The 144,179-nt window shown below is 39.1% G+C and overlaps 1 protein-coding gene across 6 annotated transcripts; it reads right to left on the reverse strand.

The window, feature by feature from the left end:
- Positions 1–289: 289 nt before the first annotated feature.
- slit2 (slit homolog 2 (Drosophila)) lies at positions 290–113,559 on the reverse strand. Of its 6 annotated transcripts, XM_028443616.1 has the most exons (39): positions 112,871–113,559; positions 112,059–112,130; positions 110,080–110,151; positions 95,349–95,420; positions 43,260–43,331; positions 41,821–41,892; positions 40,683–40,754; positions 40,314–40,477; positions 40,160–40,171; positions 39,089–39,227; positions 37,622–37,693; positions 37,451–37,522; positions 34,840–34,911; positions 34,589–34,732; positions 32,868–33,031; positions 32,512–32,535; positions 28,306–28,456; positions 28,076–28,150; positions 27,708–27,851; positions 26,853–26,996; positions 26,594–26,760; positions 26,389–26,521; positions 22,647–22,715; positions 22,358–22,429; positions 20,110–20,181; positions 19,910–19,981; positions 18,588–18,751; positions 15,452–15,576; positions 15,021–15,118; positions 9,991–10,130; positions 6,914–7,007; positions 6,567–6,704; positions 5,847–6,087; positions 4,713–4,843; positions 4,465–4,619; positions 3,307–3,661; positions 3,001–3,215; positions 2,769–2,809; positions 1,850–2,076 (listed from the first exon to the last, which is right to left on the reverse strand). In XM_028443616.1, the coding sequence occupies exons 1-39, from the start codon at positions 113,080–113,082 to the stop codon at positions 1,984–1,986; spliced, it is 4,596 nt and encodes a 1,531-aa protein (XP_028299417.1). In that variant the 5' UTR covers positions 113,083–113,559; the 3' UTR covers positions 1,850–1,983. The 6 variants fall into 6 exon arrangements, with proteins under 6 accessions (XP_028299374.1, XP_028299381.1, XP_028299391.1 ...); XM_028443573.1 differs by lacking the exon at positions 2,769–2,809 and having other exon boundaries at positions 290–2,076; XM_028443580.1 differs by lacking the exons at positions 2,769–2,809; positions 40,160–40,171 and having other exon boundaries at positions 290–2,076.
- Between the last annotated feature and the right edge of the window lie 30,620 nt (positions 113,560–144,179).

A 144,179-nucleotide genomic window follows, 5' to 3' on the forward strand; every position in this document is an offset into this window, starting at 1 on the left:
GCCATTTTGCCCATTTGACTGACATGATCTTTGCTGCACTAGGTTAGCTGAGCAACAACAACATGTTTTTGCACATGCTGTCTAGATTTTATGGCCGTGAACCTTTGGTAAATTAGGACCTATGTGTTGCCGCTCTGAATTTTAAGAAGAGCCAATCTGTCCAAAATGTGCCTTGACCTTTGTGTTCTGTGATCAGAGTAGGTGGGTATAAAAAATGAAAAGATGGATAGATGCTGAACCTAAAAATACTGCTTTTTGAATTTTCAACAAAAAGGCAAAGATGAGAGGCTCGAGGTAAATATTGTGTTTAATAACGAACATCAGTCAAGGGGTGGACATTAGTCTGGGGATGGATGGAGGGGATTTTAAAGCACAATGAACATGTGTAGAGTTGGGAGCAGAGGGGACATATTTATCTGTTACACAAGGTACCCTCCTGTAAAGTAGGAGCGGGATGTTCTATATAACATACAGATCAGGATCCAAGTCTACGGTACAAAAACTTAGCAGCAACATGTTAACATTGGAGACCAAGGGGCTAAGAAAGTAGTTTCATTTAGAAAAAAGTCACAGTATTCTTTTAAGCATAAATTTGTTAAAAAGGTAAAAACAGTTCTAGGCATCGTCTTGGGTCAATGCTACTCACAAGGTCTGCGTGTGAAATACATAGGTAGGGAAATTATCTATACATTTATACTCTAATATAAAGACCTTCTGGTAATGGCACAGTACAAACTCTCGAGAAACGCGACAAAAATATACAATGTCTTCACCTCACATTTGCAGATTAAAATGTAACTAAGGTCTCTGGCAAGCACAATAGATTCAGTGATCAAAAACAACTTCTCTTCAACCAAAATAAATGACACCTTTTTTGTTAGTTCCGCTATCTTGACAGATTATGTCTTTTTAATACAAAAATAAGGACAAATATAAATTAATATATATTAAAAGAATCGATTGATATATGGGGGTCTACTGAGTAAACACAGGTATTTATGATACAATAAATACTTGTCATTGACTGGGGGGAGTAAATAACAGTGAGTACTGTATTTATTCTGGCAGGTAACAAGTTGAAGTCCACCGGTGAGCGTATTTGTGTGTTGATCAGTAGCTGTATAAAATAGCACGACTGTGACTGTGTGCGTGTGTGTGTGTCTGTGTGTGTGTGTGTAGCATCATGCTCACAGTCTCAATGCTGAGGACTGCAGGGTCTACAGTGGATCATTGGTGTGTTTACAAGGGTTAGCTCTGCTCGCCCTCTCCCATGCACTCAATGCAGCTCCTCTTAGTGGTGAGTCTGTGGTACTACCAGTTAGGGTTACTCCTACAATGTACACGACTCACAGACAGGGTGCAGGAAGTCTATGGGAGGCCACCAGCCGTCACTGAACCGTCAGTCCTCCAAGGACGAGATAGTGTGGCACACCACTGGAGTCACGAGGACCAACAAAAAGAAGCAGATAAAAGGAAGATTCAGCTCTTGTTTTTGTCTTTTTCTCCACTTCATAATAAAAAATAAGTCTGTTTTTTTTTTTGTTGTACTTTACAATACAATTCAACGTCCCCACCGAGGAAGCATCGATCATCAGTCCAGCACTGACAAGAAAAGAAACTTTCCAAAGTCGTTTCTCTGCTTTTTTTTTTTTTTCTTTTTAAAAAACTTTTTCTAGGTGTTTAAAAAAACAGGGAGAAGGGAGTACAGTGGGGTGTTTCCTCTGAGGGCACAGTAGACGAGGGTCAAGTAAGGCGGGCGGAAGGAACACCAAACATATCTGGAGAGGAGGAAGTCTGTCTTTTTGTTCTTCTTTTTGTTTTATGAGGAACACTTTGTACAGCCGCACTTGACTACTTTCTCCACCTCCTGGACAAAGGAGGAGCCATCTGTGCACTGGAAGGTGTATTTCCTGCGTTTGCTGCGGAGGGGGGTGCAGCAGGTCACCTGTCCTTCTGGGCCCCCCTGGCAGCTGCCCCGGCACTCTAAACGGGAGACCTTCTCCTGGGTTTGGCACGCCGCGTAGCCTTGCTGTCTCTGGTAGACATCTCGGACCCGTTCCCCTCGGCAGGCCACCTCTGTAGCACACAAAGTGATCGGATTTCATTTAGTTTATATAATACCTTTGTTACACTTTTTTTTAAGTGCTACATTTATTTTAACCCTTTAACCCTTTCAACCCTGCAGTGTTAAGAAAAAATGAGAACTCACAAATAACTATGATTAACCAACACATTTGGTCTAAACGTGGTCTAAAAGCTTCACATTTCTAATTTGAATTTCTAATTCAAAGCATCTTTTCTCGAAGCAAATCAAGAATCCAAATAATGTTGTATCTAACAATTAAATTCACTTCTTTCTCAATAACTAGCATTGGCTAAACATATACTTTTATAATAATGATCAAGAAATAACAAATGTTCTAACATTCACTGGGTGGTTTTTAGTCAATATTCTGATCGCGCTAGCAGGAAAATGTCTTGTGGGTTTTTCATGTCTATTTATTTTTCTTTTTTTCTAAACATGCTAGTAGTTTCTTCAAATGTGACTCTTCTTAGCTGTGATTGTATTATATATCTGCACTACATTGCTTTTAGTTCTGTGTAGGCTGAGTTGGTATTTTGTCACAAGGCTGGATAAAACATGGCATACAGTATAGAAATGGAGAGATGGGTAGAAATGATGGTGCCAATAAAAAAAAGAAGAGGTTAGATTAAGGTTAAGTCATGTTGGAGAAATGTGAAAAAGATGTACAACAAACAAATCTCACCTGAGTTACCCGTGTAGGATTGGGTAGAAGGTCAGGAGCAGCTTGAGTTAGAAAAGCAACGGGTTAGAAATGTTAGTGAAGGGACGTAAAACGCTGTTAGACAGACACGAGAGATTTATTAGTTCAACAGGAAGTAGAAACCGAGAAGACGATTGTTAGCAAAGCAACATGCATCAGATTTAGAAGCTTGCAAAAACTAACAAACAACAAACAAAACCAATGCTTCTCTCACCTCTGTCACAGGCTTCTCCCGTGTATCCACTATTGCACTCACAGTATGCCTTTCCCAGACCCGACACTCTACACTTGCCATGCTTGCACTGAGCCACGGTACAGGGATTAGCAGCATCCTGGTCGTGCTCATCACAGAGAACACCGACAAAGCCAGGATGACAGCGGCAGGAGTACGAGTAGGAGTTGATGGGGAGGCAGGTACCATGGATACACCTACAAGGACACATCAATAAAAAAATGCCCAAAATGATGTTTAATGTCTCTTTGGACTCAAGATTTTCCAAGTCTGATTCCAAAGCCTCACTTGTTGCCATCACAGGGACTGCTAACTTGTTGGTCGCACAGTGTTCCCGTCCATCCTGGATGGCAGGTGCAGCTGAAGCCTCGATGACCCGTTGGGTAACAGTCACCTTGGGCACAGGCGCCTCTCTGACACGGCTGGCACCCGGCCTCCACCCCTTTGCCCAGCCTCTGTGTAGCAGTGCTTTGTGAATTCTTGGATGTCAGAGCATCAGAGTCCAGGCCAGCTCCCAGGTCCTGGAGCTTCCCATTGATGTAGAGATTACGCAGGCATCCGTGGAAGCTGCTGCCATTACGGCCACCAGAGCTGTGCTGCAGGGCCGACAGACCCCCAGAGGCCGACGCTCGCTCTGGCATCCCTTCACAAAGACACCAAAGTTTCATAAGGGTTGAGTTTCTTTTTACGACATACGCTCCTTCTTAAGATAAAATGACTCCAGGACGTCCCTATATCTAAATTGGCTTAATTTTGAATAAATAAAAGGCTGCAAAGCTTTTTTGATTGCCCCCCCTTTGATGAATGAAACATTTTGGTAACACTTTATTTGAAGTTTTATTATATATTCTGTCATTATTAGTAAGTAAGTAAGTAATGTTTATTTCTATAGCACCTTTCATAGACAGAGGTCACAAAGTGCTTTACATATTCGCTCATTCACATTCACACACCAATGGGACAGAGCTGCCATGCAAGGCAACTGGGAGCAACTTGGCTCCCAGTGGCCACACATAGACTGGGATCGACCCCGAACCCAAGCCCCAACCCTACCTAACCCCACTAGATCCCTCCACCTAAACCAAAAAACGCAAACATAGCTCCAAAGTTGTCATAATTTAGTGAATGACACTTAATGACAGCCTTCATGACACCTTATTCATGCTAATGACAGATAATGACAGCGTAATGTCAGCCTTATGTATAAATCTTTAAGTAAAGTCTTACCTACATTTTCAGGCCCCCCTCTCCATCCCAACAAAAGTTCAACATAGTGGGTCAAAAATAAAACCTTTATCGATAAAGGTAAACATTTTTAACTATTGTTCAAAATTCATAAAAAGAAACATAAAATGTTAAAATTACATATTTTAAAACAGTAATGATAATGATCTAAAATAGGAATTATTCAATAGCAAAAGCTGATGAATTCTTTTTTGTCTTTACCTCCAAGGTACAGTGGAGAGTCTATGTTGAGAGTGGACTGTTTGTTGATGGAGTTGATAGATTTTGGAGTCCCGCCGTCAATGGACAGAGACAAAGTCTGGTCTGAAGCTACTAACTCCACAGCATGGAATGTGCCATCATTTACTGTCTCCACACTGTCAGAGAGGATGGAGAAACTCAATCATTCATCATTTGAGGGATGGTATCGGTACTTGTACAGCTGGATGGGAGTGTGTGTGTGTGTGTACCTGTAGATAGCAGAGGGAGGATACGATCCGGTGTCGTAGCTGACCCTGAGACGTCCTCGGTACAGCTCCATGGCGATGTGATCATAGTCGCCCTTATACAACAGCACACCACTGTCTTCATCCGTGGCAATCTAAAAGCACAGCAGCAGCATGTCTGCTTAATGACCTCATTTCCTGTGAAGCGTGACTTTTCAAACTCCTTTGTACATTTCTCAAACAAAGTAAACATTTTGTTGTTGAAGCTCAGGCTTCTCCCTGCTTTTCTTTGGTTGTGTGTCTTATCACGTTTTTATCTTCGTGTTCATGCAGCTCTGGCTCTACCAAGGTGTTCACAATATTCTTTATCTGTGACATTATCTAATGCCTTTCTATGTGTTTATAGTGAATTGGTGTCATTTCCTGTATTTTTTAGTTTTCCCACCACCTGAATTGTTTGATTTTATCTTTATTTATCAAATCAAACTTTATTTATAGAGAGCTTTTCATACATAAAATATAATTCAAAGTGCTTTATATCATTAAAACCTAACAATAAAAAAATACCCCACGCAAACAATCCACAAAAAACCCCAACAACATCACACAAACACATGGAATTACGATAATTCTAACTCTAAAATGAATTTAAAAAAACAACATAAATAGAACCCATCAGGGTCGACACAGTTCATATGCATGTTAAACATCTTATATATATATATATATCTTAGATCAGTATTTCATTAATAAACAACCAAATGCACATACACACATATGTCAACACGTATCTACATTAGTCTGAGAAGGAACAGAAGGAAGCAAAGCACCTGAATTGTTTCTTCATTATTTTCTTGTAGACAACCTATATAAACTTTGTTAATGTAGGTTTTTACCCTTTATTTTGTCTTCTATTTCTAAAAGGCAAGAAGGTGAATCATCATTTTAACCCATTATCTGAACATGATGACTAATCACTGAAATAGAACTAAATACCTTTGGTTAACTGAGAAATAATATCTTTATTTTTAATCTATTTATTTCTTACAGTTTTTTTAAACTCAATTAAGGAGGTTCTTTTAAAATCAAAACATTGTGTTAATTTCCCAAAAGGTGCATGAACCATATTCAAAATGAGACCCACAGCAGATGACTGACCTGCAGGCTGATGTTGGTCTGTGGGGAGAGGAGGCTGGAGGGCAGCTGCAGGTAAGATTCACGGTCGATAAAGTTGACACTGACGAGAGTCTGGCAGTGCTCGCCCTCGTACCCCTGCAGACACTGGCAGCGGGGGTCAGTTCCCATGACAACGCACTGTGCTCCGTTAAAGCAGTCATGGTTGTCACACGGGCTGGTGCGAGGAAGGACCATCGGTGGCGAGAACTCACAGAATAACCCACTGTGACAAATAAACACAATGTTTATGTTGGGGACAGTTAAAACCTGAATACTACACAATGCAGCTTAAAGCTACAGTATTTTAATTGTCTTTCAGTAGGAACATGTTTTCCTTTTTCAGCTTTTTTTTTGACCAAAGTTTAAATATATATAATATTAGAATGTTGTAGAAACACTTTTCTCTAAAGGCAACATAAAATTCAAAATGAATGAGTGAAATAAAACTAGAATGTGTCGCTATTCCTGGTGAATTACTGTGACCATTACAGCTAAAAACAATGACCACAAGGTGGAGCTCCTATAGTATCAGACTGTATTTTAGGAATGCGCATGAATGCATTCAGGCTTCAGTTGTGTGGACATGATTTTTTATTGCTGCACAGAAAACATTTGCATACAATCTGATTCAGAAACTATCTGCAATCAACCAGGACAATTGTAATAAATGTGTAATAATAACCCTGATGACCTGCAGCTCACCTGTATCCCTCAGGACAGACGCAGGTATATCCATTCAGGGCATCAATGCACTGACCTCCGTTCTGACACTTGTTGTCATCACAGTCATCAAAGTCCAACTCACAGTGCTCACCGACGTAGCCCGGAGTGCACTCGCACCTTAGAGGACAAAGACAAACACGTAGAAACATAACGTGACTGAAAGGTTGTCATGATTTTTAAACTAACACAGGTCTGGGTCAGTTTGTTTAGTCATAGGTTGTATGTTCTCAAAGGCTAAAGATCAGGATGTAGGCAGCTGAAGGCACAGGTACATGCTGAGTGGTAAGTGCGTGTGTGTGTGTGTGTGCTAGTGTGTATTTACTCACTTATATCCCTGAGGGGTCAAAATGCATTTTGAATCGTGCTGACATGGGTTAAGCTCTGCGGCACAGAAGTCCAGTTTCTCCTCGCACAGCTCACCTAAAAAAAAAACACACACATACGCGCACACACACACGTTACTATGTTAACATAATTTGCTTACATAGTGTATTGTCTCTTTATCTGAACCTTGCACTTGTATTTTGCTGCATTCACTAAAAACAAGTGTGGCTGTGCGCGTGCGTGGGTAAGTGCACGTTTGTGTGTGTGTGGCTGTGTGTGTGTCGGTGCATGCCTTTGTGCTAACATGCATGTGTGTATCTGCGTGACTATGTGCTGCATGGTTGTGTGCTCGGATGATGAATGACTCCCTTGTGGTCGGGACCAACAATGTGGTCTGACAAATGAACTCATCTCTGGGAATGTCATGTTCCTGATGATACTCCCAAGTGAATCCTCATGCTCCCAAAACGCTGAAACTCTAAGGAATACCTTATCATTACCTTGTAATGCACTCTGGGAATAATGAACGTAAATAAATCCTCCATGTGAGGTCAAGTATGGGGTGTGTATTTGTTCACAGGATTGTGTCAGTGTGAAATGGTCATTCTGGGAAATGTTCATATTTTTATAAACTACTATGTTGACTTAATCATATAAAGTATTCTGCAGAAATACTTGTATTACGGAATAATCTGGTTTCATGTATCATTTTTATTAAATCTTTACTTTTGCATAATAATGAAAGGCAAACAGAATTTGAATGTGATTATAGTGTTAAGTCATATTCAAAGCCTGTTCTAGAGTCTTTAGTTATTTTCAGTTTAATTTTAAATACTGTACTTGATATAGATGGCTCACTCAACGTCTTAGAAGTAAAAACTTTTCAAACCAAACTTGTTTTGAAAGAAAATCTTTGCCCATCACCACATTAGTAAAGAGTGAAAACATCATGTGTTAACAATTATAAGAGCATCAAAGGTTAGTTTTTAAAGCAGTAAAATGAAAGTGGAGGTCCTGCTTTATCTAACAAATAGGGCTGGGCGAGTTTCGTTTAATGCACTTAAAAATGACTGCAGACATCAGATATATTGTCAAAAGTGCAACTTTATTGCTGTGATTGTCCTCAAGAGTTAAAATGTATAAAACAATCCCAAAATAAAAAGTAAATGAGGCTCTGTCATTTAACAATTTCAATCTTTAATCCAGGTTTAAGCTAAAGTGCAACAGTAACTTCAAAGTAGCTTCAATTTTCTGATTAATAAATCAGATAACTACATATTCTATAACATATAACATTACAATTAAAAAAATAATAAACTCTTGCCTGTGGCACACATATAGCCTACTCAAAGGGTAAACAAATGTAAACAAAGAGGGGGCTGGCTCACATCGGAACGCGAAAAAGTCCAAAAAAACTGTGGTGGGAAAATAATAATAATAATTAAAAAAATAACACACACATATTATATATATATATAATTATTTTTTTTTAACTCGAATTTGCAAAATAAAAATGGTTTTTATCTACAAATTCGATTAATCGATTAAATCGATTTTTTGCCCAGCTCTACTAAGACGTGGATGGCTTGCAGATAATTTGTCTGACAATGTAGAGCCTCTTTGGACGTACTTAAGCCCTTTAATATAAAGTAAATTACCAATTATTATTTATCAATTACTGTCTTCATTTTGTGTCTTCTTCTTCTTGTTGTTCTTGTTATGCTAGCATAGGTTTTTAATGTCAAACCTTTCTTCCAAACTATACATATCTATTGCTAATGGCTAACAAAGCAGTGTTTTTTGTGTTGTATTTGTGTGTACAGTAGATTATAGTAGCCAACAAAACATCATATCGGTCAATAAAACTTGAAACAATGGGACCCTCTTCCCAAAATTCAGATCAAACTTGATTTCACTGTTCCTCATGCCTTCAATATCAACCTACTGATTTTACATCAAAATAAGTTTATTATACAGAAAACAGATCTGGCATTTACTGGAATAACGGACATACATTTGATAAATATCAGCATTGAATGTCCAACTTTGGTTAAGTTGGAATAAAATCTCGAGGTCTTCTATTGTGAGGAAATTCCTGTCCCGCCCGCATGTATGCATGATGCAGCAAGTAGCATAAGCACATTTAGTGTACATTGAAGCCATGCACTGCAGACAAGGAGCAGGATGGAACAGAAAAAGGTCAGGTGGGAGTATAGGAAATGAGACATTGGGGACAGAGGGAAGGAGAGAGAGACAGAAAGGAGAGCCAAGAAGAGACTAACCTCTCTCCACCTCATTGGTAGCAGCTGCAACCACAAAAGAAATGACAGATGAAAGAAAGCAGAGCGAGAAAGGGAGAAAAGACCCAGGACAGCGAAACACGGAAATTGAGAAAGAGAACACCACCACCGGCGTTAGCAGTCAGAGATGATTAGCACAGGGCAAAAGCAGACAAACAAGTAGCAACAGGCCAAGGTTAGTCAGATCAAGTACTGCAGAAAAGAATATCTGAAGCAACAAAACAGAGCAGGCCGTGAGGAGTCCAAGGTCAGTCAACGCGCCATCGCACAATGATCCCCTCTGCCACCGATGAAAACCAGTTGAAATCATTCCTGGCATCTGACAAAGTAACTTCTATAATAACTTAAAATAATCATGTGCAGCTCTGGATCCTCCTTTACATGAGAGCAATGGAATGAATTTCCAGATCTTTTTTTTCTGGACGCTCTGATTTTTTTTTTTTTTTAGCCCATGGGTGAATAAATATAACAAAAAAAAGTGCTACAGAATGCAGTTACACTCAACGTAAAGACAAACACATGGGATGGCGTGTTTTTTAGGAACAAATATTCCAGTATTCAGACCAAATGCCATTTAATGCTCTTCAGCCCTCTTGTTATAAAAATATGAGTAAACCCAAAGAGTGGAAAAAAACCCTAATAAATATTACAAATAAATAAATATATGCATAGATTTTAGAGATTTTAAATAATTAATTATCAAAAGATAATAAAAAAAAGAAGACCAATAAGGGGTTTAAATTCCACCTATACCTAAGAAAGCATGTAGCTAGTGTTACCTGTGTATTCAGGAGAGCACATGCATGTGTAGTTGTTGATCCCGTCAACGCAGGTGGAGTTGTTTTCACAGTCGTTGTCCTCACAGTCATCGATGTTGATCTCACATGCATCCCCCTCAAAACCCTCTGGACACACACACCTGAGATCAAGCAAATACATACAGATCATATTACATTAACACATGAGACTAAAACCCCAAAATATTACAATCATTATGGTAAAGATGCTTTATTGTCAATTAACAGCAAGTTGAACAGCAAAAATACAGATCTGCGTTAATTTGACCTCAGCTGCTACGGAGCGTTTCGCCTAACATGGTCAACCATGACCAAATGATTGTACCATGGGACTACAGATGGAAATGAGCATTTAGCTAAATCTGGTGTATTAACAACTTTGGCTGTACAATAATACACACTGTCCCACTCAAATAAACGTCACTTAGAGAAATGGTCCCCAAATTTGGCCCTCAGTCTAATTTTTTGCGGCCTCAAAGCAAATCCCCAAAAATTGGAATTCAAGAAGTTGGAAGGAATATGAAGCCCAACATGAAACACAAAATAACTCCAAAAACACAAAAATGCACAAAGTACACACAAAAATTCCCAAAAAACACAAAATGACTTAAATGAAAACAAAGACAGACACAACAACCACTAAAACAAGCAAAAATTATGACAAAAACACACAAAACAACACATTACAGAATAGCTCCAAAAACACACAAGCAGTGAAAAACAAATGACACAAAATGACAGGAAAATACAGAAAACAACAAAAATAGAAAGGGACCCCAAAAACTCACAAATCGTCAACAAAAATGCAGAAAAAACACTAATTACAAAATGAACACAAAAAAGTAACAAAAACACACAAAATGACTAAAGAATGACATCAAAACCACAAAGGCAAAAAAGACAAAAACCCTTTGTTGCCCTGTATTAATGTTCTGATTTGTCATTATTCCAAATGCTGACATGAATGTTGATCATGTGACCCTCGAAACAGATACAATCACATTTTTGTGGTCCCTGCTGTGATAGAGTTGCCCATCACTGCTTTACAGCAATCCTATTTCAGACATATGGTTACACACAAGCAGACACGCAATTCAAGTCTGTGAAAACCAGGTGGAAGGTGTAAAACTGTTCATATTTCAAGTGCAATCGTTTCCTAAACAACAGTTAGTTCCAACCAAGTAATTTCATTGGACAACAGACATTCCAAGAGTGCTGATATAGAGTAACAACAGCACCGGGACTTCTTACGGATCATATCACTACACTGTACAGCTGATCTAATTCTACATATTGTTAATTATGGTTACATCTAACTACGCAGCAGTACACTGTGCTCTCTCCACTTGTGGAACTATTTTGTTGGTGGAGCCACATTATTAAATAAACAAACAAATCATAATCTCCTGTCACTTATTACTGTTAACTAATCAAACGCGCTTGTAGAACTATTGTATAAAAGCAATACCACACTCGAGGTCGTGCTGTTGTGCTGAAATATCAGCACTGGTGTGATTATCTACGGCACACCAGTGCTGATATTTCAGCACAACAGCACGACCTCGAGTGTAATATTGCTCATATGTACTGTAGCTACTGGGGTCTTTAGTTTTATAATGGCATCATACTGTATGTAGTCATTTGCCTGATATGTGATGGATTCTCTGTAAAGCTTTTTCAGACTGAATATTAATTCAAAATGAATAAAACTTAAATGCTATTGAATATGTCATTATAAAATATTTTATGTTATGTAGTATTGTGTTTATAAAAAAAAAAGATCATGACAGGATTGATAGACAACGAAAAGGTCTCGAGCATTGTTTCCCAAAAGTTTCACAATCCCGTACCCCTTCAGACATTTAACCTGAAGCCATGTACCCCCTGCTTTTGCACACAAACATAATAATGTTATGTCATATACAATGTAGCCCTACAGCGAGATTTACCTATCATGTTAAGGAATAATATATAATCAGAATAACTAGAATAATTGCATTTCCTGAAGAAAACGCAAGCGAGGATGCAGGTGCTGGCCCACGTCGCATTGCATTAGCTTATCATTGGCATTAGCATTATCTAGCATTAGCCTAGCAATAGCATTAACCTAGGATCAACATTAACATTAGCACAGCAATAGCATTAGCCTAGCAATAACAATAGTCTAGCATTAATATTGACCTAGTATTAGCTTTAACATAGCATTATCATTAGCCTAGCAATAGCATTAAACTAGCAATAACATTAACCTAGCATTAACAAAGCAATAGAATTAAGCTAGCATTAGCCTAGAATTAACACTGACCTAGCATTAGCTTTAACCTACCATTAGCATTAACCTAGCAATAACATTAACCTAGCATTAACAAAGCAATAGAATTAACCTAGCATTAACAAAGCAATAGAATTAACCTAGCATTAGCCTAGAATTAACACTGACCTAGCATTAGCTTTAACCTAGCATTAGCATTAACCTAGCAATAACAATAACCTAGCATTAGCATTAAATGCCCTTTTTATATTCTAGTCCAATGTTGTCATTGTTTTTAATTTTCATTCACGTACCCCCTATGACAATTTGCGTTCCCCTCGGGGTACCCGTACCCCACTTTGGTTCTAAGGCATCCTCTGGTCAGGGGCATAAATAAGGTTCAGTATTAAACCAGTTAATTACATGTAGATAAGATGAGCATAATTATAAAGGCCGACCAAATACACAGCAGCACATTAGAGGAAAACCAGATTGTGGCAATGCTTAAATGTTATCTTAATTTGAGTCTCTAAATTGATAGTACCCGACAGTACCTGTGGTTGTTTGTTCATGTGTGATAACATGACCGACTGTTAATTAGTGTAGAATCCACAAAAAACATCTTTTACCTGACAACAGTCTGAGAAAAGGAGTTTCGGCAAGAATGGTCAGACCAGGTTGAACCTAGTTTCCAACCCAAAATAAGTACGCATAAAAAACAAATAGGCCAAATGAAGAGAATAATGACCCCAACAATGGCCACCCCCCTATTAAAGGTGATGGTCAAATCCGGGCCACACAAACTGCTCTTGCGTGCAGCTCATAAAATTCAAGGCTAAGCGTCATTATTCTAATACGAGTGAGCGCAATTCAATATGCACCATAAAGGTTTATTCGTGGTCACACACAGATGCAACCACATACACACAGAGTGCTGAATTAGGGCCTAATAAAGAGCACTTAAGCAGCACACGCTCGGTTGGATTAATATCTCATTATATTGCTGGAGACAAGTAATTGAAAGAATTGAAAGATAATAATAATTTAAAAAAAAAATGACAAAGAGGATGAAGACAGAAACACAGAGCTGCAATAGTTTGTGCGGGCTTTAAAAATGGGAACAATTTTAAAGTTTTAGGTGTTTAAGTGTTACATGGACAGGTCGATACTAAACTAATAAAGAAAAACAGTCTGAGCTTTAAGGAAATAAAAAAAAAAAAAAAGAAATGGATGCAGCTAAAAAGGAAATCAAAGGCTATAAAAGTCACTTTGTCTATATATGTTGCACAGCTGCAATAAAAACTATAGGAGCTCTCACAGAATGATTTTTTTTTTTCAAAATAAAAGCCAGCGAAGAAAAATGCACAAAAAGGAAAATAGTTCATTATAGATTAATGGGAAAAGAATAACATTACAAAAAGGCAATATAACATGAGATAAGCTAAGATCTTAACATTGACAAAAATATTATTTCTATTTAATAAAGATAGATTTTATTATTATTGGAAGAATGAAACATTAATATTATTAGATCCTGCTAGCAGCAGTGCTCGCCCTGCAAGATAAATCCTATACTTTTTACAGTGAGGGGGTCATGATCAACATTTAGGTTTTGCTTTCGTAACAAAACCTAAACGTTATTCAGTTTCATCATGTGTCGCATTGAGGAAATCTTCCACCAGAGCAATAAAAGACATTTTACAGGGTGAGTTCTGCCTCTATACATAGATCCCAAAGCCCACGTGGCCTCCCCGGAGACGCCATCTGTGAGGGCAAGCTTAGAGGCACGCCTGTATTGTTTACCTGCTTAGCTACATTCTACTCCATAAAAGACGGTTAAAATGTCAGACAAAACCAACACAAATGGCTGTTAAACCACCCAATAACGGTACAGAGATGGTTTGGTTAAACAAACGAGACGAAACGAAATGCATCAGTATTAATCCGTACTAAGTTTGTCAAATCAAAATGACCGCTGACCACAAAGACCTTCCTGCTATAACGTACACAGACATTCTAAACTATCTGGTTTGTTCCTAAAGTGCTTATCCTATGGAAGAGTAAAAGGCTTTCAAATAACTCAAGGAGTAAAACCAGTTTGTGAATGGTTGTGTGAAAGTTGTACAGCATGACGGCAAATTCGAAAGTGCTTATGACACGCAGGGTATGTAAAACTATAAACAGGGCAATTTGTACCATGGATTTCAATAGGAGGGGAGGAGGGGGGACCCCGGCGGGCACCGCAGCTGGGGAGATCCACGAGAAGGGCCCGGTGCGCCCAGAGTCGCTGCCGCCGAGACCTGGCTCCCTCTGTCCGGCACCCGACACCACCCCGCACACGCTGGGTTGCCCGTCCGCTACAACCCCTGGTGAAGGGAGCCGACAACGGCGACAAGGCCAGGGAGTAGGGGGGAAGCAGCCCATAGACTGTAGTGGCGGCGCAAGCCCAGCCCCGCTTCGCACCCAAGCCCTGAGAGCCAATTCTTATCCCAAAGTTAGGGATCTGACTTGCCGACTTCCGTTACTAAAGAATTCACGTTTAACTGAACTATCGCGGCGATTAGTGCACCATTAACCCAACACAAAATTACCATATTGTTCTCTTTTAGCTGTAAACAGAGGCTAAACTCATTTCAGCTGCCCACAGCAATGGCGCCGGGTCAGGAAATGCCCATATGTTGTGACGTCATGTGGGAACTATGTATACACACACTTAAAGTAGTTTCCCTAATATTGACTGAATACACTAAAAGCCTCTCACCAAAAGTTCCCCCCTTCTCCTTCCTTAAGATGACAGGTTCCTCCATTGTGGCATGGGTTGCTGATGCAGGCGTGAATGGGCTCCTCACAGTTTTGGCCCTGCACATGAACACAAACACATTTCCATAGGCTTTAAATAGGCAGCAGCTTGCTATAATTGCTTTGTGTTGCATCAGTTGTCTGAGAAATAGTTTTCACTTATCTGTACGCTCCGCTCGTCCAGAAACTTCACAAATGCATTCAAATGACTATTGTGGAAATGAGATCGACCTTGGCATGCATGGTGAATGTGTAAGTTTGTACTGTATCCATTTGCTCAAGTTATATCCTGCTGATGTTAGCGCGACAAGTGAAAAGCTACTTCTTCTGCTTTGAGTTTAGGAAGAACATTGAGTGGAAGAGAATGCAGTTTTTTGTCTGTGCCGTGTGTACCTTGTATCCATAAGGGCAGCTGCAGCGGTAGTAGTGCACAGGGTCGTTGGTACACGTGCCGTCGTTCTTGCAGGGGTTGGACAGGCATGGGTCACATTTGGCCTGGATACTTAAATCCACTGGGCCTGTGAGATGCACCCACACCCACACACACACACGTATAAGATGTATCCATATGTTACCATGCATTTAACTGGCTACAATACACAAAGTTGCAGACACTTACAGACAGCTGTGCAACAAAAGGAACCTGCATTAACCTTGTTCAAATGCCTGCTTTTCTGCAGATCAATTGTTGGTGTTTCCGTCTGTTTTGTAGTGTTCTTTGATTTGAATTAATTAACAAAATGTAAGTTACAAAATAAATTAGAGAGTAACTAAACCCCTGCTTTCTCCTGACCTGCCAATAGGAGGGAAATTCCAAAAAATGCCTTGATTAGGGGCGGGGCTCCTGGAGCAGTTAAGACACGCCCAGTCTATACTATAAAATCTCCAATGAACAATCTATGCTATGTTAACTAGCTACTCATTACTCAATATACCTCTCTATTCACTATTCTCTCAATCCAACCTACTCACCACAGATTGTAGAGCCCACAGGTGTTAGTTTTTATAAAAGGGGCGGGGCTAACAGTTCTTGTTTGTGACGCAAGATAGTCCCAAAACATCACATGATCTAGTTTTCAGCCAATAGCAAAAATCTATTGTAATAGTCTGGTTTCAACCCATAGAGGGTATGCCAATATGATAAGCCAATTTGACACACTTTGATGAAAATCTATATACATTGTATATTAACAGTATAAAAATACATTTGTATTCAGCGAAAAAAGGAGTGGTTTTGGGGTTGAGTTACTCATTAACTTTTAGATTTTAAAAACAAGATTTGCAGATATTACATCAGAGTACGTAAGAGACATGACATTTTCTTTACAGAAAACACACATATCCCCAACATCAACATTCACTGGAGTAAAAGCACAAAGCTGGAATAAACACAAGGGCCAAGAGGAAGTCACAGAGACTTTGAGCGATCAGGGTTCAAATGAGAAGTGGGAAAACTGGGCAGGGGGTAGACTCTAACTAAGGGATTAGGAGCCATTGAAGGGTTACTGGGATATGATGGGATACTTTACCTGGCACTAGAAAACCACAAGGCCCGGGGACATCTACAGTGCGTCAGTTAGGTTAGGTCAAAAATAGGTTTCAGTCATGTTATTGAGTGAATTAAGCAAAAAAAATGATTTAACAGCCAGCAGTAGGGATGCTAGAGTCACAATCTGCAGGTTTATAAATTCAAATAAATCAAATAAACAATAAATGTCATTGGAAAAAATTGGTCTCTCAATCATAAAAAATAGAAATAGTTTTTTTCTTTGCAATTTATTAAGAAAGAGCTTTACTACTGTTCTAAAATATGTGATTGCAATTTTTACGTTATTTCTATGAGATTTGAAGAATAGTCCAATTACCACTGGTCCGAGCAGAAAAGCTCAAAGTAAAGACTTGATTTAAACAGTCAAGACTGGTCTTTCTGGTTTCATTGATGACTTTTTGTGGAAATAAACTCGCACACAAATGACGAGAAAATCTCTGGACTAGCATCTGGGCTAGATATTTGTGTTGTGAACACCAAGTGAATACTACCTTTACATTTGTTTTTATGTTGAGATTTTGTTGTTTAATTATGTTTTCCCACTTCAAATTGCAGCATTACAGAAGCTTCAATCAACTGCCACAGCACGATGAGCTCTTAATATTAGATATGGTTCATGTTAGCTGTGATCTCGTTCAGTACAGCTATTTCCCACATGGTAAAAAGGACAAAGACTATTTGTCTGTTAACGGTTGGACACTGAGTGCAATGGCAGAGAATTCTGCCTACTTTTGTTCAGTAAGGCTTGAGTCTCCAGTTCCTTTTGTTTCTTTGAGTAGTTTAGCGTTACTATTTTTCTTGATCTGACTTAATAAACTGTTTGAAGCTTAGTTCCAGCGAGATTCATTTTGTATTTTTTTTTAGAATAGTATGTTAAATTGAGGTTTTGTTTAATCAGACAAGGTTTCCAGAAATATCTTGCCTGAATAAACAAAACCTTAAAGGTGCAGTCCGTAACTCTTATAAAAGTGACTTTTTGTCATATTTGCTAAAGCTGTCGCTATGTAAGGACAGCTTTACATCAAACTAGTAGTTTGTGTGAAAAAAACAGATTCATTGAGTCCCCCCTGCTTCTCCTGCAGCCTTTGGCAGATCGCCAGAATGCACCGCGACCAAGCTAAAAGAACCAATCAGAGCCAGGATTGTGTTTGATGGGCTGTCTGACAGCTGTTGCTCACAGTCCCCAACCCTTTCCAGTGGCTGGAGCGCAGTTTTTACAGTGTATGGTCTGGAGGAGCAGAAGATGGAACTGGTGACTTTTCTGGTTGAAAGGTAATTACTGCTGCGTGATTTACAATATGTTTGATTCGTAATTGTTACACTAGAACTCTGTGGTGCATGTGTTGTTTGTGTGCGCGTAGCAGCCTCCGTTTGGCTGCTGTAAGTGACACTGTGGTGTTGCTGCTGCTGCTGCTGAGGTGTGTGCACATTGAGAGAGAGAGAAGCGCTGCAGTAATATGCTTTTAACACAGCATGTTATATTACTGTGATGTTGGTGTCGGACTAACGTTAGCTTGTTAGCTCCTCTGAGGGAGGGACTTTGGAACGTTTGGAGGCAGGGCAGGAGAGCAGCGTGGATGGAGGGGGAGGGAGGGATCTGAAAGTCACGGACTGCACCTTTAACTTGACATACTAGTTTGAAGATTAATTTGTTGTTCATCCACTTAGCTGTTTTATTGACAATGATAATGTTATGATTGACTGGGTGTGCACGTGATAAGCATTAAAAAAAATTATTAGATTTTTGATTGTGGAATTAAACAATCATATCCTTGCATTATTTTTAAATTTTATTTTTAGACTATCTCAATACGTAGTGAGAATAATTAAGCTACAAATATAAAAAACAAGATTTGTTCATATTTGTGAGAGCAGAAATGAATATTTTGTGAGTTCTACATCCTGTTGCTGTCTCTTCAGTTGTGTGTAATTTGCTTTAATATAACATAACTGCGTTCCTTTGCTGCTGTGTTAGTTTACCTGTGCAGGTGAACTTCTTGGAGGGTGTGGTGAGGAGCAGTTTGTCAGTCATGTCACCAGGCCCGGTGCAGCGGGCGATGCCTGGCTCTTTGTATCCACTCTTGACCCAGTCGGACAGCCACTGCATGTGGCAGTCGCAGTGAAGAGGGTTTGCACCCAGAGCTCTGTAGGACGATAGTGGAGAGCAAACAAAAAGGTAAAGTTTGTGTCCAAATTATCATTCATTTAACTCCACACAATGAAACACTTAAAGCTGCAATATGTAACTTTTTTTGGCATCATTTGGTCAAAAATCTATAACCATCTTTGAGCGTATTGTAATCAAAGTGTTCTGAGTGGACAGTGAATCTCATCTCCTTCGCCTGGCTCTGTAAAATGACATTTATAAATTCAGAAGCGTGACGTGTGCTCCATGAGCTGTGTTTGGCGTTACTATTGCCTGCTCATCTGAAGTCAGACATGTTCAGGTACCCTCGGTAGTAAAAGTGTAATGACGGACGTCCGATCAGAAGTCTCCATAACAGCGTTAGACACAACAGTTACACGGCAAATCCAGTGGAAAAAGGCAGACCGAGGTGGAGAAACAAAACACTGAGGAGGAACGGACTGCTTTCGCTTTGTGTCCTTGCGGACCTCAGTGACTACGCAGGGTCTGCACCACACACACACACTGGTGTCAGAGAGAGTGATAACAGACAGGATGAATCGCGTGTAAACCAAGAGAAGCTTATTTAAGGTGATGGTTATCAGTGATGGTTATCAGTTCGCTCAGAGCGGCAGGCAGCTGGGATCACATCCCCCTATGTGTGATCTCTGGAGGGGACGAGCCGACGGCAGCAGCTGCTGCTGAGGGCACTAACTACAGAGTGATACGTGTATTCACGTTAGAGTCTCTGAATCTCCAAAAACACAAGATAAAGTCCATACAATTGTCACTGGTCTATATTGAGAAAAAAGTTGCTAAGAGCGCTCACAAACGGTAAGGGAGGTTGAATTTCAATTTTTGTTTCAAAACAGAGTGGAGAGAGGATTCTGCAAACTGCAGCTTTAATACTCACTCATTTACAAGCGAAAATAATTAAATCACAGTTACTAGGATCACTTAGAACCTCCATAAAAAAATAAAAAAAAACTATTACTGCACTGAAAAAATGCCAACAATTATTTTTAGTGCTGCGATTCTAAATATCTAAATACAAACGTATGGCTATTTAGGTTGGCAATATCATAAGTTATGACAGTGTTATTATAAATATAACAGTAACCAAGCATGGAAATGATATAACCTGAACTAAATTGAAGCGATTGCGTGTGTTACTTACAGATGGGAAAGAGATGAGAGGTCTTTGAAGGCTCCATCCGGAATGAGTGATATGTCGTTACCATGAAGAGACCTGACAGCAGGTAAGGAAGAGAGCAAAGGAATGTTCACTTTTAAGAAGGTTTTGTTTTCTCATATATAAGTGTGTCTCTAACATATCAGGTGGTAATGGCAGTGACCCTTTTTTTGTGAAATACTCACAGCAAACGAAGAGACTTGAGTCCATCAAACGCTCTAACTGGTATGCAGCGCAGTCGGTTGTAGCTCAGAATTCTTCACACACAAAGTGTCGACAAAGGGAGAGATTTTAGTTTCAGATGTTTTTTAAATACAGAAACACTGTGGGACAGTATGTTAACAACCTCATTAGACTGTGAGAAGACGCAAAGCCGCAAAAAACACACACGCACGCACAAGATGCACCTACACAAACACTAAGAAACCCTTTCCTAAAGTTAAAATTTACAAGATTTTCATCTGCATTTTAAACCGACCGCTGAGAAACAACAAACCCTGTTAAAAAAAACAAGTCTTCAAATTAGAGAAACAATTCATTGATGTATTCCACACAGCTTTTGTTTGATTCTAAGCAGAAGGATGTTACTAAATGAATGTAAAAAAACAATTAGTGCCTAAATTAGATCTCATGGATCATTTTAAAGCTCATTATCAGTACTTCAGTTTGTATGTATTCAAATAAATATCCAGCATTATCTGTGCATAATGATGACTCATGATGAGTCATCAGAACATCCTTTTGCCTCCAGGATAAAACCTTTTTTTGGATTGATGCTGCGGCTCTAAATATAAAGTCACAGCTCTATATACAGTATGTACTTATGGGCTGCATTTCAAGTTCTCCAAGTTATTCCACATAAGGGCTGATTCTACACAGTCTGGGATCTCTGTTCGCAATATGTTGGACCCACATTTTCATTAACTCTTTTTAAAGGATTTGTTAGTTGTGAATATTTTGTTCCTGTCTCATCACTAAATGCAAATGTAATAGCTTTCTGTGCATTAATACTACTAACAAAGGGAATACTGTAGCTTTGGGACCTGTATAAAGCACTATTATGCTTTTTGTGAGCTTTTGTGTTGTTTGTTCATAGAATGAAAATATAATTTATTAAAAAACAAAAGAAAAAAACATCTCTACATCTTCTGTATTAGATTAGCTATAACCAAGACCATGATTCGTCCTACGCCAGAGCTCACAAAAACTCTGAAAACTCTATATTATGCTTTCCTTCTAAATCTGGGGTATGACATTACCTGATGATGTCATGGTTTTACAGGAAAGGTAAACACTTATTATTAATTTTTGCTTCATTGAGAACAAATCTTTACGTTACAGTTTTTGTTTTTGTTTTATTATCTGAACACGCTTCTGGTTAAGGTAAGTAAAGATGATTACAATTCTTTAGCATCATGTCAATAAAGTACCATCATTTTCAAACTACAAGCCGCTACTTTTTTCCCATGCTTCGGCTTAAACAGTGACGTGGCTAATTTTTAGACCAGGTGGACTAAGGAAACTGTTAACATGAATCGTTTGCGCTCAAACCGAATCATTCTGATCAGTCATTTTGTCGATGCACACACCCTCATTATGGCAAAGACACTAAGAAATTTTGTCAGAGAGAGAAAGAGTGAGACCAGTCACGGAGCGGATTTGATTTTGTTTTGATCTCCGCTCCATCTACAGTGAAAGTCAGCCAGCATGAAATAAAGAAACAATAAACAGCATAAAATTGCCAAATATCCATGTTGCATCTGTTTAGAAGCGATCGCGTCCATATTCTGACTCATAGTCCGGACTCGATGTGAGAGCAGAGGGAGTGGTGTATGAGTCTGGATCTAGTAATAAGTGACCATAAAAAGCTGTAAATTGACTAATATGCAGACATGGGGAAGTGAGGAGGAAACATCATGTAGAGAAGGAAACTTATCAGTTGAAACTTGGGAAATCTCTGTGAAACGTAACTTGAGTACAGCAGCCCGCCTACATGCCCGTTCTGATTGGCAGACTCGTCTGAAGGGCTTCTTCATCAGCCAATAGAGTGCGGCCTATGTGACGGGGTGGCCTTTGTGGGGATTTTTCTTGGAAAATGGCTAAATTATTGGAATGCGGTCAATACAGCGGTGCGCTTTATAGCCCGGAAATTACGGTAGTCTACTTGGCATTTTGTGTGAATATTTCAATCTCTCAGTCAATTTGTGATCACTCTGAGGCAAATAAAGTAAGTAAACTTACTTAAGTCTAAGAATTAACTGATGCCCCTAAAATGATATAAATACATACACAATACAATAAGAATGTGATAAATAACCTCATGGACATGAGCTCTACACATGTAGGATATTTTCACACAAACATGTGAATTGTACGAACACACACACATATCCACACTTCTTGCAAAGGCGTTGCTGTAAAAGCCAGACTCACAGGGTAAGCAGCTCGGACATGTTACTGAGGCTGTGGTTGGACAACGTGCTGATCTGGTTGTTACTCAAATCACTGGAAAGAAAACAACAAGTACAAAACACACACACAGGCAGCACGGTGAAGACTAGCATAAACACATGCACAGTTCACATAAACACTTTAACACAGAGCGCCTGTTAGTTTGGGTCTTCAGAGGCAGTAAACACAAGCCAAGTTTTTAAAACAAACATACAAAAGTATGTGTGTTTGATCTGCGTGCGATATCAGAGGCTGTGTGGCGGACACTCACATGAGAGTTAAGTGTTTGTAATCGGAAAGCTCCACTGGAACCTGAGTGAAGTGATTACCGTCCAAATACCTGAGAGATGAAAAGAAAGGGAGAGAGATAAGAGTTGACTTTATTAAGATTATACAATAAAACAAACAAACAGTTGATTTTGAGCTGCTGTGACTAAGCGTGCTGCCATATTTAGGCCCAACATGAACCCTAACCCTAGCAGGCAGGATTTACAGTAATGGTAGCACCTACAGTAGAAAACCCATGCCTGCACCGGAATAAGTTCCAGATCGTGGCCCTCATATATCAACCGTTTGTACGTTCAGATCTGAGCGTACAATGTGCGTTCAACCATATTCACGCAAACTTCGGTATTAATCAATTTTGCCGTGAGCGTGCGCTACGATCAGATCTCACGTCAGGTCTGACCTCGTGTACGCAAATCTGAGTGTGTGGATTTGTGGTTAAGCACAGCAAAATCTGACTGAGACTGAAAATAAGTATTAAACAAACCTCTGCTGTCATTTGAGCATAAGCAGACACACATTCAGAACAGATCAAAATGGATCATTAAAATAAATTAAACAAAATAAATTGAATTTCCTAAAAGCCCCGCGTGCACACACTCACACACATGGGAGTGCAGCATTGTATTAGACCGGGGGAACGCTGCTGTGCATCATTCATGCTTTTAAAATGTAAAGCTTAAACTTCTACAAATGCGCTCCAGTCTTTAATCAGTAATATGATGGTGTATAGGTGAAATTGGCTAAAGGCAAAATAAACAGTCAAAGGACGATGTCATTTTTAAGGCTTTTTTAAAGGGTTTTGTTCATTTCTTCTAATGTGTTATTTATTGCCAAAAGCATGCGGACAACTGATGCTGACATAAACGGTATATTTCCGTGTGTCTCGCCAGGGTCTCTGCTGTTAAATTACACAGCGCGCACAGGGGGGCAGACGTCACCAATGAGCGTCCCCAACAGGGACAAACACGGAGCAGTAAAATGCTGTAAACATGGGAATGCTGCAAAACTATACCTTTAAGTCCAGTTTTCACACTGTCAAAAAGCACATCTTTGTTTTGCTCTACCTCAGATGTGAGAATTTTCTTTTTCTTGCCAGTGTTGGTTTGACCTCAGTGGACTTGGCCTCCGAACCAGGACGATATAAGGGCGTAACATGTTCATGACGATCGAATTCAACTCCCGCATTTATCAACACCCGATCATTTGTACCCCGGGATTGGTCAAATAAGAATTTTTCATGAATCACACATTGGTCCTGTCGTACGACCAAATGGGCACTCAGATTTACAACCATTTTCATGCAAGGTTGATAAATGAGGGTCTTCTGTGGGAAACGTGATGTGTCCAATAGTATTGTGAAACAAAAGTGCCAACCCAAGCCCTTCTAACTGTTTAAGAACTCTGACAATAAAAATAAGTAGAAAAAACGTGAGCTATGTAGAAGATAAAATCCAACCATGAGGGAAATTCCAAATGTCCAACTGTGTGCGCAGTCATTAACGCCACAGCAATAATAAACACTGGAGTTTATTACTCCCATAGGTTCATTTCTTCTGTTTCTTACATTCACACAGACACATTATACACATGGTTCACTTTCACTTTGTAGCATGGTGCTATTAATGCAGCACATTAATTAAGCCTCTCGTTAGTACTGGGCAAACTGTGGTTCCCACGGTGACACAGTGAAAGGATATTCACCACCACCAAGACTCCTGCTGAGTGCTTAATATAGAGCTATAACTCATCTGTTTTTAAAACATCTGTGTGAGAATTGTTGCGTGAGGACAATCCTCTGAAATAAATCCTTCTGAACACATCCTAAAGTGTGCGTCAGTATGAAACATTTCATACAAGATTGAAGTTTTTTACCTGCACCTGTCATAACAATTACCCAACTATACAAATGATTCTATGATCTGTAGCTAATTAAGTGAACCAGCAGTCGACTGGCTTCCTGTCCAGGAGGTGACCCGCTTTACACCCGATGTCAGCTGGAATGACTTTGTTTCATTATTCAGAGGCTGACACTGATGATGGATTAATACCATCTGCACGCAAATGGGTTCTTGTGTGCAGAGAGTAGAGATGGATTAAAAAAGACAAAATACTTTTCAATAATTAATGAATGAATGAATATGTTGTATTTTCCTCTCCACTAATACAGAACGTGAGCCGGGATTACATTAGACCATCGTGAGTCGGGTGAGTTTTACCCAACTGCTTCCGACAAAATTAAGGTATTTTAATAGAAAACAGTTTCACAAGCCTTTTTCATGGCAGTTTAATCCTCCTTTATATTTCTAACACTTTAAATTTCAAATGTAATGCTCAGATTTATACAAGATTTTTATATTTAGAATGAATGAGTGAACTTTTTTTCGAACGCGTATCGTATATAAAAATATACAGTATATATAAAAAAATACAAGAAAATCAAAACAAACATTAACAAATTATGCACAAGTTTGACAAAGAGTAGGACTAAGTATACGCTTCTTTTTTTAAATCCATACCCCTTTTTAACTCCACATTTTTTTTCCATTTACATGCTCCCTTTAGGTGATGTCATTCGAAAATACAACATCCATTTTCACTGTTATGCAGACGACACACAGTTATTCGTCCCAATTAAGCCCGGTGATCAGTCTAATATAGCAGCCCTCCACAACTGTATCACAGAAATAAAATACTGGATGTCAGACAATTTTCTCCAACTCAATCAGTCAAAATCTGATGTCATGTCCATCTACAAAAAAAAAAAAATATTTTGGAAAGCCTTGGTGATTTAACACCTCAGCCAAAACCGTTGGAGTCATTTTTGACCATGATCTGAGCTTTGATCTGTATGTAAAAAAAGTGGTCCAGACATGTTTTTATCATTTGAGAAACAAGTCTTTCATCTCAAACACAGATTTGGAAAAACTCATCCATGCTTTTATTTCTTCACGCCTCGACTATTGTAATAGCTTATACACCTGTCTCAGCCAGAAATCACTTCAGTCCAAAATGCTGCAGCTCGGCTTTTAACTAAGTGTAAAAATGTGACCACATCAGCCCTGTTTTAGCATCCCTGCACTGGCTGCTCATTCATTTTAAAATGATTTTATTTATTTTTAAGCCCAAACTTGGGCTAGCCCCAGCCTATATTTCAAACATTTTATCTTCACACAAACCAGCTGGCAGTCTGAGATCCGCTGGTAAGGTCATGTTAGCTGTTTCAAGGTCAAGGCTGACAACAAAAGGCGACAGGGCCTTTGCAATCAGGGCCCCTAGACTCTGGAACAATCTGCCAGAGGAAATCAGGCTTTCAGAGTCTGTTCCTCGTTTTACCTCGCTCCTCAAGACACACTTTTACAATGTAATGTTTAAGTTAATGGAATGTTTTAATTTGTACGTATTTTCCCTGTGTGCTGATATTTTATGCTGTAAAGCACTTTGTTATTCATATTGAAAAGTGCTACACAAATGAAGTTATTATTATTTTCCCAGCTTGTATTAAACTTTTATTCTATTTAGATTTAAAATATAGTTGAAAAAGGATCAGGAGGTTTGATTTGTATTGCACAATCACGTCTGGTCGTCTGACTGACTGAGAGGCAGCAATGCTAACCAATGTGCCACAGAGTGACCCAGGATTACATAATATCTGATGGATTTATATATTTTATTGTCTAGGACCAAAACCATCCAGGCTGAATAAAACATGCTGCACTTGAACTCACAGCTCTGTGGTTTCCTTGGGGAGGCCTTTGGGCAGCGTGGTGAGACCCTTGTTGCTGCAGCGCACCACGGTGTCCAGACAGGAGCATTCAGCAGGACACCTCAGCACCGGAGAGCAGCTGTTCTCATTATTCCCTGTGGGGCACAGATCATAAAAATCCACAATGAAGAATTCCATATATCAGCTTTATTTCACTCCTGTTTTACCTTCTTCACAGGCAAAGTCCTGGACGGCCACATCCTGGATGGGGATCTCCTTCAGAAAGTACGGGTTCTGGCATCGAGGGTTACCCGTAACGATGCGCTTTCTTCTCAGCCAATCGCCGAGCCAAGCCAGGTGACAGTTACAGTTAAAGGGATTGGCCAGCAGGTTCCTGCAGAGCAAAGGAGAAAATGAGAAACAAGTTCCTGTTTAATTTTAGTCAATATACAGTATATTTACACATATCACGTTATTTATACGCACAGAGTGGAAAGGGAATGAAGAGTGTCGAAGGCGCCGGGGTTCATAGAGGTGATCTGATTGTCGTAAAGTGACAGGAGACGCACTGAGCTCAGCCCCACGAAACTGCTGTTGCTCACACAGCTGATACGGTTACTCCTCAGCATACTGGACACACACACACACACACACACACACACACACCACATTATGGAACGCATTACAAGTACTCACGTTACTGTAATAGAGTAGCTTTCATGGGTGCTTGTACTTTCAGTATATTTAAAAATCAGAAATTGTACTTGTAGGAAGTAAAGTAATTAATCATCGGTTCTGAGTAAATTTTTTGTTTTAAAATAATCAATGGACATTGTGAAACTAAAAGAAATGAAATAACCAGATAACAATCAAATGCATCACATCATAGTCGACCAATCAGATTAAACGTAATGCATAGCACAAAACACCATTGAATGCTGGTTATTTTCTCTGTTTTGGAGTTCATAAATGTAGATATACTTGGAACCCGATAATTTATTTCTTATTTTTTTATTGAATTCATAGTTGTTTTTTTTTTTGTTTTTTTAATAATTACACGTTATTTTATACAGATGCCTTTGTAGAAAACAGATGAAATTCTAACTGTGCAAGATTTTCCTTTTTAAATTTATACATGAGATGTTTACTGTATGCAAGGGAACCATGGTAACATTTATTCCCAAAAATAAATGTGAGAGGGTGAAAGTAACTTTTACTTTAAGTATTATTTAATTGAGCTACTATTTACTTGTACTTGAGTATTTTATGTGTGACGTATTTGTACTTCCACTTAAGTAGGATATATCAGTATGGGATGTGTGTGTATGTGTGTGTACCCACAGTGTGCGTAGGCCACCCAGTCCCTTCAACATGCGGTGGTGTATGTTCTCCAGTTTGTTGGAGGTCAGGATCAGCTCATTGACCCCTGAGGCTCCTTCAAACGTCCCCTCCTCGATGTCAGTGATGCGGTTGTTGCTCAGGTTACTGAAAAAGGAGGAAGCAGTGAGGACAAGATTGGGTAGGCGGTGTAAGGATATGCATGGAAACAAAAAAACAGAGATTCAAAGTTGTGGGATGAGGGTGGAATCATTGACAGAAGGCAAAATGCACATAGTTATGTTGACATGTGGTTACTTTGTGAGACCTGAGAATGACTGCTTTTTTTGTGTGTTTTGATTGTTCTTGTTACATTTATGCATCTGACTCACATCTTCCTGAGTTGAGGCAACTTTTTGAAGATTCCAGTCGCCTCGAGCACAGTGAACTCATTGTTGTTCAAACGCCTAAGAATAAAGGAGAGAGGGAGAAGAAGAGAACACAGACAAAGACAAAAAGAAAACAAGCAGATTAGACGCACAGGGATCAAGACTGATGTAAGTTTTTTATTTTTCTTCCACTAAACACAAAGATACACACTGTAGAATTCATTCTGACTCACAGTTCAGCGGTGTATTGAGGAATGTGATCTGGGATTTTGGTGAGTTTTTGGTTGGAGCAGTCCACTGTCGTGCCCTCACAGCGACACTTCTCAGGACAGGCTAGGTCAGCAAAGCAGTCGCCTCCCAGTTTACTGCGGTAATCCTCGGTACCTGGTCACAAATATACCCCACACACATCAGTGAATGCCCTCACAGGATGAGAGTCGACCCCCAGCATTTACTGGTATCAATCCGTGTATCATTCTTTCATTTGTTTTTCATTATGTTACAAAAACATGAAAAATGAAAAAAAAAACACTCATTATTTGATATGTGTTTCCAAAACCAAAATAAAAAAAACGTCTTGTTTTTCAAATTCAAGCTCTTTTTCTTTGGTACAGAAAATTAAAAAACGGAAAACAAACACCTTTATCCGTTTTCTCCATTACCGATTGACCAATTGGCCGAAGTATGTGACCCGGAAGTGAAGCGCTACACATTCCGAGATATCTTTAGCTTTGCAACACTTAGGGGTCTCTAAATCCTCCGAAATGTCCGTGAGGAGGTTCTCTGCCCAACACCAGCTAAAGCGAAAAGGACACGGTTCAGATGCACAGTTGGAAGCAGCGATCTTGTCATGCCGAACTGCCGTTAGCGTCAGATGAGAGTACACTTCCGGGTCACGTACTTTGGCCAATCGGTAGTGTTCATTTTTTGTTTACTGTACGGCAGCAAAAGAGCTTGAATTTGAAAAACAAGGCGTTTTCCGTTTTTTTCATTTTGGTTTTGGAAACAAATATCAAATAATGAGTTTTTTTTTTTTTTTTCATTTTTCATGTTTTTGTTACATAATGAAAAAGGAATGAACGAATGTTACATGGATTGGTATCGTCTCCTGAATTACCAAATCGCAAATGTGAAATTAAAGACCTAATACGATGGAAGAATTTCAAATTGATGCTAATAAACAGCGTTGCTTTTGATACTTTGATCCTTAATGAGAACACAACCAACGCTCTTCATAGCATCATTTTAAAACACTGCCTTTAAATGACAAAGACACACAAACTTACGCACACGCACACACACACAGACTGAGAAGATCAAAACATGCAGCCACATGACAACAAACCGACTGGAGCTTCTTTGTCCTGGCAGACTCTAAAGAAAATGTTAATGTTAGAAACCCTGGCACAGATCAGGCACCATCAAAAGTAAGAACACAGCAGGGGAATGTAACTTACACACACACACACACACACAGAGACAATTACAAACAAACGTTTGCTGTCTTTTGCGTGTCTGCCATGCTGTAGGGGTTTGCAGGGCCGTTCCATGGTGCTTGACAGAACCATGTTCCACTATAGGAACCTGGCAGCCACATGGTTAGATCAAGCACAAAGGAACAACCTGCTGACTGACTGACTGCTCCTCCACTGGAACACAGGGGTGGGAAGAGCAGACGGAGAGGCGGAGGAGGAGAAACCAGAGTGGGATCGGGAAGAAGGAAAAAAAATGACAACAAAGAGGATAAAAAGGAGGCAGCAAGTGATTTTAAGATGTTGGTTTAGGTTTTCCAGTTCAGAGGAAGAGAAAAAGTGAGAATAAGAGGGAAAGGTTTAAGGTTGGATGCAGTTAGGACTAATGAGTGGGACAATGTGTTAGGAAAAACAAAAGGTAGATGAATAAAGGAGAAGAAATGTGTAAGGGTTAGGGTGAATGAGGAGAGCCAAAACCATGACAGGGCAATAATCAGTCTGTAATTCTAATGCATGGTATTAGCTAAGACTAGGTGAAGCCAAACTTAGTGGGATATTTTCTTTAATGGTCACATATTATGGTATTATTGTTCATTTGCTTGTTATTGTTTTTTTTGAGCTTGTTTCTTTTCTTTTTTTTGAATGTCACTGTAAACCATTATACTGTCATTGAAAAAAACAATGAAAAAATTATTATTACCTACACCAAGGAGGTTATGTTTTGCCGCCTTCATTGCATCTAAAAGTTAATTTTTTTGTTTGACTGTACAGTTTAACTAAAAAACTAATTTGATAAGATTGACAGATTTTGATAAAATTTTCAGGAAATATCCCAAATGGGTAAAGGATTATATTGTTTGGATGATCCGGATCAATATACTGATTCTGGATTAGTTTAAAAAATTCAGAAAAATCATATCTTGGTTAATAATTGACTGATTGACTGTAAGAAATTTAACTAAGCTATGTCGGGTTGAGTCCTCCAACCGAGTTTCATCCAGATCGGATCCAGATGGCATATCACCGGTAAATCGGGTGTTTTCTGAAACACACTACATTTGGAATTATCGCATTGTTATTAATGAGGATAAAAATTTCTTACAAGCCTTTTATTTTTTCTTACAAGCCTGTAAAGTGAAACTGATAATGGTATCACTAATCCAGATAACTACCAATATCTAGCAAAGAGAATATACGGCGCTTGGCGGAGGTTTGTCATCTCTGAGTTATTATTATTATCATTCATTTAAGGCTGTAAAAAGACAAAGGAAGGAAGGGTTCTTGCAAAGAAAGAAGATAAATGGACAAGAAGACGAACAACAGGAGGTCCAGTAATGTTTACAAGGAAAAAGTGGGAAAAAAGGAACAATGATTTTAATTTTTAAAACCCCAAACAACAGAGCAGGACCAAAGCAGCTGGAGCAGACGGGATGGAGGAGAGTTACAGCAGTACTATACGTAAGAGAAGCCCTGACCTCTGGGCACCACCAACAAACACATGTACACACACACGCACACACACACACACACAGAGCGACAAAAACAGGAGAAAACCTCGTCAATCATCATTGATCATTGTATGCTAGTGTATGTTTCATCGATGGTTGTCGTAGGTAATAAAGACACGAGGAGTCACGAGTACAGGGGTCAAAGGTCAGAGGTCAGCTCAGGGACAACAGGTGAGGGATCTGAAGTTGACGTGGAAGCGTGTGTGTTCATGTGTGCATGTGTTACTTACAGCCGACATGGTGTACTCCTGAGTGTGTTAGAAAGGCAGTGGGAGAAAGAAGACGGATTTCACAGGTTTATTTGAATAGGAGGAGAGAGGGCTGATGAAAGCACCAGAAAAACAGCTGCACTTTGTGCTGAAATACACACTGTGTCCCCAGGCAGTGATTTACTTTAAGGACTAAGGACTCGTGAGGAGTGAAAATCATGCTGGCATAACATGACACAGGATAGGCCGACTCATCCAACACACACCTCAGGCTTACTTTTGCATTTAGCAGATTGTGAAAATAGATGCACGCACCGCACACCTTAAATAACAATAGCCTGCTCTAAACACTTTGTTTTGGGCCTCTTTGAACATTATTCACATGAATTAAAACTCACGAGACCCAAACCAAAAGTGTTTGAATGGGAAATGAAAAGAAGGTTCAATTTACGTTCTTTTTTTCGGCTAAAGAATATGAGAAAGACTCATAAATAAGACAACACTTATTGTGACGTCACTAAAAGAACTTGGTTAAAATGACTGATGTCGTGCTACACAATAAAAATACGTTTGTTCAACTTTTCAACCACAATCATTACTAAATTATTCTGCCTCGCCTCATATCTCAGGTTTCGAGGCTTTGAAATCTTGTCCCCATGGTGAACATCAGAGTTAATGATTTCAGTGTGCACACACACACACACACACACACACACACACACACACACACACACACACACCAGGCCTCCTCTGTGTGCAGCCAGGGTAATGACCGCCTTTAGCCCTGCGACTGATCTCATATGCATTTCTGATCTGAATATATTACCCAGCTTCCCTCTGAGCACAGTCGCTGTATGACCTTTTGATGTTCAGCGGTGAAAGAAACGGACGCACATGGTCAGGGACACAAGCGCCGACATTAGCTATCATTAGATGTGCTGAGAAGCGAGGAGGAAGCTGTATTGAACCTCGTCTCTGTGATGGATGTGCCATTAAAACCGCCATTTAAATAAAGCCCCACACACAGTTTCCATGGTATGGCAGTTCCTACGTCTGTGAAAGTGAAGAGTACAAATACTGTTGAAAACACACTGCAGAGGAACAAAATCCGATCACTTTTTAAATGTGATGCATTGTGACACACGTTAAAAAGTGCTGGTTCATGCATATCAATCAAGTGTATAAAAGGTCGAGTGAACTATGCTTTAAAACACACACACTCATACACACACTAATGGTTCGTACATTACCTGGGAGGATATATTCTTCTCTCGCTAATGGAGAGGCAGAAAGAGTGAAAGTGAAAAACAACAAAAGACCCAAAGGCAAGACTCAAAATGAGTGTGTGTGTGTGTGTGTAGAAAAAAATTGCAAGAGATCCCAAAGAACTCGCAAATGGGGGCAGAGGTTAATGGAAAGAGACTGAGGGGAAAATCCCAGCAGGAATACACAGAATGAGAGCAGCGGGGAAGATGGTGCGACTTCAATATCATCAATGAGGATCTGTGTGTCTGTAGAATGTGCGTATGTGGACTTCCCGCAGTAGTAACTACTTTTTTATTATTATTGTGTGTGTGTGTGTGTGTGTGTGTGCGTTTTCGTGTACCTGAGCAGCGGAACTTCTTGCTCTTGATCTGACCGATGCGTTTGTTGGCCAGCCTCCGGGGGCTGGTGCAGCGGGCGCCACTGGTCTCGATGGGATTATCTTGCAGGTAGTCAGCCAGCCACTTCAGATGGCAGTCACAGATAAACGGGTTTTGGGCTAAATGACTGATTCAGCACACGCACACGCACACACACACACACACACACACACACACACACACACACACACACACACACACACACACACACACAATGAATGCTGGTTATTTTCTGAGTTTTAGAGTTATTAAATATAGCTATACTTAGAGCCTGAGAATGTTTTTATTTTGAATTTAATTAATTGGCGTTATTTTCTTTAAAAAATATAATTGTAAACAAATGCCTTTGGGGAAAATAAAATAATGAATAAATAATAATAAATTCAATCCAATTGTGCAAGATTTCATCTCTTTCATTTTAAGTACATGAGATGTTTACTGTATGCAAGGGAACCGTGGGAAGATTTATTACAAAACATAAATGTGAAAGTAACTAGTAACTTTACTTTGAGTAATATTTATTTGAGCTCCTTTTTACTTTTACTTGAGTATTTCATGTACGACTCCTGTACGACGCCTCCTGTGCGGCGCGTTTTGAAGCTTTTCGCGCGGCGGATGCTTTTGACGTGCCTCCGGAGCATCCAACGCGGCCGACGCTGGAGTTGGGATTGCTGAACTTTTGGGGCCTATCGCGGCGCGTTGACCAATCAGGAGCTTTCCCCAACCGTGACGTATTCAGAATAATGAGAAGAAGAAAAAAAACTAACCAGTGGCGGAAACAGATAAACAGGCGCTCTTCTACTGGAATAAAGCACCTGTAATTGGTGTCCTGGTAGGAGATGCGAGCACCAATGCCGATCTGCAGGTCGTCAAACTGGGCACGGGAGAGACGGAAATAGCGCTGAAAGCAACTCTCGTCCGAGAGCAGCTCTGGTGAATCCAGTAATGGCGCCGAGGCGCAAATAAAGCCAAGTCATTCTCTCAATAATCTAGAGCCGATGAACGGGAGTCGGAGGCGGCGTGTTCAGCAAGGAACTCCAAACTTTATTCTCCATCAACCCACACTTCTCTAAAGCCCTCTGACATCACAGTGCACACACTGATTCACACCAAAATACATCCGACCGGAAACACAGCCTTCTCACCACAATGGTCCCCACCACTTCACAGTCACTGGGTGAATTATGAACGTAACTGATTGCCACAATATCATCCATTCTATGTACACCAACAGAGAAGCACCTCCCCTCGACGTGCTGGGCGCGTGTCCCGAGCATCTTCAACACTGGTGACAAGCGTCTGTATTCAATGAGCACAAGCGTCCAACTACGTGTGTGAGGCACGATTTTAATGTCCGAAACGCGTTTGGTGAGAACGTACCATAAAATCACCCATGTTTATTTATTCAGCTCTCATATACTGTAGATATCAATGGGTTTAAAAACACAACAACATTATATCAGTTAACCGACATTGGAATAACTTTACCTTTTTATTTGAAGCCTTTAGTGTAGAGCAGGATAAAAGAAAATGCTCAGTCACATTGTAGCTAAAAAGTTTTAAAATCTTTGGAACCCTCCAGGGCTTTTATTTATGTCTGTAGTGATTTGTCTCAAATGTGTACCATCAATCTTTTTTTATCAAAGCCCCAAAGCTGAGCTGAGCGCTTTAAGTGTATACGTACAGCGTTTGGATGGCTCTCAGAGAGGAGAACGTCCCCTTGGCGATGGTTTGGAGCTTGTTGTCGTAAAGCGACAGCAGGTTGAGGTTATGAAGGTCCTGAAAGGCATCTACTCGCAGACATGCTATCTTATTGGCGTTCAGAAGTCTGAAACAAATACATACAGCAGCAGGGATTTGAGTGAGTGTGTGTGTGTGTGTGTGTGTGTGTGTGTGTGTGTGTGTGTGTAAGTAAGTGTGTGTTGGTTTACTCACAGCAGCTGCAGGGAAAACAGTCCCTCAAAAAGACCTTTTGAAATCTCAGTGATTTTGTTCCCATATAGTACCCTGCAGAGTGCAAACACTACATTAATAAATAATGAGTTGGGCCACACACAACATGGCATCGTCAAACACTGGATTTACAATCCAAACAATACACAATATCAGACCTACTCCCACTTCCATCCGTCCCCCGGCAGCTGTTTGTCATCAAAACCTCAAACTATAACATACCTTGGCTTTGATTTCCAAACTCTAATAATAAAGTTGTATTATTTATGGTGTACTTGATAAAGAAAAATTGGATGTGACATTTTTACAAAAACATGTTTCTGCTGTAAATCAAGTGTGGCAAACCTTTTATTTATCAAGTTATTCAGCTTTACCTCATCTTTGCTTTCTGGGTTTGAAAATCTTGTCCCTACAGTGAACATTAGAGTTAATGATTGCGGCGTGCACACACATGCATGCACTCACACACAATCCTTCATCTGTATGCTCCACACTGGCTTGCATTACAATGTGCTTTAGTGCTGAGTCGCCGTCCCAGAGAGACCTGGGGAATAACTGTTGGGGAATGGATGCCTCATTTGTGCCTCAGACATTAGCAGCACAGACCTTTCAATAGCTTTGCAGACACACGGCCCGTGTACCGTAACATGCAGTAACAATAGCTTATCTGCATCTTCTTTTAACAGTGACACATATCAGGGATGCAGTTCAGCTTTAATGTGATAGCTGCGTGTGATGTGTCAGCATGAATCTGTTTGTCCCCTTCGCTCCATAGTGCATGTGTAATGAGGTGGCAGAAGTCTCCATTCAGCAATTCAGCTTTTAGAAATTATTGACTTTAGAAAGTCTTTTAGCGACCTTGATATAACGCCTTCATTAAACAACTCTGGCCCCCTCCTTGGCTCCGTCGTTGTTGATAAAGATTCACCCTGAGGCTCAGGAGGCAGAAACCATGGCTGCAGAGTCATATGCATGTAGTAAAGGCTTTCAGAGAAATGTAATGTTGCAGTAAAAACCTGTCACCCAATATGAGTCATGAACCATATTTGACTACAGAGTCTCAGCGAGTGCTCATAAGGCCTGGTGTGAACTTTTGGCTTTAGTTTTAATCTCTTTAAATCTAGTCTTGCTGTCTACTGCATAAAGATGTGAGCCTAATACAAATCCAAACACATCTGAGGCATTTAAAGGTGTGGAGACAGTTCCAAACAGTTTGAAACAAAGATTCTTAACTCCTGGTCAGTGTTGCATTGAAGTGTGTCCAAATTGATTTCTGCTATTTCAGCTGCAGATAAACAAAGTTGGATGCATGGTTCACACTAATGGGGCCTATTACTCCTATTAGTCCAAATCAAGCTTCATTAAATGACTTTAAAGGTGCCTTAAAGAACTTTTTTCTTCTACTGGGTGAAATGATCCTTCCATCCTGAAAGTAGTCAATATATGATGTAATCAGGGAATGAAAAGAATTAAACCTACGTAGAATCCTGTAAAAACTCTGACCAATCCCTGCCATTTGGTCTGAAAGAAAATAACCAATCACATGCCTTCATGCCTTGTCCTGCCCATGCCCCCTTCTGTCCCGCCCTTCTAATGGGTGCACACTCATCACGTGACACCATGGAGCAGGAATGAGGCAATAGACGGGTCTGAAAAGTGATGCAGATGTTGATTCTTTCTGTGGGACAGCGCATTATTTGTTTCACTTCAGGGGGATTTGTTATTTTTCTATCAAAAGATGCATGTTCAAGCTTATGGGGGCGTGGCTTTGGATGGGAGTATGTCGGAGGGGTGGAGCTTAGGGGTGGTCTTGCTAGTTGAGGTCATGCTAGCTTTTCTTTTTTTTTTTAATATTTGAAATATTATTATTATTTTTTTTTTACTTTGAAACATACATGCAAGACCAAGGAGAATAACTGGAAGGGGTGGGAGAAGAAGAAATTTTAAAAATAAATTAAAAAAATGACTAAATTTGAAAAAAAAGATAATTGGCGACACAAAGAAAAGAGCAGATAATGATAAATAAATTAACCGTGAATGGTCGACACACAAATGTAATGAAAATTGAAACCCTCCAGCTTTCCGACCTTGCGGACTGCACCTTTAAAGGGTTTTACTTACAGGCCTTATCAGGTAAGGTTTGTTCCCAGTTTGCACTGGTCAGCGTTGAATAAAAACATTTATAAGAAGGACAAGTGGTGAACAGGCAATAAGACCATTAGCAGCAAACGTTAATGATGCTGGATGATAACACGTGTGGACCAAGTATCTGTCATTCAAAATACTGATAAAGTTAAAACTCATTCAGATTACTAATTTTAATATAATCCCATGTTGTCACATTGGGAGTGAGAGCCTAATTATTAAACTAAGCCCATGCACATGTTGACCACTAAGCTAAAAGGTTTGCATAAGATGTTCAGAACATCATGAGTAGCTGAAGAAAACAAGGTTTAGAGCTAAACATCTTCAAAAAAAACTCATTCCAGTTACCTACTGGTTTGACATGATGATTAACTGGATGGAGCTACCTGGCAAATTGAAAGGAGGGTGACTGAACAATCATAATTGAAAAGTATCCCTCAGTACTCACAGAGAGTTAAGGGAGCGCAGCCCCTGGAAGGCGTCTGATGCCAGCTCAGATATGTGGTTGTTACTCAAATCTCTGCAGAAAGTTCAAAACAGAGAAAAATACAAATTAAAAACACCAAGTTAAGGAGGGGACAAACACAAACACAAAAAAGCAGGACAGATGTCGACTCACATCCTACGCAGCTTCTTATAAGGAGAAAAGGCTCCAGCTGGGATCACCTTGATAGCGTTCTGCTCCAGTCGTCTGCAACCAAACACACAGAACAGATCAGTTAAGAAGGACGTTAGCATCTCCCTCACCACACCACAGTCTCAGATACACTGTTTATTGCTGCTTAGTGCTGGGGGGGGGGTCATATACTGATAAGATGCTTTGTTTAGTCACATTTCTCTTATGTGTGGTCTCTAGCATGCCATAAAACAAAAAAAGCACTTTAGGAATTCAGAAATGAACCAGAGGAAAGAAATGTGGGGATTTTTCAAGAAATGTTACAGAATTTTTAAATAATTTAGCAGTTTTTTAAAAAAAATTGTGGATACTTAACCTAACACAAAGTCGCAACAATAACATAATCCCCCCCAATTATAATTGTAATCGCGTAATTGATATTCAGGAATAATGGCATAATTATAATTTTAAAAATCTGTTGCTGTCGTAATTGTAATTAAATTGTAATTGCGTTCAGATAATTTACTATGTAATTGTAATTGCCATGAAAATTCAAAAAGAAAATGTAATTGTAATGTAATGCAAAACTGGGGAACCATGTTCTATGTACAGTTCTACACATATGTAGTTAAAAATTATTAAAATATGTTTCATATCAAGCTTTCACACATTTTATCATTTAAAAAATATTGAAATCGATGGGTATACTGATACAAGAAAGGCTCAGACCCTCACACCAAAAATATTAAAACCTATATTTTCATTGATTAGGAAGGAAATTAGAAGATAGATATGTGATTTAGGACTCGTTATCATAAGAGATGCTAACAGAAAGCTAACACAAGAGGAAAGTTAACTTTTATTTGGTTATTTATTTCAGGCTCAGTAATAGTAATTAATTGTAATTGAACTTTAGTAATTGAGAACGTCATAGTAATTGACTTTCTGAGGATTTGTAATCTAATTGTGATTGGAAAAAATGCTGGTCACTGTAATCGTAATTGAATTGTAATTGAAAATGTAATTGTAACTGAAAAATGTAATTGACCCCAACCCTGCCCCCATATTGTTGAATAATAATCAACAAATCTGACTTTTTTTCTTTTTGCAAAGCTGAACAAAATGTGAACTGGACCTTCAGGTGGACTGGATTTGGTCTGCGTTCCATAATGTTTCACATCCCGGCTATAGCCTCTCCAAATAATCTTTTTATTCTTATTCCTCACTTCATTGATTCCCTCATTATTTTCTTAAGCTTGGAAGAACTGCATGATCAGGCTTTCTCATTTCACAGATGTGTGGTTTTATTTCACAACACAGATATAGTGATGGGCGGAGAGGGGGTGGGGGTGGGGGGGTGGTAGTGCATCAAAAAGGAGGAAGGAGTCACAAAAGAAAATTTAGACGTACAGCAAACGAGCAAAAGAAACATCACTGCACAAGGGCTTTGTGTGTGTGTGTGTGTCTTACATCTCAGTAATGGTTTCAGGCAGGTTGGTGGGTATTTCTGTCAAACCCTTTCCTCTGCAGTCCACGATGTTGTTACTGCAGGTGCAGAACTCTGGACATTGTAACACACTGCAGGAGGAGTACGATGACGTCTGGTGACCTACAGGGAGACAAAGGTCCAGTGGTATCAGTGGGTAACAGACTTAGACTGGTAAACTCTATAACTCGCAGGAAAAGGAAAAATGCGGCTCGCCTGAGAATATATGAAGAACAGGATCTACATGACTTAGGGCTGGTCGATTACAGGAAAAATAGTGATCTCAATTATTTTAGTCATAATTGAAATAACAATTATTTGTCAACCAAGAATTATTTATTTTTTGTACAAAACAATTTAAAATATATTCTTTACACATGAATAAAATCAATCAAGTATATTCATTTTTTAACAAAACAAAAAATACAAAGAAATATATTATTTGAGTGCAAATAAATAAAGAGGTGCAAAGTATTAATTAAAATACTATTCAAGTATTTTCCCCTTTTTGTAAACAATTGCAGTGCATTGCCATTGAACAGGGAACTATAAATTATGAATTCAAGTATGTTCACTGGAGTATGAACCACTGTAAAATATATATTCTTTGAAGAATAACAAAAATGTAACTTGAAAACTTTTGTAAACAAATGCAATACTGCACTAGAAGTGTATTAGTTGGGAACAGAAGGCGTAGGACGTTTAAACTCCAATCCTTTATAGATATTTGGCCTAAAACAGCAGCATGTTTTATTCTTTGTAGAAATCCTAAATGGTGGAAGTTTGCCAACTATGTTGTTTTTGCATTTATAAATAGCAAATAAAACACATATATAATTGGAAAAAATAAATGAAAACATTATTTTTTAATTGTTTTTTTTTCTTTTTTACCGACTATGTTATTTCTCTAATCGTTAAATGTAATAATTAAAATCATAATCGAATTTCGATTAACATGACTGTATTTAACCTTCTCCTGAAAATCTCTGATCCGTGTTTTGTTTAGAGAACACGTACAATAGAGTTGAAATCAAACATGCCAAATGAATACATACCTTCGTCCTCATCTTGAACAGCATGAGGAAAACACAACAACAGAACAGGATGAAACAGGACAAAGCAGAGAATGGGTTTTCATCCACCATGCAACAAGAAGCTGGTGAAACTCACTACAGGAATCCCAACACAGCAGCTTCCAACATGTCCTACCTGAGCACACAAACTCTTTCTTCTGCACCTCAGCCACATTGTGGCCCCTCAAGTGCGGAGGAGCCATACACTGGGTGTAGAGGCCCAGACGGGGGCGCTGCCGGAGCCACTCGGAGAGCCACGCTACGTGGCAGTCACACTGCAGGTTGTTGGAGTGCAGGCGACTGGGTGGGAGAGGAGGGAGAGTGATGGGAGAGGGTGGGGCAGTGGTGTGAACAGGAGGTGGGGTGGAGAAGGTGAAATGGGGTTAGGGTGCGTGCAGGAAGGAGAAAACAGATTCATTAATCAGGGCGACAAATTGATGAGAGGGAAAGAGGTTTCCTCTACAGGGGTCAGGATGTGGGCAGGGTCTGCAGAAACATCACTTACAAGGTCCTGAGCTTTGGCATGTGGTTGAAACTGGCCACGGACAGTCGGGTGATGTTATTGTTGTTGAGAGTGCTGAAGAAAAAAAGAATACACCCAGGATTAAGAACAATCTGTAAAATAAAGTCAAATAAAGGACGATTTTGTGTTTTTTTTTTGTTTTTTTATTGAAACCTTTTTTTTTAAATGATTAAAAACATAAAACACCAAGAAACCTCCCATGTGGATATAACAACGTGCATATGCTTTACCACCTGGGAGTCATGGAGTCTGTGTGGCTCGGGAAAATACATACAAAAATAAAATAAAAACTATGCCAAGCGCCAAATATCCTTTTGCCAGATATTAATACACATTTCTAGAATTTCACCAATGATGAGACGTGGGGATTTTTTTCAATTTTTGAAACTGAGCAAGAATCAATATATTGATCTGGATACCCTAGAACAGGGATGTCAAACTCATTTTAGTTCAGGGGCCAAAAACTAAGTTCTATCTCTAGTGGGCCACAAATTTTATGCAGGAAACTGAGTAATTTCAACATTATTGTGCCCAGTTAGCACTTCTACGTATACATAAAATACAAAATATGTAAGAAACTGACAATATTCTAGCACTAAGTGACATTGCTAGAAATTTCCTAGATCTTGTTACCAATTACTATTTAATTAAGGGAAATAGTATGGAGTAATTGGAGGGAAAATGAAAGATTTGGTAAGAATTTTGAGTTTTTTCCAACACTAAAGATGAATGCAATCATGTGACATAGGCACCAGGAGTGTTGAGTTTCATTTACACAGTGAGTCATGTTTTCTCTATAATTATTACTTTCTCCTTCGGGCTGCATTGGGCCCGTGAGCCATGAGTTTGACACATATGCCCTAGAAAATTAAATGTAATCTTCCATTGCGTGAGGTCTACTATTGGCAAAAATTTGGTCAAAATCAATTAAGTACTTTTGACGTAATCCTGCTAACAGACAAACAAATACATAAACGGCAGTGAAAACATTAGCTCCTTGGTAGAGGGAATAAATGGCCAGTGGATGAAATAGGGGTCAAATAAACACAATCTGCCCAGAGACGTTACACATCCTGGTGTTTATTGTTTACCTCAGGTCAATGAACAAACAGATACTCACAGTACTTCCAGGTCACGTAATGCTCGGAAAGCTCCATCCTCGATACAGCTGATGTGGTTGTAGTCCAACTGGCTGCAAAAACACACACACATACACACGCACACACACACACACACAAAGAAAAGAAGTAAGAAGAAAAGGAAGATGTAAATGTGCACGTCTTCAGCTGAAATTCAAGACAGCCAACAAAAGAGAAAAAGAACCCTGCGTTAAATGCCTAACTTATCAAGGAGCTCACTCCTTCACTGACTTTCCTTTCTGTACTTCTGTCCTCTGTTCTCTTTGTTCTTTGTAGATTCATTTCCCAATACATTCATCTGCATCCCACACTCCTGTTTCCCGCTGTCTTCTATCTGACGTCTAATTTGTATGCGCTCCTCTTTACCTCCTCACTCCCTCATCTCCCTCTCCAATCTCCAATCTCTTTCCCTGATTCGTTTGGCTGAAACAATTTAATTAGGACATTAGGACAGTAAATCATGTGCTGTCACTTGCTCTTTAATGCACTCACATACAGACGTTAAGAGACACACCGCACACCGAGATCACATGAAATGCTTTGGCCTTTAATAATAATTGTGGAACATTTAGAAAAGAAAATCGGGAAGAATTCGAACAAGCAGGAATCGGTGAGGCAGTTTGAAAATCTATATTCATAGGATTCCTGCCAGGAAATGACTTAACCTGCGAAACGACTGGCAATTATTATAACTATGAGTGTAGCAAAACGAAAAGGGCATAACATAAAGACGTCCGTGACGTGATCCTAGACACACAGTAAACACATGCAGAGGCTAAAGCGCAGTGATTACAGCAAGCAGGAGGCACATGACATTTAACACAATGAAATATTGATGCAAAGGCCCATGGGTGTTTAACACCGTCACCTGTTCCAGTGAAGGGCCACAGATTTCAGCAGTCACTTTTAAATCTGTGTAGCAATAGTAAATGTGTCATAAATCTTGACATAAAAGATAGAATACAATTGTATTTAATTATGAATTTAAAATCAATAATATTTCTACTTTGTGCCATCTCCAAAACAAAATTGTATCCAACATTTCTATATCTAAAGATTTTGTTTATCTTGTTAAAATTGCAAATGTAGCCGCTTGATATTATCGGCTCATCATATTAGCCATAAAATGTGATGTTGGTTGACATTGTTACTGGTTTTTCCACCGGTATTGAAAAGATCAACATATTAAAAAAAAAAATGGCACCATTATTAAAGTTGAATAATGTGGGGCATCACATTAAATAGCTAATATGGAACATCCCTATTTTTCTTCTGTATCTGCTCAAATGTAATACAGACTCTGATGGTTATAGTTCATAAAGGTTTATTTTTTTTAATCTAGCAAAGTCAGAATTGACCATAAATGCAGAACACCAGAAACCAACACACACTGAGGACGTATGACTGGAGAGCCACTCACAGGTTCTTGATTTCCACGGCTCCCCTGAAGGCTTTCCTTGGAACCCCCTGAATCTGGTTCTCACTGAGGTCTCTAGACACAGAGAAAAACATATGCGACACATGTTTATTGTTGTATTCCTACACAATATCTGTTGTTCCCCCATCAAAGTCCCCCCATCCAACTGCCATACACAAATCATTTCACTATAGCACAAATAAATGAAATACTGACACCTGTAGGGGGCAGTAGTAACCTCTCCTTACTTCCTAAACTTTCTCTTCCTTCAATCAAACAGGTTATCCATTAATCATGTAAAGAAGGAATGTAAACACAAAATGCATGTAATCCACTTGTCTCATCTCCATCCAAACACTATGAGAGTCATGCTCAGACCCTCTGTGTTACTAAATCCAGACAGACGCCCTGACCTTTCCCTATTGACCCTCCAGCTCTTGACCTCAGCTGTGACCTCTACCATGCTAATCGGCTAAAAGTTAATGCCTCATCACATTCCTCACATTCCTGCAGTTTCAATCGTATATAATCAGCACTGCAGGTATCATCCATCTCCGGGGTCTCCACCTGCTGCCTCTAAACCTGTTTCTGAAAAAGTCATTTGTAGCCGAGAACATAAAAAGAAAACCTGCAGGTGTTGAATAAAAAAGCTGAGGGACGTGTGATGGCTTCATACGTGCAGAAGGTTCTTCAAGATTATTGGTAATTGCATTGATGCTCGGCTAAAAAGAAAGAAAGGCTATGTTTTTTTATGTGTGTGTGTGTGTGTGTGTGTGTGTGTGTGTGTGTGTGTGTGTGTGTGTGTGTGTGTTGGCAGTTGGATGTTTTTAATTGACAGCAAAGACTGCAGGAGCCCTGAGGAAAACAGTTTCAAACAGACCGTCATTATCAGTTGACATTGGTGGTGAACTGTTTTTAAGACCTTTAAAGGCAACAACAACAACAACAAAAACTGTTTGCTTTCTATATTGTTTTTTTCTTTTTGAATTTCATTTTGTTTAATAATTTGTGAGGTGTGAAAATAAAAAATGCTTTTTTCCTTTACTTTATCATTTGTTTGGTCATAAATTCAGGAAAGTTAGTGTCGACTGTTATGATAGTGTGACTTCTCCCTATTTTCTTCTGCCCAGCGTAATATTCTTTTTTTTTTTTTTATCTCAGCTATAAATTCCTCCATTTTTTCATTTATTAGTAATAAAGTTTAACTATTTCCTCAGTTTGGATCACGGCTCGTTATTTGAAGATGATGTTGGGTTCATAAAACTTGCAGAAAGTTTGATTCTACTCAGTATTCTGTGGGGGGTTTGTATCATTTCCCTGTGTGTGCTTTAGATTTTAATGTTGTGCTTTTTTTCAAACTGTCTAAATTGATAGTTTGACTGTAAAAGTGTCATTTTTATGTTATTTTTAAAAAAATAGACAGAATGGAGAGCTAGTTAAGGCGCGTCCCCTTTGCGATAAAAAAAGTGTCTCTCTCGTAAGCTCATCATAATTACACAGAATATGAATGAACACACATACAAAACCAAAAACTATAATTTACTGTTCTGTAGAAAAACTGTAGAACAGTTTTCATCTGGATTTTTGCAGAATATTCAGAAAACATTTTAGCGTTAAATAAAACGCATCATGCATCAAATGTGGTCGAATTACACACACATGTGCACTTGAGCACGCACACACGTACACACGCACACACACAGTCGCTGGTCTGAATCACGATACTGTTTTTACAGCACCGGGGGGGGTTGGAAAACAGCCACGCTCCTTTAACCACTGGAATACTAAGACCATATAAACACTCTTAAAACCTACTTAACCATCCACACACACACACACACACACACACACACACACACACACACACACACACACACACACACACACACACACACACACACACACACACACACACACACACACACACACACACACACACACACACACACACACACTCGCGCAGAGCAAATGCCTTACACAGGGTATACCTATTGCATCTGGCTATCAAGTACAAAATATCTGAAAGAAAACTTGTCAGCATCTTATAATGAGCAGATGTGACTGTTTGACACAATGCTTTGTGTAAACAACTTTGTTACTAACACATTTTACAGGTTCAATACAGCACACTGCACTCAGTGTAAACATCACCACAGAAGAAAAACAATATGTTTTTTTTTAAGACAGTGAAGATGTCATAGAAGTGTTCACATTCCAATGTACACTCCTATGCACAAACGCAGTACAGGCATGTCAATGTGATTGGCAGGTGGGGTTACTGTGGGGCTCTAGAGGAAGTGCAGAAGGCCACTCTAAACCCTATTCATCACCGAGACCACCACAGAGAATGAGAGTGAATAGCACGTTTTACCTCAGCTAGGAAATTGACTTCTTACAGACTTTGAGTGGATTTTCATCCAGTTTGGCACCGAAGCACCTGATTTGTTTTCATCTGAACCTTAATCATTTTGTGCTATTCTCAGCATCATTTTTTACTCTTCTTAGTTTCCTCTGCTGCCGCATCGTCTTTTTCTTTTTGGTTCTCCACTTCCCCAAAGATTTAACCCATCACCCCTGGCCCTGTGCCTAAACTGGGAGGTTACCTTCATTAAAAGAGGCTCCAGCTGAGCCCAGTGTGTGTGTGTTTTTCTTTTTTGAAGAGGCAGGAGGTATTAGACCCACACAGGAACTATATCATGCTGCTAAGATATAGGAACCGTCTGAAAGCTGAGACACACAAGATGCACCAAGAGACGCACTGAGAAATATAACAACTGGTATGGGCTACTGGCCCAGTCCAGACAGGCAGAGGCTCTGCCACACACTGTTGATGTACCAGTATTATGTATCTTTTCCTTATATTACATTTGTTTTATTGATGACATTTATTCTAAGCAAGAGAAACCTATTTAGGCCCCTACTCTCCAAACCAGGCTTTTATAGTTCACACCCGAAAAACATAGTCTTCCTGATGCCTTGGCATCAAGTTCTCCAACAAAGAGCAAAATTGTACATTTTTGAAAAACAAAGAAATACACTGTGGCCATGATTTGAACCAGTAAGCAGATGCGTAGCCAACTTTCTGCGTCTTTTAACGCTTTCTGCGGTCTGCCTTGACCTCAGAAGAAACCACTTTGCTTTCTTTATCATGATTTAGTTGACATCTCTGTGCTTTTTGAGGAGTGTTTTCACTTTCTTGTCCAATGACAGCAGTAGGATCACATGTAGCGCACATAGGGTCAGATCGTTGTTTCAATCTGAAGAGGCGGGAGGAAAGCCAAAACAAGAGAAGAACTTTTTTTAAAATGCTAAATCAACTTCATCTTCATTAGCTATTAGGAAATTATCTTTTCTAAAATGTTTTCTGTACAAACGCTACTACTTAAAAAAAATAAAAATAAAAACATCCACCAAAGTATAATAAAGTTTTTACTCTAAGCATTTATGTTGCACAGTAAAACGAACGTGCTCGCATTTGTGGTAAGAAAATTAATTTTGGTGATTTAGTTTTATGCTGAAGACTTTTCAACAGTTAAAAGAGCAGACATCACAAGTTATAGTGATTACCGTTTACCATTACCGTAAGGAGCTTTATACAATGTCCATGTCTGTGTTTTTCACCTCTGGTGCTTCCTATGTGTGTGTACGTGTGTGTATGTGTGTGACAGGGGTCCGGTCTTTGCTGTTAAGAGCTTAGTGCTGCTTTCATAAAGGGCCTTTTCAGTGTGAGTGGGGCTTTTGACACCGTCTGCATCGAAGAAGACCAGGACATTAGTGGAGCTGTGGAGTGGAATAGTGGAATGGAGCTGCACTCCATTCTCACCCATGAACCCCTCATCCTTTCCTCGGCTTTCTATTTTTACACGCACACACACACACACACACACATACCCTCTGGTTTGCTGAATGTATGTGTGTGTGTGTGTGTGTGTGTGTGTGTGAAAATGTAGGAAATGAGTTGGCAGTGTCGTAAACTAATCATCTTGTTCAAATCCCTTTTGGAGACTTTAATCCTATTAAGTATAAGAATGTGTGAATAGGCAAAGGTGAAAAAAGAAGAACAAAACTGGGGGGAAAAAGTGAGGAAAGAGAAGAGTGAATGTGAAAGATGAGATGAGGAGCTGTGAGGGACCAGGGCAGGGATGGGCAACTCTATTACAGCGGGGGCCACAGACTTATGATTGTATCTGATCCGAGGGCCATATTATCAACATTCAGGTGAGCATTAGAATAACGACTGATGTCAGCATTAACATGGGGAAAAAACGGTTTTATCATCTTTTTTTTTCTTGTCTTTGTCTGGTTCTGTTGTTTTGTCAGTTTTTAGTCATTATATGTACTTTTCTTTTCTTTTCCGCATTTTTGTTGTCAATTTCTGTATTTTCCTGTCATTCTGTGCATTTTTGTTGACAGTTTGTGTGTCTTTAGAGCTATTCTGTAACGTGTTGTTTTCTGTAGGCATTTGTGTGTTTAAGTAGTTGTTGTGTCTGTCTTTGGTGTCATTTTGTGTATTTTTGGAAATGTTTGTGTACTTTTTGCATTTTGCTGTCGATTTGTGTGTTTTGGGAGTTATTTTGTGTCATGCTATATATTCTTTCCAACTTTTTGAAAGACAATTTTTGGGGATTGGTTTTGGGAGCCGCACAAAATTAGACCGAGGGACACGTATGGCCCCCGGGGCCGCCAGTTGCCTATGTCTGGATCAGGGTAAGTCTCAGATTTGACAGAAGGCTTGAGCTTGCGATGGCGTGGCTGGGGGAATGACTTGGAGACACTGGGATTTGGTCTGTGTGTGTGTGTGCGTGTGTGTGTGGATCATTAATTCATTCCATTAGCAGACCCTCAAAGATCACACTACTCTGGGAAATTAGGAGGAGGAAGATTCCTGATGAAAGGATAGGAGATGAGGGGAGTGTTTTCTTGCAGACACAGATAGGGATTAGCAAAAAAAAACACTGAGATGGGACGATCACCTGGGAATGAGGAAGAACAATTGTGTGCAAATGAGAATTTTAAAGAGGATTAAATGAATGAATGTGTAAAGCCTGATACAAGAAAGTTGTGATATTTGTGCAGTAAGGAAGCAGATTTATGTATAAACTCTCTCTTTTTCTCTTGCACACACACACACACACACACACACACACACACACGCACGCACGCACACTTTCATTCTTCTACTTCATTCGCTCTCGTCTAAACTAATATTGACTTTGCTCCTGAATAGCAGATCTTCAGACATCCCTCCACTCCCTTTTTCTTCATCTCATTGTCTGTGTCTCTTATTCACCATCACACCTCACAGACATACTTTAAATGCCAGACAAAAGGGTTGCTATAGTTACAAGACCTTGATGGAAACCTAAAGGATATTTTGACTATAATGAGACAATTTTCCCTTAAAGAAAGATGAGAGGGTCTCTGAGGCAACCACGCTGGCACTCTGTCAATCATTCGTTCACACACATCCTTTCCTGGATGTCTGTGTAAAGTTTACAAACTGCTCCATTTAGAAAAGTTAATGATACTAATAGCTGGGCTACTTAAATCGATTAGCTACAGTTTCACAGTGACCTTATATAAGCACGACTGGACTTGTTTTGGAAATTTCCTGGTGATGAAATTTGTCATCTTTTGCTAAATTTGTAATACTGGTGACCTGTTGCTAAGGAAACAAAGTGCAGAAATATACTGTTTTGATGGAGATTAACTTGTAACATAAACAAGCTGGAGTGGTTTTTAAAGAACGATGGATTCAAGCGCGTGCGCGTTTGTGTGTAAAACCAGACTCATTACACTGTTTTCCAGTCCAGGAACAGATTTGTCAGAGGACTGAGACACCATGACATCATCAGGAATGTTTACACGCGTAATTATAGTCAAGTGAGAAATACATCTTTTAAACACACACACATACACATGCACACACACAGTAGAAATGGTAAGTGGTTTTGACGTAATACAATAATTATATACAAACACAGCTGAGGGGCACTAAGTAATGGGAACCATGACATGATATTTATTTTGAGCTGAATCAACAGGAAGACTTATTAAACCGAGCACCTGTATTATACCCACTCACACTGGGTTGAAAAAAAAAAAAAAAAAAAAAAGTGTCTGCAGCTATTCCTGAGATGTGTCATTCTACAGATACTGCAGTCCTTTATCATAATACTTACAAACAGGAAACGTGAGGTAAAGAAACAAAGCTGGATACACATCACGACATTCTACCCAGGTAGAATAGGGTTTATACAGTGTTAGCTTTGGTTGTAGCATTGGAGAAGCCCAACAGACATACATATATCTGTAAATTTATGACCACACCACTGTTCTTATAAAGCCACAGGTTGTGTTGGAAATCGCATACTACGGTACTACTCATTCAGCCGGTAAGTCTGACGTCAAAATCAGTATCTAGTGCTTTCACATTAAATAGTATCAAAAAATTGAGTACGCAAGAAATACCTGGATGCATCCTATCAGTAAGTATGCGCGGTGCGCAAACTATTGAAACTCAACTGTCCCATGATGCAATGCGAGCGGATTGTAAAATCGTCCTGGGACCTGTGTCACGTACTGAGTTTACCTCCGTACCGAAATTATAACCCTAACTCTAACATAAACCAATACACAAATAAAACATGTTCGTTCACTTTGAAAACAAAAATAAACAAAAATGAATTATCTTTTTTAGCAAAAAAATATTTTCCGGTAGTGCCGTATATATGCGCATGTACAATCTCATTACGATCCGCACTCATTTCATGACACCAGCTTCAACCAAAAAATCAAGCATCCCCTTTTCAAAACAAAAGCATCTCTTCTTTTCTTCCTTTAGCTTTTTTTTTTTTAACACTTTTGTAAATAGGGCTCTTGTTTTGAAGTTTTGTCAGAAGCACATTGGCGGGTCTCCGAAAATCTCCGAAATGTGTTTTCCATGAGTTTTATGGATCAATTGACCACATGTTTTCAGAACTTTCAAAAGGTGGTGAATCAATGGAGATATTTAGCCTCAGTGTGCTTCAGATTTTTGTCGTAGATTCAAAATGCATCTTGGGAAACTTTGAAGTACACTTAGGTCATAATCTTAATCATCCTAACCATACTTAGTACATAGTAAACAGTATATACTCATTGAGTTTGTAGTGTGTAGTACGGAGTGTGACATCTCTGAACACAACCACAGCTTTAGCTGATGACACGCACCAACACACCTGAATCTAATCAATGTGTAACGATCCAGTTCTGCAGAACCTCTGACAACTTGCTACTCATCACATTTGGATGTGTTGAAGCAGAGCGACACTGAAGACAAGTAAAAAACAACCAAAACAAACAAAAACTGTGGCTCTCAGAGAGTGTGAGACCCATGGGGTAAACTGTGTATGTCGACAGTAATCAACAGGCACAAAGTGAAAGTAATGTGCCATACATTAGTGTTCAGTCTGGTCTTTTTTCAATATGTTTGTTCCAGGCATTGTTTTGTTAGATCTTTGCGATATGAGGTCACCATCAATACCGTACAGTGACAGAAAAACAAGCAAAGCGTATCCATTCTTTTCAGCCTTTTTAGTATCATTTTTGACATAGCTCAGATACATTTATGTAAATATCATTCTAGTTATTTGGCTATACAATTGAATGTTTGTCTGTAACGATCTGTCTTCAGTTGTTATCCGTTAGCCATGCAATATGTGTATTCCAACATTCTTTCCAGTTTAAGCTGAGATATGGCTTCTGCAATGATCCAGCATTATCAAATAATATTCAAATAATTTGATGTTTTATCACAATTACATACATGTATTATATACAGCGTTGTTTTTTCCTGAAATGCTGACTCTCTCTACCCTTCGTCATTGTTATTGTTCTTCTTCAAATGCTATTTTTTTTAAAGATGTCAAGGTGATGATAACTACACATTAACAGTGTGGTTCTAGTTTCAGACTGGCATGAATTATCAGTCTGGCAGTGGCACTTTAAGTTTTTTGGATTCACTTCGAAACTTACAAAGCTCATGCAGGGTTAAAACTCAAACCAAACAAATTAATTTATTAATTAAAAGTAAATAGATAAATGAAAATGTTTTAATTTTTGTGTATTTTTCCTTAGCAGAACACCATATCGTATCGATCAGTGAAAACAATAATCGTGTATCGTATTATGAATTTAGTGTATCGCACCACCCGCTTTAAATATGAATATATATTAGAAAATGCTCTTGTTTAGTTTAGTTTTTTCGTATTAAGAGTTTATCTTGTTTATAATAATCCTGATTATGTTAGTCATAAGTGAAAAAAAGATTATTTGTCAATCAAAAAGTTATTTTTTGTACAAAAAACATAAAATATATTCTTTAAACATAAATAAAATCCTTCAAACACTAAAATCAAGTATGTTCACTTTTTCACAAAACAAAACACTTCTTCTACGTGATGTGTCTTTGCTCTAGATCTTCATCATCAAACCCAAAGTGTTCCCATATCAGAGAATTTGACTTGTTTACCAAGCGTTTTTGCTGCGTTTCTCCTGCCATGTTTCATGACCACTAGCAACAACTTTACTCATGGTAGCCTGCAGGCTAGCTTTGGCTTTGATAGGGGCGGGGCAGAGGGGAGGAGCTTGCATGTGCGTGGTATAAAACCACTCAAAGTTAGTATTAATAACATGTGTGTGCCAAGCTTTATTATTTGTAGATGTCCGAAATAGTGTTTGTTTTATTTAGCGAATAAAATATATGTAATAATCTCTTTCTTAAATTATGTTATATTTGTAATTGTTCGGTGTAATAATCAAAATTTGAGACAGTTAACATTCGTAACGCCTTCTATTATTATTTTTTTTTAGCAACTTTATCTGTCCCCGAGGGGCAATTCAATCTCTGCATTTAACCCATCCCTGAGGAGCATTGGACAGCCACGGAGTGGCCCTTGGGGAGCAGTTAGGGTTAAGGGACTTGCTCAATATCCCGCAGTGACGACCCAGGTGAGATTTGAACCAACAACCCTCCGATTACAACCACCAGGCCACTGCCCCAATTTGGGAGCTATTTGTAATAATTTTGCTTTTTACATAAGATTGTCTGCATGGAGTGCAGCTTGTTTTCTTCACCATAATTGAAGACAACTGAAACTCTCTCACACTCTTTAACAATGATTTTATTGCGGATCCCTCTTACGCCTCTCTATTTTCTGTCCAGATCAAAGTGTTTTTTATAGTTTCCTGACATTTCTGTTTCCATCGCCTCTTTTCTCAGTGGTCTTCCTATCCTTACTTTCTTTTGCTTACATCCTCCCCACCCTACACTGCTTTCCTTTGCCCATTCCCCTGTATAATGAGACTAATCCATCAGCCAGACAGTATTAATCGCATTTCGATAGCAGTATGTTCACTCACTGCTCGCTGCTGTCTCCGTCTTTACAAGTCAATAATCCTCGCTCACACCAACACACTGTCCATGACAGATAGGCTGTGTGTGCATGCATATATATGTGTGTCATTTTGTGTGACTAAATGACCAGCTCAGCACTATAACCAAATTTACTGAAGTCTTTGCCTGAAAGAATGTCCAAATCTCACGCACGCACGCACGCACGCACGCACGCACGCACGCACGCACGCACGCACGCACGCACGCACGCACGCACGCACGCACGCACGCACGCACGCACGCACGCACGCACACACACACGCACGCACCCACACACACACACACACACACACACACACTCACACACACACACACACACACACACACACACACACACACACACACACACACACACACACACACACACACACCACAGCTATAATGACCACCACTGAACGTGCTGCCAGACCAAGTGGTTACCACAAACTCTTGGTGAGTGACATCACATCCTTTTCCTGTTTGCCTCATATATTGCTATGAAATAATAAATACACCAGATAAATGCTAAGCGACAGCATATGTCTGTCTCTCTGTGTTTGTATTAGCCTTTCCTTTGCCAGTTTAGAGGGTTTCTATCTCTGCCCTGATCTGCCTCAAACTCCATAACCCTACGAGCTGAAATAGCAACTCGTCTCCTTTCTGTTCAATGTTAAAAAGAAAGGGAAAAAAAAAATGGCTGACAAGAATGAGGAAGATATTGGTTTTCGATAACAATTTACTATCTATGTTCCTCCCTGTAATCAGCATTATCCATCACTCACTGTGTTATACTTATCAATCACCACATCACTTCTTGTATACTTCAATCACTCATTTATTCCATTCATGCTTCATTTTGCAAAAATAGTTTACCTGAAAACTCATAAGTTCTTTGACGGTGAGAAAGTTCCAGAAAGTTCATGGGTTATTGGAAAGCAAAGTAGACAGAGTGGTTTACTCTGCTCTACTAACATTCATTGTGTGTGTGTGTCTGCGTGTGTGTGTGTGCGATGACTTACTCACCCTGGTGTCATTATTCACAGTTTACGAAGCATGACAACACACACACACACACACACACACACACACACACACACACACACACACACACACACACACACACACACACACACACACACACACACACACACACACACACACACACACACACACACACACACACACACACACACAGCTTTAGCAATGTGTTCACTGACACGCCTCCAGTAACAGAATGCGTGGTTGATGAATGTGAAGAAATTCCTTAATTCCTTCGTCTGCCGCCCTGCTGTTTGATTTCATGATCATCTACCCTGTTGTTGGAGGACTGTGTGTGGAACAATGTGTACATTGTGTGTATAAGTCAGTGTTATATGGCTGTATTGGCTTTCAGAGGTGTATACGTGGTGTACCAAAGACCCCGACTGAACCCAAATGATACGCCTGTGGCCAATTGAGATGTGTTACTATAATTTGTCAGCAGACGAACCAGAAGCGTTTCACTTGCCAAATACAACCCGGCATTGATTGAAAGAGGCTGTAATTGTTGATACACCAGCAGATTGTTGTTTTAACTGAACATTGTGTCAATGAAATCTAGAGGAAAGGTTAAAATGTGCCCAATGTGAGCGCAACATTTCTAAACTCAAGCTGAAATACTGGCATTCCTTCTTGTTTCGAGGTGACTAACTTTTCAAAAACAAACCCTTGTAAAAAAAACTTTCAAGGTATCAAGAAACACAACCCAATGATTTTTATGCCAAGTGCTTTATCCTATTTTTCCCTGATGGATCCTTCCATGCACCAAATGAAGAATCTAGACACTTTTTCTTTTGTTCAACTGTTCATGTCAAAACTTGCAGATATGGACAAGTTGTATTTTTGGGGAGAGTGAGAAGCAGGAAGGTGGTCACCAGCAGTTCAGTGAGAATGAAAGCAGATCAGGTTTCTCCTCGTAGGCATCAGCGGAGTGTGTGTTGCTCTCTTTGTGTGTTGTGTGTATGTTAGAGACAGAAAGTGTTTCCTCCCCAGAGGCCTTTCACTTAAACTGTGTGAAAATGAACCTCATGTCAATCGTCTACTCGGGCCTGTTTAGGGAAATGAGGGAATCATCAGTCAGCCCCTCGGCTGTTTGGGAGCATTAAGCCTGTGGAAGTTCACAGTATCCGGTTCAAGACTTGCACAACACATTAAGACTGAGGAGAAAGACAAAAACTTCAGTGGATATCAGAAAGAAATCTGTGCACTATTCAGTGAACGAAAAAAGGGGAAAATGGCAGAAAGCTGTAGTTTTTGCATCTCCTTTATCACTTCTCCACCTCCTCTTGTCTGTCTTGGTCCAAATATATTCAAGATGTCGCCACGTCCACCCCAAAAACACCACCCTCTGTTTGCCAGCTCCTGGCAAACGCAGGCTCGCCGAAATATTCCTCTTCAAATACTTTCCCTCCGTCAATGTTGTCTCTCTTTCTTTCACCACCGCTGAGGCTTGGGTCACACACACTTGTCACTCTGGACCAGCTGTCCTGCACCATCTGTCCACTGTCCGCTCGGCACGGATGCACGACCACACAAACGCACGCACGCAAAAACCCACACACGGTGCTGATATGTGAAAAAGACAACATGCTTGAGGACAATGTACATGTATCGGGCTGCATGTGTCAAAGAAATACAATAAGAACGATGGAAGAAAGACAAAGCGTGAGAAGGAAAGAAGAAGCAGCGAGGGAAGAAAAAGCCAGAGCAAACACTCCGAAACAAAAGCCGGGATCCATTTTCACATGCGCAAGAGACTATATAAGAAGTCATGCATAATCTGCACCACTTGTACACCTTTGTGATTGGTTGTTGGACCTTTTCTGTGTGTGTGTGTGTGTGTGTAACATTTTTAGCCAAACAGCACATGTGTGGAAATGGGCAATATTACACTGTGTGTGTGTGTGTGTGTGTGTTGGGCATTCCTTTGGGCAGTCAGATGGAAAAACTAGTCCATGAAAGCAAACAAAGTTGGCCATTAAGTCTCCTGGACAGCAGCCAGACATAACACACAAACATGCAAATACACACATGTGCACATGGAAATGTCACCTTCAAAAACAACATTTGGGCCAAGGAAGATCTTTTTTTTAAAAAAAAACAAAAAACAAAAAAAAAACCAGGCCGCATGCCATTCACAAATGTGACTTAGAAAGCAAAACTAAAACCAGTTACTATTTTGTTTGTTTCTTTAAAAACTACACATGATGGTAGTATCCATCAGTGAACAATTATACATTTCAACCAGTTACTAAATAATGTATTTTATTTACATTTTTAACTTTAAACAACATTTTTAACTATTGTATTTACTTTTCAACAGACCTGATGGAATTATCTACAAAACTTGATTTCAGCCTGTAGTCCATTAATTATACAAATCTATAATTAGGTATTTGGAATGTTGTTGAATATTTAAAAAAACAAAAAACAACCTAAAATATTTTAAAGGTTTTTGCTATAGAATTTTTGTCAGATCATTGTAAAACCGATAATAATAATAATCCCAACTGACTACACAATTTTTGCCTTAATAGACTTTCCTAAACAGATTAATAAATTAAGTTGATAGTCTTATCTGGAATTCTTTGTGAATATTACACTGGTTTTAATTTGCATAGTAATAAAACTGGAGTTTTACTCTTTTCTGCATTTAACACGTTGCCTTTTAGTTAAAATTGCAGAGTGAAACTCAATTAATAATTAATTATTAAGGGTCCTACTGACTGAACCTCTCAGTGGGCACATTTCCATATCTAATTGGTGTACTCCACATTTATAACTTTGGCTTGTTCAAATCCTAATAAATCAGCCAGTTTTCTTATGTTGAACTGGCAGTCCTTACCAACATCCTGCCTTAAAAACTCTTTATGTGCCTTATTTGTCATGAATTTTCAGCTTTGACTTAAAATATGGCTCCATGCAATTAAGCAATAAAATATTTTAGAATGTGAGATTGCAAAGAAGTTTTTTTGTTTGAACAATTTAAAAATAAATTAAAGTTGCAAATTTTTAAAGCATCTTAAGATCACAAATAAAATGTCTTCAGTTGTTAAAAAGGGACTTACACCAATATTTTAAGAAGGTGGTGATATCCTGATCACAGAACATCTGACTTTTCCATGTTGGGGGTGTTGCACTCCTCTAACACCAGATATGCCCGTCCTCATGGTGCTTGATCACAAACATCCCAACCAGCCAAGGCTAATTTAGAGCTGCACATCGCATTTCCACTGAACAACCTCAGACACTTCAGCTGGCAGGTCGCAGCTGAATCGAGACCTGAGTGATGCCACAGTTCCACTTACTAACCACAACACAACACAAGCTGTTCAGTCCGAAACACGATCCACTGCTCTGCAATGTCCACCAGGAGGTTTGTGTCCCCAATATAGAGAAAAAAGTTAAAGTTCGATCTTAATGAGTGACACTGAATAGGCTTCATTCCAATGGGGGGCACTGCATCACACCGCCTGGGTTTTTAAAGACTGCTAAATTAGATTAACAGAGTTTGGACGTGTGTGTGTGTGTGTGTGTGTGTGTGTGTGTGTGTGTGTGTGTGTGTGTGTGTGTGTGTGTGTGTGTGTGTGTGTGTGCCAGGAGTGTCATATTAGTTGGTAATACATTGAACAGCTGTGGCACACATGTCCACCCACACATCAAGACTCCCACCCACATTCACACCCCCACATGCGCACACAATTAAGTACAAACATAAACTGATTTGCAATTGAGGTTTACCAAACTTCAGCTGTGATGTATTATAGAGTGAATGACAAGGCGGCTGTTTCTCAAATACAAAAGTATGCGTGTGCATGTGCACGCACAACCGTCAGTGTGCGAGCGTGTGATTGTAATGGAAGAAGTGGACTGATGTAATGAGGCTGTAATAAGGGTGAAGCTTAATCCTGGTGAAGACAGACATGGACCTCTCACCCCTTTGCACGCACGCACGCGCGCACACACACGCCTCAAGCTTCTTTCCTTTCCTTCTTTCCCCTCATACAGTAGATACATACAGAACAGGATCCGTTATCCTTATATTTATCTTTCCTCTTTCTCTGGAATCTTCCTTTTCAGTCGTCCTCATCATGTCCTCTCTATTAGGCTACTCCTATTCTGTTCTTCCACTCTTTCCCTTTTTGTCCATCATTCTGTCATTCAGGGTACACCAAAGAGGGCGTGCATGCTACCTTTAGGTTATCCACATTAGCACAAGCATTCAGACAATCATGGTAATTTTGAATCAGTCCCTCCAGGATTTCGCGGGCATTTTTTGTGGTTGTTGCGGGCTGAAATGCCTGATTTTGCGGGCCATTTTTCCAAAAGTTGCGGTAAAAAAATAATTTTCAGCCCAAAAACATACTTTACTCACAATTAAGTTAATTATTTCTACCAATTATAAATACATATTGACTAGACATGTTCTAGAAAAAATATGCTTTATTGTTGGAAAAACAACCCCTTTTTTACAAAATGTGCAAAACACTTTTTTTTAGCTTATACACTGAGCATACCCTGAATGCAAAAGGTGGAACAGTTTTTAATCAAGATGATCATCAGAAGTGCAAGTCAGTAAACAATACTGAACTTAAGGAATCTTAAAGTGCATAACATGAACCTGTCAAGAAGATATATTTCTTTAGGCATAACAAAAACAAAAAAATACAAAGCATTAATGAACATACTGTATGTAATTATATTGTGTGCTTCCTGTTTGTTGTGCACTGGCTTGCATTCTCTTGACATGCTTAGCAGAAGCAAAATGCTTGTCCATATACGACTTCTGCTTTAACTTGATGATAACATTGAATTTTGAACAAAAAAGTTTACCTCCACTCTTATGAAGCAACGTTGGGTACTGTTTTACACGGTCCTTAGCTGATATTTTTGTAAGTAAATGCAAGGTATTTCTATCGCACATGACTCAATTCAATGCCTTCCCCCGGCGCTGGTTGAAAACAGGATGTGACGTAGGCATTTTCTTCTTCGTAGGTTCCTTGTAAGCAGCGCCAAGCATAGACATAATATACATAGACGTACCGCTCTAGTGGTGCGTCTATGCGGAGACGCGGCGTCTACTTATACATTTCTGAGGCGCAAAGCACATAGTACATCCTCCGCTACTTCCGTAGCAACTACAAGCGCTAAAATGACAAAAATAACGATAAGCGGCCTCATATTTGTTTGTTTTCAGTGAAGTTGCGGGAAAGTTGCGGGCTTTTGGAAAAATTGCATTGCAGCCCTGATTTCTCGAAATTTGCTTGATTTTGCGTTAATAGTTGCAATCGCAACATCGCAAAATCCTGGAGGGACTGTTAAATGGATGAGCAACAGCAATGGTTGCTACATTTCTGAACTTGTACTGTCCATGTACAGTATACTGACATACTGTAGATATACACAGCATACACATTCTATTCTCACTTGTTAACCCACCTATGCACACAAATCATTTAAATGTTCTGTCTCTCAATGTTATTTACTTCTTTTAAGCTTTTACGGATTATTTTGTTTGTTTTTTTTTAAAGATATTTTACAGTTTAAAGATATATTCTTTATTTCACTAGGCATGAACCAATTGACATAAAAACCTATTTTTCAAAAGTGGCCTTGCCTCTCACACTGAGCTGTAGATATTTTAAGCACTCCGTTGTCCGTTTCAAAACCCCAAATTCCCTTTCAGAGTTTACCCTTTTCTGCCTCATTTCCGCATGACTTTGCCCATGTCTGTTTCCATTTCATCATCTTACTCTATTTAAATGACTTTACTGGCTATCAAACATCCTAAAATCATACCAAACATGTTAAATAGGGTTAATCGAGTGTTGTAGATGCTGAGCTACCAAAAGGCCAAGCAATCTTACAGTTACTATTGTTAAGAAAACATGCTCCTATGTCCTGTACGGACAGAAACTCATCAACTGTATTCTTAAATATTTCATCTTGTGCAAAACAATATAAAGTTTTTCTCTGTAATGAAGAAAAGTACCTGAACCTTTTTGTAGTTCGTGGTAACAACAATGATGACAGGAAACGTCCGTCTGTCCAGCTTAGCTCATGGGTTACTTAAATATCTTGTGGATATGTTTGGACAGTCTCACTTTCGTCCCACAAGCTTTGTGTCTCAAAACTGTTTTCCACCAAGTTCATGACATTTGTTTTCCTTTGGATGATGTTGAAATGGAACAAAAATCACCAAATTCACTCTTACTTTCCCCAAAAAAACCATTGTGGTCATCAATATTGTTAGAAGTCGCGTAGCAACCGATAACCACTCAAACACCAATTGTACTCAACTTCCTGTGTGGATAAAATGACCTCAAGAGTTTCACTTGAACGTCTGCAACATTTTTCCCATGAAAACCTCTGTAAGCCGTGTGTTTTATGTTTCCAGCAGTGGCTTTGAATAAACAGGGAAATCTGCATGAAACATAGACACAAGACTGACCTGCAGAGTTGTGGGGCAGTTGTGACGTTCGTGACTTAACAACTATTTTGTCAAGCATTTTTAGGAATAAATTCACATCTACTATGACCAAGACAGCAAAAACACAGATTAAAATTAAGGACAGCTTTGCATAGGCAAATACAGAGCTTGATTGACAGGTGATCTGCAGAAAGTGCAACGGTCGAGAGACAAAAAGCACATTATGAGCTCTTATGTTAAGTTATCAGAGAATAGCACTTGAATGCAGCACAAACCACTTTCAAAGAAAGAGATTCAACGTTAACCACACTGCTTACATTCATGTGGGGCGGGTGGTGGTGGTGGTGGTGGAGGTTGGCGTCAAGAAATTGTTTCTTTTTAGTGTGGAGGTTTGAGAAGGCCCTGCGGAGGCCAAAGGGAAGGCGACAGAGCAGACTGCCCGACGAGAAAGAGAGCACTCTGAATACTGACAGGCAGCACTTGAGACAGGCTTGGAAGTGCAGGGGTCCTACTGAGCTATTGTCCCCCACCACGCAAGTTAACAAGACTCAACACCAGCCTTTAACCTCTGTCTTTCACTTCTCACACACTTTGTCCTCTTTGCCTAGCCTCCTCTCTCACACACACTCCAAATACAACCTTTACATATCGAAAAAGATTTTTTCCTCACTCTTCCATCATCCAATTTTTCTAAGAGACAGGCAAAGAGATGAAAAAGAAATCAATTCACGGGCTTAAAAAAAAACAATTTAAAAAAAAAAGAACCATTTCCCATCCACGATAATGACTTTATTCAATCTAAACGCTTCTTCTCTTCTGAATTACGTTGTTCCTTTTCATTCTGCTAATCACCCATTTAAATCTTCCTGTCCATACTTGGTCTCTCCCTCTGTGCTGCATCTCTCTCACTCACACATTCTCTCTGTCTCTGGTGTATCCAGCCATTCATAACTCCAGGTTATCATTTCAAAAGGCTTTCAATTCCAGCCTGTATAAAATAGCAGCCCTGGGGCGGACTGGCGCACATAGATGCACACACACACACACACACACACAAACATTCATAAAAGTGCACACTCACAGGCAGAGAAACAAATAAACACACACATGCACATTATGGAGACATTTTACCCTTTAAGATTAAAAACACAGACACCCTATCGTTCATTCAGGTCAATTTTCAAAACGTTAAGTGGTAGCCATGAAACCTGAGTAATTACATACACAGACATACACAGAAGGTAAGGAGGGAAATCCCTGACTGTTGAGTTTATCATTCTGTGTTCATTCCAGAGGAATATTCTTCATTTAAAACACACTTTTTCCCTCTCTCAATTCTGTCTCCTGCTCTCACTTTTCTTGTCCCTGTCTGTCACGCCTGGCTGACACTCTGTCATCAGTCTCTGCTGCTCTTCAATAAAAGCTCTTAGCTGCCCTCGGGACTAACTTATAATATTACAGTACACCTCAAACTCCTTACACGCACGTATACACACACACACACACACACACACACACACACACACACACACACACACACACACACACACACACGCACACACACGCACACACACACACACACACTAATGGAGGATAGACGTAGTACAATAGCAGCACTAAGTGAGCTCTCGGACATGGTGAGAAGGAGCATCCTAAAGTGCCTTTTGTGTCTCTTTCAAAAATGCACACACTCACACACGCACACACACACAGCTGAGCATGAATTGACATCATAGTGCTCGTCAGCTCAATGATGTCAATGATGCATGTACATTACAATGACCTTCAATTAGGCATTTTTAGAGTGATTTAGTAACCATGGTTACTCAAAAATGATTGCCTTTTAACCGAAAGCTGAATTTGCCAGTTATGTATTTCTTCATGTAATATTACTGTAGTAACTGTACGGAAGTGTATTGCATTCACTTGAAAAAAAAAAAATGAATTATCTATTTTTTTTTTTTTGTTTTATTTTTCTGACTAATTGTTTTTCGCACTAATTTATTTCTGGACTTTTTTCATTTTATTTTTTTCAAGTGAATGCAGTGCGGCTTCCATATAACTGCTATTCAAGCTGAAAGAAGTTTAAAATAAAAACAAAAAATGCAAAAAAAAAAATGCTCAAATCACTGCACATCTAAAGTATACTCAATTCTACAGTGTGAAAACATGCAGCGCGCTGTATGTGCGTGAGTACGTATGACTCAGAAATGCATGATAGTTAACGATATCCTACCTTAATTATGGGAATTACCCTTTACATATCTGAGCTTCTGAGCCTGTGTGTTTACGTGTGTGTGTGTGTGTGTGTGTGTGTGTGTACTGTATGTCCATGCATAAGCGTGGCGGGGCGTCAAGCACTGCTCTATTGATGAGTGTATGAAGTCATTTTTCAATGTGGGGTTAAGCGCTGCATTACTGCTGCCTCATTTGGTTCCTGTGGGCCACCATAGCCCTCCTGTCTGGTTTCCATGGCACTAACAGGGAACAGAGGCGAGAATGTCCCAGTTTACCAGACTGCAAGTTCATCCATCAGCTCACACACTTACACGCGCACATATAAACACACACACACACACACACACACACAGAAAAGAGACGGGTTTATCCACTCATGGTCAACTTTCCCACAAAGTTGCAACAAATCAAGAGCAGCAGCACTAAGTCTGCCAATTTCACATTAGACACTTTTTTGTGATTGTGTATACAAAGCTGTGCAGAGCCCAATCATAGAGTTTTAAGGATTCACATAATCAAAAGATTTCTGTAATGTCTGTAACCAGTTAGTAATGCTTAAAGGAAACAGATAAACATGTAAGTGACAGGTGTTTACTGCTGGATCTACGACCTTCAATTATGCGTGTGTGTTCCTGTGTGAAGTGAACACAAGCATGCACTTCACAAACACTGTCGGGATTGTTTGCTGTAATGGGATGGGACGAGCAGTCCTAATGTGCACATGCACCTCTGTGTGTGTGTGTGTGTGTGTGTTGGCTGTTTTCAAAAAGGGCTGAACGTGAGCCAACCACGTCAGAGCACATAATAGTGACATTCCTCTGCAGATATCATCCAGGCTAGACCCAGAACTGATTCTTTAAAAGACAGAGTGACGGATTAAATGTCCTCTTCCTTCAACAAAAACATCTCCTTCCTTCTCTTCTCTGTTTCTGAGCTCTTTCTCTGCTGGTTTACTGTAAACATCTCCATGTATCACTGTCATATCAGCACATCCATCTTCTATAGAGGTCTTGTATGCCTGCAGTGCACCATTCATGCTCATTCACACTCATGCTGTGCACAGACAGCATAAACACACACATACATGTGCACACCCCACACTGGTAAACACACACACACACACACGATCTACAACTCAATGAGCGTCAGTCGGGGCTGTTTTTGATTGAATTCCATTTATCATGTGGACATGAGTTTATGTCCACAAAGAAAACTCTTTATGATCGTTCAGAAGCACGCTGATGAAGAGAGGCACAGTCTACAGTCTATGTATATCACAGTCAAGTAGATTAGGAGAGATTTACCATGGGGAGCATGTTTAACATTGAAAAATGTCTCAGGAAGGACATTTCTGTAATTAAATCAGGGTAATTATCAGAAAACCAAGCGGCTGTGGAGGATCTGGATCCATCTGTGTCCTGGCACAAACAAGTGGATGTAAAGAGATTGGACTAGAGCCTGACCGATTAATCATCTGCTGATCGATCAGTCAGGCTCTAAAATGTAACTGATGTATTCATTATGTTTGCTGTGTGTGGATTCTGTGTCTCTGTGCTGCATTTTCTGCATTATGTTTACTACTTGTGATTTGACTTTTCTTATTTATTAGTGGTTTTACATTCCTTATGTTGACAGTGTCACCAAATAAAGTTCCTTATTTTATTTGAGTAGTGTTTTTCTTCTTTGCCTTGAATCATATTTTGTGTATTATAATAATGAGTGTTCATGTACAGTAGATATTCTGTTTAAATCAATGTTCTTACAGTATTTCATATATCAGCTGATATAATCAGGCCAATATATTAGTTATCGATACATCGAATATTGGCTTTTTAAAATCCTCAATATCGACATAGCCATCAGCCCTAAAAATCCCATATGGTTCAGGCTCTAGATTATACATTTCAGCCATTCCCAATGGATGGAGGTTGTTTACAGTGTTAAACACAACAAGGTTAGCACAACAACTGTGGTTGAATTTATGTGCATGAAGAACAAGGCAGATTGGACTCTTGCAAAATTCTTCTGATCCATACCTGGCCCAGTGGGCCCACACCTGGCGTGTTCAACCGTCCCACATACTGCATTGAATGATCGCATTTGAGCGCTCTGGTCATGTTTGCCAAAACTTGGCTTCAACCAAGCCAGATGTCAGCCAAGAACAGACCAAATAAATATGGTTAGTCATTGCTAACTTGTCATAAATCACCTAAAACTGACACAATAGGTTTCAAGATAACTAGCCCACATGTGTAACATCATATGTGGGCCAATTTTGGCTCAGATCTCTTTTATACAGGCCAGAAGAATGCCAAATGGATTGTTGCAAGATGGGCCCCACGTATGTATGCTATCTGATGCCACCATAATTTTTGGATGAATTACCCTAAATCAAAAACTAGTAATCGGCACGTTACATGCACATCAGCATATAAACTCAGTGTGGAGGAGGGGCAGCTTGAAGCAGAGGTGATTCCTTTGGACGCATCTCTGCTTCCCTGGGGTCTATAAAAAGCCTGGTGTCACATACTGAGATCTCCTGTCTTCTTTACCAGACTTGCTGACGAGGTGTCAAACTTTCTCAGCTCCACCTGACACAGAAGCCACATACCAAACATCCTCAGTCCTGTTTGTGTGTCCATGGGAGTACATGTAGCTTCTGTTATCACATTCCTCTTTGCAGTGTCGTGATCCATCCGTGCATTAAGATTAAGTCAATAATAGATACAGTATAGCTTTCTGTTCACCCCAAACCAGAGCAAATTGGATACTGACTCAGTCTACTGAAGACAGAATCATCACACAGAGACACATTTGGTTTAAGGCTTTTGCTCTGACAATCAAAATGCCCCCCGTAACGCCATCAGCACGCAATACCCCTAGCAACTGTATCACAGCCATTCAAAGAATGCATTAGTTTATTAACTCACACACAGTGAGAGATGGCTGTGCAGACTGCCTGCCACTCTGATAACATAACTTTATTAGCTCTTCTACTGACACACAAAGCCACTCTCCAACAGTTCATTAAGTCTTTCATGGCCAGCTTTCAAATCAACACAACTTTATTACTCGCAGTAATGCCAGTCATGAACATGGCTGCAGTACTTTAGTTTCAGCTGCCAAAAACAAAAGCACTTTAATACACTGACAGGGATTTTAATGTCTTTACTTGTTCCTTATGATAAAAGTGACTAAAACAAACAATAAATGAAAGAGGAGTTCAAATAGAAGATGTGACTTAGGTTTTCTCAAAGGCACCAAATATAATTTCAACATTAGGGTGCTACATCATTGGCGTGAAGCTACGAATGGTATGAACTTTAACTTTATTTTTTACTACATAAGGTACAACATCGGGTAACAACCTGAGTTAGTAACTGAAGTAAAACAACATACAGTACTTCCCCTCATCCTACCTCAATGATTATTCTTATTAATAATAAAGGCACAGGAGACCAAAGTGTAGTAGTAGGAGTAATAATAACAATAGAATTTATTTCAGTGTTAATAATGATAATGGTTTGCTCTTCTCTGTGCTGTAAAGTCAATATGATATTGTGTGCTTAGTGTTCGAGGCTGCACACACAGCTGGATTCCTTGACTCTGTGCCATGTGGCCTTTTGTTATTGAACACTTTCCTCTGGAATATATTCATAATTTATGATCAAATCATATCCTGCCCCCTCCCCCCGTCCTCCTCCACACTTCTCAGCAGGCCTTAAAATTTCCAATTCCAGAAACAGACCATTTTTATGACATTACTAGACAGCTAAAATGGTGTTTCCCTATCAAAACAAATTATTTTTTGAAGCTAGAAGGAATTGGTTTGGTCTACTTCTTAAATTATCATATTTCTTTCTCCAGGGATCTCCAGCTAAAGTGATGTCACTAATTGACCAATCACATTGCACTAACGAGCTGTCAGACTTTGTTAGAATCATCCACCAATCACAGCCGGCTGAGTTATTTCCCTGGGCAACTATTAGCCAATGACCTGTAAGAATCCAACCAGGAGCGATTGCAATCAACCACCAGAAGCTGAGATACAACGGCAATCTGCGTATGAGTGCTGAATTGAAGAAACAGTCTATTAAGTGTTAAATAAGTGTGTTGCTCTCAACAAAAAAATACAATAGGGGCCAAAAAGTACACAAACTCTTCCATAAAACCACATTATTTATCTTGCGTCCCTTTCTTCTTAATTTCGCCTCTTATCGTCTGACTAGCCTTCCATTTTCCACCCTTTTCTGAATCCTCTCTTCGTCTCCTGAACTGCAAGCTTCTTTTCTCTCCTCTTTCCATCTATGTTATCCTCTCCTGCCCTGAGGGAGAAGCTTTTGTAAAGATGCCACTGCTTTTAAGTGACAGCATGGTTGCCTCTTCAAGCCACGGTCATTGAAGCCAGTGCCTCAGAGAGCCGCACATAGTGGACACAGGCCCACATTCAGCTCATGTCTTACGACCACAGCACCGATCAAAGGCTGACACACTCACACACACATGCACAGGCAGCGTGTTACCATGTTAAAGTTTTACCGTACATATGAATGATCATCTGAGCTTAAACAGACAAACACACACACGTGGACATCTGCTCCACCAAGCTGAATGTGCAAAGCTGGTCTTTTTAGAAGAAACATTTATGCATTTGTTGAATAGACATCAGTTGTACACAAACCCACAATGTTTCAGATGATCATGGCTATGTATGTCTTGTTTGGATTAGTTATTTGAATGTACAACAATGATGGCTGCGGTACAAGGAGATGATTGAGTGATTATTTTAACATTCCTTGTTTTTTTGTGTTATTTGGTTTGGCCAAACCATCTTATTCTGTCTTTTTTTTTTATCGTTGCCCTTTAAACTCAATGGTCAGGAATTTAAAAGCCTCAGATTACAAAACACAGTGAATGTTATAATGATAATTTGCATCAATTTGAACCTCAAACCTTCAACCGGAACAAAATATGAGCTATCGATGTCCCTAACATTTCCCAAAAATGTTCATTTTTACCAGCTGTAATAGCGAAGTCCAGTACTTGGCTACCTTGACGGGTTATTAAAGCGTTGAGTCCAAACCAATGTGTCCATCAGTGACGTGCCGTGACCACTAGGGTTAGGTAGGCAGGTTGCAAATCGAGACCACCAATGACAATTTCATATGTTTCTGCTGGCAAGTGTTAATTCAATTCAAATACATTTTATTTGTATAAAGCAATTTACAACAAAGTCATCTCAATGCGCTTATCAAAATATAAAATTCATAATAAGAAAGAAAAATCCCAACAAGATCCACATGAACAAGCATTTAGCCATCTAACAAAATCAACATTAAAGAAACATAATCAATTATTTAATATAGCCTCCATACTCTCCCAACAAGATATATCTCATGACACGGCAGCACATCCGTTGTTTGTGTTGGAAACACAAAAACACAGAGAAAATGACAACAACAACTCATTTTCTGACCTTACCTTTGCTGAAGGTCTGGTAGCTCAGGTGTTGGTCTCCCATCTTTTAAAAGCTGTCGTTTTTTCCTCAGAAAAAAAGTTTCTCTATCATCTCTAGCGCTGTCATCCACACTGCAGTGTTATCCCGCCCACTAGCTAGAGAACGTAGCAGCAGCGGTCACATGGCATCAATTCACTAATGCACTGTGAACTTAAGTATAGCATAGCGCGGTTACGTCCAAAGGCAGCTCTCTAATAATTTATAATTATATTATAATTAAAACAAATAATCAAAATATCAATTCACCCTTGGGTAGGCAATGCCTACCTTGCCTACCCTGACGGCACGTCACTGGTGTCCATTAATGCAAACAGTTCGCCTATAAATCTCCGCACTAAACACAATATACAGCAATCAGTGTTGTGGTGTTGCGGTCAAAAACCATTTGAGCTCCATCCTACCAAGCAACAACCCAATGTCCCGCAAGTGGCTCACATATATATACAGTCTGTGACGTTCAATTAAGACCCACAAACACATACACCAATAAAATAGCCATTACACCAGCTGTATTTAGATTTTATTTCACCAATACTTTATGGGGAAGTGATTTAAAACCACTTAATATATTTCAATTAGCTCAATTTGAGACTAAAATAATCAAACAAGACCGTATTGATTGGACTTTTTAATAATGCCGCATGAAAGTTCATAAACTATGTTTCAAAACATTTTAGGACTATTAAATGTTAATGTCTAGGTTTATTAAATTACATTCAACACAAGTAATGTCATTTATAGGTTAGAGGTGGCTAACTCTAGAGATAATCTATACTGCAATCATTGTTTCCTGCAGCATTTGTGAATGTCACTTGACTACAGTGCTGAGAGGTCTGCACAGAGACTGTTGGTTATGAACTGTTACTGCTTCCAAACTAAACATGTCAAGTTTCAAAAGTGCAGTTTTCCTATAAATGGAAATTTTCACTTAATAAAAGCAAAAAAAGAAAACTGATTTAAAGCATTATTGAACCATTCTGGACACCCTTACCTGGCACATCAGATCTCTTGCAGTAAAAATCAAACATTGAAAAGGAATAATGATAATTCATAAGGGCGTCACTAAAACCTTCTTCTCTATAAATCTAAAACCACTCCCCTTGTCATGGTGCGTGATCCTTCACAGTCAACCAAACTGTGGACATAACTTTTATTTGCACACCATTCCCTTAACTCAACCTCAACCCAACATTTAAGTGAGTCATTTAACATTTCATTTAAAATTTATTGACACATATTACAAGCTCAAGCTTATTACCTCCAAAAAAAGCAATTATTTAAGTAGATTTATGTCCCCCCCCAAAATCTGAGGGCACACACACACGAACACACAATGTCGGAAAACCATAGCTCTGGGATCAGCGGAAAAAACTGAGAGCATAACGATAGCTGACATTCCAGGGAATGCGGTAATAACTCATTGCCTGCCTGCATGCGCAGCACACACACACACACACACACACACTTGGAAGCGAAGATGCTTGAGTAATGGAGACAGATAGAAGGGCAATCCAATTGAATCTCTCCAGAAGGATAATGGATTACAGAAGGATTAGGACAGTATCATGACAAGATTATGACAGACATAAAGCTCTGTTGCACTCAATCTATTATTTTTTGTTATCTTTTGCTCAAGCGCGCGTGTGTATGTGTTTTTTTTCCTAAGGGGAAAGTGCAAATGCAGGGAAGTGCGTCTGTCAGTGTGTATGTGATGGGGGTGTGCCTTGTGTTGTAGGGGTTCAGATGTATTTCTGATGCTTGATGCCACATATGGGTCACTGCTGCTGTCCCCCAGGGTGTAGCACGCAGGGCTAGAAAATGGGGGTTTCAGAGTGAGGGGGATGCCAACAACGGCAGTAGTCTTAAAATCACTACTTTGAACAAGGTTCACTGAGCTTTGATGAGATCCTTGCTTGCATGAGCGAGACTTTGTAGGTGAACAATTCGGTCAGTTGTGAGTAAAATGCAATTGTAAAGAGCAAACGAAAGAGTACGATGACCAGATTAGCAATAGGAAACAGACTTTCAGCTCAGTATTTTGGACTTGGATCGCGCTGTGTGGCTGTTGACAGTAACAGTGTGGAGAGCTGTTAAGTTTATGGGCTATGTGAGACGGTAGCAACGAGAGGTCTGAAAGTGTGTTGTTATTTTTGGGTCCAGAGCTTTTAGGTAACTAAAGACAGACATAAAGGCAGAAAGCCAGGGTGATGGTCATCAAAAGATAGGGCAAGAGAAAATCCCTGCAATGAAAATATTGTTGACATGTTACTACTAGAAAGAACATGCTCAATATTAAAAAGACCAATGTGTAATATTTCATCTGTGTTGTTTCCTTATAGATCAAGTTTTTAATGTCGAATTTTCCTAGCTGATAAAAGGGTTTCAGAGGTCTACTCCACATTAACAAAGAGCAATTAAATCATATGGAAGATTAGTGCCTTGCATGGCAGCCCTGTCCCATTGGTGGGTGAATGCATGTTTGAATGGGTTGAGCTGTTATAGCTATTTTAAAGCACTTTTGGGCTTCCTTTGGTGGTTATTAAAGCTCTACGTAAATCAAGTCCATTTACCGTTTACCACTTACCATTTTCTGAGGTTGATTCAAGTCCAGCTACAATAAGAGTTTTCACACTCTAGAACTACACGACCTGGGGGGGGTCATAGGTCAGGAGAGATATAAACATAAACAAAGTCGTTCGCTCTGTTGATATTTCCAACCTAACAGTGTTTGTAATTTTAGTCCAGATATCTTTAATGTTTTAACAGTGTTTATATTATTCATATTACACATATTCAGACTCTAGGGGTGGACCAGGGTTTTCCGCTGATGTCACTTTCGGCCGATCCGAGCACTTTTAAAAACCGATGGGAGAGGGCAGTCCCCTCGCTTCCACACAGGTAACCCCTGGTAAACGAAAACACCGACTACCTGGGTCTCCAGCGGGCGGAATTCTGACTCTACCCGAAAATGATGCACATATCCGAGCACTTTTGTAAAACCGATGGGAGAAGCAGTATCAAAGCGACAAATCTCCTCTACTTCTACACTCCTCTTCGCAAGCTTTTAATTAATGATTGTTATATATTTTCTGTATTTACGTTTATTGTTGTTTGTATTTCCTATAATTTGTAAAATTCTGGATTGCTAGATATCTAACAGTATATAGGGGAATAGCCGCATCCTAATTGAGAATTGTGTGCAAGTGCAAGATATCTATCCATGGTGTATCTGGCTTTGTGTCCTCTACCCGTTTCAGTTGGGCCTTGCCTTTACACTGTTTGCTCAGAAAAGCTGGAGCCTGTTATTCCATTATTTCTCTGTACGACCGGAGTCAAAGCTTGGCCTGCATTGCCCGCAGTAAGTCAATCTTGTTTCCAGTGAGGGTTGGACTCCACCAGGGCTGCCCTTTGACACCGATTCTGTTCATAACTTTTATGAACAGAATTTCTGGGTGCTTTTTGCAGATGATGTGGCTCCATAAAGCCGCGACCTTCAACTCTCACAGGAACGGTTTGCAGCCGAGTGTCAATCAGTACCTCCAAATCCAAGTCCATGGTTCTCAACCGGAAAAAGGTGGAGTGCCTTCTCCGGGTTGGGGATGAGGTCCTGCCCCAAGTGGAGGAGTTTAAGTACCTCGACTCGTCTTGTTCACAAGTGAGGTAAGGATGGAGCGAGAGATTGACAGGCGGAAAGGTGTGGCATCTGCAGTGATGCGAAGTCTGCACTGATCCGTCGTGGTGAAGAGAGAACTGAGCCCAAAGGCAAAGCTCTCGATTTACCGGTCAATCTACGTTCCTACCCTCACCTATGGTCATGAGCTTTGGGTCATGACCGAAAGAACAAGATTGCGGGTACAAGCGGCTGAAATGAGTTTCCTCCGTAGGGTGGCTGGGCTCTCCCTTAGAGATAGGGTGAGAAGCTCAGTCATCCGGAAGTGGCTCAGAGTAGAGCCGCTGCTCCTCAACATTGAGAAGAGCCAGATTAGGTGGCTTGGGCACCTAATTAGGATGCCCCCCAGATGCCTTCCTAGTGAGGCGTTCAGGACACATCCCTCCAGAAGGAGACCTCAAGGAAGCCTGGGCCTCCCTGCTAGAGATGCTGCCCCCACGACCCAGCAACGGATAAGCGAAAGAGGATGGATGGATGTTATTCCATTACATACTGTTTGTATGCTAGCAACTCAAATGTTAAATGGCCCAGATGGAACAACACATTTTGTAAGGAACATATCTCATCTACAAAGAGACAAATAGACATCTAGAAACCAGCTTGATTAGTTGGTGATAAAGAGTAACTAAATCCAGAGGTTTTGGCTGACGAAAGTCTAGGTTTGATTATGGGCGAGGCTCCTGGAACAGTTAAGTTACGCCCAGTCTATACTCGCCCATGCTATGCTAAATAATTACTCAATACTTGCAATACCTCGATAATCATGGACCTACCTAAAAGTGAATTATTGTGACATAATGTCCATCTTTTATTGGCTCATTCCAAATAAAGACAAACAAACATTTAATCTGTAGACTCTCGTCACTTCTAGAGATGGCAACTTTGTGGTAATTTCCCAGTATGAATGAGTGTTAGGGTTTTTTTTAAATTTCTATTTTAATTTTAATATTTTGTCTTTCTTTGAAGTCATGGTGGAATTCCATTTTTTTCTGGTTAATCCAGACCATATCGGGACAGAAAAAAAGTTTTTTCAATGAATACAACAGTAAGAAAAGTCAACGCAAATGATCATGGCAACTGAGTAGCCGAGAAACTGCAAAATAGCATAAATACTGGTAGGTTTAATAACAAGTAGGCCACATATTATGACATCATATGTCATTGACCAATTAAGAGTAGTGTTGTAGGAGAGTGGCTCCAGCTGGCTTTAAAGCCTGACCTCAGAAAGAGAGAATGAAAACAATCACTCTTTTTCTTTTTCGTTCCTTCTTGTATGATCATTCACAAACAGCCTCTTCAGTGATGCATGTCCTGGTGCTGATTGGATCCAAACCTGTCCATTTGGATTATCAAGTTAAAAACCCCAAGCCAGGGCTGCTTAAACACTGTGCCAGCACAGCACTGCACAGTGTTTGCTGATTGCTTCTTGGTTTACACATGACCAGATTAGCAAATATAACTGAGGTTCAGTCAAAGGTTCTTGCTGCAGAATGATTTTACTCTTACATTACAATGCTCAACATGAGAGTAACAAAAGTAAAACACCAAAAGAGTGTTGAGCTACCTGCAGAGGCAGCCAAGTCACTCGATCTGCTCAATGCCTCAAGTGATATTCAACCCAGATTAGAAACACAACTCAACTGAAAAATACTATAATATGTCAACTTTACTAGTAGGTGATTTAGAAGCTAGTGATAACTTAAAGAAGAGCTCCAATCATGTAACTCAAACTGGTTTTATGAGGTTAAAGGCATCCCATTCTTCTAATCTGAGTGGAGACTTACCTGTTTAAGGCTGTCTTTCTTGTTTAGATGCAAAGCATGCAAGGCTCTGTAGCAAACTGGCCATCAGTGGCAACCAAAGGCTGCGTTGAACAGCATTTTTTCAAAGTCAGATTTCACATTTCCTGGTAAGAGCAACCTTAGAATTGGCCCACGGTAATGTTCCTGGTTTTCTTAGGGATAGCGTCATAACTTCCAAGAAACTGGATAGCACGTAACTAATCCACTGAAATGCCCTTTCACCATGGACTTTCTATAGTTTCGGAAATACAAAGAGTAGTCCTGATGTGACGCAAACATAATATGCGAACGCTGATTGGCTGAAATCTCCAAACATTGATGCTCTCATATAAAAGGATAATATGTGTGTGTTTGAAGGCTAAAAGTTGATATAAATGACTACAAAGACATTTCTCACACAAATTAGTAACAAAGTTGTATTATTCAGGTTTAAACCTGTCATCAAACGTGCATTCCCGTGATGGGTTGCATATAACTTTAAGAGAAAGTTACTTTGTGTTGTCTGTTTCTGTTCTGTTTAAGAACAGCAAAGCTTTAGAGGCCTCCAAACCCCCTGAGACCAGACATTTGGGCTGAAGGGGTTAAATAAACTTACCACCTGCTACTGGTTGTCTACACACACACGCACGCACACACACACACACACACACACACACGCACGCACGCACGCACGCACGCACACACACACACGCACACACACACACGCACGCACACACACACACACACACGCACACACACTTCTCTAACATCTGCCACTGTGGTCCTTTGTATTCAGCCAACACCGGAAACATTCAGACTAATAGTCACAGCTCAAGGCACTGCTTACAGTTTCCCAGATTTTAATGGCTGTTCGCCTTACATCATTATTACAAATCAATCACCCCACGCACGCACACACACACACACACGCACACAGATCTTTCTGAAGGGAGTAGTACGCTGCTGCTCTTTAGACAGAGGGAAGTGAGTGTCAACTCAGGGGCAGAGAGCAAACTAAAACTCAAAGAGAGAGAAAGAAGGTCAAGGACCAGGTGGAAAAAAAAAACAAAACACATACGTAAATGACTAAGAAAGAGTAGCAATAAGAGACGCTGTTTGTTTCTCTTTCAAACCAACACAAAATTACTGCAAAAGCAATCTGCTGTTTTTAAAAAAAAGTTGCAGAAACAAACTTTTCAAACCTAAATGCTGCTTCTTAGAAAATGTTGAATTCATTAGAACACAGCATGTTGTTGTTGCATAGTAATAAAACATATTTCAGGTGAAATTAATGTTGAGCATTAAATATGTACTGATATTCACACACTTTCAAACCCAGAATCATTTTAAAAGGACAAACTATTCTTTAAATTTTTAAATGATTGTCTCACATTCATATTTAACTTACAAACAATCTAATTTAATCTAAAAAAAACAAACAAACCCTGGTCACAATCAACTCAAATTTAACAGCCCCTGAAATACTCACCAGATCAAGTCCATAATGCACCAAAGTAACCATCTCAGCCTCGAGAAGATTTACAACACTGATCTCAGAGTTGCTAATAATTCAATAACAGCATTTTGCTCTCTTTTCTCTTTAAGGACATTTTCACACCAGTGTTTAAACCGCTCCAGGATTCATTATCTTTGATAATCAGCTTTGTTTGTCCCTGAGTGAAAAAATTGAGCAGATCAGAGAAACAAATTCTACCTCAGTTAAAAACAGCAATCCCTGCGCATGTTTCATAGTATTCACAGCTCTGAGGGAGAGCTGATTGACATGAAGAGGTGACTAGTGTGTGGGTGTTTAAAGAAACCCATTGGATTAATGAGGTTTTAGCATCTTCAGCGGAATGGAGACGTCATGGCTTTAACAACAGCGAGGAGAACACACTGGTGAGACGCGAGAAAGGGAGTCGCTGACTTGTTTTACCTTTGGTTGTTCATACTGCTTTTTGCTGACAACTGTATCACCACTCTCCGGTTTGAGTAAATAAAGTAAAGTAAATGAAGCAGCTCTCGTAACTGAAAGGGTTTTTTTGTCAGTTAGTAAAAAAGTGCTTTATAAACACAAACAGAGCTAAATCAAGGGGTTAAAATGATCAGTTTTTCTCATATGTGGCATGAGTATGGGGCTTTTCCAATGTGAAAATGGCCCTAATATTAGTGACATGTATAAAGGTGCATTAAGGATGACCATTAATCCAGATTTAATTGAGATGAACTTCTCTTTTGTTGCATGATGAACAAAAAAGTTTACTTGGACCAAACGTTGATATTGAATAACTAAGGCTAACCCCAGTCTAACCCAACATCAAGTTTAGTGTAACACAAAGAGACGTTTTACAGACAACTGTGGTCTATTGCACATTGAAACAATGCACAACTGTGTAAAATGAACTACTTCTTCTTGTTGAACATGCAAACAAGCAGGCACAGAGACACACTGATTATTGTACGGACCCAACTGCAATCAAGCGTTCAGACCCACTTTCCTGACTCCCTTTTATCTTTGCATGCTAGTTAACCTTGACCTGAAACCTCCCTGTGCTTAATTGCTGCCATGGAAACGAGTCCCATATGCAGAGCGGTTCTTCACACACACACACTCACCCACACGGACACTTGCATGCACGCACGCACACACACACACACACGTGCACATACACACACACGCCGCTCAATTAGAGCAATCCATTATGCTAAACTAACAACAATCATTGGAATAAAGGGTCCCTTATCACCTGTGTCTTGTTCTGTTTATTAGTGAAGAAAAATATTATGTAAAAATAATAACTAAAAAATGATTAAAGTGTGGGTCGACTGCATAGTTTGAGTGGCATACAGCACAAATTTTCAACAACAGAAGAATATTTAAGTATGCATTTAATAAGCGTTCGTACCTTTGACTTACAAATTTATTAGCACAATAATCACATTCCCCATCATGTCAATAGGTAGCAGTAGACATCAAAACAAGACAATAAGGCTGTGATTGTCCATTATATAGTTTGTCGCGAGAGTATTTTCAGTGTAGAAGGTGTGCCCTAGTTGATATTTGGTTCAAAATCCCTGCTTTACAGTAATTATCTAATAATTAGTGTACAAACGTTACGTAATCATCTTAATGTAGCTATGTCAAAGTACACTGACTGAATATATTTGTTTTCCCAAACTATTCCTAAGACATACACTGACATGAGTGCGCTGTTGTAGAAACGCTCTTTGCTTGATCGGGAAGTCACACCCTCTAGAGCCTGAATGAAGCTGACTAAGAACAGAAAACACCCTGACATCACTGTTTGGTGGTAGGAACAAAAAAAAGGCTTGAAAAACAATAGTTTGAGCATGAAACACACCCTAAAGAAAACAAGGAAAGGGAACAGAGTACGTATCAAAATATGAACAAAGCCAACACAAGCACAATCTTCTCAGAAAGATGGTGAGCATCATCATCGACCATCGTTTTCAGAATAAAACATCTGAAAAATAAGTACGTCTCCCTTTGTCTTTGACCGCAAGATGACACAGCAAGACAGAAAAGACTGAAAAATACCTGCATGTAAGTGATATTTTAAATGAGGCATGTCCAACTTAAATAAACCTGAAGGGGACCCACATTCTATGACCTACACACTCATGGATGGGTATTGTTACTTAGAGGTGTCTGAACTTGTGTGTTGCCAGGCTGTAAACGTGTTGTGGTTAGAAAACCAACAACCACCTCCAACCTAACAATCCTTCCTCACATTTTCCATTTACCGGGTGATAAAGGCTAAAAAAATGCACTTTACTGGTGCTGTGGTGCAACATGTACACAAAATACTGTATCTACACCCCATGCAGGCTCCAGTAGAAGAAGATGTGAAGTTCGGAAAACACATAGTTTTTCTTCTAATTTAAAAATTGCCGGTTTGCTGCCAACTTTTGCGTTCCTAAGACACATTTTTTAAGCTTTCATTTGAATTCTGTAAAAGGAAATCCTTTAATAACCCAGGTTTATTCAGCATATTTACACACCGTCTTTTAAGTGGAAGCTTGTTTCTAAGTCGCAATGATGGAGCCCCAAATCCAAACCAGTGGAGAGCCACTTACTGTGATGTAAGAACCAGTAGACATAAAAGTTTTCAAGTTAAATAAGTTTTATTACCTCCGGCAAGGGGGTTAAGTTTTTGTCAATGTTATATTATTTATGTATCCGTGAGCAGTATAACTTAGATTGCATTTTTAAGAAAAATCCAAAATGGGATAAAGAAGAAGTGATCAATAAATCCCTACGTTTTGCTCTTTCCGCTGCTTCTACAACACCTCCTTCTGGTGACTTTGCAAATTACATGCTCTAGTCATAATTTCTTTTCACTTTCTGTTGTGATCACAACAGCACAGACACATGCTAGAAATGTATTACAATCCTTTAAAATGCAAATGATCAGGATCATTGATCTAAATAATGCAATGAGAATATCTGTGCGATTGGCGTAGGCTTGCGCTTTGAGTGCTCTTGAAAAAATATACATAAAAAAAAAACACTCCAACAATATGGATGGATTACTAAATATAATTTGGTGTTCACATAAATAATATCTAGGGGTGTTTTAACTTTATGTCACAACATTAGTTTGCTTCCATCTGGCTTAAAGGATGCACTGTAACTGCACAAGTTCCAACAACCAGCTGGCATCAAAGAAATGATTATTTTCAAAAAGGAAAGTGTGAGCCAGATGAAAACTGCAAAACATAAGTGAGAACAGTTTGGTGTCACCTAAGTTCAGACTGAAAGTTTTCTCCAACGCAGTTAAAAGCCACAACCACATGCTTTGACATGAAGTTCATCCTTTACAGGAGGAACTCTGTATTGTCTCATATAATCTATTCACCATAGAGAGAATATGGTTGGAAGTAGATTAGTCTCCTTGAAAAAAATGAAAATAGCATCACAATATGATGTACATCATTGGTCACCAACCTCTCTGAAACGGCGAGCGACTTCAAACGTACTGAATAATCCGAAGGGCTACCAGTTTGATATACAAACTTTATTCTTTCTTTTGTCTTTAACATTTTTATTCTTTTATTTGTGATTTTTTTTTGCTGTGGCTGTAACAAAAGCAATTTCCCTCTGAGATCAATAAAGGAATTCTGATTCTGATTCTTAAATTCTGAATTTTCACAGTTTCACTTCAATTAAAAGGTAAGATAATAAGGAAAACTAGCAGTAACCTAAAAAGATAGGAAACTTTTCAACAAGCAGCACTTTTGTTCTTAATTCATGCAATTGTTTCATTTTAATGACATTTAATAGGAATTCTTTGTTCTATTTTACGAGCCACTGACTAACAACTTTTCAACTAATTGGAAAACCTGTAACATTCGCACAACTTGTACCACTTTGCATTTTTTTAAAAACACAAACAAAATCCTATCTGCAGCACAAATTTGTTCCAATGCTTCATTGAAAATAAACATTAAAAGATGGTTAATTTAATACAAACACTTCCGTAGCAGTATGTGATTCTACTAAGGCTCTGACTACATCTGTCACCTGTATTTATCTTTGTAAACCAGTTACAATAGGCCTGTGGGCCCCTCTTTTGATCCATGCCCGTGGGCACCATGTTGGTGACCAATGATGTACATCTTTTACACATCTTGGTTGCAAATCAACTGCCTTCATCTGCAAAAATAATAATTTTAAATTTCAAAAGTACTTATCTTAATTTTATTTCAATAAATAAAGCTTTTCTTTAACATAGGAAAAGTTTTTCTGCTAAATCTAAAACTCCTCAATCGGATTTTAATGAGATTCAATGTTTCCCCTTTGTTTGCCTACTTAATATTAGCCTTGTCACTTTGCCCATCAATTGTTTAACACATTTCTTAACTTTTTTGCCATTTTTTTTGTATCTTAGAAGTCCTAATCCCCATTACTTTTGGCTAAAATGAGAATCCGAATCATACACAAAGGAATGACAGATTTAAATACAAGGGCATTTGGAAAGCCCCGCCCCCATCGTTTCACATCCCACATGGTTTCCTTTCTTTGTTGCCCAACCAGGATTTAGCCTACAGTACATTCTCCACTGAGATGTCTGGGAAACTCTAACTATTACCTAGAGGATCACTAAGGCGATTCCAGCAGGAATCCTATGAGCACCAAAAACACGCAGACATACACAGAGTGTAAAGCACCAACCCAGAGCGCCGCTTGGAATTATGAGAGCTATAAAACAGGCTGACATCATAGCCTTGGGTTCTTCATTCTCTTGCTGCCATTTTCCCTGCAGAGAATAAGTGTGGCTGCCCTCAACTCACTTTTCAGGTGTTTAGTTAAATTTATGAGTTTATTATTTCGTGGACAATCCCCTTTTACAATAAAAGAGCAGCTTTAGCCTTTGCGGCTAATTTTCAGCTGTAGTCCTGATGGCTTAGTGACTTCCTTTCTATCAGCAACAACCTGCAGAACTAAACGTTTGCACAATGTGCTGAAACACATTCGCACTGAGATGACTTTGTTGTAATTTGCGCTATTTAAATAAAGTTGAATTGAATTCACTTCAGCTGACGATAAAGGATTATTAAGTGATTTAGTTATGAACGCTTGGCCGTTATAAACAAAACTACTTCTATGTCGCTGGACATTGGACAAACTTCAATATTGATGCCACTATAGATTGTGGGTTGAAACCTTAACGGTGTGTTAGCCAACATTACTTTTTACACTAGGTCTATATTTAGGGCTCATTTTAATCTCCGCACAGAAATATTATCTAACTGTAGTCTTTTAAATCATTGAACTTTTTTTTAGTCAACTAAATTCAGATGGTTTTTGAATGAACTAGTGGTGATTTTGACTAAAAATGACTTTGATTTGTATTTATTAACTGATATTATCTCTTGCTATCAGGATATTATAGTAATCTTGGCTGACTAAGATGACTTGTTTTTGGCTCATTTACTCACGCCTTGCTCAAAATTAGTAACTTATTCAAAAATATTACTTCTGATTATATTTTTTTCTTCTGTAGCACGTCCAAAATATTGGAATGGGCTTCCCTGTTTTCCAAAGCTGTCTTAAAACGTTTTTTTATTCTTTGGCTTGCAGCACTGCATGAGACTGTTCTTTTGATTGCTGTTGTTTTTTTGTAAGGTTGTATTTTTTTTTTCTTCTGTGTGTGTGTGTTTGTTGGTTTTTTATTGTCTTGTATTTGGCTTGTACAGCATTTTGTTGCAGATGTTAAAGCGCTCAAAACTGAAGTAGAGTTGAGTTTTTCATCTCGTATTATACATTTCTGGATGTAAATGCACAAAAGATTTCAGTTCATCCTGAGATTGTACTGGTTTGTAGTCTAGACTTATACAAGTGAAAAGGTGTAGATGTTATTGATGATGGGAAACAAATTCACCAAAGGGTACAAGACATGTGGCAGACCGGGACCTTGTCCAGAGTTTCCCTTAGTCTGCCGGGTATAGAGAATAAGACGGGATGAAATTTCTAAAACACATTAGTCATTTGATGAGAAAAAAAGTGTTAAAATTCTTGCTCTGAGCTCATAAATCTGTGCTCCAATGAGCCGTCAGGATGCAGGTGACCCTGACTTGAGATGTCTGACCTCTGACCGAAAGGACAGGAAGAAACCTGCACGCACTAAGAAACTTTCACTCCTCCGTATCTCCTCCTGTTCCTTCCTCAACACTACTTGTTATACCACAAATTCAAATGTTTCCATTGATAAAAAAAAAAAAAAAAAAAAAAATGTCATAATGACAGGATACATTATCCACCAGGATAAAGGTCCAGAGAGGTTTGAAGCTTCATTAGCAGAACATCAAATATTCAAAGGGTGAGATGATTTGAGAGTGTTTCAGGAGAACCATAACCCACAAAGGATCACTGAGGACCAAATAGAGCAAACCTGAAGTGAAAACAGAAGAGTTGAAGAATATCAGTCCTAGTTGTTCTTTAAAGCAGTGTTTCTCAAATGGGGGTACCTGTACCTCTAGGGGTACACGATGACACTGCAGGGGGTGGAAAATGAACAAATAAAGCATCACTCTTGGTCCCACCCCAAGCGTGAGATGACCGTCACTGATAAAAACTATAGAAATAAGTCTATTCACGAGCCACTAAATCAGTGTTTTTCAACCTTGGGGTCAAGACACCATGTAGGGTCGCCTGAAATTTCTGAAACATCGAAATAGATATTTAAAATTTTGAATTATTATTCTTTAAAAAAATAAAATAAAATTATGCACATTTTTAAACACTTTTACTTTGTGAAATAGAAATCTAGTTCAACTAAAATACAGTAAAAACATGATCAAAACCTAATTCTAGAAAAAATTATGTCTTTGGTGTCACCAGAAATTCTTGATCTCAAAATGGGGTCACGCTCCAAAAAAGCTTGGGAACCACTGCAATAAATACTGTTTCTTTCCTCTTATTTACAAAATGAGACTCTTTAAAATGTGTTTTTATCACTCGTTCATTCAATCATGCATACTGTATAGTTGTTTTTAAATAGTTTACTAAGCTAAATGTTGTAGTCGGACAAAGGGGTACTTGGATTCAGAAATAAGAAAAAGGGGGTACAGACAGATGTTCAAAGTTAAAAATTGACGTAAAATAATCAGTGTTAATCTTGATCGTTTTTGCATGATTTGTCCAAATACTCAGGTTTGTGTGAATCTGCTTGACACTTGCTGAGAGGTCAGAGTTCTTCTGAGCAGCCATCCAATTACAGGCCGCTGCATGGCGTTACCATAGAGATGAGATGAAACTGTAATTGGATAATGACACATTGGCATTTGAACCAGTCATTAGACACTTACTGAAGCACACATACATACACCAACCTACGCGTGTGCACACACTGACAGATGCACAGAGGAGGACAATGCACGGGAACAAACCTGTGATTACAAACTTGTTGATCTACTCCCTGCTAGCAGCGGCAGCGCTACAACAACACTTTATATCAATTACATGCTAGACAGTCAAACTCTCCCACGCACCAGGGTTGGGATCAATTACAGTTGTAATTGCGTAATTGATAATTAATTACAGTCACGAACTGTAAAAACTGAAAAAATCTGTTTTGTTCTAATCGTAACTGATTTGTAATTAAGTTCAGATAATTAACTTTCTATTTGTAATTGTCATGGAAATTCTATAAAAAACTGCCAATTAAAATGTAATTAAAGTTACAGTTCTCTGGCTTACACACACATAGTTAAGAATTATTAAAATATGTTTCATATCAGTTCACTTGAGGATTATTTTTCCATTTATAAAATAATTGAACTTGAGGTGTATAATGATACTGACACAAAAAAGGCTCAGATGTCCACACCAACATTATTAATAACATTGTTTTCATGGAACAGCAAGCCTAACAAGGAAACCAAGAGATGAAAAAGAAATTGGATGATAGATAATACTTCTTGTGTATTTTACAGCTGACAGTCCGTAAAAACCGACCCGTTATCATACGAGATGCTACAGAAAGCTAACACAAGTGGAAGGTTAAGTTTTATAGGCTTATTTATGAAAGGCTCAGTAATTGTGATTATACTGTAGTAATTGAACTTTAGTATTTAAGAAAGTAATTGTAATTGAATTTCAGGGGAAAATCATTTTAATTTCAATTGTGATCTGAATAAATGCTAGTCAACGTTATCGTAATTGATGACGTAATTGTGATTGAAAACTGAAAATGATCCCAGCCCTGCCATGCACCAATAGAAGGGGTTTTGTCAGTGCATGTGCTGTTCATGAAATATATTTAATCAATGTTTCAATGATTTTGAAGCTTGAATCTTTAAAGAAACTGTGTTGGCTTTTCTGTCCCATCATTGTGAATACAGAGTGTGTTTTAATGAGCCCTGGCCAATGTGGTCACTTGAAATACACTCAACTTGTGATGCAATATTTTGAGAGGATCAACTCGTGAGCAGAATCTCTAGGAGCAATCACTAGTACGCTGGTTTTCTCTCTAGGTTTCCTCTGCATCATTACCATGAACGAGAACCTTGCATAAGCCTCTCCAAACCTAAATGTGAGTGGCACAGAATGGGGCAAAGAGGGAGCATCGGTGTGCAAGTGTACAAGAGGAGATGGAATAAAGAAAAAGTGGGAAAAAATCTGTGTAATAACTTAAAGGGATGAGACATTAAAGGATGTCAAGAAAACAGTGGAGCAAAACCGACAAAGCGAACAGACATGGCTGTGAGCGACGATGGAGTGTTTTTCTTTTGTTCTGGTTGTAATGTGACAGAAGTGCCAGGAGAGTGGGCAGCGATGACGGTCCCACCAGAGAATGCTGGCTATGCCAGTGGAGTGGCACTAATGGAGCCAGAGAGGGGATGCAGTTGCCCACCCTGGAGGGGAGACATTGTGCAACTGGACAAGACGACTTGACATGGAGCCAAAATGGAGGATTAGAATGGGGTGGGGGGGTAACAAAATAAAAGACAGCCATGTTAGGATGTTAGGTCTGCTGACTGATGGACATATAGTCTCTGTATAGGTTTGAGGGCACATTTCTGCTCTAATGCAATGTCTAAGTCAGTGTCTCACTCTTCATATGAGTTCTGAGTTACAGTGACACATTGTCTGTGATTTTACTTATTTACAGTAACTATATTGTAACTATTTACTCAGTCATGGGATGGTCACCAGTCGATTGCTGGGTTTGTACAATTGTGAGTACATTTTGTTTTTATATGTACTGTGCAAAGTGACCACACAGTTAAAAAAAAATATTGCCTTCCATTTAAGACAATAAGATACTAGCACGTGGTACATTACACACTGAACAAGTTAAGCTTAATTAGTGTGTGTCAACAATTAGACTGACTCAAGCCAATGGATACATAATCAATGACAGTAAAACTAACAAAAACAGCCCTGGCTCAATGGAGATGCGTCTCGCAAGCATTTATTTCTTTAAAAAATGAGTCCATCACATGCTTAAAGTGTGACAATATTGGGCAGGTGATTTTGTACACTGTAACACAACAGTGAGTACTGTATATACGGTATTTTAAAGACTGACACACATTTGTTTTTTAAGTGTTTTAAATGTGTTTACAAGATTGCTCTTGAAATCATGCAATGTGCATTAAAAAAAACCTGAAAAAACAAAGCGTTCAACTTTAAATACACAACTGATAGATTAAGTTTACATTTCATAATCCATTTTTTTCTTGACATACTTTAAGTACGTTTAGTCGCTGATACATTAGTCTGTTTAAACTGCACAAATATATAGTTCTGTGATGATTACAATTAATAATTTAATACAATTACATGGCATTTATTTTATGTTCTGGAGTTTGTAAATATTTTTTTCAAGAAAGAGTAAATGACGGAAAGTATGTACACTATTTAAAATGTACACACAATTATAAATGTTAAAGAACCAGATCTGAAGATTAAGACATCAATCTCTAGCTGATCATCATAGATGGCCACGGCGAGCGCGGCTCAATTTTGCCGAATAGCTGTTTGTTTGATTGTGGTGAGTAGGGAAGCACGATGAATGATGAATTGTCCTGATTGCTCTATAATCTCTGCTATAATTCACAGAACCAAACCGACTCATCCATCACAACAGATCCATACCCTCAGATTTATAGAGACACGGGCTTATACGAGAAATAATCAGCGTCAGAACAAGAGGAACGGCTTCACGTTGGGCTGCATAACCCCGATGTTAACTTCCTATTATTAACTAAAGCGCTGCGGTAGAACACGACGAGGAAAGGAAGCAGACATAAAACCGAATGGGGGGCGGTGCAGAGTGCAGAGAACGCTGGGTATACTGTAGCTGTTTAGTTGGGAGGTTTTACCACACACGGTGACCCTTAATCACACACAAGAAAGGTGAGACAACACTCCAATGATTCTACAAGACCTCACACACACACACGTACAGCAGGAACACACACATATTTACACACACTCTTATCGTAAGTACTGCTTTCCAGGTGAGCGATCTGTGGGATGTATTATCACACACACACACACACACACACACACACACACACACACACACACACACACACACACACACACACACACACACACACACACACACACACACACACACACACACACACACACACACACACACACACACACACCTGGGCACTTGTCTCTGACAGACTTGCTGGCTCCAGGCTTCAGGCTATACCTTTTCCTACAGTAAGCACCACTGACATACTTCATCCCTTTCCTCCATGAAGGACTTTCCCCTTAAACTCTCCCCCCTCTACATTCCTTTTTCATTCTCTCTCAATGAAGAAGACACTTCTTTCCTCACCTCAGGTAAATTCCTTCTTGCTCCTTTTTTTCCCACCCACCCCATTTAAAACAGCAAACACATCTCTAATCTTTCCCCTAAATACCCTTCATTCACACTGTCAGTAGCCTACACACCCCTTGTTCTGGCTTGCTGTCTGTTTTTTTAAGGCTTAGCTCTCACCGCTTGTATAATTTGATGAGCAGAACAGCACCAACCCTGCTGGCATCTCCATTATCCTGGATATCTCATCGACTGACACTGACGCTGCATGAACTTTCACCTCAGAGATCCGACCCTTGACTTTCCTACACCTGGGGTGACAGTTGAATAATGAAGATGCATTAAACACGTAAAATGTCGATATGAGGAGTTGCATGTACACTAAAGAAGTCATTAGTTTAAAAACATGAACTGTTGGGACACCTTTTGATCATTAAAACCAATCTCATTCACTCAGTTATAATAGTATGGTTCAAAGAAATATCACACATTCAAACCTTCATGAACAATAACAATATCCATTAATAATATGGATGATTGGCGTTGCAGACATGGGGTCCTGTGAAACAGCACATTCAGGTTTCCGTGGCTTTCGGTTTTTGCTGCGATGGATGTTGCACTTTTCTTTTTGTTGTTGTATTGTTGCCATAAAACTAGAAATTGAGACATTGGACACTATGGTGAAGGGGAGGAACTACATAACCTTTGCTTCATTCTGTTCCTTCTTAAACTACTGTAGATACGTGGTGACATAGGTGTGTATGTGCATTTGATTGATTATTAATGAAGCACCATTTTCCTACCCTGACTCCCTCTTCCCTGTTCCCTTCCCCCCACCTAGGTGTAACACTGCCCTCTTTTTACATCCTCCCTTTAATAAAGTATTTCTTACCCTTCCTTAGGGAGGTGATGGTCACAAATATGCAATGAAATAAATTCATTTATTTAATTGCAATAACAAAACATGCACTGCTGTCTTAAAATGACTGCACTTCTTGTAGTGTTGACCTTCGACAGCATGTGCAGACAAAATCAAATAAATAAATAAATAAAAATTAATGAAGCACTGATCTTATATATAATATGTTTAATTTGCATGTGCATATGAACTGTCGCAACCCTGATGGGTTCTATTTTTGTTGTTTATAATTGTTTTTAGTTTATTTTAGAGTTTGAAAAAAGAAAGACCAAATCAAATCAAACCGTATAAGCTCTAAAAGTGGAAAGTTAAAATCCATTTGTTTCCCGCTGTTTAGCCGTTAGCCAAAAAATAACGGCAGAAAAAAAGATCATTTCCTGTAAAAAGATGCATGTGCTCACTGAATAAATACACACACAAACACACACACAAAATCATGCTTTACCAGGATGTTATGCAGGGACATGTTGGCTCAAGCTTTGCATAAGTTCAAGCAGGTCTTTATGTTCTGCCAGTATAACATAATCTTTTGTACTGGTGCCCTCTCAATAATGCAAGTTTGGATTTGGAAAGCCTACTCCCAATGAATTACAGCATTGTTTGAGGATCTGAAAGGCCAAATCACGTCTTAGGAATGAGTGGCCTTGAGCAATTCAGATAGGCAGTCATGTGATTCATTTGATGGCAAGTGAGTGACTCACTGACACTCAACACCTCCACTCCGTTGTAGCTGTGGCTTTTTGGGCTGGAGCTGATTCATTGCGTGTACACAGATGTCATGTGGAGGCATCTGAAAACACACAATCCCAACCACAAGGAGGAGAAATCAAGTCACTGTTTGTCTTTTTGGCAGGATGTGACAAGTGGATCCAAAAGTTTGGATATATGTCTGCGTGAACATTGAAGGAATGTAAAAAGAGCTGTTTGCTAGTGTGTATGTGTTTTTAAAATCATTCCGCTCAACCAGCGGGAGGAGGAAATATTGCTGAATGGTCAAACAATGTGTTTATGTTCACATTAGTTAGAGAGAAGGGAGCGCAGGCAGAGGCACGACTAAAAGCACCTCGGGCTGTAAAGGCTTAACTTCATTTCCATTGGGAGACACAAAAGATGATTTTTACATATCGTATGTACACTAAATCATTGGCCAAATGTCCCCCAGTAGCCCTGCTGGTATCATGTAACAGTGGTGCAACAAAATAAGAGTACATAAGCTTTTTGGTTGATACTCAAGTTTTTCCTTTGTTTAAATATTTCCTGTAGCTTTTCAATTTTAGATTATTTTTATACACAGTTTTTTTTTTACTCACATTTTAGAAAGTTTAAAAAGTTTATGTAAAAAGTCTGTTGGTGATCTAATTAATTCTTCTTGAGCAATGTTTTACATTGATTAGTGACCCCTTTCATAAGCACATTCATCATTATTTCAGTTAATTAGATGAAGGAGGATCGTCCCAAACCTTTTACTGATAAATCACCTTCTGCTTTAGATCTCCTGACTTGAACATTCTTCACCTCTGACCTCTGCAGGACCCAAAGGTCAGCGTCTCTGTGGCAACGAGAGCGCTTAACAAGCTTGTCTTAATTAAAAAACATTATTTACTCGGAGAAAAAAATTTCATTTTCTCTTCCTTTGACCTCTCTTTTTCTTTTGCCTCCTCCGGACTTGTTAGTTAACAATAGACAGGCTGGGAAAGCCCATGACTTGGTAAAAAAAGAAGCCTTAACTCTTGTAGTCGGTGTGTTGCCTCGGCCGACACGATGCATGTGTGTGGCCGTGGGATTGTGCGTGTGTTTTTTGTGCGTGTAGCCGGGTTAAGCTCTCACTGAAGACAAAGCCACAACCTTTGAGGCTGCTAAGCAACAATGCTGCCTGGTAAAACCTCATCAGGGCACCGTTTAGTAGAGGATTAAAGACTATTACAGACAGAGACGCACACGCGCGCACACACACATGCATAGCCTCAACAATTCAAACCCTACATTATATTGATAAAAATGAGTGCTGGTCACTTATAATGTATTATAGTAAGTTGAAGTTTCGTTTATTCAGACAAGGTTTTTCAGGATTTCTCTCTTTTTTAATGTCCTTAAAACACTTCAACTTAACATACTGTTACAAAAGTAGACAAAATTAATCTCGCTGGAACTGCTTATATACCGTAACATATCTTAATATACTCACCTGACTGTAGAAATGCAAAAAAAAACGCTTCAACGCCCTTGTAATATTTTGGCTGAAAGCATTGGCTCACGATTGTTAGCTCGTCTGAATTAAATAAGATCACTAACAACAAAAGTGTCAAAATAAAATAAAAACAAGTTGTTTTAATTATTTTGGTGTAAATAAACTTAAAAAACAAAACGTCTTTGACAGCTGCTAGCTGACATTTGGAAGTTGTACTTTCAAAATAAATTTGTCTGTAAGCTCCTCCCAAAATCACCAAGCTTGGTTTAAAACAATTGTTAAAAAGTGTAACAAAAAATGTGTAATCAACATGATTAATGAGGTCAGAGTGATGCAAAAAACAACAACAAAAATGTTGAATTGTTGAAATTAAGATGTAGGTTTTAGCAGACAAATATATCTAATTTATTAATTCTTGCTATTCCTTAACATGAAATAAATTATCATGGCTCATGTTTTGTAATGTAAAAAATTGTTAAAAATGTAATTCAATATTTTTTTCCCGAAAGTCATTAACTTTCACTTTTCACTTCTTTGTTGTGCACTCTATTATTCAAGTGCAAACAATTTAATTTATCTGAAAAACTCCACTGTTTTTAATCTAATTGCTGCTCTCATCGCACATCATTTTAACATGTCACACCAACTCATCAACAGCAACAGGTGAAAGTCCATGAACTGATGGCTCACACAATGAAAGGAAGGAGCTGATGATGCGTTTCCTCAGATTTCATTACATTTTCATTGCAGTGAGAGAATTGTGTGGCCAACCTAGACAGGGGGACAGACATGATTACACTGCACTTTTTATGAAATCATTTGGTTCAACATTCAAACACAGCCGTCCACCTCACTTCTCCACTGCAGTGCTGACTATGCAGCAAAGTGTCAACACAACCAACATTTATGATTCTCATTAATAAAAATGTGCTCATGAATAATAAAAAAACACAATATTAAAGGGAGATTACAATCACATGGAGGGAAAAAGGTTGTGCAAAATAAATGTCTTCTTGCACAAAAACACCTGTTTTATTAGGTTTTCTGGAGACATGCATGATGACACCTTAGTAAGATTTAAGTGCGATATCTGTTCAGCAGGGAGACAGCTAAAATGTGCAGAATCTAAAATGAAGAGTGGTATTTGTCTTGTCTAAAACACACATTAACTTCAGACAGTGTGCTTCAAATCAGTGATCTGCGATTGTTTTTAAGGTTTCGGATGCACACGTGTTGTTTACATGTTTGTGTGACTGGAATGTGTGTGAAAAGTGATCTGATGCTGAGCTTTGTTGTTAATTTACTTTTAGTGATAGTCTTTTGACTAAAATGCAACTTAAGGTAAAAATGTATTCCACAGGCAGGACTATTTCAGTTATAGTCTAGTTTTTTACAAGACATTAAGATTTAAGTCAACTAAAACTGTTACAGATATAGCCGACTAAAATAAAAAGCATACGTGTATATGCACTTTTTTTTTTTAAGTTTTAACTAACATTTATCAACCTGATATGGGATGGTATTAAATATAAATACGTACAGACAGATTTAATGTGATTAATGTGCAAGACCACATGATTACTTGAGTTCTGATTTTGTCCCATTTGATGAAATTATAGTATACTGTATACCTGTATATATATATATATATATATTATATATTTAATTTTATTTAGTCTAGTTATTGTCACTTTTAAAAAATGTAGTCGATGAAAATACGAACGAAAATTTTAAATCAACAAAATTAACACTGGTGTTCATGGCAAAACAGATAAAAAAAAAAAAACTAAAAATCCAACACTTCTGCTATGCTTTCCATCCCATGCCAGTTTTATACTTAATTTTATTAAATGAGAGGTTAATAATCCATAATGCTTTAATATTTTATGTTAGTTGTGTGACAAAGTATCTTACGTATCTTTGCTATATGAACACATGGAGAAATAAAATAACAGATCACTTTGATTTGATGACCTACAAATCCACTGGCCAGCGATGACCTCCACATGCACAAAGATGCACATGTCACGTAAAGCTTCATATACACAAGCATGGAGGCAGCGAACCCTTCTCTTATCCTCCCATCACCCCATCCTTCTATCCCTCTATCAGCCTCTTTCATCTCTCCAGCTTTTATCTCATCACTGATTTCAGTCCAGCAAAGAGCAAAGAGGGAGCAAACTGGTTGGCACGGGAGAGTAGAAAAACTATGTGCACTCTCGACAAAACACAAAGGCTGTGCACTGTTCACAAAATGCATTTGAGGGATTAGAAAGGAAGGATGACTTGAAAATGCACATCGGTAACAACAGAAATAACACAAAAGAACTTAAGTTCTCCATTAAGAAAATGAGAAAAAGAGAAAGAAATATTTTCTTTATATCAATGAAAACATGGTAGTAGAAAAGGGGTATTTAGGGTTCAGTTTGTGTTTGGCTTTAACCAAATCTTTGATCGCTAATCTCACTTTAACATATAATAATCCAGCATAATGTTTCACCTTGTTTTGTGAATTTGTGCCACTATTGATCAAAATTAGCCAAACACCTATAGTATAAGGTTTTATCTCTCTTTTAAAACACAATTCTGCTTCTTGTCACATACTGATAAACACAAAAAGAATATAATACGATAAAAATTTCAATTAAATGTGATTAATTATTCATTATATTCGTATAAATGTGTTTTTACTGTCTGTCATTTGTCTCTATCTGTGAATGACTGATTTAATGAGTTTATTTGACTCTTTTAGACAGACAGGATGTTCAATTTGCGTGCGTCTGATCTTAAGGTTAAAGCGTGTGAGCTCATTGGCTCAGGAATACAGGGAGATTTTTACTGCTCCGTCTTGTTTTACTGAGTCCTCTTAATAAACTGGCTTTTATTTGATCCACTGTTCAAAGTGTCTCACTCGTCTTTATTCTCCCTGGAATCAGCCACAGCTGCAGCCCTCAGCGCTAATGCAGCGTGGATAGACTGATGGACAAAACGGCTGAGGGGAGCAGAAGGGTTTTGTGTGGCGGAGGTTGGCAGACAGGGAGACAGATAGGATTTTTTGGGGATGTGCCCACCACATGGCGTCTCCAGATGTGTGTGCCTGTGAAAGCTAATCGAGTCTGGACCCTGGGGTGTTGCAAAGCGCTGTGAGTGTGTGTGATGTGGGAGGTGGAGGGGTGGATGGGTGGAGAGGCGCGGACACAGGTGTTTTGAATGAGAATGATGACGGAGATACTAAAGCTTTTATGTGCACCCTCTGTTGCTGCTCTGCTCTTTGTGTTCGGATAACACATGTAATGGACATCAATAAAAAAATAAATAATGCTTTTTGCAATAATAGTTACAAATACTTGATTTACAAAATTAAAATTCACTGTAATCCAACATATGTTGCATACCGTGCAGGTAAACGAACAGCCCAAAATGTAACACCTTTAATTTTAACAAAGCAGTAAAGGAATCATGTGACATAAAACAAGAAATAATGAAAAACAACAAAAACACTGGCGTAAAGTGAAAAAAAAGAAGATAAAAGTAAAACACCTGCAGAAAAACCAGACGAATGAATGTCCACCATCTGCTTTGACTGCTTTGAGTTAAGAGATGTTTTATAAGAATGTGTTTGGTTTGTGTTTCTATTCTATCATTCAGTAAACGCTGAGCAAAATCAATTCTTTAGTCATTTTTAATACTGCCAGAAATCCAAAAAGTAATTCATAAATTTTTTTACTACTTGCTTTATCAACTTTTAATACACAGTAAATAAGACTTGATATATTTTCTGTCACATAAATAAATGTACAGTAAAAGCTCCTTGAAATCAATTTGGCCAAAGTCGTGTACGTCACGCTTAATCACATTTATATGTTTTTTTTACAAGACAAATCTTTCACAGGCCAGTATACTAAACATAATAGGTGAAAAGACATATTACAGCGTGTCAAATATAATATGCCTGTGGCTAATGTTTTGCACTATTGACTAAGACCAGGAGGAGATCAGCAAAGGACATAAATGTTTTAGTAAAACTAAGAAATCTGCCTTCGGGCACTCGTGGCATTAGGTAACGTAGTGCATGTGACCGCCTCCCACAACTGTATCGCATCATTAGTTCTCAACATAGCAGCATGCAACATGGCTGGGAGGCTGGAACCAAATTACGAGCATTAAATGCTGCAGTTGGAAGAAAAATGAGAGATATTGGTTCTTACAAAAACACAGGAGAATGAGCCACTGTAGGGTAGATTTGGTTTTTAACTAGGGATGTAACGATTCACTCAACTCCCGATACAATTCGATTCACGATACTGGGTTCACGATACGATTCTCTCACGATTTATTTTACAAAATGGGACTGTATATAAATGACTGAAAAATATTCCTTTATTTTTTTTTGGGAAAATACTATACTATTTTCCTTTGTCAAAAGAATCCCTTGATAAACTATTCAAAACAATGCAATTTAACTAAAAATAAATCTTGAATGAAATAAATAAAGGAATAATACAAATGAAGAAGAAACTTATTATTTAAATTCTGGTTCTATAGTAAACAATACAAAACTGCATAATAGTTATTTTTCTTTTTAAAAGTGCAACTGAAAATGTATTTTGTGCCTTAACAATTGGACTTGGCAGTGAAGAAGAGATGCTATGCTAGCAGACAGAGCTAATAGAAAAACGTGACTTTTACAGATATTCACGTAATATTACAGATATTATTTCGGTGCTAAAGGGGGAAGGAATCATTTATGAATATGTTTAAGAGTAGAAGAAGGCCAGAAAGAAAGTATTAGCAGATTTCGCTCGCCGCCAACACTTCTGGGTAGCGCCCTCTGCTGGTTAAAAAAAGTACTGCGATCCAATTTTCACAGCATCGATGTGAATCGTTATACCTATGAATCGATTTTTAACTGCCTTACGATTATTCGTTACATCCCTATTTTTACCTGTACAACTCATTTCAGAAAAAGCACCTTTGGCTGTCACTATTAGGATTATAGGTGAATGATATGTGCACAATTAAAAATCAGTCCAAAACCCATCTCAGGTCATCCATCAGAGAACTTCAGAGCTTCAAACCTGAACTCAGACCAGCTCAGTTTTGCTCTGAAAGGCGTAAAAACCACTGCGTTGAGCAGAAGAATAAACAAACACGGTAAAAGTACGCATTCGCATACGTACACAGATTTTCCAAGCCTGGAAAAGTGAAAGCATAATTTTCATAATAGCAGGTTGAGAAAGTTTTCATTTATAGCAGTCATGTCACAAAAAAAACCCAAAGCCAGCACATACCTTCAACCCATAATGTGAAAACAGAGGGACTTGAAAACAAGACTTGGAGGTTCTCAGGGATCTCTTGTTGTGATTACTATAAATACGAATATATCGTAGAGAGTGCTGAAGTAGACATAGATTTAATATTGAACAAACAGCCATAAATACTGTCTGACATGCCTTGGTGGCAGAATGACTGCCATTAATCTGACAAATGTGTCAATCTGTGACAGCACCAGCTTGGCTTCTTATTTTATTGTGTCTGCAGTGCTTTATTTGTTTGTTTCCATGGAGGATCACTGATCGTTTAATATTTGTCCCTTATTTCATAAGAAATACAAAAACAATTAAATACAGCACCAATAACGTTGTTGTGCTGAGACTTGCACAAGCAACATGAGTTGAGCTGGAGTTGTAGACAAGCTGAACTCGCTGCTCAGAGAGCAATATAACCAAGTCGTATTTTTACCTCGGCCCACACGCTGAGCAAAATGCCAACTCTTGGCCTTGAGAGACACACAGGCACATACTTGCTGACACACAGATGCACATGCAGAACCACACCAGGGCAAAACCAGCCAACCCCCACTGTGGCCACAGAAGTTAAACAAGTTTCACACACTCCGTGAATCATCTGGGCATTTTCAATATTGTCTTAGATAACTATATTCAGCCACATGTATAAATAAATGCAACCATAATTATTCCCCAGGACCACAAATTACCGTGACGGGAAGTTAGTTCCCACACTTTCAGCGGCCTGCAGACCAGCAGGGCCAGGGCTGGAAATCCATAGCTTGGTTTACAGTATGGATGACACAGTGGAAGGTGCTCAGTGGAATCAAACGCAAACCAAACATTTGTGTTCGGCAACCCAAAGTATTTTCTGCCAATGAAAAAACCCATCATTTTAGAAGAGAAACCAGACTCTGAATTGTATTGCTTATACTGTGTCCACCTTTTATTTTCTCTTCTTGCATGTTCACACACACGCGTACACGCACACACACACGCACACGCACACACACACACACAAGTTCACACATCTCTTTCCCAGAAGGCAGCAGCTGCTGGAGTGCTAATCTCCATTAGCTACTGAACTGGCTTGTATGGAGAGTAACAGAAAAAAAATATTTTCACTTCTCTCACCTCTTCACATCCATCTTTCTATGCTTCATATATGTCTGGATGAATCTATGTAGCTTTGTAGATCACACACACACACACACCCACCCATACACACACACCTACACCCACACCTACACCCACACACACACAATCATTTCAAGCCAAAACAAAACAAATAACACTTACAGTCGGTAAAGCTTGGTTGTGCCCAGGAACAGCATCTCAGGAAAGACAGCCAGATTATTCCGATTGAGGCGCCTGAAAAAGAGCATAGCATGGATTAGGAAATGATTTCTAGCTCCATTTAGAACTCTGGGGCCACAGGGTGACAAATCTGAACAAAGGGTTGGACCAGAATATTTACAATGACTCCACTTCAATTCATTCATTTGTTTTTTTTTGTTAAAAAAACTTGAAGTAATTTTTACTAAAACATGTCACTTGAACATCTTAAAACTTCTAGAGCACATGTCAAACTCAAGACTCGCGGGCCAAATCTGGCCCTTTAGAGCATCAAATTTGGCCCGCTGGAAAAAGTAAAAATTATAGAAAAACATGAAACATTTCTAGAGCAAAATGAGCAAATTCAGCAATAAACTGGGGAAACATTGGGCTTTCATTAGTTTTTTTCAACTGTTGAATTGCCAATTGCAGACAGCACTGAACCTATGAATACAATACAATAGTCACAGGTAAATAAAAAAAATGAAAAGTACAATTCATTACTTTGTACTATTTTTGCAAATTGACCTTGGCCAGATTGGTTTTCTGGGAGGCGTTTCAGGCTGTACGTTTGAAACCCTGCTTTGAAATGTTGTGGCTAAAGTGGATTATATCGAGGAATTTTTGCCCTTAAAACGGAAATCCCATTAATACACAATAAAAGATTGATAGTGACAATTCCTAACTGTAGCCACAGTTGCATTGCTGTACAATACAGGATGGATGTTATCAATGATTTAATGGGTGGAAACATGGCCGTTTCCAAACCGTGAACTGGAAGAACGAAGAGATGAAAGAAAAGGAAGACCAAAGAAACCAAAGAAGGGGTTCTGATGAAGGGGTGGGGAGGGGGTTGAGTGGGGTTGTGGTGAAGTTTTTTTTTTTGCCACAAAGGCGGGGGAGAGAAGACGATGTGGGAAAAACAAACAGGCAGTCTGGCTGGGCTACCGAATGTGTGAAAAGGACCCCATTGAGTAAACAAGGCCCTCACAGGGGAAAAACTCCCAACAACCCATCACACACACACACACACACACACACACGCACACACACACACACACACACACAGAGTTTAATAATCTGGGTGCGATCATTTAACCCTGGTTGAGTGGAGTGAAGAGGTTTGTGTGTTCGTGTATGCTCGTGTGTGTGTGTGTGTGTGTGTCTTGATGTGAATCAGAGGAGACTGACACAATAAGAAACAGGCTGCTGAAACAGTTTAACCCTGACACTCTCTCTCTGTCTCACACACACACACACACACACACACACACACACACACACACACACACACACACACACACACACACACACACACACACACACACACACACACACACACACACACACACACACACACACACACACACACACACACACACAGGAAATCAATGCACTGTAAAATGCAGAGGTGTAAAGAGTACTGATATATTTTACTCCAGTAAATTGTACTCAAGTACAAGTAAGTCACACATAAAATACTCAAGTACTAGTAAAAAGGAACTAAAACAAATAGTACTCAAAGTAAAAGTTACTAGTTACTTTCACCCCCCACATTTATTTTTGGTAATAAATCTTACCACGTTTCCCTTGCTTACAGTAAACATCTCATGTATAAACTTAAAAAGAAAGAGACCAAATAGCTATTCATTTTCCACAGACATCTGTTTAAAATCAAAGGTTTGTCAAAATGTACATTTTTTTTTTATATAATAACACCAATGAATTAAAATCAAAATAAATAAAATCCTCAGGCTTTAAATATACTGTAGCTACATTTATGAACTCTAAAACAGAGGAAAATGACCAGCATTTTGTTGCAGTACATTATGTTTAACCTGGTTGGTCGGTTATGATGTGATACATTTGATTGTTCTCTAGTCATTTCATTTCTTGTAGTTTCACAAAGTCTGTTGATCATTTTAAAACAAAAAAATGATTTACTTTGTAACGGTTGGGTATAGAAATGTAATCAATTACAGTACTTGAGTACTAGTAATCTGTTACTTTCACATTTAATAAAAAAGGAAGATGATTATTTCAATGACTTTAAACTAAAGGACAAATACAGAAGAGGGCATCAAACCTATTTACATCATCTTTATCAAACACGGCCCAGCTTCATTCAAACCTCTTTTCCTTCCTATCTTTCATCCTAGTTTGCGTCTCTGAAGGCAGTTTTGGACTCTCCTAGAATAGCGTCACCCTTTTTGCGTCCGTCTCTCACCCACAAGTGCACAAATATGTGACCGTGCACGTGCACATGCACACACATTCACACTCGATAGTTACATCAGAGGCTCCTTAAATATTAAAGTCCAGCAGACACGATGTTTCTAAATTATTTAGTTCACTTCTGTTAATGCTGGCTGTTGCTGCTAAGAGCCCCACATAGTCCCACAGAGAGGCCCACTCCCTGCATTGGTACTGCCCAAGCCACGAGCACCGTGAGTGGGCTAGAAGTCCCCCAGAGAGTGCCCAGACCGGTGCAGGAGGTGGAGAGGACGAGTGACGCCTGAGAGGTGGTATGAGCTCATCCTCTTAAAATAGATGTGATGCTGTCAGACTAGCAAAGTTGGAAAATTGAGGTAAAGACCATTTTAAATACAGTCTGCGACACAGGGCCTCTGATGATGTCAATGAATTCAAATGCACCATTTAATGAAATAATTTTTACAGCAGCCCAAATGTCTTTTTTCTAACTTACTGGTTTTGGCTTCATCTTCTGATTTAAATGACAAAGATGAGTCATGTCTTCTACGGTGTATAAACTTGATCTGCTGCAGATCCATGCATAAGGTAATGCCTAACCTTAAAATAGTATTTAAAATAAATGTGTGTAAATAGTACATTCTTTGCAAGTCGTTTGCATTTTAACGGTCTTATTTTTTTCTAAATTAATAATTTCATAATGATTTTTACAACAAAAAAAAGTCAGAGCACACTAACATCACTTACAATTTGGGGGCAAAAATTAAACAAAGAAGTAAAAGATGAATCTTGTTTCCTTTATGTTTAAAACATTGGTTCTGGTCTTTGTCTTCTGGTATGAGTTTTAGTTTAAACTTAGAACTACGCAGTTCTTTAAACAGAAGGTTGATTTTAAAGAGCTAGAACACGGGTCTGCAACCTGTGGCTCTGGAGCCTCATGTGGCTCTTTGACTCTTTTGCCATGATTTCCCCATAGCTTTCAAAAAATAATGAAATAAACAATTATTTTCTTACAGAGGATGGTAATGAATAATGATTTTGACACCAAATAAAATCACAATATAATAATTTGTCAACTTAAAACGAACATCTTCTTACTTTACCTCCTGAAACATCTACATCAACTTTCCGTGCACCTGTGGTTAACTTTAAGTTTTAAATCACTGGTAAGATAACTAAATCAACTAAAAGACTATTCTGGGATTAAATATACATTTTAATTGTGTGGGGACAGATTAATTTAACTGCCGGCTAAATATGCACGCTTGATATGTGGCAAGAAATGAGCAATTATTAGCATGTGTTGACTGACATTATGTGTTATCAAATTTAAGTTATTTTTGTGTAGCCCTTTCAATGCATTATCTAAAAAAAATATTATTTACATAACATTATTCTTTTCAGTTTTAATTGTGTAGAATTTTATACAGTATGTTGTCATCAATAAAAAGGTATTTTTTTCAGCTCCGGAAGGACTTTAATCCAGGTGAGATGAGGCAAAATGGCTCTTTTGAGAGTAAAGGTTACAGACCCCTGAGCTAGAAGTTGGGATTATTCACTAAAATGAATCTGGAAAGCATTGTCGCTTTCATAAAGTCAAGGAACACAAAGTTTAATGGAAACTGCAGCAAATGTGGGCTTCTGTGATCAAGTTAGGGGTTCAGAAACATTGTTAAAAAAAAAAAAAAACACTACATTTTTTATTGCAATATAATTCATTACATTTTTTAAGTAGTTAATAATGTTCCAAAACTTTAGGGTTGAAAGGATTTCAGCCTCAGTTTATTGATGGCCCATAATAAGCTACAGCCTCCTGTCATTACAGCACATGGGTCTTTTTGGCCAGTTTCAGACATCGACAGGAAATTATTCGATATACTGTATCTAATGTAATACGTAAAACTCACAAGCTGCATGAATAATTGTCAGGGTGAGGCGAGGAGAACCCAGTTGGAGAGAGAGGAGGAGGCAGGAGGTGGTTCATTAAAAGTCCAAGTTTAATGTCAAAATGAAAAACAACAAAGTACAAAATAAAGACGTCGAAGACACTAATCAGAACCTGAAAAACTGACTGGAGACCATGAACAAGTGAAGTAGCAACTACTCTGTGTCCACTCATTTTCTAATTTTCTAGTTGATGAGGAACCCCTGAGTGAAAGGAGGGAGGGGGCGGAGCTAAGTACTCAGCAGTGAGTGGTTGCGTCCGAGTAGTCCCTCCTATTTCCTTTCCTATCCACTTTTCCATAACCCCGTGACGTCACCCACGGGGTTAACGAAAGGTGTTAGGAGAGGAATTAGGAAAAGGCCATCACGTTTGTTTAGACAATAAGACACACTTCAACTAGGTGATGTAATAATCCGACGGCCGCGAAGGTTAACGACGTCTGCCATGGTGAAAAAACTACACATTTCCAAAAATGGACTACTAAAAGCACATTTATAACACTTTTCACTGATATAATCTAAAAAAATCACACAGTTTGAATGTAAATCAAAGGAAAAGAGGTTACCAGGCAACGAGAAACAAAAGTGAAACTAAAAGAACGACACATTGAGAATGGTTGCTCACACTCACCTTCCACTCAGAAATATGAATTATGTTGAATAAAACATAATGTGGCTAAAAATGTCTCTGATCCCTTTTTCTTGAACCACAGAGTGTCTGTTTCATGTCAGTTATAATCTGATATTATATTTTACATATAATAAGATATGGGTTATAGATTATTTATTTAAAGTTGTTCAAAGCATATTATTGCATTGGTAACTGCATGATCTCTGTCGGTCATCGTGAGTTTCCGTGAGCGCTCTGGGGTGTGCGTATCCCTTTAAATAAAATAACCCCACACACATATTATTAATACTAACTTTGAGTTGTTTAATCCACGCACATGCAAGCTCCTCCCCTCCACCCCGCCCCTCTCAGAGCCAAAGCTAGCCTGCGGGATAACACGAGGAATGTTGTTGCTAGTGGTCTTGAAACATGGCAGGAGAAACGCAGCAAAAACACTTGGTAAACAAGTGGCAAATCAAATTATCTGATATGGAAACACTTTGGGTTTAATGATGAAGACCTAGAGCAAAGTGTTTTGTTTTGTGCAAAAGTGAACATTTATGTTTTTTTGTACAAAAAAAAATCGAAGAACTTTTTGGTTGACAAATAATCGTTATTTCAACGCAGCCAGTGATTAAACAGAAGAGACTAAAACACAGACACAGACCACAAGAAACTAAAAGTAAAATAACAGAGGTCCAACTGAAAAAGAACCCAACTGGGATATACAATCAAAACCTCTGATTTAGAAACTAAAATCAAATTTATGTGCCACAAACAACTCAAAACCTTTAATAGAAAATAAACTATTAAGTGATAATAAACAAAAAGGCGCCTTGCCTAATCCAAGCTCAAATCAAAGCATTCAGAAAAAATATCAGCAGGTGGCACTGATGGGAGTATTTCATATTTCTTAAATTTTAAAGGAAAAATTGACAAATTCTAAGGTAAAAAAAAAAAAAGTGGCTGGAGAATATTGCACATTTCTAAGTGTACGGTTCATGGTAATAGAAAACGGCTCCAAAGCCAGTCGTCTGTCTTCCTAAAACCTGATTTTCCGATGGATCTAGAAGCAGCAGGTGCGCCATTGTTTTGATGCTTGACCTACAAAAGAACCCCACGGCTTTTATAGTCTTGACTGGGCTCAGGTGACCAATAGGATTTTTTTAAATCACAAATTAAAAATACATCAATCATTTAAATTCCTTTAAAATATGTAATAATATATATGTAATATGTAATAATGTAAGTAAGGCTATGTTATGTGGTTTTTTTTTTAACAATTTAAAACGTGTTATTGTGCATTGGACAAACATTTATTAGGCTGTGATTTTTTTTTAATATCTTAGTGCAAGTGCTCTTCACCATTCTCTCTTACCCAAGGAAATTTGTAAGATGTAAGATGTCACGTTTCTCTTAATATCAAAGAGTTCTAAACTGGTTATGGACACTTAATTTTTAAGGATGTTTCATATAATATTGTAAAAGAACTGTGAATAATCAGTTAACCTGTCTGCTTCCTACATGTTTCATGCTGAAAAATAGTCCTTCTGCCTAGAAATGGAGGGCAAGACAAACTAAAATATTTTCCACTTATTTTTTTACCGATGGCACTTTTTGATAGATAAATGGTGGATAAATATTATTCAATGACGATGTACAAGATAACTAAAATCAACTAAACACTGTAAACAAGTGTTGATGCACTCCCATGCTCTTTATGAGGGTAAAGGTAAAATTACCTTATTATCTAGTCTTGTGTACAACCTAAAGAATACTGAAAAAAGTATGATACAAGCTTAATACAGCAGTAGATATAGCCACTGTGTTCTGGTCTCTAGACTCCAAGGTATGCATCTTTGTCTTCTGTGTTTTGTGTGAGTGAATGCATGCTCTGTTAACAGGTAATCAGTATCCTCCCCGTCGTGTCTCATTAGTCAGAGTTTGGCTGAAAGTGAAACAAAACTGAGGAACCAGCCATCCGAGGTGTGAGAGTCCCTCTGACGAGTTAATGTCACCCTGTGCGGCGGTGATAATCCCCTTAGTCATAAACAAATGCTTGAGGGTCACAAACTGCTCAGTAAAGGCCTGCACGATTTTGACTAAAAACCTAATTGCGATTTGACAGATATTGCAGTTGCGATTCGATTTACGATTTTTAAAAAATAGTTCATACATTTAAATGTATATGCGTTTTATTTTTATTTTTCCAAATTCCGTTTTTTCCACTTTCATTTTTTTTAATTCCGTTTTTTTTTTTTTTTAAAGAAAAATTAATACATTTTTTTTAGAAAATTAGTTTTTAACTCTTCCCATTAATGTGAGGAAACAAAATAAATACTAATAAATTTAAAAAAACATAATTAATCAAAAATGTATGTCAAAATTAAAGTAAGATACAATTAAAAGGTAGATAAAAGTTGTACTGTGTGGAAACAAAATATATACTAATAAAAATAAAACTATAATTAAACAAAAATGTATGTCAAAAATAATAATGTAATTTAAAATAATGAGTAAGATACAATTAAAAGGTATAAATAAGTTGTACTGACTCCTTTTTAATTTCAATTCATGTCATATATGTATGAGAGCAGCACTAATGTCACCCAATTTACCTTCAGAGATCAATGGTTTACTGAATCTGAGCAGGTTTATTGATTACGTTTTGATCAACTTAATTTCAATCAACCTAATTTAAATGATCCTGATGACATCATTCCAGAATGTAATGATTAAACAAAATAAATGGACAAAGTATCAGAAGTTGTCATTAACCTACGATGTTTCAGACTCTACAATCCTAGCATCGATGGTCTAGTCCACAACAACAGAACAACTTTATCCACAGATCTTCTGTAGCTCTGATGAGATGTTTAAACACTGAGCAGGTGAAGCTGATTAAAGTTGGTCATGTTTTCACGGAGTGATGCAGCGCTACATGAGTAACGGACTGAGCCCCACAGACACATTAAAGTTAAGCGGGCACTGGTCGGCTCTGATTTAGGAGTCAGTGATGATTTGCGTAGTTTTTTGGTGGTTTAGACAGGGTTTAGTGCAGTTTAGACTGTGTTTGAAGAGGCCAGGACGGGAAGGGGGGCAGGTGGTACACCATAATAAGCGGTCCCCAAAACATTTCCCCATAAAAAAAACGTTTTCCTCACGATGACGGTGATTCAACCCGATTCTATCCATTTCCGCGTTCAATGGTAGATTCAGTTTTCATTGGTCAATTCTGTGAATCCGTTAACGTGAATTTTATAGGGTCCTAGTGCAGTTGTTGTTAGCGCACTCAACTGAGGGGTAACTGAGACTTGTTGCGGCACATCCAAGCTTGTGCCCTGTAACCATCTCTGATTGGCCAGCAGTCCAGAAAGGCGGTTCTCTGTATTTCTGATTGGTAAACATCTATCACTCGATGATGAGACGAAAGAAAAAAACCTCAGCGTTTGAGGTTACGTTATTGCAGTAGTGAAAACCTTAATATCGATGCGATTAAGGTTAATCACGCGAGAACGCAGTTAAAGGTATGTGTTATAAACGCAACAATAAACAGATAAACAGGTCAGTGTTCTTAACGAAGGAAAACAAGAAGGTTGGACTACCGCAGCTGGGGAGGAGCAGACAAGCACCTCAGTGGACCCGGTGGAAAAAAACACATAGACTAAAGTGGAAACCTATCAGCTCTGGAGGCGCGGTGGAGACGTAACACAGCGGAGCCGCATCCAGTGGAAATTGGAGGTCAGCGTTCACTGCAGAGAAATTCACAAAATGGCTGGAATTTCTCTACACTATCATCTCCGTCAACATTTTGATCTAAAATTCTTCCCCAAACAAAGAAAATCGTACACAAACGTATCAGCTATTTCCAAAGAGTCGTGAATTCTCATGTGACCTGTACAAACTGGTTTTACTCCAAAACCACTTCACATTGACCAGTAGTGTTTGAACAACAGTAAATCTGGCTACACAGATAGAGCATCTGAAGAGAGCCAACACCCACCATCAATCTAAGATCTACACACTCCGTTGTGTTATTCAAACACCAAAGAAAGATCTGATCCATGCACAAACACACATTCTATAGCCAAAAAACCAGACGAGAGAAAGGCTTTTATTACAAGCCAGGATCAGCATCAAAAGGCTTCTTCCACTTTGCTTTGCACTAACTTGTGTTTACTGGAGACTAACAAATGTCGGCTGCTGCAGAGAGTAAGGAAAAAAAAAATCTATTTCAAATGACATTTCACAAAACTCTTTCAGCACAAATGTCCTAGTGTCTTCCCTGCGCAGATAATTTCAAGCACTGCTGCTCATAAAGAATTTTTCTTTGGGAAAAAAAAAACTACTTGAAATGATCAGCGAGAACAATGTTATCACTCACAGCCCCCGGAGCATATCATTTAAGTCAAATCCAGGGATTTTCCTTTCTATCCATATCCCTCTACCCTGGATCACTCTTACAATTATCTTTAGCCTTTCAGATTGCCTTAATATTACAGCGTGATCCCTTGGTTGAAGGTTTCACCATCCATTCATCCAACTTCTAGCCCAGCTTATCCTGTTCAGGTTCATGGGGTGCTGCACTGCTGCAGCCTATCTCATTTTTACTAAAGGCAAACGCAGAGCCCACCCAAGTCAGCCAACGGACAATTGATGTTGAAAGGCTCAATCAGTACCTGTAATCACTTTTGAATTTGCATCACTGTTAAGAATTATCTTTGATAACGTGATCACTCAATTACAGGCTGATTATCTGGGGCTTTATGGGGCTGCTGCTCTGGAATCATCTTCTCAGCGTCTGTAATTGGTGTTTTGTTCTCTCTGCATGTCTAATGCTGTTTCCTTCTACTGTCTCAAAGACTTAAATCAGAAAGGAGCTACAAATCAGTCAAATGTGAATGAGGGGGATAAGAGGATCACAATTGTAGCTCTCTCTTATGCTGTGCCCACGGGGCAAGAGTGAGGAATGTATGACAGAATTCCTGTATCCACAGGACAATAAAGAGAGAGAAACATATGAGTCAACAAGGAGTGAAAATCTGAGAGGTAAAAAAATGAGAGATTGCAGGACAATAATTGTGAGAAAGATGAACACAGCATGGGCAAAGCTTGTGTAAGGGAACGCACAGGGATGAGTTTATCCATACGTAAACACTGGCCACAGTTACATGATGTTTTTAATTCAGAATTAGTTATTTGGAATTAAATTATTTGGGAATTAAAGTTTTCTGCTTCGTGTTTACATGGGAATAATTGTTCCAATTTGAGGATTACATGAAAAACTGGTTTATTCGGCTTTATTCAATTCCGCTTTAGGTCTGGGGGTTGGGAAGGGTTCTGATTGGACAGGGACGAATGTGACATATTCACGTCAATAGGGAAAAAACACACAACAAACCTTTTATTGTCGGCTACATCATAGAAGACCACACATGAGAACTATATTCACCTTTATTTTGATTGTAGTTTTGAAGCAGCAGCTCGACAGTAACACTGTTTCACTTTGGTCAGCTGAGCAGGAGAAGGAAATAGGAACTAATCATCGGTAAATAAAGCCCAGTAAAACTCCAGAAAACAATAACCAGGAATAAATATTTGCTGCCTGGTAATGATGGTAGCGCTAACAACAGGTAAAATGATAAACTTGGTGATATTACAGCCTGTGCATGCAGTACAGGGCACATTTACTCTGTCTCCGGGTTTTAGTATCACCCGTCCAATGAAGCCTGTTTTCGTTTTCCGATGTCCGTGTGTGTGTGTGATAAGTCCGTTTGAATGTCCGCATGTTCAAACTTCCGTCCATCCACTCTTTTCATTACATCCATGTCTTCTAAGGCTTTTATTAAATAAAGTTTCGGCTCTAGTCCAGATCCATCTTGGATCATGTCGTCAACGCACAACATCGCACCTAGCCGAGCAAGCGCAAAATGACCGGAAAGATAGAGGAATAATTTCATTCGGAATCTAAATCGGAATTAACCAGCCACCTAATTCGGATTTAAGTTTGTTTTGGAATTACATTTGCATTCAAAATTAAGTGTTTACAAGGTAGATTTGAAGAGGATTTAACTTTTATTCTGAATTAAATGGGAATTAAAGCTCCCATGTACTTGTGGCCAGTGTGTACATGAGACATACTGGTCACGTGTACACTGTACATGACCTGGCCACGTGTACATTAGGGTAGTTAGTTGTCATCGTGTACATGGCAACTTTGGGAGGCACCTGAGAGAGCGAGTGGATAATTAACAAATGAAAGCATGAAAAATATTGGGTTTATAATGTTTAATTTCAGATGATAATAATTTTATTGATTAAAAAAATGTTCTTGATTAGAACATAAACTGAAAATGCAAGGTTCAGTCTTGGTCCCACACCAGAAGGGAGATAACCAGAAAAAATAAAAACTATAGAAATACATCTACTATTGAGGCACTAAGTAAATACTGTTTAATTCCACTTATTTACATAATGAGATTCATTCAAATGTGTGTTTTCACTGATTCATTCTATCATTATGGTCTATAGTAGTTTTTCATAGTATTCTAAGTAAAATGCTGTAGTTGGACAACGGGGGTACCTGGAATCAGAAATAAGAGAAAGGGGGGTACTTGAGCCAAAAAAGTTTCAGAACCACTGGTCTACGTGCATGTGTGTCATGACATGCCTCTCCAACACACCTACATCCACCAACCCCTCCTCCACACCCCCCAGGGCCCAGGCTACTGCCCCTCACCTGACCCAGCCCTGCCCGTAGCTGTAGGGCCGTCGCAAAGAGAGAAAAAGAAATAGCATGAGATGGGGGGACCGTTTTCTCCCCCTGTGGGGGGCAGTCACTGTGGATCCGTCAGCCCAGCTTAGAGCCCTCTCCTCTGGGCAGCGGTGCCCAGGAGGTCCCCCTCCAGCCCTCAAGAGGATGAAGGCCTTTGAAATGAGCCCCCCAGACTTCAGACTCCGGAGACATGCCTTTGTCTGACAGCGGTGGGGGGGCATTGACAACTGGCTCCATCTTTGTGTCTGTGAACATGCCACGCCAGGGACGTGAATTACAGTTGAACACTCATGAGGACAAACAGAGGACAGCTATGTAATGTCACCAAGTTAGGCACCATCAAAGCTGTTTAAAATGCAACAATAGAACGTAGTTTGACAACAGATAGTTAAGACTCCCACTCCAAATATGAAGAAATCCAGTTTCCCACACGCGCTCAAAAGAAGAATTCCACTTCGTACTTTGGTTTTGTAATCGGAGAATCCATAAATAAACAGTTTAAAGAAATGCTTAGCTGGGCAGAACCTATTGCTTGCATGAGGACAACAGTGATCCTCACCAAGTCAACAAAGAGCAGCTACAGTGCATATAGTGCAGCAGAGAGCGGAGAAAAATGAGGCAAGACAGAGGAGATCGGCTGAGAAATCAAGGAACTATTTCATATTAATATTAACCAAACAACCATCAGGTAGTAATTTTGTTGACTAAAAAAAAAAAAAAAAAAATCATAGTTTTTGTCATCTTTTTTTTTAAAGTTAAATTAGGAGTCTATGAATAATTTTTAAAAAATACATGTAAACAAAAATTATATCAAAATTAAAAAAAGACATTTTCTTTATATACAAATTCAATCAGAGCTAAGTTTCTTAATGGAAAGAATCCAATTAAATTTAGTTTTGTTGAGTGGAAGGTGGGACAAGCCGGTAAGTGATCCAAAAGTGTCAAAAGCATTGATCACATCAAATCTGTCTGTGTGTATTTAGAAACATTAATACCATACAATACCTCATATTTTAGTCGACTAAATCTGTAACTGGTTGGTAATTTTAGTTTAAAATTGTAATGTCATTTAGTTATCTAAAACTAGACTAAACTGAAATAGTTATAGTTGCATTTTAGTCACAGGACTATGACTAAAACTAAATCAAAATGTGCTGTCAAAATGAACACTGGAACCATCCCCACATCCCTGGTCTTCCTCTGAATTTGCAGGCCTGTCTGCCTTTCTAAACGTGCCTAAAGCAGTTTTATTCATCTTTAATTAAAAGCTTCTCACCAAGCAGGCACACACTCTGCAACATTCCACTGTGTCACCAACTGTCAGTCAGGACACACAGATGCAAAAATAAACCTACTCGTGCACTTATACAAGCACATCTTCATTACTTGGACATTACGTTGAATATGTACCAGGAGATTTTCTCATACCTTATTTTTGGCCGCTCATCGGCCAATAATCCCTTTAAATATATACTAGGAACATTAGGATGGTATTTATATGAACTGTTAAAGCCCCTGTAAGTCTATCCAGAGAAGGTGGAATGAAACTTGGATGGATTGACACCTCATCACAATGAAAACACAAGAAGATGGACACATTTTCATAAATATGTGCTTATAGATAAATGAGAATCTCTAGTAAACCATACATCCATGTTTTTAAAATGTAGAAGTAAATGGCAGTTCAAAAAAATAGTATGCAGAAAAAAATGCATTCAAGGACCATTTACAGTACATGTGGACTTGAATAATAATTTTCTTTTAAAAACAGAAACATTTCCATGTGTTTTCTCAAACAACTGAAGTGCATTACCAACAGCAGTCTGACCCTTCTATGACAGAAGTTAACAGCACAGGCTCCTGTACTCATCAGTTCTACATCTTCAGTCTTGCTCTTTTCTGGCCAACACAAAGCACACGCTGCCAACATGTAATCATGCCATGACAGCCTGGGGGTTAAACGCTGGCTCTCTGTGATTTCTGGATGGTTCCGTTGCAGTATTTGGCTGCTTTGGATTCACTAAGCTATGCGACTCAACTTTAAAACTTTCCTCTTGAACTGGTAGCAGGCCGAGTTAAATCAAGATGAAGATACACGAAGACCAATAAATATGACATGACTTCTAAGTAAGAGTACAGTGACAGCTTTGTATTACTTCAATGCAAATGATGATGGGTCGCTAAAAGGTTTAACAAATCTGAAAATAACTATAGGATACATCCTGAACTGGAATCATGCAGACACACACACACACCTCATGTCAATTTAAAGACCACAATCAGAGTAACAGCTTTTTGGACTGCGGGAGGAAATCTGAGTATCCCCATGCACTAGGGGGAGAGCAGGCACATTCAAGAGCCCAAAAAACAATCCTCAAGCTGAGAGTGAAAGACTGATGCAGCACTATAACATAAAACGTAACATAGCAGCAGCAGTGGTGGTCTCGCAGGGAACATTCCTAGAATCTCTCTAGCTGGGTTTCCATTACAAATTTTTGCAAAAATAAAAGCAATGTTTCTAAATGTATAATTGCGCTTTGAACGTTGTTTTGGGCAGAAGCTTCACAACTCCTGTGAAATCTCATTCTGCGAACTTCGCTGCAGGAAGACCTCCTTATAACACTCTGTATTCCTTTGTTGTTTACTGTCTAATGTGTCAGTAATCATTTTAAATATAATGCTAAGAAATGTGCTAGTCTCCTCTTCTGTTTACACGTACCGCACCATGTTTTCTCGGAAAGAAGTGGTCATGTGACCATGTACGTCACATGCTGTGACGTGTATTTGCATAAAAAGTGTTTCCATGGCGCTTTTGTGACACATTTCAATATTGGAGTGTTTATTTTCTTTATTTATTTTTAATGTAGGTGTTTTCATTACCAGTTTTTATTGCGCTATTTTGATTTGGTGCATTTCCAAGGGTATTGGAAACACAGCTTGTGTGTTGCGTTTTCAAGTTCTCCCCGTGCGAACGTTGAGTTTCTGGCTGCTGCTGCTTTCACACACACTACTTAGCAATATTGCTTTTATTTTGCAAAAATCTGTAATGGAAACACAGCTACAATCGTATATTTTCAGTTATTTGGGATTTTTGTTATACTGTGTGAAAAGTTTTTGCTCTTTATGTGTTTATCAAAGACAAAACCAGTACTCACAGTCTCTCCAGCTCTTTCAGGTCCTGGAAGGCTCCTCTCTCAATTGTTGTGATTTTGTTCTCCATTAACTGTCTGAAGATGAGAAAGAGCAAGAGGATATAAGACAAGGAAAACTAAACAGAAAAACAGTAAAGACGGAGTGAGAGCTGACAGAAGGATTTGTTTGGCGATATCCACAAGAGGACAAGAAAAAATGGAGAACAGTGAGTGTATATGACCGCAGACAAATGAGAGAAGAGGGAGAGAAGGACAGGAGGGAGTAAAAGTGACTGACAGGGAAGCATCAAGACAGAAAGAGAGATGGAGCAGTAGGTGTCAGTGACGGTGAGAAAAGAAGAAAAACAGGTCAATGGAGATGAAAAGTGATGAAATAGGAGAGGAGTGAGAAGACAATCAGCATAGAGTCGATAGAGCCACAGAATTGAGTTCAAAACAATCCCATCACCTGGACAGCGACTCATCTATCATCCAATTCACTCGCCACATGACAGTGACTCCTCATTCACTTACACCAGGGCTGTCAAAGTCCTTTTCTCTCAGGGGCCAAATATGGAGTAGTTTGATCTCAACTGGACCACAAATTTTAGGTGGAGAAATAGACCAATTTCAACATTATTGTGCCCTAGTTTGCACGTGTCAGATATCAGTCCCTGCAGGATCACCAATTCAAAATGTATTGATTTTGTGACAATCTTTGCCAATTTTATGGGATTGTTTGTGAGAAATTGCATGATTTTAGAAAAATTTCAATAATTTGTGATTGCGTTCAGTTATACAGGCATCAGAAAATAGTAAGCTCCTGAAAAATACTGTGGGCTTTTATTGAATGTATGACTTTGAAGGGATTGAGATATCCACAACTGAAGTTTTGGGTTAAATTGCACAATGATTCATGTTTATTCTGGCATTTTTAATTATGGGATTTGGCCCCTAGGCCTTGAGTTTGACACATGTGACTATGATAAACCTGGAACATCAACAACCAACTTTGTGTGCAATTTGTGAAGCTTACATTTTAAACTGAAACTAAAACCGGAGACATCAAATCACTTTATTTTATTTTTTTTAATCATCTGTTGCATGATTTTGTTCTTTCTAAAATGTTCCTGTATTGAGACATTTAGAACTAAAACTATACCCAGTTGCCCAGAACGCCTCACGAGGCTTTATTCGCCTCTAGGAAATTTGAAGGATATTAGTTCAAATGTTCAACCATTTTTCATCCTGCAGATTTAACTTGTCATACCAGGAGCTGAAGGTGAAAAGGGCGAACACACACAGGAAACAGCTAGAAGTGAACACACAAACAGGCATTTAGAAACACACTCCCAATTAAGGAAATAATCTCTGGAGGAATTCCAACAATGTGTATTCACGTTCAGCCCTCTGAGAAGCACACACACACACACACACACACACACACACACACACACACACACACACACACACACACACAGACTGGTAGTGGGGGGCTGCCTAGAACCTGGATCCATCCCAGGTAAGTGAACCTGTTCTTACATGACTCCCCTTCCCTTCCAGCAGCAAACATTCCTCCCTCCGCGGTTACACCTAATGACCGCTATCTCTTTCCCTCTCTGCCCTCCATCACTTCCTCGCCAGCGCGTTAATCACTCCAGCACATGGGCCCCAGGGCCCGGTGGTTAAAATAAGCCCCTCCTGACACTTCCACTGGCAGATTAACGCAACAGCATTAACAGGTGCCACCGCTATGGCGTTTAGACTCATACAGGATCAGGAAGACCATAACCTCCCACTGCTGGATACAGAGTGATTGCTGCAGCTCCGGAGGACCCAAAGGGGCCCAACTATAAGATACCATGTGACCAAAAGCAGTTTTAGTGTCGTATAAATCGCTGAACCTACTCTAACCTTTGGGTTGCAACTTGACACAACCGTGTCTAAGAATATTGTTTGCTAAACAGTGGGAGAAGTGTGTGAAAACGTGAAGAATTACTTACAGCACTCGCAGATGCCGAAGTCCTGCAAAATCCGCCTTGGTGACTTTAGTCAGGTTGTTTGCATTCAGGTCCCTGTGCAGAAACAGAGATCAGAATCAGATCAAATGGATATAAATAATTAAGGACGGTTTCATAAATCAAAGACAGGTGTGCAGAAACTTTGGTGTGCAACAATTGCGCATTTTGCAGTGGAGGAGCTGCAGTGTAGCACTGAGAATCAAAGGGACCTACCTGATAAAACACTGCCTGTTAAACTCAAAGCCCACTTGTCCAAATCCGTTTTTGATTAACTTGCTGGTCTCCAGACAAACCGATGCGGTCTACGGAGGCTGAGCTCAGTGACACCGAGAACAACCGCATATAGTCTGGAACTGTAGCTCCAACATGTCCTCTCATTAACAGTTTCTCCTGCTTGTGGTGGAACCTAATCCTTCATTAGGCCTAATAAATTATCAGCTGCTGCAACGCGTTAGTTTGAGTTTTGGCATAATTCATTTTACACAATGCGATAATAAGTAACTCATGGAGAAACTCTTAATACAGACTTTGTGAATCCTGTTTAAAATGATCACTGTTTGATTTAGGTTTCATATTCAACCGTCAATTTAATAAATCTCTCTAAACCACAGGTTTTAATATGGAATTAGGAATAAAATGCCTAAACAATACAACTGGTGTCGTTAAACTATTTAAATAAATACATTAAGTAGTTTTTCTAGTGTTACAACCATTTAAGAAGAAGGTTTTTATTTAATTAAATTTAATTTCTTTATGTGAAACGTCAGCTTTTATTGTAAATATAAAATACTCACAGTCTCTCCGTGTTGCGGGGTATGTTCCTGGGCACGCTGCGCAGCCCTTGGCCGTGACAGTCCACGGTGGTCCCGCTGCAGGAGCACTGCGCCGGGCACGGCTGTCCGTCAGCTCCGCTGGACACGACCAGCACCAGTACAACCACCAGCAGCCCCAACACAATCACTGGTGGTGAGCGGCCGGGGCAACCGAGACACCGAGCTCCCACCATCACTGCGGCAAGTGTGTGGGGGCCCAATACAAGACCCGCAGGGAAAATACTAGAGAATCAAACCCAGAACCCTCCAGAGGAGCTCAGCAAACTGCAGCACGTCCCGGGATGCGTCCTCCTCCTATTCACCCTCCTCCTTGTTTCCAGACGCGCTTTCCTGAAAACGCTGGTTCCGAGTTCACATTTGGGTCCTTCAGTGTGTGAAGAATCAGAGGCTGGAGTCTGGTCCTCCTTGGCCGGGACAGCGGAGGTCACTGTGGTGGTGGTGGTGTGCCGGCTCTGTGGCTGCGCTACAGCGGCGCAAACTTCCACATGTCCACGGCATGCGGTGCCCAAATCAAACAGAAGGTTTCTTGCTACGCAGAACCAAGCCAGTCAAACACTCCGATGTGACCCAAAGGAACGTATTACGCGCAGACTCCAGGTGAAAGGTGCGCTGGGTTTTAACGCACGGTGGAAGCTGCGGCTGCGTCCGCTTCTCCAAAAAAAAAAAAAAAAAAAAGGAAGCTCAGCAGAGGTCACAAGCAAAGGCGGAGAGATACTGGGAATATTGATCCTGTCAGGGTATTGATTAGCGATCAATGAGAAAGCTGTCGCTGATAGATGGGAGAGGAGGAAACTATGGAAGACCTGTGCGCAATAATCCAACTGTGCTCTGTGTGTGTGCTTCAAAGCTCTGCTTCCAAGTGTGTGATAGACATGGAGGGAGAAGGGGGCACGTCTCTCTCTCTCTCTCTCTCTCTCTCTCTCACACACACACACACACACACTCAGGCGCGCGCATTGCGTCCACCCCCTCGGGCTCTGGCAGCAGCAGCAGCAGCAGGTTTCCCCACTGGTCTGTGGTGGTCAGACAGTAACAGTAACCACCTCAGAGGTAGACACTAGTGCAGACATGGGTAACTGGCAGCCCAGGGGCCACAGGTGGCCCTCAGTCCCAAAGCAAATCCCCAAAAATTGTAATTCAAGAGGTTGGAAGGAATATGAAGCCCAACATGATACACAACTACACAAAAACACACACATAATGAATTCCAAAAATACATTTGTGGCCCCCGCTGTGATAGAGTGGCCCATCCCTGCACTCGTCCTTCCTGCTGCAATGTCATCTGCTGTTTTCAGTGTTGTGCCAAAAGCTGATTTTTACCATTTAGCAGCACTTTGAATTTATTTTCTTATAATGCATGAAATGGTCTTAATAGCTTTCCAAAGTTGTTGCAACCTCAAATGTAGTTGCCATAAAAAATTTTTTAAGAACCTTAATAACTGTCATTAATGAATGAATGACATGATGAGACCTAAATACTGTAATATTTCTCTCAGAGTGACATTAAGCCCTCTTAAGGAAAAATTGCCTGTCAATGTAAGAGCTAGATCACTTTTTGGCCAACAGAGGACTTTTTTTTTTTTTTTTTTAAATGAAAACAAGTCTTTACAATAACTACACTTGGCAAGGAGAGATGCAATTTTCTAAAATTAACCCGCAAATGAAATCAATCCCTTAAATCCATTCAGTTACAATATTTGACGGACAATATTGTGTCAACAAAGACCGACCATCAGGGTTTTCACTGACGTCACTTTCTGGGCAGTAACCCAGATGCTCGGCCATGTTGGAGGTAAGTGGTTGTTGACACTACATGTTGGAGGCTCACAGAGGTGTACTCTGTGATGTATAAATCCCAGAAAAGCTCCTCAAAATGCTGAATAGATGCAAAAGCATACAGGGTAGGACTTGGTACGCAGGAAAGGGCACAATATTTGGAAAGAATACGGTTTATTGGTGGTGCAGATCCATATGAGACGGCTCCCTCGTCTTGGATCAATGACGACCTGGAGAGTCTTCCGTCTATTATATATCATGATCTCATCAACTATCTGGATTTTACCAAGCCCATACACAGCAGAAGACCTTCAATCTTATAGAAGTTTGGAGGTCGGCTGTGACTGCAGAGGCTCGCGTTAGCAACAGATATATATCGGCAGATAACTCAGTCAGTTCTAGTAATTTCACAGTGAATCTGCAGCGTAGTCACTGTAAAATAGTATACGACCACCAGTTATAGTCCATTAGATGCAACTTGACTACACTGCTACGCTGGCTACATCCAGAGGCCTGCGAAGGCGTGGAGCCTCGTACCAGCGGTGTCCCCCAGCAGAGGAGACGAAAGCCGTGTGATTGGAAGCAGAAGCGGGGCTAACAACCAAGCTAAAAGCTAATCCTCAGAGAACGCCGCTTCCTTCCATCCTGCTTTCTAATGTCTGCTCCATGGAGAACAAACTGGACTCCCTGAAGCTGGATTTAAATGCAAAATGGGAGATGAGGGCGGCGGTGTTTGCATATACACCAATAACAACTGGTGCAACAGCGGTGAGCTAGTCTCATGTCACTGCTCTCCTGATGTAGAACTACTGACTGTAAAATGCAGACATTGTTCACACTGATTTGTTATAACTTTTTTCAGTCTATAAACGTCACAGTTTTCACAGTCTGACCGATTAGTACAGCCAAAAACACGACAATAGTTCACCAATTTCTCTCAAAATTTGGGATTTGCTTGTGTTTGTGAACCTGCTGCTTTTCTTCAAAATGGGGACTTCCGGGTTGATGATGCGGTTGATGACGCGCCGTGAAAACCCTCTATAAAGAAGGAATTGTGCTCAAAGTTAACAATAAAAACAATTTATTTTAGCTCTGATATTCTAGCTCTCAATAACAACAAGCAGTAATCTACTGTAAACTCTGCCTCATTGAAGGAGCCAGGCTCCCTAAATTCAGTGGTCTCTCTCTGGCTTTGGGCCTGTTCTGCCCTCTGGTGCTGTTCAGGCTTATACAAAACTAAAAGCTTCACTTTAAAATGTGGTACGGACGCTGGATGACAGGTAATGCTCTGTAAATCTAAACAGTTAGTTGAGTAATTTTTTGTCTAGACACACTATTGCTGTAGTTAGTGCCCCTTTGGGGTTTCTTTTGTTCAATTTGAAATGATAACAGAGCCTTCATTTAAGCTGTGTTTTGCTTGGTTTGTCTCCATTTATTTTGGCACAACCTCCCAGTCTCGGCCTTCCCCACACCTGGAGACCGTGCTATGCATTTCAAAATAAAAAACCTGTTTTGGTTGCCACTTTGCTTTGACTCTAGCTTTCTTGACTATCTCTGTGGCCGTATGTTAGACCCATTGAATCCAACAATGTCTCCACCATAGTTCTAATACTTCTGCAAATGCTGGAGTGACATGTTTAAGCTTAGGACTTGGAGAAACCATCAATCTCTATACATGTTTAAAAGATTAATTAGGGGTTAGGGGCCTGAGCCTATCCCAGTTTACATTCTACTATTATTATTAGGTCAAATTACTTTTTCCCTACTTAAAAACTTACTTATTTACTAGCCAAAAGATTGTGTTTTGGATGAACAGTCGAAATAAGTTAATGTGTTTTTCGGTCTTCTTTTAGCACGCACATGTGGTTTGACACCAGTGGGCGTTCACTGTAGCTGTTCCCACTCAACGTTCTTGAAGCCAAAATACAGCGCATAGGGGAGCATCCATCTTGCAAATTTGAAGTGATTTGGAGCCAGAGTCTGCGTAGTAGGGTCCAGCGGGAGGAGCCCTGGTAACATGCCCCGCCCATTTAGCTTACTGCCCTGATGACTTACGCAAGCCCAGCTACGCCAAGAACACAAGTATCTTTCCCACTGGAAATTCTACCAATGGCTTGTTCAGATCATAAAAGTTAGTACAAATATATTTGAACTCAAATGTCTAGTTAAATGGCATCTCGGCTTTCCTTCACGATGTAACTGCTATTCACAAAGAGAGCTACGCAAGATCCGCGGCTGACCCACATCCCATCTGTTATCATTGAGGAGGTGGGGTTTATGACCTATACTGCAGCGAGTTAGCAGGAGGAGCTCTAAAAATAAAAGCTTCACTTACCCGGGAGCTCGTCCCGTCCTTTCTTTTTACAGTCTATGTTTAAAATACCCCTACTCTAACCACTCATGCTTCCTAACATCCCATCAGCTTCCTTGTCCCGATGAGTTCACATTGGCAAATACCACAACTACCCTTTCTAGAGAACAAAAAAGGTAGAGCACATTTTATCTCACCAGACCATGGAGCGTTATTCTGCCTCAGTTTCTATGTTAATCTATTTAAACAGTTCAACTTCTACTGGTCTGGTTTATCCAGACCTTGTCCCAGAATTGTACCCACAAGCAAGCCAAATAAGGATAATCTGCTTTCTTGAAACAATCTTACATAGTTTTGACAGTATGTCCAGCTCGACCATAACTTTGAGGAAACTTTGGGCTACAGATGAAATCTTACAATTTGTATGATGCTGATGCTGATGCAGATGCAAAAATAAAAGAATACTGGTGCTGAAATTTGTGAACCTTTATCTGACATTACTACTCCAGGAATGCCATGGCAGGCCAAGATGGGATTCAGATGATGGTTGATCATCAAATGTGCAATCTAAATAACTCTAGAGAAAATATCTACCACAAGTCCATATGTCTTCCCATCCAAATAATACACTGCATTTTTATTCACACATAATAAACTCTATACTGTCTATCATCCCTACCTCCTATTTTTGATCCATTTCATAATCACTTACTCTTCAAGTTGTAATTTCTATACAACCTTTTGTTTTATGTTCATAACATAAACTTCTCTATTTCTTTTGTTTGAAGATCAATAAACAAATGGAAGGAAAGAGACTGAGAGATTTGCTTGTGTTAAAGAAGACAAAGTTAAAGGAGTAGGGGACAACTGGAAGGGATGGAATGAAAGGAAACCCTTTAGTGGTGGTATTTCAGAACAATTCACAGGGTAGAGACAGATGTTGAACCTCTCTTGTACGCCTAGGGGTTCAAGGCATGAGTACGTACATGGCTTCCAAAGACTTTATCTTGGCCATGGTTAAAGGCCCTTGAGTCTTAACCTGACCCCAACAAGACCATTAGACCATAGAATAAGGCGTCACTGCTGAATATGATTTAGTGTTTGCCTTAAATCCAGTCTAAAAAGTTATGTTACACCTTATTTGAATCTAAGATGTATAAAGGCTTGCAAATACTTGGTACAAACAAAACTTTTGTGTAGTTTCTAAGCTTTGTGCAAAAGAAAATCATTGGAATAAGTTCATTCCTGTTTTTAAAACTATAGAAACCTTGGATGAAATGTTTTCAGGGAAAAACAAGCAATTAAAGTTGACTTTTCTAATTTCGCCTTATAGTTATTGTTGAAGTCTAGAAACCAATAAACATAATTCAATATCCAGGTGTCCAAACAAATGATCTGAAGGCATGGAGTAATAGTTAGGAGAGCTCAATTGAGTCCTTTTGAAAATGCCCGTTCAACTCATGTAGAGTAGTTTGTCGAGCTGCTAATGAGAAGTGGATCTTTCTGTTGGCTGTGATGTTGCTGGTGCTCAATCTATCCTGTTGGTTTAGAAGCTGTTTGTGTTGTCCTTGGTTTATGGCCATGCAGTAAAGCACAGAGCGCATTGTGTGTGTGTGTGTGTGTGTGTGTGTGTGTGTGCGTGTGTGTGCGTGTGTGTGTGTGTGTGTGTGTGTCAGAGGTCAGTTCAGCCAGCTGGTTCCTGGACAGCTGCTACTGGGACACATGCAGCAAAGTCTATGTGCTACTGTACCCACTTGCATCCCATCTAAGTTGGCAACACTGATTAATGCACAGCCACATTTTCTCCTGGTGAGACAGACAGACATGCAGAGAGATGGACCGAAAACAAACAGTTCATTACTTCCATGTATTAATTAAGCACATTAATCAAATCTACTGGGCTTTATCTCCCAACTGATCCGTGTTGTTTGCGGCCTGATAATCACATCATTAAAAAGCAATGATGTTTGTGTTTGGACTGGCACTGTCAACACAATGAGTGGTTACACAGCTGCAACGTACACACACACACACACACACACACGCACACACACACACACACACACACACACACACACACACACACACACACACACACACACACACACACACACACACACACACACACACACACACACAGTAAGTTAACAAACAATGGCACACCAAAACGCACAAACAGTAACAATCAAAGAAGCCTCCTCGAGTCTCACATTCCGTTCATTCTAGTTTAGAGTGAATGTGATTTGCCTACATCGTGCATTGAAACAGTATTGAAGTTCCCAGGTGAGTAAGGCTGTTAACCTTTGTTGCGTGAGTGCCTGTGTGCATGCGTGTGTGTGTGTGTGTGTTTGTCACACACCCAAGCCACAAAAGCACGTGAGATGCAGTGGAGGAGAATAGGATCTCATGGCGCGACTGGTTTGTTGGATTATCTCCGTCTTTCTGCGTATGGAAAAAGGTGTGTCTGGTTTCACATGTCTGGGATATTAGTGTGCAAGGGTGGTAAAAGCAAACAGTACATTACTATATTTAGGTTAAAAACTTACATCAGTGAGTAATATTTGTGATCTCACAAAACAGCGTTTGATGAATCTGATTAAATTTAATCGCACATGTTTAAGAGTTTGACTTTCAGTTTTTCTGAAAATGGTAATTAGGAATAAAATTGTGAGTAGTGGTTAAAAGTTTAGTAGCTAGGTACATTTTAATCCTACCTCTAAGAATATTTGTTATGTATTTGAACTAAAACAAAATAAAAAAAAACAAAAACAGAAGTCTCAAGGTTTTTGATAACAAGTTGTACGTGGTTGTAAATACTAACCACAGGGTTAAAATAAACCCTCTGTGTCGTCATTCCTTCTAACTAATCTTAGGTAAAGACATTATTATCTGATTCTCAAATTTTGCTTTAACCAGTTTGGTTTCAGTAGAAAATACTCTTGATGCAACACATTATTCCACAGAAGATTATTTATTATTTATTTCTTATTATTTTTTTTATCCAATCTACAAACTACAGAAAATAACATTACTGTTTGTATATTTTTGTATAGCTGAAGCATAGAATGAAGAGAATTGTCAAGGTTGTCGTGCCCAGCTATAACAACTGTTAAATTCGCACACACACACACACACCACATACCCCTTCTGCCCGACTTAGGCCGGGGCATCATCCAGCCAACCCAACTCCCCCCCTGCAAGCAAGAGAGAAAGTCAGCCACAACCATCTGAGTCCTCGGCTTATGAATCACCTTGAAGTTAAAAGGCTGTAAAGCCAGATACTATTGAGTGATTAGCACGTTGGTATTGTTCATGCGGTGGAGCCATTGGAGTGGTGTGTGGTCCAAACAAGGAAGAAAGGGCGTCCCGGGAGGTAGTGTGTGCAAGGCGTCGACCGCCCACTGGATTGTCAGGCACTCCTATTCTACCGTGCTGTAGCGACACTCCCTCTCTGATTTGGCCACAGGATGGTCGACTCCCCGTACCTGCTGGGACAAAACAGCCTCCACACCGAGCACATTATGATTTGATATACTGTATACTGTATTTGTCGCCTGACGTTAACCCACTGAACCACTTTTGAGTCAAATCATTTTGACCTAATTACACCTTAAAAACACTAGCCACAGCTTTATCCTACATTTACCTTTAAGCATTTGAAGGATAAAGACAGACAATTTCATTTTCCTTCTCAGCCAGAAATGTCTATGGTTGTAAAATAAGCTCAGATATAGTGAAGGGGGAGGTAAACAGGTCAAAAGGAAGGTGGACAAGAAGACATTGTAGTGGAATGAGAAAATAAAGTAAAAGCTCTACAGGTAAACAAGATGTGTGGCAAAGAGGGCAGTAGAAGGAGACAAATTAAAAGTGTTTGTTTGCTGTGAGAAATACATATAATAATTGACCAGAAACATGGATGGAAAGGATGGAAAGGTATAAGGCCCATCAAGCAAAGAATGGCAAATTAATTGGCAGGTGAACAAAGTGTTGTGTAAATGGTGGGAGCCAATGAAAGACGTGAAGTAATCGCCATTCTCTATCTCCCAGATAAGTCCTAATATCACAGCCAGTAATAAAATGCCACATTGTTGATTTCATATTGAAGTCCAATGTCCCCTCCATAGACCTCTGTTGTGAGCATGCTCAGATCCACAGTGTACAACTGGGACCATTATTTGAAATTTACAGGCAGGATTTAGGACAATAATTGTCAAATGTAAAATGGTTTCAGCTGTTTATGAAAATGAAACAAAACTAGTTATTTTAAAGTTAAACTTTCTAAAAAAAAACATGTGATAGGCTTCAAAACGTAATTTCAGATCGCCCGAGCAGAAAATATTGTAGAAAGAGGTCATCATACGCCATTACAAGTGGATTTGCAAACAAGCAAAAGGCCTAATATATGTCATTATTAGATTTCAGATTCAGATTGGACTGATTATTTTAGACATGATAAAGCATGTTGATTTACCTTTCTGATTGATGACCAAAATGAATTTGGTTAAAGAACAATAATGTTTATACATCACAGCAAATTATAATGGAGATATATTTTAGGTCAAGTACTTTTTGGCAAACAGAAATCAAAACCTGGTCACCCTCTCTTAAAGATTTTGATACAAGCATATACTTCATAATTTAAGCATACTTCATACTTTTCCTAGCCTAACTATGTGTATGAATGAAGCCATTTTCCACTCTGAAGTCAAGCTGTATATTTTACTTAATATATTCTATTTAGACATTTGTAACTCACATAAAGAGCGTTTTTTTCAGTGTTCTCATGTATTTATCAGAATAAAGGCTCGTTTGTGCTTTCTTCTTAACTGTCATTTGTTGCTGTGTCTCTGTGTTGGATGAGATGATCCGTCTTAGCTGCAACAATAGTCTCAGCCATATTAATCCCTATAGGCAATTATCCCATCACTTTGTGTGTGTATAAGCGTAGCTTTTCGAGCTGTGGTTTTTCCATGGACACATACCAAAACAACTCAACTGCCATTATCCTAATATTGCCTGCAAGTACAAGATAAACTAAGGTGCAAAACGAATTGTTCAACGTGCAGAGCAGGCTTTTGTGAAGCATGGTTGAGACAACATATTACACATCTGTCTGGAATCATTGCTGAACCCAATGAAGATCATAAGCCAAAGCGTGATTTATATTCCATATATATCATTTGTATTGCCAAAGTAGATGTGAAAGTGCCAGTGAGCAAGTTAAAAAAGCAAAAAATGTGTATGCCAGCACTTGAATGTTGCAAAATTGTCATAAATTTCAATGTTTTTGCATGTTCTCACCATTCATGCATAGTTTCTATGCTGGTTTTCCTTACCGTCAGAATAATCCATGGTAAGGATATTGGTCACAGTTCACCAAAAGTGTTATATACCTCAAATATAGTAAAAAATGTGTTTTACAAATATATAGAAAAACACAATTATCATCTGAATTGTCTCATCTTTTTTTCCAATGAGCTGTATTAAAGGAAACATGGAGTTATTAGCCATTCTTACAATATATACTAATGTGTAGTTATGTGCAAATGGAGGTGACTGAGATGGCAGGATGTCTATGCAACGGGTTCCTTCCTCCTCGTGAATGGCAAAACATTAAAGTTAGTAACTATACAGAATTTTTAGCTTTGTGTATCATCAACATATTGTATCACAAATATTATAAATCACATTATAAATCAATCAATAGACATCCATTTAAACTGATATTGTGAAATCTTAAAACTTCCTATTCAGCAGTCAAAATAATTCAAAATATAGCACAGGTCAGGTAATTATAAATCTTAATGAATGATTTGTAAAACATTGTCAGATTGTCCTTTTAAACAATTAAACCAAACTGAAACAGCCATATATACTGGTGCTCTGGTTCAAATGGTAGGTATTTCTTCTGGTGGCCTTTTTTTCCCAAATGTGACAATAACGGTTACAACAGATGCTGATAACCAAATGTAAAAGCCATCTCTCGAGATGTGATTTCATTCCATCTTGGCCAAACAAACAGATTTAGATACCCTGGAGACCTGCTGCAATTGGCACCAGTAAAGCTCCCCCCAGTGAAGCATCACCATTGAAATAATTCCCAGTTGAACAAGAACACCAGCATGTATCCTTAAACATATTGTTCTTTTCCTGCATTAAAGGACCCATGTGAAGCTAAATAGACTTTTCTGTGCTTTAAACATTATAAAGTGCTATATGGTCTTCATACACATGCCCAACGTGTTTTATTCATTGATTCCCTCAATCGTTAGTTAGAGGATGATTTGCTTCTTTCTTACTGCAGGGTGAGCCCAAACACCTCACTCCAATTTGATGATGCGTTCCCACTTTGTTGACGAATTTGAGCTGGAGAAGCCGCGCCTCCAGGAAGCTCTCTGCCATAATTGACATGTAAACAGACACACCCACGAAGGTGAGCATTTCAGCGTCCTTTGCGCAGTGCTATGTATGTATTTTCTACAGTCTATGTATGTACCGGTGAACGCCCAGCATCCCACACTCTGTCTCGTGTTTATAAAGCAGCATGAGCTCGGCTACGGAGTGGGTGGGAGGAGGGCGGGCCGTCATCTGGCCCTGTCATAGACACGCCCACTCATGAATATGCATATATAGGCTGCAGATCAGCCTGTTTGTGTAGAGTTGCTCAGAAAGTGACTTTTCAGAGGCTAAAACTCTGGAAAACAGGCAGGTTTTGGAAAATAAACCTCAAAGACTATGTTTTTGGAAATGGGTGAAAAATTACATGACATGGGACCTTTAACTGATAAACAGCACTTGATGGCTGCAATAATGACAATTGAGTCTTCTTTTCAACTCTAATAAAATCAATTATTACTGGTACTTTTCAATTAATTTACAATAAGATAAGATGAGAGTGATAGATCACCCTAATTGTCACATATGTAGAGCTACATGAAATTTGTTCTCTACATATAGCCCATCCCAGAAGGACACAGGAAGTTGCACCATAGGCACATCATGGGCATGGAAACAACAGTTTAAAACAAAACCAAATCGAACACAGTGAAGGAGTCAAACAGTTGAAGGACCTTTACTTACGCATGCAGTGCTGTAAAGAGTGTCTTGCATGTAAATGCTGATGTAGGTAACAATTTCCTGACAAAAGCAGGAATTTTATGGCAAATTCTCAGTTGAGAGCTGTTTCCTGTGAAGTGTGGCGAATGTGAGCGTGAACTGTTGCATGACTTAAAAGAAGAACTTTAAAGGCTTTAAGTAAATCACTTGAGACATGAGCTATATTTGAAGCACAGCAGGTGAAAGCCCCCTCGTCTTATCTGTAGCATCTATAGCAGGTGGATTTTATTGTTACAGTGGTGTGAAAAAAAAGAATCAAGGTCAGTTCCAGAGGTGAGATCCAGTGTGATGCCTGTTCAGCTCAGCGGTAAGAAAGCCTTCAGTGAGAGAGAAAGATAGGAAAGAGAGAGGTTTGAAAACAGCAGAGGTGAAAGTAACTGATTACAAGTACTCATGTTTCTGTAATTGAGTTGCTTTTCTATTTCTACACCCAACCATTACAGAGTAAATTCTTATTTTTTTGTTTTAAAATGATCAACGGACATTGTTAAACTACATTAAATGAAATGACCAGATAACAATCAAATGCATCACATCATAGCCGACCAATCAGATTAAACGTAATACAGCACACCAACACAGCTTTGAAGTTAGATTATTTTCTTAGTTTTAGAGTTCCTAAATGTAGCTATACTTAGAGCCTGAAAAGTTTATTATTTTGAATTAAATTTATTAGTGTTATTATTATTATTTTTTTAAATGTACATTTTTGACAAACCTTTTATTTTATACAGATGCCTTTGTGAAAAATAAATTAAGTTCCAATTGTGGTAGATTTGGTCTCTTCCTTTTTAACAAGAGATGTTTACTGTATGCAAGGGAACCATGGCAAGATTTATTACCAACAATAAACATGTGAAGTGAAAGTAACTAGTACATTTTACTTTGAGTACTATTTATTTGAGTAACTTTTTACTTGTACTTAAGTATTTCATGTATGACTTACTTGTACTTGCATTTGAGTACAGTTTCAATCACGTAACAGTACTTCTATCTGAGTAGGATGTATCAATAGTCTTTACACCTCTGGAAAACAGGGTGTGAAGAAGGGAGAGGAAAGAGAAATATGAAGATTTCTGTGAAGAGAAAAGAGGAAAGAAAATGAAAGGGAGGTGTGTGGAAAGAGGAGTGTGGGAAAAATCAATATGCTCTCTGGAGCGACTGGAAGAGACAATCAGTCCTGTCTGACCCTCGTCTCCCCTTTGTGACAGTGTGTGTGTGTGTGTGTGTGTGTGTTTACGTGCATGTGTGTGTGGTTCCTGAATATTTTTCTGTCCACCACTGCCTGCATTTGTCAGCATTAGAAAATTCATGTGCATTGATTTTAGGCGAGAGTAGATTTGTGCGCCAATGCGTGTGCAGTTAGGCCTGAGCAGCTGTGGTCATGTGTCCTCCTCAGTTTGCTGTCCTCAGCTCAAATCACTTTTATTGGCATGACTGCTGAGGGGTGGGAGAAAAGATGGTGCCAGAGAATTAATGGGATAAGAGTTCATTACTTTTCCTCTATCAACTTTATGAGAGGGCAGATGGAACAGGGAAAATAGAATGAGGCCTGTCTCATCCATAAAAGGACACTCAGGCCAACTTTAAGTGGCACCTGGAGTTGATTTCGCTGATGGTAGCTCTCCGTCACTTTGCTGTGAAAAGCTCCACCAACAGGGTCACATTGCACACACACAAGCCAAAGGCTATGGGACAGGATTTGTCAGATTGTGATGAGCTACTTTCTGTGAAAAGGCCTTTTTGCTTTGATAGCTAATATAATAAGTATTAAAAAAAAAACCAAAGAGCCCTTTATGCTCCTTCTCCCTGTGCTTTCTGTGTGTTTCTGTATGGGAGGTTAGTGCTCGGACAAGCCTGGAGGCTGGCAGCTCTCACAGACCATCCTCTCGACATTTGGGCTTTGTAAAGCTGGCTCAACCCGCCATTGTCCAGGAGCCTCTCCTGAATTCAGCTCCTCCATCTGCCCTCCAGCCACCTTTCAGACTGATGGGGCACAAGGGTAGATGCATAGATGAAAGGGCAAGCCAGCAAGAATACGACTTCACGGAGAGGTTGAGAAATTTACCAATCACCAAAATCCACTTTTTTTTTTTTTTTTTTTTACAACCTCGCTATCATTCCAATCGCTTCTTTCATCCCTCCTCCTCTTCCTCCCCTCCGCCCGCCTCCCTCCGCTCTCTGCTGTGCAGTTGTGGGGGGTTAATTGAGGTCTGAGCAGCAGGAGGCTATTATGACACCTTTCTAAAGAGGACACACAAACACGCTCACACACACAGACACACAAAGTGATTCTCGAAAACAACTCACTCAACGATGCACAACTTCTTAATTTTTCAGTGTTGCGCCATGAAACAGCTGCTATTTTTTTTATTTGCGTGTGTGTGCATGTTTAATCTGTGGTTTATTGATGGTTTCCACCCTTTAGAATGGCTACCTCATCCCAACTCTGAACAAATCACACAATTAAGCCAACAAGTTAGTGCAGCACATACACAGAACTGGTGTGTCTGTGTGTGTGTGTCTGTGTGTGTGTTTGCATGGCAGATGGTAAGTCGGTAGTCGGTTGCCAAAATCTCTGTGTGATCATGTAAATGATCCCGTGCACACTAACATTTCAGCAACACAAATGTGTCAGAGTGGATGTCAACAAACATGAAACGCACAATGATCACATCTGTTGTCAGGAAGAAAAAAGGTTAGCAAGATGCTAACTCTTGTCTTTGTTTTCACCTCGACTTCTTTAAATGTTTTTAACTCTGAAATGTTAATATGTGTGTATGCGTGTGTGTGTGTGTACATGCGTGCGTGCACGTGTGTGCTAAAATTAAGATCTTGATTAAAGCTGAAGTTTAACAGTGGGATCCTTTACGTCAAAGACTGATGTTCACCTTTAATATCCTCTTTCTGTTTTGACGGTTTGGAAAACACACACACACACACACAATATGGGTCTCATTTTGGCTCGCCACATGTGTTTAAACAGTGTGCCTCTCATGCTTTGACACAATGACTATTAGAACACTAACTCCCACGTGTGGTCGGATGCGCACAAACACACACACACACAGGCACACACACACACACACTTGGCACCAACGGCATCGGTAACAGATGCTTCTCAATGAGCTCCTTTGCGGGCCAGGCTTCATCCTGCAACTGTTGAAAATCACTTTCAACACATTGATTACCGCTTAAAACCGCCGATGAATATTCATAGCTTGGACACACATGCACATAATGAGATTCAGACACAAACGTACACAAACACAAACAAGCAGGTGCACACCTGAACTTGTTCGCTCTCGATGCCTTGTCTCTTTAATTTTTTTCAGGGAATTTCTCTTAACATGATGGATTACAAGTAATTTAATGTATTCAGATCAAATTCAGGGAAAATTTCCCCTCCTAACGGTTTTGGCGTCTCGAGGAAATTATTCTCCGAGTGTGTTGTGTTATTACACAATTAACGTCGATGATCATGATGTAGTGGAATTTCCATCCAACATTCAGTCGTGCTTCATATTTGTTCTTTAAGTTTTAACCGAGACAATATAATGTGAGTTACTATAAATTTAAGAGAATTTTGTTTTTTTTCTCTTGTCTGCACATGCTGTCAAAGGTCAACACTACAAGAAGTGCAATCATTATGAGACAGCAATGCATGTTTTGTTATTGCAATAAAATAAACTGATTTATTTTATTCCTTAATTGTGACCATCACCAGCCCTCCCTAAGGAAGGGAAATAAATCTTTTATTATAGGGAGGATATAAAAAGGGAGAGCAGTGTTACACCTAGGTGGGGGAGCAGGGAGGAGAGACTCAAGGTAGGAAATAGAAAGGGTGGGGAAGAATAGATTATTTTACAGTGAGGGTGAGATGTGAAGTTGTAGAACATATTGTGCTTATTATGTTGTGTAATCAGGCCAGTATGGTGACAAGTGTGAAGCTTAGCTATAAAGTTGGTGGCTGTGGACAGGGGGAATGAGTGAGTGGTAATACCTAAAGCAGGTATTTGGGATTAACGTGTCTAAAGTTAAGCCCAATATGAGTTTTATCCCACATCCCAAGGCGTGCCAGTGCATCGTAGACCAGTATATGTGCAAAAACCGCTACCGCAAAAAACCCAGGAATTGCCCCGGGCCCGCAGATGCAGCCAGGCCAGCAAATAGAGCGGGGGCCAGAGAGCCCCAGGCCACCCCCACACGGCCGAGCAGCCCCCCAGACGCCCCCAAGAATCCAGGCCAGACGACCAGAGCTGCGCCGAATGGGCAGAAATTTGGCCATATTCACAACCTTTAATTTTTAACATATCTTCAAGACAGTTTAGATGTGGAGAGCAGAATGCATCAGATATGAAAATATTTATCAAAAAGTCATGACGAGAAGTCTTTTGAAAGTTAAAGACTTTCCCTACTCTGATGGTATACACTGCTTTATAATATGTCTGCCGTTGACAAAATCTAAACACAAAATCACTGTAAGCACATTGCACTGTGATTGAACTGGAAACATTTTATATTAAAGTGCTCGTACTAAGCCTTATTAAGTATTAAGTTAATAATATACTTTAGATCCAAACTATCAATGAGTGCATAATAAAGTGATTTATTAGTCTTTATAAAGCATGACTACTATCCATTAACCAAGTATTATTAATGTCAATCAACATCTCATTAATATTGCAACCTAATTAAATGATTTAATAAGTTTTATTAAGAGGCTTATTATCATTTAATTAATGCTAAATAGCATTAATTAAATAACATGTATATAGTTTCATTATTATTGTTATTGTTACTAAACATTTAATAAACCCTTATTAATAAGCTTATTAACACATAATTGCTGTTTATTACAAATGGCTGCAGTGTGTTAAAAACATTAATAATGATAATAATGGAGCATGTTATCAAACCTATATAGCCTTATTAATGTCAATAATAATAAAATGATAATGTATCTTTTATTAATCATCGTAGTGAATCTGTTTCTCTGCATTTAACCCATTTTCCACGAGGGGTGGCAGTGGGTGCCACAGTGTAGTGCCTGGGGAGCAGTTAGGGTTAACATCCCACAGTGATGGCCCAGGTGAGATTCGAACCAGTGACCCTCCGATTACAAGCAAGCTTCCTTAACCACTAAGGTTGTTAATAAAGCATTAAAAAGATGTTGATAAAGCATTATAAAGATACCTAATAACTATAAATTACTGCTTGATAAAAGGCTTATTACAAGCACCTTTATGTAAAGTGTTTCCATTGAAATTAATTCATTTATTTTAATTTATACAAATAAAAAGACTCTACACTGTTGCACACAACTCATGCTGTGATGAATTGTAACTTTGTCGACAGCTTGGGTATATGTGTCACTGGAGGACAGTATTAGCTTCATTTCTGTTTACAATATGCTGTAGTTATTTTAATTGTATCATATCTACAAGCAGGCTACAACATTTCCTTAACTTTTTAGTGTGACAAAGGAGCAGCACTGTACTGCGGACAGATACAGGTTTTGCTCCTAATTGACATTCTTTGTTGAATTGAGTGCTTTTGGTAACACGGTAAACCACTTACTGTATACAGTAGGTTGTATCACATGCACCCTAAAAGCGCTCAATCAGTCAAGTTTGTAATAACGCAAAGTTAATAAATCTAATCCTTTTGCTTGATTTTCTTCCATATGGAAGAGTCTCTCCTGCTATTTTCTTTATGTGTCTTACTTAATAAAGCAGCATCACATGGGTTTGGATGTTCCACAATGAGGACCTCTGCTGATTGTTCTCACAGATTGTTCCGTGCAGCTCTTTCAGAACCATCTGTTGGCCTGTCTCAGTGATTGCAGGGTAATTTCTTTACTATATCAGGAAATGTGCTTCTCAAATCAAGCACCTATAGTGGATTCTTTCTTGTTGTGTAATTAGCAAAAAATACAAGCTTGAAGGAAGTTTGATCTGTTTTTACAATAAAGTATCGGCAATGCTGTATGGTTATTTATACTTTTACACTTTGTGATGTTACCTATCTGAAACAAGGGTAGTATTGGCAAAAAAAATAGCAGCACACAGAAAGTCATTGAATATCGATGAAGCAGTGAATAGACAGGTTTGTGTTCTTTTCAGGTAAGTAAAATAGAGAACGCTGGATTTTAGGGGAAAAGTCCATGCATCACATTAGTGTTGCATCAGAAAATCTACTCAGTCAGTTTGTATGTCATCATCTAAACCAAAGACAGTTTTTATAAATCTGGAAATAACTGTTTCACCTTGTTTCATCTGCAGTGATTTATTCTCTTTTGACACATTTTATACGTTTAATGAATTATTCATCAGGACTCATGAACAATAATCATGACCTCACAGCAAACAGTAAGAGATCAAAGACATTAATACATTCACCTTTAGTGTTGAAAACTGTAGGCTGAATGTTTTATTTTGTGACCAATCACTCAGAAATATACTAATTACTCACTTCCCCAGAATGCATTGGATGTTCGGATATGGCATATTTGGATTTGTTTATCGAAATTGTGGTAGTTGATATACAAATACAACAACTTTGGGTATCACTTTATTTGATGTTTTATACATAAGGTTGAAATTAAGCTGTCATTATCTGTCATTTGCATGAATAAGGTGTCATGAAGGCTGTCATTAAAGCTGCAGTTTGTAAAATCGTGAGGCGCTCCTTGCCTCCCCCTCCCCTCCTGAATGAACCTCACTGACCTTCTTGCGCACGTGCATAGTGTGGAACTTTTTGCGACTGTTTTCTCCATAGAGACTAGAAACAAATGTAGAGACTTTATCTTGTGCTATTGGAAAGTTTTTTGATGTTTTAGAGACATGAAAACACGTATCACTCTCTGCTGTGAGGACAGTAAGAGACTCACAGTCAGAGCTGCTCCTCACATACCAACAGCTATAGCCGAGCCCAGCTGCCCAGAGCAGACACACTCCGTCCACACTGCAGATTAATTGGGTCTGTTCTTTCCCCCTTGGATCATTTTTAATAAGTTATTTATTCCGTCTGTTCTCACTCTCTCTCTCGCTCTACCTTGGGGCGGAGCCACACACTGACTCCGCGGGACTCAATTCCTCCTGAACACGTTTGTGCCTTTATTCTGTCGCTTCTCCATTCGGGTTTGGAAGAGGTCAAGGAGATGATACACGAGGGTCTGCCGAGATAAAGTCGTTGGAAAAGACGCTGGAAAACTCACTGGAAAACCTACAAAGCGAAGCAAAGGTACTGAAAGAAAAGAATGAAAGAAATGCTGAAGAGATAAAATTGTTGAATGCCAGGGTTGAACAGCTGGAACAAAAGGAAAGAGAGAAAGATGTCATCATCACAGACCTAAAGATAAAACCCAGGAGTTACGCGAGTGACGAAGAAACAAAATCGATTGAACAACAGGTCATTGACTACCTGGAGTCGAAGGACATTGTCCTGAACCCTGACAACATCAACTCCTGCCATCTCCAGCTCATGGGATCGTCCTGTTGGTAGAAAGATCTCTGATTGGCTGAAGTCCAGTATCACGCTCCTGTAATTTTTAAAGCTCATTTACAGAGCCAGGAGAAGGAGAAGAGATTCACTTTGGATTACAATATGCAATACAATATATTTTTGACCAAATAAAAAAAAAAAAAAAAAAAAACTGCAGCTTTAAGTGTTGTTCGCTAAATTATGACATCTTTGGAGCTATGTTGGCATTTTTGGGTTTGATGGAGGGATCTAGTGTAGAGGTTAGATCGGGCCCAAAAAATCCAGCCCAACCCAAACTGGGCCCGTGGGCATGAAGCCCAACCCGAGCCCAACCCATTTACTTAAATTGTAGGTCAGAGCCCGAAGCAAACCCGACGAAAAACATTATTTTATTGAACGTATTGCTGCCGATAGATTAATAGCGTGGACACACATTGGCAGAGACAGCTGCACGTAACCATGATGCCTTCTCGGCCATGGGAAATCTCTCAGCATCAGTTCACCACTGAATACACACAAGTGGAACATAACCAGAACATAGAACCCAGTCCGTTACAGTATGCAGACCAAACCGGGCGGCCCGTGCGTGGAGCACAGACCTGACTGAAGCACACAATCATATATGTTCCCTGCGCTCCAGCAGCAAGTGAGGAATGAGCAAAATCAGCAAATAATATTCAGTGAATGTGAACGCTGAACAACTAAACGCAACACAACACCGTCAATATCCCGTCCCACTACGAGCAGAAATCACTTTAAAATTGATACAATGATATTAAAGTGTTTTTGGGTTTATTAAAAAAAAAAATTAATGTAAGAGAGATTAAAAAAAGAAAAAGAAATGAAAAATGAGGCCCGAGCTAGGGCCAAGAATCTAAACTCTAATCTAGTGTTAGGTTGGTGTTAGGGTTAGGGTAACAAGGGTTTGGGGTCAGGGTAATGAATGAGACTTAATGACAGCCTTCATAACATCTCTGGTCTTTGGAGAGAGCAGACGTGTTTTCATTCGCTCCGATAACACGACCTTGGCTACAGCTGGCTACAGCTGAACAGCCTGAAAAATTGGGCCCAAAACTGAAGGAAAATGGTGAAAAAACCACAGGGAGGCCCTTCAGAACCCAATTCGGGTTTGGAAGAGGTCAAGGAGATGATACACGAGGGTCTACGAAACCTATCTGCCGAGATAAAGTCGTTGGAAAAGACGCTGGAAAACTCACTGGAAAACCTACAAAGCGAAGCAAAGGTACTGAAAGAAAAGAATGAAAGAAATGCTGAAGAGATAAAATTGTTGAATGCCAGGGTTGAACAGCTGGAACAAAAGGAAAGAGAGAAAGATGTCATCATCACAGACCTAAAGATAAAACCCAGGAGCTACGCGAGTGACGAAGAAACAAGGAACTGCAGAATTTACATCACACCACTGGGAGAAGAGAACGGAAAATCAATCCTCATCAAAACGATGGAAGACTAGGGAAAATACGAAGGATCCACCTAAACAACAACATTACTGATGGTAATCATGGATATGGACCCAGATCTATATAAACACTGGAAACAAAACTCAGACTGTGATTATTTTATGGAGACTGAATTAAATGTGGAAACCAAGAGTAAAAAAGGTCTGTCATTTATTCATTTTAATTGCTAGGTGGTGGGGTGATTAAGGATTACATTAAATTTAAATTCAAAGTGTTTATTGTCATATGTGCAGTTAGAAACACGTTTTCCTGTACAATGAAATTACTACCTTGCTTATGAACTAAGATATAATAATGTGTTTATACAAGTTAAATCTAACAGTGGAAAATACAACACTGCCAATAGAACTAACAACAGCTGGATTAACCTTGATGTAGAGACAAAACAAGCTGCAAACTTGTGTGTCCAAAAGAGACATTCCCGAGTGGTGACACTATGGATGAAAAGGGGAAAAAAAACTTCCAAACACCTTCGAAAGAGGAACTATTCTTGCACTGGAAGAATGCTAACAACGTCAGGCAGGGAACAAGGCCAACACGAACAATGATAGAGAGGAGGAGGAATAAAAAAAAAATAATAATAATAATAAAAAAAAAAAAAGACAACACTGACTACAGATGAGAATACACAAAAAAGGACTGTTCAGAACAACTCAAGAATGTTTGACCAGAGAGACATGTAAACCCATGTAAATTTGCGATGGTAAAACAGGGGACGGGACCCAGATAAGCAAACTGCTTCTCTCGTCTCCTTTTTCGGCATGTACAAAAAAAAAAAAAAAAAAATGTAAAAAAAAAAAAAAAAGTGAATGTAACCATGTCGGAAATAAACTGAATAAATAAATAAAATAAAAATAAAAATTCATGCTAATGACAGATGTCATGTCATAATAATGACAGTGTATTGTCATCCTTATGTATGAAACTTCAAGTAAAGTGTTACCCAACGTTTTTCGGATTTGCATGTTTAAAAAGAGACCAATGAAAGATGGTGGAGAAAAGAGAATGGAGAACATGAGGCAATGACTCTTTTTAAGTGAAACCATACGAGGAAGAAGGAAGGTGATGAAAGATTTAGGAAAAGGAACCTCAACTAATTAGCTTTACTAAACAAACATGTCTCCACCTATCAGAAGTCTTCACCTGACGCCTTCACCAAAAAGTTTCAGGCTCTGATTCATCTTCAGGAAACCCCGGGAACTTGGATTAATTAAAGAAACATTGACACAGGGTTTTTCAACCTACGGGGTGGGCAAATGACTTTATGCTGATTTTGTCAACAATGCACACACAAAAAACATAAAGATGTTAAAAATCTGCTTGGTACTACTAGACAAAACAGAGTCCATAAGAACGCCTGTTTTTATTCACTGCTCTGGTTTTGATTTTCTACGTTACTCTGTTCCTTCTTAAAGAGGGACATGACTTCATAGTGTGCTGTGTGAGTGTGCGTTTGTGCGTGTGTGTGTGTCAGTGAGAGTGTGAACAGAAGGGTGTGTACATATTCAACCTGTGTGTGTGACTACTGTGTGATCTTGTCCTTCTTTTGCCTCTAAACAAATTCAGACCACATGTTTTTCAAACTCCCACTTGAAGAATGGAACTGGGAAAGCACCTTAAAGTCCATCCTTTTTCTGCACACACACACACACACACTCACCTTCGTCACTGTTTGCTCACACCATCTTTTTGTCTCCTCAACTTTCTCTTACCACACCTGTCATCTCAGCACCTCCATGTGTCTCTCCAAGTGAACATCTCTTTCATCATCTGTCAGTTCTCGTCATTCGCTGAAGAGCTTTTATCCGTTCGCAGCACGAGGAAAGTTTCAGCTCAGTGTGAAGTGGATGATGGGAAATTGAGTTCCTGCTGAGAGTGTATGATGCGACCCATTGACCTATTGCCTCAGTGAAACCTGATGAGCGAGGCGCTCGGTCAGTAAGGAATGTGAATGAAAGGAATTCTAATATTTGTCTATGTGTGGCTGCAGTAGGATGAGCTGCTGGGAGAGTGTCAGTGCATATCCAGGCTGTTCTAGAGGTTCAGAGGAATTATTATTATTATTTTTTTAAGTAGAAAAAGTACAGAAGACGATGGTGGCAGTGTAAAAAGACGAGGTTAAAGGGACACAAAGGAGAAATTACATAGGCAATGCTGAGCAGAATAGGAAGGGAGGAGGAAAGACTGGTGCTCTAAACGTGGCATCACCATGGCAACACAAACACAAACATCAGAGTTGGGATAGAGTCTGTGTATTCCTCATGTTGTGTGGACACCGCCTCATTGTAAGGACTTCCCCCAGAGGCAAGTGGACATTATAATATTTGTTCTCTTCCAGCCTGGAGTGATTGGGAAATAATGGAATTGGTCCAGTAAAGTGAATCATAAATACTATGCATGTTTTCTTTGCTTTTTTTGCCCTAAAATATTTTGGCACACAATAAATTACCTTCATATTGTCTTTAAACACATGCACAGTACCAGAGTTGAAAGTAATGGATTACAAATACTCATGCTACTGTAATTGAGTTATTTTATGGGTAAGTTGTACTTTTTTGAGTATACTTTTAAAAGAAGTTAAGTAATTTCTACACCCAAAGTTACTGAGTAAATTATTATGTTTTGTTTTAAAAAGATTAACAGATGTTGCGAAACTACAAAAAATGAAATCAGACAACAATCAAATGCATGACATCATAACCGACCATTCAGATTAAACATAATGCACAGCGCCAAAACAGCAGTGAATGCCAGTTATTTTCCGTGTTCCTACTCCTGCCATTTCTGATCAACGGCCACAGCCACTTTCTTGTGTTCAGGTTGGGGTTTCTACTTATTATGTTGTTACCCACATGGCAAATTTGGCATGGCACTGTTTTAGAGTTCAGCTTTTTTATATATTTTGAATTAAATTCAATTATGTTATTTTATTTTAAAAAGGATTGTACATTTTGACAAATGTTTTATTTTGGACCTTTGTGGAAAATAAATTAACTTCCAATTGTGCAAGATTTTTAAGTTTATACATGAGATGTTTACTGTATGCAAGGAAACCGTGACAAGATTTATTACCAAAAATAAATATGGGGGGGGGTGAAAGTGACTAGTAACTTTTACTTTGAGTACTATTCAATTGAGCTACTTTACTTGTATGTAACCAGGCGGTTAAAGTGTTGAAGTTTCCCACCGGTATACAGCACGCGAACGTATCATCCCTGACTCCCTTTTTAGCCACACTCCGATTAGCAGAATCACAAACAGGTGTGTACGTCGTAGCGTCTGCGAGTTCGGGGCTCGTAGGCTGTACTGTTGTGTGCTAAATGTGAGTGTATGTGAAATGTGAGTGTATTCTCTTTAAATTTTCTAACCCAATGGTATTAATGTACTCGTTACGTTATTGTTGCCCTGTCACTGGGTTAGGGTATCTATGGAGCTTGCATTGGGGAGGAAATGCTGCTCTCGTGATGCGTCCTGAGCCCCTGTGGGAACCGGGTTTCCAAGTGTGAAAGGTACTGTATATATTGTCTCACTTATTCATTGTTGAGTGTAGATGTTCAGGGGGCTAACTGGTATGTTTTTTTCAATGCATCTTTGAAAGTTGGCACTGAGCTAGGATAGCATTAGCCGCTAATCACACCGGCTTAAACTGGTGGTTTATGTTAATGAGAGGAGAAAAAGCAGCGCAGCTTCTCGCTTCTACAGGCAGTGAAACTCACCGAGTTGGATGTGTCGCTGGTGGGCGGGGCTTCGCTTCGCTTCATATGAAGCGAATGGGGACATTTTTTGATCCTGCAAAACGCTTCGTCCGGCAGACACGTCCGGTGCCACAGAAGACGCATTTGGTGTGAATGCAGCATAAGTTTGTTAGTATTTTTGTTTTTTAAGATTCACATTGTACAGCAAAGCTTTGTTGGCGTTTAAAGTTTTATTATTTCTTTGTGTCAAGCTTTTAAAACATCTCATTAATAAAAGTAGTATTTTTAATATTGTTGAAGATTAATGAAAGAACAAATTTTGTTACCACTCCTGCCTTAGCTCATATTTTTTCCAGACTTGCCTACTGTATATGGCTGATATTTAACACATAAAAAGGGAACCCCTGCCTTCCCTCTGGCTACATGTACTTCAGTATTTTACGTATGACTTACTTGTACTTGAGTACTGCATAGTGCATATCATGTATCGTGACATGGTAAAAACATCCCAATTGTGGACTTGAAGAAGTATTTTTCTGTGTATCTACGGATGAGAAATTCCTTGGCTGCACTCCTGGTTGCGTGTGATGAAGAGCTGAACTGATTTCAAAGCACACACTCTGGAAACAATTAGGAGAGAGAAACACGGAGAGAAACAAAGGTAAAAAAGATGAGACAAAATACAGCAACACCTTAACCATATAAAGAGTAGTGTCTGACAAACAAGTTCACACAGAAAGGATTCAGCATGTGATTAAGGAACACTGGCAGTGAATAATGTCCATGACGCAGCATCTCCAAATCACAGGAACTGATGATTCCCAGAGCAACGACAGTGATTGGAGCGATCACTCCAGGCCTCTGGAGGCTGATCGAGTCCAGAGAGCCGTACACACACACACACACAAACACACACACACACTGCGTTTCTAATGAGTGTTGTCCTAAGTGGAGACTCTCACTAATCCTGAGTGTTCAGCTGATATCCGGCACAAGGAAGGATCCACCCAGGAGAGTTCAGCACTTTATCACAGGGCTACCACAAAAACACTGGGAACAAAACTGTCAATATACAAGACTTGAGGTCATCTACTTTAATCATGAAAAACTGGGAGTAATGCAGAAATATTATCCCCTACATGAAGATAAGAAGTGTAATTGTAAATTGCAAAATCAATGAACAAGTACAGTAACTAAATAAAAAGCATCCAGCTGACTCAAAATGCTGCACCAAGAGTTTGAACAGGTTGAAGCAGGAAACTTGTACTGGGCTTAACTTTAGACACATTGATCCCAAAAACCTGCTTTAGGTATTACCACTCACTCCTTCCCCCTGTCCACAGCCACCAACATTATACTTAAGCTTTACACTTGTCAACAGACTGGTTTGATTACACAACACAATATGCACAACTACAACTTAATATCTCACTCTCACTTTAAATAAATCAACTCTTCCCCACCCTTTCCATTTCCTACCTTGAGTCTCTCCTCCCTGTTCCCTTCCCCCTCACCTAGATGTAACAATGCCCTCTCTTTTTATATCCTCCCTATAATAAAGCATTTCTTACCCTTCTTTAGGGAGGACTGTTGATGGTCACAATTCTGGAATAAAATAAATTCCTTTATTTAAAGAACAGGTTGAATCAGGAGATAGAGCTTATTCTCTTACATTATTACCTTATTTTTAAGGCTTTCCATTAAAATCTAAACCGGAATATTAATTTGTCCTTTAGCCATTGATGATCACACGTCTCAAACACCTTCTAATACCATATTTTTCTCAGCAGAATGAGACTGTACACATATTTTCTAAAAGTAAAATGGGCGACAGATTGTTCAAGCTCCTCAGTATGGGAAGCTAGCCACTGCCTCCAGTTTTGAGAGCTTCTAGAACTGAGGGACTAGTCAGGTGATTCTGAAGCTTTTTCTCTACATCATGCCTTTTCCATATCTTGAGCTGTGGCTCATCATATTCTGTGTATTCAAAGGCTAGAAGTTGATATAAATTACTCCAAAGGCATTTCTTACTTGAAACAATAACAAAGTTTTATTATTCAGCTTTAGACCTATATCTAATTGCATTTATGTGATGGGTTGTGTATTATTTGAAAGATATAGTACTTACTAAGTGTGGCGTGAAAAAATAATGCCTTAATTCTGTAAAGCGCTTTGAGTGTCTATGATAAAGCGCTATATAAACTCCGATGCATTATTATTATTATTACCCCTGTATTACCAGGTCATCAGTTTGGAAAGAAGAAGAATTGACAAAAATCTACATATATATAAAATTTGATTTAAAAAAGGCATTGAGATAAAATAGTGGCTGAATGTGAATAATTCTTTTTCCTTTTTCTTTTTTTTAGAATTGCCTGATAAACACTTCACTGATTGCAACTTTGTCTGATTTCATACAGCAGTAAAAGTTCACTGTGTGCGTGTGTGCGTGCATCTGTTAAGAGGAGCGGCCTAGCCTACATCAGCAGAGCTGTTCGTCCTGTCTAAACACCATGTGATCGATGTATATACTAATCAGCACCATGCTCGCACTGCTCGGTTGTTACCACATCATCAGCAAAATCCCACAAAGTTCTCCTCTATGAACAGACCCTCAGGGATCCCACTGGTGACAACAGCTGTGAGAAAATGATCAGTGGATTCTCTTCTCTCATTTGAAATTACATTTCTAGAGCATGAGAATGGAAAGCTATCATCCTTAACAATAATAGACAGATCCATCAATTTTTCAAACCGCGAGTTCCTTTTCAGGGTTGCAGGGACAACAGACAAGGGGTTTTTTTTCTATTTGTAGCTCCCTTTACTAAATGTTACCTGGTATGGATGGATGGATGGATGGATGGATGAATGGATGGATGGATGGGTGGATGGACACATAATATTATAATTATGCAGTCCATTTGCCTCAGAGTTTTTTTTGGTAATGTTTCAGGTAAACATCAGGCACAAACTTCACATCATCATCATAAACAATTTTCAGAGGTTTTATGGACTCACAACTACAACTGCTATTTATTATTTATTCAAACTTGGTTTTTTAGTTCCAAACACCTTGATATGATACACTTTTTTTTTGGTTTGTGCAAAGAGTCAATGTTAAATAAAGTATTTTTGATAAACAATATTTTTTTTTTTGGTAGTTCTTTAAAAACCCTGCCCTGTTGGGAGTTAGACGCTTGACATGCTGAGTAAAATCCACCAGTTTACCGTCACACAAATGTGTTATTGATTAAAAAAAAAAAAAACATTAAAAAAACATTAAAAAAACCTCACCAAAAAAAGCAGCACATGGTTTAATTAATAAAATTGTATCCATAAATTACGGGGCAATGAAAAACAAGGTCATTATGCGTGAAAGTAATTAAATGAATGAGTAACTGTTTGCTTTGCCAACATAGTATATCTAAGGATTGCTGCCTTTCTTAAAAGAGTAAAATAACATTTTATAGTGTTTTTTATTAACTATACTAGTGAAGTTTAATCAAATTAAAATCTGTCATGAGATCAGTTACAAAACTCTTTTTATCACCAAGTTACTTTTCCTTCCATATACTTCATTTTGAAGAATTTCATTCAAACAAAGCAACGTAGAGATTGAGTGATGTAAAGTATTTGTTCAATGAAAAATTGGGATTTTGAGCAAAAAGGAAATTATGTATCATGATGCTACTGGTGTAAATAATGTTCTATTGCTCGATTGAGATGCATGGAGAACAGAGTGTTCATTCATTCATCAGCCCAATCATCTATTCATTCCTTTTCTCACAGAGACAATGGACCCTTGTTGTTGTTGTTGTTGTTGTTGTGTTTATGGGTCTTATTCTCAGGACGTAAACTCCTGAACTTTCAATTTCAATTCCATACCACGGCAATGAAGTGACCCTGGTTTTCACTACTGAAAGTGAGCGAGTGACCCAGTTATAACCAATGTAATGAAAAACCAACTCTCCACTCTGCGGTTTGTGTCCCAGTATGTGCTGAGATGATTGACAACCATCATTTAAACATCTAAGACTTTGGCGTTTAACTCAAAAGTGTTACCTAATTATGCAGTCATTTGTAAGACCCAAGCTGTGACAGATGGAAGGAATTTACTTTGTAACTCAATACACAAGAGTTTTACACATGCACACAAAGGAGATCAAATACGGTCAACATGACTCTACTGTAATAGTTTTATTTTATCAGTGATTGGCATCCAGCTGCCGTCCTGCATTAATACCAACATATAAACCCTGCGATGAAGTTTTCACAGTTTTCTTTGTCAAGCTTTTTGTTGGCTTTCCTATCAGCAGGTTATCTTCAATACCACATGTTGTGTTTATCTTCTCCTTCTGTTAAAACACTACCCGTCCCTGTCGGCCTCTTCCTCATGTCTTACATTCTGTCTGTACCAGACGTGGAGCATCCTACTGAGCTGGGTGAAAGAAGATAGATATTTTAGAAAGATTAATGATAAAGAAGTAAAAGAGGAGGAGAAATTCCACCCAGCCTCCACAGTGTTTATTATAAATGAGTTTTAGACATGTAAGCCTCATATGCAAGTGTCAAAGAAGATGAGAGGAGAGTCATTTGGGGGATCCGAGCCCAGAAATTCGGAGTAGATAAAGAGATCTTCATGAGAGATGAATGTGAATATGGGAAGACTGAGATCATCCATCTTTTTTTAGAGAGCCTGCAGGTGTTTAAAGGCTGTGGTGCGAATGTAATCCCCCAATAGGGTCTGCTCACACATCAGCACTTAAGGTTGGGCAACATTAATGTCCATGAAAAAGTCAAGTTTATAGCTCCGACACCATTTCAAACAAATATGTTGTAATTTCATATTTATGCAGGATTGAGTTGGGTTTGAAAAGGAATTACAATTCCTATAGAGCACTTTTTAAAATCGTGTGTAAAGTTATTTGTCAAGTTTTAATCATTTTACTTTGATATATTTTCAAACAAAAAGATAAAACACAAAAACATTCATCAAATATTTGCAATGTGTTAATTTGATAAGGGAACTTCTGTTTCTACATGCTGTCTTTACTGTTTGGTGTTTTCATATGTAAAGTGCAATACAAATAAAATGTATTATTATTATTATTATTATTATTATTATTAGAAACAGATGTCATTTATCCTCATTAGCCCAGTATCTCGTTGTTTTTCAAAATACGTTTACGATGTTACTTGTGTAAAAGACCGTCAGAAAATGCCAAATTGGCTCAGGCTTCATCAAGGAATGGGGCTTTGATGTAATTGGTGAGTCACTGCTTTTACATAACATGTGCACAAACTTCATTGCAGCTGACTTCTGCACAGCAAATGGAGAAAATGGGATCCGTCTGTTCTCTCTGCAGTGACCCATCTGTAAAAAGGGATTTCCAAGGGTGCAGCGGGATGTTCTGCAGTCTGGTCATGGCGCACGGTACTCTTTAGTTTGATTTTAAAATTGATTTTAAAGGTAAAGACTGTCAATTTTCTCCTAACAGAAAACAGCAAAAGGAAAGCAACCGCATGGAGCTTCGGACTGCAGGGGACCCTAGAAAAACACTGAATCAATTCAAAACAAATGCAAGGCATGCATCTTATAGGGAAATGTATGTGCAAATGTCACTTTTAAATAATGTTCTCTAGAACAAAATCTGACAATGGAGAGTTACATAAAAAAAGAACACCATTGTTGCAGCAGTTCAATCAGTACTCATCTCAAGTAAACTGCAATTTATAGCTATTGAATGGAAAAAAACACAAACATTGAGTATGGCTCATGAACACTCAAACCAGTAAACCTTTGTTGAAAGACGGGGTTAAAGCAGCTGTAGTACTGTATGTATGCATGTATGTATGTAATCATATTTTGAATCGGGACCACAAAAACAATGTTTTTGCTTTAACTCAATAAAACAATCACATCCCCTAAAACAGTCAATAAATCCACATCAGATGTGAAAGAAAAGAAGGGCTCTGACATATCAGTATTGTAGACACATCTGCACCAAGAACAAAAGACATCCAAACCTGCACATGCATGCACAGGACCTGAGTGACAGGGAGAGTGGGTGAGAGGGGGTTAGAGAAACAAGGAGAAATGAAAAGTGTCTTTGAAAGTAAACAATGGCGCAGTGATCAGGAACAGATTGGTGCAGATCAAACAGTAGTGTTGAAGTAGGAGGAGAGAGGCCTCTGATGGAGACATCAAACACCACTAATGTAAACCATAGATTGGCCTGACATCACACGCACGCACCCACACACACAGTGATACACACACAGTGACACACACACACACACACACACACAAGGGATGTAACGATATCTAAATCTCATGGTTCGGTATATTCAAGGTAGTAACCTCACGGTAGTAAAATTATTGCGATATTGTGGGAAAGCTCATGGTTTTACAAGAAGGCACACAGTTTGCAGCAATGCTAACAATAACAAGAATGAGAACCATCAAGAAATGGTCTGTTCACAATTTTGACATCATTTAATGACATACTTTTAGATTAGTGAGATTAAAAACTGAATATTGCCTACTTAGATATACAGATTCGTTAGAAATGGTCTACTAACCATAAATTAAATATTAGCCCAAAAAAAAAAAAAAAACAGCCAAGGAAATCAAAGTGGTGCAAACTGCCTTATTCTGTGTTTAGATTCATCTTGGTTTTTACTAGAGAAAGATGAACAAGTCAACATTTGAGGTTAGGAGTAATCTCTGACCATTAAAGTATTTAAAACCCTTGTTGTCAACAACATAAAATGGTCGTAACTGAGCAACTTCTCTGGTTATTTCTTGAGCCCTTGAGCTGTTCTGAGGGACCATGGTTGTAAATGTTTCCTTTAGAGTTTTTTGACCAGACTGCATTGTTTTTTTGGCACAATCCTTAAACTTTTCGGGATGCCAGGTTGTTTAGTGGTGTCTCATGTTGCTCATATTAAAGGTTAGCACACGGTACACTTGCAGCGTTTGCATATTGTCCACCTTTTCTCCTTTGATGCTTCATGATGCAGTGAAAGCAAAATGTTTCCACACCTCTGACTTGTAGCCGCTGCATCATACACAAGTTCTACAAACTCCTCCGTTTCTCTCTCTGCTGGCTACCACCATCCGCCATGTTTCCTTTCCCGTCTGACCTCGACTACCTATAAACGATAGCAACTCCCCAAAGCATCATGGTACTTGTAGTTTATTCTGACACGGTCCACTACAACCAACCCATAACTTGTTATTTTAGGCTCATTATTTTATACTGTGACATAACCACAATGATATCGAGGCAATTGTAATACTGTGGTATCGTGATATTGTCAATACCATGACATCTAATATATACACATACACAAATCAGTATGTAAGTGTAATAGTTTTCTTTAACCTGGAGTTATTTCAAACATCA

Source organism: Gouania willdenowi, chromosome 1 (assembly GCF_900634775.1).
Source record: "Gouania willdenowi chromosome 1, fGouWil2.1, whole genome shotgun sequence".
Taxonomy (NCBI): domain Eukaryota; kingdom Metazoa; phylum Chordata; class Actinopteri; order Blenniiformes; family Gobiesocidae; genus Gouania; species Gouania willdenowi.

Coding starts and splice junctions, on each gene's coding strand:
- slit2 (XM_028443573.1), bottom strand. CDS start 113,082: ATGGTGGGAGCTCGGTGTCTCGGTTGCCCCGGCCGCTCACCACCAGTG. Junction 34,912..37,450: donor CTGCGCTCCCTTAACTCTCT/GTGAGTACTGAG, acceptor TGCACTCTGCAG/GGTACTATATGGGAACAAAA. Junction 27,852..28,075: donor TTGCCTCAACTCAGGAAGAT/GTGAGTCAGATG, acceptor CTCCTTTTTCAG/TAACCTGAGCAACAACCGCA.